Source organism: Corvus kubaryi, unplaced genomic scaffold, assembly GCF_017639235.1.
Source record: "Corvus kubaryi isolate FWS band 111438036 unplaced genomic scaffold, C.kubaryi_AGA036_p1.0 64949, whole genome shotgun sequence".
NCBI lineage: Eukaryota > Metazoa > Chordata > Aves > Passeriformes > Corvidae > Corvus > Corvus kubaryi.
The window spans coordinates 10,001-119,218 of NW_024581632.1; the positions used below are offsets into that span (position 1 = coordinate 10,001).

The 109,218-nt window shown below is 35.1% G+C and overlaps 1 protein-coding gene across 7 annotated transcripts; it reads right to left on the bottom strand.

Moving 5' to 3' along the window:
- Positions 1-3,835: 3,835 nt before the first annotated feature.
- Positions 3,836-94,704, bottom strand: LOC121672769 (diphthine--ammonia ligase-like). Of its 7 annotated transcripts, none has more exons than XM_042045592.1 (12): positions 94,560-94,697; positions 90,031-90,125; positions 87,564-87,757; positions 50,947-51,020; positions 48,719-48,837; positions 34,499-34,560; positions 28,237-28,331; positions 21,373-21,460; positions 13,258-13,411; positions 12,223-12,354; positions 8,322-8,451; positions 3,836-4,076 (listed from the first exon to the last, which is right to left on the bottom strand). In XM_042045592.1, exons 1-12 carry the CDS (start codon positions 94,580-94,582, stop codon positions 3,851-3,853), a joined length of 1,392 nt encoding a protein of 463 aa, XP_041901526.1. In that variant the 5' UTR covers positions 94,583-94,697; the 3' UTR covers positions 3,836-3,850. The 7 variants fall into 7 exon arrangements, with proteins under 7 accessions (XP_041901526.1, XP_041901527.1, XP_041901528.1 ...); XM_042045593.1 differs by having other exon boundaries at positions 13,258-13,408; positions 94,560-94,696; XM_042045594.1 differs by lacking the exon at positions 12,223-12,354 and having other exon boundaries at positions 94,560-94,701.
- Positions 94,705-109,218: the final 14,514 nt, after the last annotated feature.

Below are 109,218 nucleotides of genomic sequence, written 5' to 3' on the forward strand. Positions count from 1 at the left end.
GATCTCTACTACCTGAAGAGCAATTTTATACTAATGACTTCCTTTTTTCAATAATTATATTTCCTTTCTGTTACTCTGTCAATAAATCTGTAATTTTAATATGAAATGTAGAATGTGAAAAAAGATTAAGTTGGAAAGGACTTCTACAGTCACCTAATTCAACTTCATGCTTAGAGCAGGACTAACTTAGACATTAGAACAGTTTGATGAGGACCTTGCGCAGTCAGGTTTTGAAGACCTTCCTGCTACAGTCCTGCTAATGCTGCCTTGTATTAAGTCAGCCTTCACTGCTGCAATGGTGAACTTCCAACTAACATTTATAATGCTGACAATCATGGCCTCTAGTAACTTCTTTGCAGATCTACTATCTAAATAGTCAATTCCTTTCCTACACCGCTGTATGGGACTATTCTGTCCTAGCTACAGGACTTTTCCATCATTTCTGTTCAATTTCGTGAGGCTTCTGTTATCAGTTGCTTGTCTAGGTACCTTGGAATGGCAGCCATGCCCATCAATGCATCAAGCACTATCCAGATTACTGTAATCCACTAGCATCCAATAGCATCCTGCTAGGTATGCTTTTGTCCAAGTTGTTGACTAAAATGCTAAGAATACCATCCCAAGTATCAAACCTAAAGGAACATTATTTAGACTCAGAACAGCTGACTACCACTTTTTTCCCCCACCCACTGGAAGGTATTCTATTCCAATAGTACTAGATATGGCATAATATAATAAACTGTTGTAGAATCACAAAAGGAAAGGATGGGAAGGAAGCTACTGGGTTAAGATAGTGAAAAAAAAAAGAGGAAAAGATGCCTCAAGGATGGTTGAAACTGGGATCTGGCAGCTCTCACAGGGAAAGAACTGAGGTCATGAGGCAAGTTAAAGGTTTTAGCAGACATAATCAAGTAACAGATGCATATATGTTGGCACATGTACAAAATACATTATGTCTTGTTGTATCTTCGAACAGTTCATGTCTACTTCTTACAAGGAGAAACACTGAAGTTGTTTTTATAGAATGTTAATCCCAGAAGAGAAAGAATGTTAATCCAAAAGAAGATGAATTTTGCTATAAGTAATTTGAAAATCCTAATTTCATTCTGCCACTGTTGTTTGGTGTCTATCAAACTGAGGTCAGGACATTCTCACGGTAAATTCCAAACCTTCACTTTTTGTCCTCATAGCACTGTTGGCAAGATCCTGAAAGATCCCTACCGAATTGAAATGATGCTCTGCTGCGTGATTTTTGAGCCTGAAGTGTGAATTCCATAGTTTGCATGAACTACCTACATCTTTCTGCTGCCAGCTCTGCTCTTACATGCCAGGGCACATCAATCCCAACTAGCAACATCCTGAATATTAGTCTATGGTCTATTCTGAACTCAGCAAAAACACTGTACAAAAATACATGATGACTCCCCAGTATCCACAAAACTTCCTATTGGACTGAAAAGACAAAAATTTAATTGTCCAATTGCTGTCAAGGAAAAAATAAACAAACTCTACAGATATACAACGTAAGAGTAATAAACATTAACTTTTTTAGGATCATTAGGCTTCTGTTCCTCAATCATAAAAGACTAATAAACATTTCATCATCATAACATTTGTATAATTTTAAAAAAATTTGTTAATTACAAAGATTAAAACCCACTTTTGTTCCTTCCTTATTTATTCTGGAAAATATATTCCATTCCTAAAATATACTGAAGTGCTTACTTCTGCTGGTGACCTTAAGAGCTTAATACCTGCCCATACACAGCCTTAGTTCTGAATACTCATCCAAAGAAGATTTTAATTTTGGAAAATTATGTTTAAGAAGATAATGTTGCTCAACTAAAATGTTCTCTTGAGGGTAAAAGAAAATAAAGCAAAACAAAACCCATCAGTGAAAAATTTTCCTTAATGTCTGAACTGCTGACCAGTGTTACTGGTTACACTGTATTTGAAGAGATATGAACTTTTGCTTCAGCATGCTGACTGTCCCATACCACCAGAAGATCTAGCAGTACCTGCTTATTGACATTTGCAGCGTGAGATTTTTCACTGGGTTACTGAAGCAATTTTCCATTGACATGCTTTTCTGAATTTTGTTGATGCCAGCTCCAGGACGTAGAGAATAGTTGCAATGTTAGAGAAGTTTCTCCAAATAACAAAGATGCGAAGCTTATTAATTTTAATCTTTGAAGGATTATGCATGATATGATACAGTTATGATCATTAAAGTTTAAGACTGAAGGCAATAAAGTTTAATAAACCAAATTCCTGCTTTCTCAAGAAAAATGGATATAGAGGGATGATAAAAACCCATCTTCCTGTAACAACAAGATTCATATAGTAATCTACCAACATTTCCTCCTGAAAATAAAACAAATTCTACATGAGCTTCTGAAGCAAAATACTGTTCCTGAAATGATCTGTAAAATAGTACAAAAACAAAACAAAGTAAAATTGCATGGCTGTAGGAACCCAGAGTGCAGAGAATATTTCTCTGCCTGTTTTGAAGGGTTTTACCCCCTGGACAACACTGTTTTTGACCTTCGTCCTTGGAGAACACTGCCCACTATCTGGGAAGAATTAGAATCTACACTGGTGTAAACTAGGTGATAGAATACTACGTAAGATTGTCACAGGGTGAAAAATTTAGAGGTTTTGGGTTTGTTAATGTAGTAAATAGATAAAAGCAAAAAACATCAAAATGGAGGATTGTTGTTGTTCTCCAAACCTTCTTCTTCTTCTTCTACTACTTCATATTCTGCAGTAAAAGTAGTTTGGGATGATTGGACAAAGAATTCTGCAGTTCCTGGCTGTGTTACTAAATAATTGGCAGAAAAGTAAAAATAATGTACGTTTTTAGTAACCATTGGTTAATTTACCTTTAAAAGGCTGTGTAATCTTGATAATTCGGCTTTCTCCTGCATTCTCTGCTCTGTGCTGTGTCTGGGTCACGCTAGTGGCTCTATTTCTCTGATAAGACTTAACAAACAACTATCAAGAAGCAGCAAAGGCTGAGAGTCCCGTTTGTCTCTCAAACTCTTGGCAAGGACTTTAAAGACTCTCTCCCATCAGGAGAGGCTTAATTACGGTGCGGTCAGTGTCAATGGTCAATATACTAGGTTTGCAGACTCAAAAAATTTCAGGAAATTTAAACAGATGTCACAACATCTTGCTTAAATCAGTCTGCACAACACTGGACAATGTATTACTCGAGAAGAGTATTGGTAAGATAGGTATATATTTTTTGCAACTGAAAAGGTTGAGACAGTTCACCAACTGTCAGAATGGTAGTAGCAGGACAAAAAAATACCATATTAGGAGAAATATTTTAATGCAAATTTTTGGGCCACTTTTCCATGATTCTTTACTGCCTCCTTTTCATACTTCTAAATAGTATGTAATATTCTGGTCAGTTTGTTATTATTTTGAAAAACAGAACAGTTCTTCAACCTTGATGTTCTCTTAAATGTTAAGCAGCACCACAAGCCTCAAAAAGGATTTAATTAAATAAGCATTTTAGGATTGACTCTACCTATAAAAAAGTTTGAGCTTTAACAAGGAAACTGAAATATCCTCAGCTGTTCCTAAGTTCTGTTTATATTCTAGGCAGATTATAAAAGTATATGTATGACAGGTTTTTTCTCTAATTATAATATACAACAGAAGTATGCTGTTCTTGAGATTCTCTGAAAAGAATAATTTAACCAGTTTTATAATCACAAAATGAAGAACTGATGAGAGTTAAGTCGCCTATAAGTTTTAAAAACAAATTCAAAATGCTGTTGGTTTTTTTACACATTTTCTTTTGCACTTTTGGAAGAGAGAGAAGGTGACTTTATAACTCTATTCATTTCATTAAAGGGGCATGTATTTCACATGAAGTAACAAAAATTCCTACCTTGATGGACTGACTGTAAGGTCCTATGCTGGCAGGGGCCCAGTGGGAAATGCTCTGTACATGCATGACCAGCTTTTCATCATGTACTACATCATCCGTTGCCATGTCATACTTATGTGCAAGGCAGTCAATGCAAAACAGCACTCCATCAGGTAACAGCGTTTCCACACATACTCTGAAAACACGTGATAATTATTTTTTTCAAACAGAAGTTTGCTTGCACCGACTTTCAACATTTATTTTCTGGGGTTTTTTTGTCTGGACACTATCTTAGGAAATTTTGCCAGGATCATATGGCTAAAGTTAGGGTATCGCAATAACCTGCTAGCATTAACACTGTTATCTCTTCAAAGACACTGCTGGCTCACAGCTTCTTGTCCACCAGGACTCCCAGGTCCTTTGCAGAGCTGCTTCCCAGCACTTCAGTCTCCAGCCTGTGCTGGTCCATAGGGTTATTCCTCCCCAGGTGCAGGACCTTGCACTTGCCTTTGCTGAATTTCAGAAGGATCTTCTCTGCCCATCTCTCCGCTCTGTAGAGGTTCTTCTGCAGGGCTGCACAGCCCTCTGGGGTATCAGCCACTCCTCCCAGCTTGGTGTCACCTGTGAACTTGCTGAGGAGGGATCTGCACCTTCATCCAAGTCATTGATGAATAAATTAAACAATACTGGGCCAAATATTGAACCTTGGGGCACACTGTTAGTGACAGGTCTCCAACTAGAACCTGTGCCCCTCATTGTAACCCTCTGGGATCTGCCATTCAGGCAGTTCTCAATCCACCTCTGTCCACTCATCCAGTCCACACTTCCTGAGTTTGCCTATGTGAGAGACAGTGTCAAAGTTTTCCAAAAAGGAGCAGCTTACAGTTCCTTCACAACCTTCTCACAGGTTATCTGTAATACTAGCATATTTTTCTGCTATACTTTAAGTTGCATGACAGATACACTAATATGACAGGACTCAAAATCTACTTAAGCATTCATTTATAAAGTTCACTTTTGTTTCCTCCAAGGAAGACTGAGTGCCTTGATGAACAGACAGACGTGTGTTGCACGTGGCCAGTTAAAAAGCAGGGGGGTTGAGGGTCTATGTGGGGAAATCAACATTTCAAATCCTGAAAAATAATTATATTTGCAGTCCATGCATAAAAAAGTAATTTAGCTCCCAGCAGGAATCCAACAAAAAATTACTTGTTCTCTTTACATATCATGTAACATAGCTTTATAAAATTCTTCTCATCTTGCTTATTTCTTCTAAGAAAACTACTTTTCTCCCCACCTCTCACATGTAAATATAGTAGTTTTTCCTCATTACCATCATCATAAGCATGGATGAATGGATTTTCTGCTTGGGCTGGTAAATTTTCAAGACAATTTTGCAAATTTATTGCAGATCTACACCCAAGTCAGTGCTTCCAGCATACTGCTTTTGAGAACTTCCACAACCAGGCCTCTGTACATAATGCAGTGATGCAACCATGCAAACTGCTGTATAATATTTCTTTGGGGCAAAATGCAACATAAACAAATATGCAACAAACTGTGGAAAGGGGCCTGAAGATCCTGGTCAATGGCAAGTTGAATATGATTCATCAGTGCCCTGGCAGCCAGGAGGGCCAACACTGTCGTGGGGTTCATCAGGCACAGCATCCCCAGCCAGGCAAGGGAGGGGATTGTCCTGCTCTGCTCTGCACTGGGGCGGCCTCACCTCAAGTGCTGGGGGCAGTTTTGGGTGCCACAATATAAGATATAAAGCATTAAAGAAAGAGAGTCCAACGGAGGGCCATGAGGATGGTGAAGGGCCTGGAGGGGAAGCCATATGAGGAGCAGCTGAGGTCACTTGGTCTGTTCAGCCTGGAGAAGACTGAGGGGAGACCTCACTGCAGTTACAGCTTCCTCTTGAGGGGAAGAGGAGGGGCAGGCACTGATCTCTTCACTCTGGTGACCAGTGACAGGACCTAAGGGAGTGGCCTGAAGTTGTGTCAGGGGAGGTTTAGCTTGGATATTAGGGAAAGGTTCTTCACCGAGAGGGTGTTTGGGCACTGGAAGAGGCTCTCCAGGGCAGTGGTCACATCACCAGCCTGACAGAGTTCAAGAAGCATTTGGACAATGCTCTCAGGCACAGGGTGTGACTCTCAACGTGTCCTGTGCAGGGCCACAAGCTAGACTTTGATGATCCTTGTGGGTCCCTTCCTACTCAGGATATTCTATGATGCTCTGAAAACTGTTTGCTCCATAAAAATAAAACTAAAAAAACATTTTTCCACAACTTTCTAATCTTTCCACCTTGTTATCTTACTGACGGAAGGCTATGTAGCTGGCTATGTGAATGTGGAGGCCTAAAACATGCAGGCATAAGAAATGAAAGATAAATCAGGAGAAGTTGAGTATTACAAAGAGAACCTAAGACATATAGAAATGGAGAATAATTTTGTGTAGCTTATAACTGGGATTAGATCCCTCCTCTGAAGGCACACACAGCCGACACTCCCATTTCTCTGTGATTTAATAATCCTGGTCTACAGTCACCATCTCAAAGAAACTTCTCTCTGCTTTCTTTGGCTCTGACACCCAGGCAGTGTAGTGGAATGTCAGTCTATGATGATTATCTTTACAATGTCTTTGAACTATTTGTCTTGCTACACTTAATATTCACACGCCTCTATTACACTTCATATTCTGTAATAAGAGCATAAAATACAGTATTTTTCATTAGAAAATTGCTGAACAGTTGGTTTTAAAAATATGAAGAAGACAAGAGGTATGACCACAGGGTTGACCCTGCTTTCAGAGCAGGGTTGGACTAGATGACCTCCAGAGGTCCCTTACAACCTGTATTAACCTATGAGTCAAGTGAAATTTTTCAAGCTATATCAGTTCTGCATTCTCAGCATATTATCTCAGATGCATAAAAAATTACTGAAAGAAATTACAAATTACTGTAAAAAGAAATAAGCCATTTTGATGAATGCAATAAAAAATACAAAAAAAATTAGTTTTAACGCACAATTTAAAAAAAAAACACAACTCATGGGCTAGGTGTTTTTTATCACACCCAAACAACACCGGAATCACATACTGCCCACCCAAACCACCAAGCAGTTTCATTGTATCAGATGTAGACTTGGATGCAACATAGAAGATTCTGTAAAACAGATATTGAAAAAACTATGCTTTGTGGATCTATGAATAAAAGTGTTATTATCAGTATAATTTCTTTTCATACTTGAATTCTTACTGAACATGGAAGTGCAGCTAAGCTATCCATTAACTGTGATTATCTGAGGGAAACACAAACATTAAGAACAACTACATTGGATCGAGCCAAAGATCTATCTAATCCAGCATTTGTCTTCAACCAGAGCCAAGTGCATATAGGCAGGGGAAGAAAAGAAACAGCCTAAATATGTATTAGTACAGTTTTGAAATAACTGTCAGTATCTCATGATGTGAATCTCAAGCAACTGCTCAGATAACAATTTTGCTTTTGTATTTAACAAAATAAATAGAACAAGGTGAGTTTTATTTGTCAGAAAGACCTAGAAGGTTCCAGACCTCATCACTTTTAGGAAGACTTGATATTGGTAGTAAGGCTTCAGTAATGCTTTTGACACTTTTTCCTGTAACACACTCATAGAGAAGTTGTTGATGCATGGGCTGGATGTGCAGAGAGTGAGGTGGAGTAAAAACTGGCTGAACAGCCAGGCTCAGTGGGTGGGATCAGTGCCACAAAGTCTCACAGGTGAACAACCAGGAGCCTATACTGGGTCCACTCCTGTTCAACATCTTCATTCACAATCTGCATGATGGGGCAGAGTGTATCCTTGGCAAGTTGCCATCCACATGGATATTCACAGGATGAAGAAACAGGCACACAGGAACTTCATGAAGTTCAGCAAGGAGAAGCTGCAAGTCCTACACCTGGGGAAGGAACAAACCCAAGGTCCACTATATTCTGTGGGCTCAAAAGCAGCTTTACAGAGAAGGACTGGAGGTTCCTGATGGATACCAGCTTGAACATGAGCCAACAATGTGCCCTTGTGGCAAAGAGGGTTGCATTCAGAGAATCACTGCCAACAGGTCAAGGGATGCAAACAAAAAAGAAAAGCAAATAAAATCCCAGCAATACAAACAGCTGTCAGTTCAATCAAGTCAAAAAGAACTAAGACTTGCAAACCATTTATTATCCTTCTGTAAGTCCATATCAGGGGGCATTTGTAAACCCTATGGCATATATTAAAGCAGGAATTTCTAACCCTAGTGTTTTGGACATGAGCAGCTGTGATGTTAATACTCCAAAAGGCAAAAAAAGTCATCTTCTGTGATTCACAAACATTTGGTAAGATGCTTCACATATATGGAAACAATAATTCAGTGTATTACAGTGCATCATAAATATACTATAGCAGTAGTCTAATCCTACCTTGCTGGTGGACACAAACCAAGTTCTGTCCCATAAACTGAGTTTATAACACTGAAATCTTTCATGCTCTTCATATATAGATGAACCAAAATAATATCCTTCAGTTTCAATCCCTCTGAAGTCAAATTAGCTGCAGGATAAAAAAAATATAGCTGTTAAAGACAGAGTATTTTAAATGTCTGTAGAAAGACAGCATAGGCATCCTGGTTTTGTTCAGCAAAACCAACTGGTAATAACCTAACTGTTGTCTAAACATGACTGAAGATTTTGCTATATACTACCTTTCCCCACTTAATACCTATTTTTTTCATTACATTCTTTCTCATATTAGTTTTCCAAATAGAAGCAGACTACAAAATAAATTTTATCCACTCTGAGCAGCAGTGAATTCTTGCCCCATGAAAACACATCATGCATTCATGCATGTAGATATGTTACAGTCCAAATTACTTGTATCCATAAGTTTGATTACCTTGTGGGGGGCTTGGGGTGGGGTGCTCATTCTATGACAGATAGTAATCTACAAAGGACTTTGAATCGCAAAAATACAGAGCTGGAAAGGACAATAGCAGTCTTAAAGGAAAAGATCAAGTACTTATACACTATTCCAGAGGGATGCTTGTCTAAGCTGTTTTTAAAAACTCTCACTGCAATAATAATCTCTGCATAAACAGTTATAAATGGCAAGACAGACAATAGGAAACAGAAGTGGCCATAGGAGAAATGAAGGAAAGATGAGAGCAGAGGAAAGCTCAAGCAGACAGCTAAAGAAGAGATACTGAGAAGTCAAGATCTTCTGAATGTGTGTGCATAGAATATTCCAGTCACAGAGCTCAGAGAGAATGTATTACTCTTACATAGTCAATCACATAACAAGACATGTGATCAGCTCTGCAGCATGTCTCTTTTGTAGCTTATGAGCAATAGAAATTATTCGAAGACAAAATCTTCTCTGTATACAGAACATATATAATAGGAGAGTACTCTGCGACCTAATTTAAGTAAGACATATAAAGCTCTTCTCAGTGTAATTTTGGGGATCTTGCCCTTTAATGTTACAGTGTGTACATGTATGTACTTATATATTTGTTTTCCAGTTGAGAAGTACAAAGGTATATAGACAATCTCTGAAGGTTGTTGCCTTAGTGAGAAACATAGTTTTTGCGTAAAACTTTTCAGTGCTTTCAAAGACAGTTAAGGATTTTGCACAATTTCATAAAGATTAGTTTGGTCACACCAATACTGAATTTTGTTCTAAATGTCTTAGCTTTACTTAGTCATACTGCCAATAACAATGGCAATATGAAGAGGGGAACTCTCACTTAGAGAAAAAAAAGCGTGCACAAGTGATATAAGACGTTATATAGCAGTTGACATAGAACTTCTATGAAATCACAATACATGTCCAGAAATATTAGCTGATAAATTAGCAAGCAATGGCAATTCTGTATGGAAATAGAAATGTATTTGAAAGCTACCTGATAGCAATCACTAGGTCAGTACCAGCTGTTACATCATCAGTTATGGAGGAAACAAGAACAATTCTCAAATTTCCAGCCAGCACTTTAGTCAAGAAGAAAGGCCTGCAGTTAAAAGTTCTGTAGCATTATATTAAATACTGGAGGGGGAAAAAAACCTCAACCAACTGATAACATACGTCTGCACACACAGACATCTCTACGCTAAATTTAAAATATATGAGCCAACAAACTAACTGTAATTTGTGGACAGAGTAAGCTAAATGCAGTGATTTGGGTAAATTCATAATTTCTACCTCTACTTAAAAAAAAATTTCCTAAGTAAAAGTACTATCCCTTTTTCCCCTGCATGAATTAGAGGAACAATGCTAAGTAACTTTCCTCCCATTTACAATCAAAATAAAATTGACTCCCAAAGCACTCTCTCTAGTAGAAAAGCATGCATGACGAATGGGTAAGCAGCCCACCAAAGCTCTTCACAACTTCTGTTTTTCAGGGAAAGACTCTTTCATGGCCTATCTCCTGGATATACAGGGAAACCTTACAGCCTTTCTGTTGAAGTTCAAGCAATTCATGGTTTGTAATCATTTATAGAATATGATCAGGTGAGACTCACCCTTACTTAGCAGAACTGCCCCAAAAGGTTACACTGACTGAAATACAGCTTTTTGATTGATTTTGGTTGGCTGGTTTTTACTTTGTTGGGGGGTTTTTTGTTTGTTTTCTATTAAGGGGTTATCCAGAATCCCTAGCTGAGCACCACAAAATACAGTACCCAAACTGTCTACAGGAAGTGGCATTTAAGAACTTTAGACTAAGTTTTAACGTAATAAAAATCCACAGTTTCCTTCAAGCTTATAAAACTTTGCCATGGTACAACTACACTAGAGCTGCTTTATATTATATAAAGCACAGTGATCTTTGTCATCTTCCAATCATATCTAAAAAACGTTTAATATGAGAGTTTAAGAAAATAAATGTATAAACAGCAATATACTTCATTCCCTCCCATTCTTGGCTTCACAGAATTCCACCCATTCTACTGAATGTTTCATAGCATCTAGTAATAAATTTTCATTTCCAAATCCTTTTCTCAGCACCCATTCACTTTAGAGGCGATTAAATCAGTTAACCCAGCAAAAAAGTTTGAAAGTACTGTGCTTATTCCATTCTCACCCCAGTGAAGCTGAACTGCTGTATAGATTCTAAATATGCTTTCAGAAAAAGCCTGGTGCTCATTTGCAGATTAAGTTCTCAGAAACAAATTGTTTCTTTTGTCGTGACAGAACCATAATTCATTCAGTTTCCACACCCACATCCAAAAAGAGAATAACTAAAAGAAACACGAGAACTGATATTTTCTGCAAAGGATCAGAAAATTAGTTTGTTTTTTTCCTTAACATCGTACAGGTAATGCAAGTAATCTGCTGAAAGCAATAGGCTACTGCACTAGTCAGACACAACCTTTTCTGGCAGATGCTAAGGCAAAATTACATAATGTTTGTACAAGCAAACTTCCATTCAAATATAATGAGAAAAAAATAAAAGACTGAACAACCCTCTTGCTTCACTTTATAGATTATGTGCAGATTTACACTGAAATCTATTGCCTTTTTTAGTAGAAGTCTGATCATCTCCACCTTGCTGATTTCCAACCAATCAAAAACTAGCTTAATGACCTTTTACCAAGTATAACTTTGCTTCTGAAAAAAATTCTAGGGTTTCTTTATCATCCTCAGCTGCACATGCAAAAAAATAAGCTATGATAGGACAATATCTCATGCAAATTCATAAACAAGAATATGAGTTTACCCATTTAGATACTTAAAATTATTTCCATTTTTGTGAATGAGAAGAAGCCTGTACAAACATACTTTACTTAAACTTCAGAAGAAAAAACACAAAACCAAAACATGAACACTTTATTTTGTATGTCAAAATCTTGTAAGGAATCTGGATTTCATGATTGCCAAGATAGCAATTTTGCCTTTACATTAGGAATATAAATGAGATTTACTGCTACTGACCTAATCCTAGATGCCAAAATGTACAACAGCTTTCTAGAAAACTTAATTTAAAATTATGGAAGCTACAAAAGTGTTTTAGCAAGTGGACAGCATCTGTAGCACACATACATACTCACACACAGTATATATTTCAAGAATGCTATTAAGTGAGCAAGTACTGTGGAAATACTGTTTTAACAGTGATATGTGCACCATCCTGGCTTTCCAGGGTCTGCAAAGCCAGTCAAATTACATGTTAAATATTAAAGCTGGCAGTCTTGGTATCGAAGACTCCAATCAAATGCAAAATAAGATGGCAAACCAACATAACACCACACGATAATACAGATTCCTCCTTAAGACCATATTAGAAACACAGTGAATGACAGCAGATAATGTATTAACTGAATAAAGCACCTCTGAGAGAAGAAAATGCTTCCCGTGCTGCATCTTGAGCATTTTTATCCTTTGATGGAAGGAAGTGGGCAGTGATACCTGAAAACCACTGGTAACCACTCAGGGATTTTCCTGAATTTTCAAATGTTTTAGCTATCGGAAATGAAGAACAGAACTATGATTATAATATGAAAGGTTTCAGATTAACCAATGATACATTTTAAATTGTTTAAAGAAGAAAAACTTTGACAGAAAAGAAAACCACAAACTGTAAAAACGTATTCAAAAATATTTACAAACAGATATAAAAGTATGTGTTCTGGTAGCAAAGCTCCCAAATGCTAGTTGACAAATCCTCCTCCAACGCTGCCTTCACAAAATATGCATGCAAGTAGCATGTCAGCTGAGAATTTCAGTACTTTTTTTCCTCCTTTCCATTTTTGCTGACCTTTTATAGTTTCTTGACCTGTTTGGTTACAGACTTGGCATAAGATGTGACACTGAAAAGCCAAAATTTTCAAAAGTATTCAAATGACATAGAAACAGATTTTCAAACTTGTATACCAAATTTTACTGGAAGTTAGGTGCTTAACCTGGTTCTGATAATCTTTGCAAATGCATAACATGTTTAGAGATTTTTAAAGCCCACCAGGCACTTATCCATATTCAAGAAATACCAAATACCGAAGTACTATTCAATACCCAAACACCATTAGCTGTGAAACTTAGTTTTCAGGAACTTTACCCGTCTACGTATGTCATGTAACAGAAATGTGGTATTTCCAGGAGGAGGAAAAGGGAAAGGAAGAGGGAGAGAAAGAAAGAAAAAAAAAAAAAAGTTATCTCCTGTAAACTACCTTGAAATGCTTCACTACTACAGATCTATTGCTTATTATCACAAAAACACATTCTAGTAGGATCTCTTTTTTCAGACAAATTACTACAGGTCAAGCACCTTTTTTTTCAGGAGTGCTTGTATAGTAATTAACATATTTCTCCTGGCATGAAATAGACAATAGTTTTTTCTAATTTTTTTTAAAACTGTGAAAAACTCACTGAAATCCAAAGAGTTATGTTTCAAAGTCTTCCAGATGATTGGAATATTTTTCTGTGGTTCATACTCTGCTGATGAAGGGAAAATATCGTCATCAGTGCAGCTTATCTCACAAGAACAGCTACTGACCACAAAAGTACCCGAAGATTCTTCCTGCTTGAGACAAACATTATAAAATAAGCAAGTAAACAGCATGCCAAGCAGTATGAAATCAGCACATTTTATCATTCAAATACATATTTAAGTTACAAAAAATACTATAACTCAACAGGTGCATATCTTAGAACAATTCATGAAAGAATAGCATTAGGATTTCCCATTAGGTTGCAGAACTGGCAAAACATAATGTACTCCTGTTGACATATCAATTGGAAGAATAAAGCAGACTTAGTAACTAAGAAAGTAGATATGAAAAATGATGAGACCCAAGAATAAAGACAGAAAGAATACTATTATGAAGAAATGGTATCTCACAATTATATAGAAGACAACTATGTTTTCAAAAAAATAGTACAAGCTAAGTGAACAAAGGAACAAAAGCAAAAAATAATAATTTTATAATTAACACAGTCATTAAATACTTGAAATAGAGCAAAAGGTTAATAAGAAAGTTTTTAAACTTTTTGGAACAATGAATGAAGGCAGTCCATGTAAAAAAAAAAACCTCTTTCTATTATCTCACAAAGACTGTCCTTTCCACCAAATACTTTGGTGTGAGTTAACAGAAAAATGCATTTCCCAAGATCTATATATTGAAGTCATTTCTTCACAAGAAGGAAGGAAAATCATTCTTCCTTTCTTACGACCAGGAAGAGAAAACTACCTGGTGTACCTTTTAAAGCAAAATACACAGGAAGAGTGCATACTAACCAGTCTTCAACAACTCTGTGCTCATTACATTTTCAACAATTCACATAATTACAGTATACATTTTTTGTTGGTTTGCCTTTTAATTTTAGAGCATTCAGAACCCTTACTCTCTTCCATCTGATTTTCCAATCAGCCTAATCTGCAGAGCATGTTGGCTTTTGGATCACTAGCCTGGGTAACACCACTTATCCATGTAAAAGTAATATGAATTATGACACAATTTACCTAGAAACCCTAATCAAACACCACTGCATGCTGTAATTCTATCAATTCTTCCCAAAGATCTCAAATTTCATGTGGTGTCTAAACTATGCATTTTACTGCAGTCTTCTTAAATACTAAATTCAGAAAAATTTTAAATCCAAATAAAGCAAGATAAAAAGTTGACAAAATATGAACCCTTTGGTAATCCTTAAATATGCATTAGAAACTGCTGAATATTCTTTTAGCTGTCAAATTTGTGTTCCATGAAAAATATAATTAAAAAAGAATATTAACATTATATAGCGAAGTAATTTTTATTGTATTTAGTTTTACTGTATTTTTTTCTTTCCTTTGGAAAATAAAACATATCTTTTTGCAATTTTATAGTTTTCTCTTCATATTAACCACAAAAAAAGTCAGAAAAATATATGCAGAAGACTACAGTATGCATCAGAAATCTGTGATGTCTCAACTCTTACGTCAATATTTGACTTCACTGTAGTGAAAAAGGATCCAGTTAAGTTAAAGCAGTGCATTTCGAAATTTTAAGGAAAGGCTAAATTACAAGAAAGTGAGAGAATCACCTGTGAGAGGAAACACATTTCTGTTGACTCTAAAAGAGCTCACATGTAGTTTTATAAGCACTGTAAACACTAAATCTATTCTGTAAGAGGGGCTGATGTTCTTTGATTGGACCTCATTTTATTCACTCCTCCAAGAAAGACATGAAAGTCAAGGCAATAATCTACTTTACATGCATCAATTGTATATCAGAGGTTAAAAGAAGTCAAGAAAATGTAACATAATAGCCCAGACAAAAACTGCAATTTAGCATAAACATGACATGCATTCCAACATTACAATAGACAAGCATCCAGCAGCATCTGTACCATTTCCCACTCCTTGAACTACAGCTTTGACTACTGCCATCAGTGGGTGCATTTTGCCATTACCCAGAGGGATGCCTGATAGCCCCTGAGCTTTCAGGTATGACTTAAAAAATAAAGAAGCAGAAAGACAAATCTGTAATTGAAAAAGATCTCAAGATGGTTTAAGCTACAAGAACCAAGAAAATTAAATTATTTTTAAAGTTTCTAATTTTTTTATCTACAAGATAGCACTTCATGGAAAAATACAGACTGTATACCAGCATCAAGTGCTAGAAGCGCTTGCTTCTTGCAAATTGTTGTTTTACTACATTAATTATTTTCACTGAGTAATTCGTAACATTTACCATGAAACAATCAATTTGCATTGTAGCACAGACATTCAGGGGAGTTCTAATGTAACACATGCAGAGTTTGCACCTCTTGGTCCTACCTCTCAAGAAAGCATGCACAGACATGGTGATGTAAATTATATCACTACAGGACTGCTTTGGGTGTTGTTTTTACATCACCTGGATTTTAACTTCACTATGCCATAAAAATCCATCTGTAGAAAAAAATAAGTTAACTGGAAAGGAAAAAGTTCCAGCTTGCCAGTTTTTCACTCACTTTTATTAAGCTTTACATAATCACCTTTGAAGAGATCTAGAGCTACAGATATCTTCCAAGGCTGCTTCTAAAGACCTGTAACTTCTCTCCATTCCCAACATGGAGGACCAAATTTATACGCTCTGCAAGTGAACGTGAAAAGAGCACCTATTCCATTTTTATGCCACCAGTTAAAATGCTTTCATCTATGTTTTTAAACATGACTTCTGCAAGATGTGCTTCATAAAAAAATCATGGGTACGTAGTGAGCCTCACAGACTCTACCAAAACTGCTTTGGCAAAACATAGAGAACTCCCCTGTAGATTTGTAATTTGTTAAATATCCCAAACTGATGGCACATGAAATTTTCATATCATCCACAGTCACATCCCTTTTTCCTAAATAAGTCCATACTTTATGAATAATTTAGCTTCTATTAATATTGCTTCACAGAGATAAATAAAATTATACATCTGTGTTTCCACACACACATAAAAACCTTGCAGTCAGTTGCAAAATTTTTGGGAATTATTGTGAAATGTCAGAAATCTCTTACAAGATGCAAAGTCTGTAAAAATAATTAGAGATGTCTGTTGATTTCAAAGGCTATGATACATCACAATGACCGATTCAAGGCTGACTCCCACAAGGCTCCAAAAACATTGATAATCAATCACTCTCCACAGCAGCACAGGTGCACGCTACAGCAGAAGTATTAGGTGTGGAACCTGGCACTCGAAGAACTACAGGCTCAATGCCAGCCTAAGTAGAGCTGCCAGACTCTGTTTAGTAGCTTTATTCAAATCCATACAAATGTCGGTCTTCCATTCCTCTCAACAGAGAAAGTAATCTAAGAAGCTAAAACTTATAGACTGCCACAAACAGAGTAACTTTTCCTGAAAAATATTCTCATCACTTTAAAAAGAAAAAATCAAGCTTGCTATAATGACATTTTAATTAAATCTTACAGAACCTATTTTATCACATAACATTTTCATGTTACTTCACAGAAGCAATATATTTTCCCATTTGTTACACAGTTTCTCCCACACCCACTGTACATTGTGATACCAACCTAATTTTGGATCAGAGCCTGCATGCATGCATACACTTAACTATATTCACATAACTCATGTCATTGATGCAAGTGCGCTCAGAATGAAGTTAAGCAAATGCACGAGTGTTCCAAGATCCAAATTCTCCTGTTGAAAAAGCCTTGGAGCTAGGACTTTGACTGATATAGCTGAAATTCCATGCAGTGGTCTTTTACGAAAACAACAGATTGCCTTTTTAAAAAGCTTACATTCTCTGCTACAGAAACTGGTATAAAAACCTATCACAACACAATTCTAAAACTGATAACTCTCCCACTGAGCAGCAATGAGAATATAGTGGAGCAGTGAGCTCAGAAGACAAAAGATTATGATAATCTCTTTATTCTTTGTGATGTACCTTGATAATAGAACTCCTTGAAATAAATATAATGAGAGAGATCACATGCATCTTGCATTATTTTGAGTACAATATACAGACTCATAGGAAAGAAAGTCCTTTACTCCAAAATACTTTCAAATAAAGTATCTTCATTATGAAAAGAGAACTAAAAACTATCTTTTCTCAGAGAACTGGACTCAATCTGCAATCAAAAAGGGTAGGAAAGAAAACCCTTTATTTATAATCTTAATGTTTGAAATAAATCAGTGCACAAAAACGTTTTGTGGTATTTGTTATCAAGTCTTGAAAACAAAACTACAAGCATTATCTATATTCTTATGATGCGGAAGGGAAACTGAAGGTTGCCTAGGAGCAGTATTGTTCAGTGATGACAAAGTGTTCAAAAAATGCTACCCGCAATGCCACCAACAAAACATGTTTTGCAACTTGAAATTCTTTCCTATTTTCCCTGACATCACTGACAAAGTCTAATTCTACAGCTAAAGTTCTAAATGTAGAGTAACTAAAATAATTAGTAAGGAACTGGACAGACATAGGCTACAATAATAAATCATACACAACCTAGAGGATCGCACGCCTTTAGTACACATGGCACACAAATATCTCCCAAAAACCTTTTCTAAATGTGCAAGTGTACAAGTTAGAGAACTCTGCAGGTGTTTTTAAAATCATCTCCAAAACGACCTGTACAATAGATCTCCTGCAACTTAATGAGGCAAAATGCTTGCACTTCTGACACATGTTCCAGCCACAAAGTCAAGATCTTTTACACACAAGAAAACACAGTATCAGTTTATGATAGGTAATATAATGCAATGGTCTATTACAAGAAAAAGCAGCAGCAGGCAGGATTCCTGTATCTCTTACAGGCAAATGGGCTCCTTTCTTCTGCAAAGTGTAGAAAGAAAACTACATGGTTGCCACTAATTCTGGACTATTCAAACTTAAGGGGCTGCAGTTTCACATCGTGCATTATTTGATATGTGTGTGCCCCTACTCACTGGAAATCGGAAACAAAGTATCCATTATTAAATATGGGAAAGAGCAAATGTGAAAGCATGAACAACAGCTAGTATGTTCCCTACTGTCATCAGAAGTATGTTCCCATCAGCAGAAACTCCAACAGCTTCAATTTCTGTTTCTGATCTTTACAAAGCCAACACAATAAAGTAACAGAATACAGCAGCAAATAAAAGATTTTGCAAGTTTGTTGTGCTGACAAAGTAAAAAACATAGTTTCACAGTTGTATTTTTTGTAATTGAAAATACTCAGAATTTAATTTTTATTGAGTACAAAAGCCAATACACCTAATTCAAAGATTCTAGAACATGCTTGAGAAATTGTCTGCCAGAAAAAAAACCCCATTCTACATTTTAAATGCATGAAGTGACTATCTTGGCAAAGTAAAATACTGATGAAACTAGGTATCTATATTATGGTGGTGGCCTTGTTTTTTACCCTGAAGAGGCATTCCCAAATTTTGAGCATTAGTGTTTTATTTCCAGTATTATTTATTCTTAATGTTTTTTGTAAAATGCCTACAAAAATTGTTTACCAAATTTTTAATAGCTTTAATAATAAAATATTATATTTATTTATCTCTTTAGCCTTCCCTGCATCACTATTTATGAAAGAAAAGTGGGTGTGTTTAAAAAAAGCTTCAATTGTTACGCAAAAAACATCTTGAAGTTGCACAGAAATATATTAAACCAGAACAGTGAGTACAATGTTATGTTCCCCTAGGCACAAGGGCTCATTTTGCTGCCAGAAACAATCTAAACCAAATTTCTTGGCATGCTTTGTAGTCAAACATGAAGAGATTAAGCTAAAGAAAATGCATTATAGAGGAGGAAAGACAGCAGAGACTAAGGTGCACTAGCTATAATTGCAAAATGATTTTAAAAGTAAATTCAAAGAATGTAAAATTAACACCTGTGGCAAATAACAAAGATAAAATGAATATACAATACAGTTAAAAATATATTTATCTCACAGCAGAAATGATAACAAAACTGATGTCATAAAACTTATTAGAATTACACTTCACTGTGGAGTCTATTAGTATTTTCTATAAAGTGCTTACAAAAGTGGCTACTTTTACACATTGTTCATAATGGTGTATTATTTTTCCCAATTTTCAGTAATCCCTTGAAAGCCTCAAACTAAAATTAGTTCTCCTTCTGAAGCAGTTTTTTCCTGCAGTACTTTATTATTATAGGATTGGCTTTTAAGTGCTGAATACTTACTCATACTTACATTTTTCTGCAGGCTTATAAGCACCAAATAGTGAGCAAAAATACAATACTACAGGCATATCAATCTTGAAGGCATGTCTTTATCATTATGCAGTTAAATGATGCTAAACAGTCATGGTCTGAAAGACTGACTGGTTCTCCATATTTATAACTTCCCAAAAACTTAGCTTATTTTATCATTACATAACCTATAGCCAAAAGATATTAATGCTTTTCCTCATGAGACAATCACTGCAAAAATGAGACTATTTTCCTTTTAAATATACAATACATTTGTTTATATACCAAAATTCAGGGCAAGCTGCTGCAAACCTTATCCCTTGCAAAGTGTGACAGGTTTGTCTACAATGGATTGGAAATATGATTTACTACAACACTGCCTGAAACTGTGAGGCTTTAACCAAATCTAAAACATCTGCATAAGAAGGGGAAAAAAGCTACTGAACAGATAAAAGTAAAATCTTGATTCTTATATCAAATGTTATGCATTTTAATACGATTTTTTCCCTGATTTATGTAAAGCTTTGTGGTTTTCATTTTCCCTAGCCTGTCACATTGAAGTGATGTATGGTACATTTTAGCATCAAGTTTGCCATGAGCAATAAAGTCAGTGCCCCCAAAGAAATATTAATATATTATCAGTCTTCTCCACCATGCCACATTCCCAAATTTTCCTTTATTCAGCCTATTTGGTTTTGCTTCACATAGTTAGTTGATATCCTTTTCACAGTCTCCCACACAAATATTTAATGTTTTATTTTTGAAAGAAATCCAAAATTAGAAATTGACAGGATGAAATACAATTTACTTTCCAAGGCAAGATGAGGCCATCATGGAAGAAAAACATTGAGGTATTTTATCTGTTTGGAACAATAAAATTTAAAAAAAAAGGAGGGGGAAGAGGGGAAGGCATGATCTATTGAAAGACATGCAGGAAATGTTGCTTAAGAGACATGAAATGTGAAATACCAATATAATAACGTTCTGTAACAACCTCTCCACTTCTATCATCAAAGTGCAGAAAGACATAGGGAGAGCTATAAAAAGATGACTGCAACAATAAAAGAAAGATCATGAGGCACTCTCTTCAACAAAATACTAATACTTGTATAGGCTCGGGAAAAAAAATAATTTTAACTGTAAAATAGTAGAATGAAAAACAGAAAATAGATGACAAATACAAAGAAAAATATTTTCTGTTTTGACCTTAGTTCTGCTCACATGACAGTATGCAACATCTAAACCATCAGAGTTCCTATTCCTGTTCTGCTCTTTCTATAGAATCATAAGCCAATAGAATTAAACCCAATGAACTAACAATGATTCCTTTGAAATTTTTGATCAAGATAAATCTCCACATGATTCGATGTCCTTCATTATATGTATCTTTCATATGGAAGAAACCAAACTCCAGAACATTCAAAAAGTCAAGCACTTATAGGTTAGCAAGTTTTTAAATCATCCACTTTACATCAGAAACATCAAAAAGAGACGCCACCTCCCACTAAATCAATACTGTTCATACAATTTCCTAATACAGCTGTGTTCTACAGTGCAGCTGCTCTACACAGGTTACACACGTGCTTGACTGAACCACATTGGCCGAGCACCTTGAGGTTTCAAGATGAAAAATGCCACACAAATATCCTACCTCCATTCATTCACTTGACACAAGGAAGCATTTGTGTCCGGTCTTTCCTAAGTATAGTTCTGAAATTCAACTAAATACGTACACCATTATTTGAATGCAACACCCACATGAGAATATGTAGGGTCACTCCAAATTGTGACAAAACAACACAACTAGAAAGCATGCACACAGCCTTAAAGGAAAACTACACTTGCAGCCTACTTGCCTTATTTTCCAGGTGTAATTTTAAAAAATGAAGGTAGGCCACAGGTGCGAATGCATCTGCTGAATGCACAACCACCTCAGCTGAATCTCTGAAATACAAAATTTTTATCATCAAATAGTATAGTACATAATTTCATATAGAGACAACACTTAGTCACTGTATAACACAAGCTCACAGGTAGCTCCCTGAAAATCTATTAATTTCTTATCAATGTTTTCATATAAACTAAGAAAAAGTAGCTTGTTATATAAAATCATGTTGAACAATACCTTCAAGAATTTTCAATTTTCAAAAGGAATAAACTCTATTTCCTGCGTGAGCTGGCACAGGAGATGCAACAACAATCATAAAAGCACAGATGAAATGCAAAGAGTAAGCTTGTTCTCATTACCTCACCACCTGGGACCCCCGAAGCAGCGTTCAGGCAGGGCCACAAAAGAAGGGACACATGCACTGCAGAGACTTGGTCCATGCTAGAGCATCACCAAACTTGCTGGTCATCCCTGTATCTCCGGGATTTGCACAGGCGCAGTATCCCACTGTGCTTTGAGCTTTCCCGCAGCTGGGCAGGAATCTCTAGCTCGTTTGATAGGGCCCCTAAGAGTATCACAGGTCTATGTTATCTAAACACAGATGCTCTACTCATCCAACACACAAGGCCAAAAACAATTACTGCGATACATGTGTTTTTGACACCTCAGCTGCAAGTCACTTTAATGAGCGTGTTTACAATCCTCCTTGCCAATCTTCCACTATTTTCCCACACTTACAGACCAATACTAAGAGAATTAGCTAGCTGTAGTCTATGAAAGCATAAACTACACTGTGCTTTAGATCCCAGAGACTAATATGTCAATCTTTAATTTTCATCAACAGGAGATTTTTCAAAAGTCCATTGTTTTGTTTAACGTTCCATGGATTAGTTTTTGAAGTATTAAAAACTTACAGTCTTGCCCACTGAGAAATTGACTGATTCAACCATCTTGCATCTGATAGTGAAGACTACTAGACACAACTTTTTAATGCCAAATGTGTTGGTAACAATGTTAAACTTCCTGTGTGCTGATTCAAATTAGTTAATTTTAGTTTTCATTTTTACAGACACAATCTGTCACACTTTGATTCACAAGAGGCAGTATCTGTCATATCCATCTGCACAATTTTACTACTTAAGAAAAAGGTAGCTCTAAGAAACAAACATCAGAAGGTGAGAAACTCAAAGAAAACATAAGAGAAATTCAGATGCAGTACAAGAAAATCTGAAAATTGTTGCAAGTAAGGCTAAGGACACACAAAATTTTCCTGAAACCACAGTGCCCTTGTTACCTTCATAGCGTTCAGAGAGATGATATAGACAGATTTACAGTAATACCACATAAAACCAATGCAAACTCAAAGCAGTTGAAGCTTTGTCCAGATCCCAGCTCCTTAACAAAAGTGTAAAATTACCAGAAATATCTGTTCTATAAAATGTGTTTTGGGATTTAAAAATAACAAAACATCACACAATAATGATAAAAACCTTTAACATAAGAAGATCCACTTCCCTTTAAGCAAAATTTTAAAGTATTTTGATAAATATGCCTCAGTTTCATTCTTGAGACTAATTATTAAGATTCTTTATGATTAAAATATTGTTTATATTTAAGATAGAAGATACCTTATACATAGTTCCTTAATATTAAAATTATTCTTTTCAAATGACCATGGTGTCTTCTAATTCTAACAGAAATAGGTAGAAAATAAGTCTTTAGCAAGAGGAATAAATTAAAAATAATAAAAAGCAGACACCAAGACTCCACTAGTACCTTCTACCAGGGTATCCTCAGTGTCTGAGTACATTTTCAAAAAACATTTCATACTTATTGTTCAAGTCCTACATGGGGGAAATCTAGTACCTTTTAGTGATGGATTAACTACTCAAAACTAAATTAACAGAAAAGCTTATATCAGAAAGAGAAAACCAAAAATTTAGAGTTATTAAATGTGTCTGTTTAAAGAATACCTACTAAATGTAAAAAAAAAATTTAACTCCAAAGTAAAAAAGAAGCAGTCCTACTTGTATCCTGCATGTTCCAATTCACCAGTACAGCAGAGCAGATGCTAAGCTCATACCTATGTTAATGTTCAATAACTTTAGAAGTTTTGAGTACTTATTTGTTGTCCAAAAATTATTGCAAAGAGATCATAAGTATTTCTTCTCAGTATGAAGTGCAATCCTATGATATACAGCTAACATGTGGGTATTTGATGGAACCATAACAGATATGTTCAAGTTTAGTTTAAGATGCTAATATTTTTTAGGTGATGGGTAACAATAGGTTGATTATGCAATGCTGAAAATAGCATTAAAATATGTATAAAAATATATTTTCTGAAGTACTTCATTTACAGTCAGCCTCTCCAAACATATTATAACTGATAATATTTTCAGTCTTGTTCAATAGGAAATGCAAAAAAATAGGTGGAAAGCAGAGCAGTTCTGTTTATGTCCAGTGAGTCGCCAATTAAAAAAACTAATGAAGTCCTGAACTGGACATGTCATATCCAGCTTGGGAAATAGTAAAAAAACCCCAACCAATTCAAAACACAGGAAAAGCAGAGATTAAAATGAAAAACAGTGATTTGAAAGACCCCGAAAATTATCTAAGGCCATTTCACACTAAAAGCCTGAATTTTGAGTAGGAACTTGACTATATAAGATGATTCACGTTTGATTGTAGTGGAAACACAGGAATTTTGTTAAGGAAATTTTCAGAAGACTGAAAAAAATGAAGAATAGTTGAAAAACTGTCTTAATCAGCTATTTGCTTTGAAATCAAAATCATCTGAAGTCTCAAGACATCTAGAAAATATCCAATCATTTTAAAACACCCTGTAACACTTTCACAGGACAAATATATCAAGTTAGAACAAGTCTGAGAGTACAATCAATGCTTCTCAGAACATGACTATTTTCTCATGTTCACGGAAATTAGAATTTTATAATTTTGCTTTTAACTCCAAACCTAGAATTACAAGCCTAAACACAGAGCTAATAGTAAGGTATATAAAGGAAAATTGTATTTCCCAAGTATTTCAAATGTGACAATTTACCCTCCAAAAGATCAAACTAATCTGTGTTTCATAAACAAATAGGCCTTTATCACAAGAGTAGGTATTAGATGGTATTCATATAGATGAGAAATAGATCTTTAAAATTTCAAGAAATGTTGATCAATTGTACTTTAAATATCAGCATAAGGACAGCAAATGCTTGGTACATTTCAAACACTGAGAGTAAGAAAGCTGACAATCGGATTACAATAGTCTACCTGGGAAAACCAGATAAAACCCAATCGGACTCTTGTTTAATATTATGGTTGTAAGATTTTGCTTTCACTACTAGGTACTGTTTATTTTCAAATATGTTTCACTCAATCTGCCATGCTTCCTTTGTGAGGCACATTTTTTAATGAAGACAGAGAAGAATGGCAAGAATTCAACTTAACATTCAAAAGCAAAATGCGTCATACAGTCTTAAGCTAAAGAGACTCCCACGTCTCCATAGTAAGTAACATTCAAGGTTGTATTTTATTTTTTCCTGAGCCAGCACATTTCTTTAGTTTGCAAGGATATACCATAGAAACATATTTTGCCAAGTTTAACAGGGCAAAAATCATTGACCAGTGTAAACACTACCTGCAAGTAGTGTTATAAATGAAAGGCGTATTAGATTTTTCTCCTGTTGTCTTAGGTTTATGTAGCAAGGTTTTGGTGTCAGGGGTTAGTGTTCAGAGGTGGTCTCTATGACAAGAGACCAAGGGATGCTTGCTGAGCTCATCAGCAACACTGGTGGTGTCTCAGTGATAACATATTTTGAAAATATGCTGCAACAGGAGTGAGAAAGACATGGTAGAAACAGCCCTGCAGACACCAAGGTCAGTGAAGAAGGAGTGAGAGGAGGTGCTTCAACTGTCAGAACAGCTTCTATGTAGCCTGTGGAAAAGACCATGGTGAAGCAGGTTGTTCCCCTGGAGGCCGGAAAGAACCACATCAGAGCAGATATACACACTGCAGTCTGTGCAGAAACCCACACAGAAGCAGTCTTTCTGACAGGACTGAGTCCCATGGAAGACCCATGAGTAGCAGTCTGTTCCTGAAGGACCATACCCCATGGAAAACACATGCACTGGAGCAGTTCTTCAAGAACTTGCCTGGTGGGAAGGACACACACTGTAACAGTTCATGAAGAACCCATGGAGAAGACCCAGGCTGGAGCAGGGGAAAAGTGTGAAAAGAAGGGGGCAGCAAAGACACAGTGTTATGAACTGACCACAGTTTCATTCTCCATCCCCTTGCACTGTTCAGTGGGGAGGATGTAGAAAAGTCAGGAATGAGGAAGTGAAGTTAAGCCTGGGAAGAACAAGGTGAGGAGAGAAGGTGTATTTACTTCCCACTATTCTAATTTTTTTTATTATTTAAATTTGTCAATAAATTAAATTCATTTTCCCCAAGTTGAATCTAGTTTCCCATGACAGTAATTGGTAAGCCATCACATTGTTCTTTTCTAGACCTACAAACCTTTTAATCTTATTTTCTCTCCCTGTCTTCCTAAAGAGGGAGAGAGAGAGGAGCTTGGTAAAAACCTGGCAGCCAGCCAAGGTTAATCCATCACACCTGTTTTGAAGGCAAAAGTATTCTTCAGTGTCTTCCTCAGAAACTTTTAACTCCAGAGATGTTTTGGACTTGTTCAGGAATTCAGAGATCTTGAAAATCCTGACAGGTTTTAACCTCTTAAGTTGGAATCCTTACAACTCCATTTAAGTTTTAAAAATTGCATCAGGATGTAGTCTTGCTTTAGGAATGGTACTCCCAAATTTAGTGCCCCCACTGAGACTCTCCAAAACCACACTGTGCTCTCATTCACTGACTTCCCTTGCCCCTGTTTTCCTCTCCCCACGTGGTGGGAAGGAGTTGAGAATTGAGGCACAAAAGGCCAAGACCATGGGCTAAGACAAACTTACAGTGAGATAAGAAAATGAACAATAACAGCACAGTATCAATAACAAAAGAATACAAGAGCGAGTGATTCATATTCAAAAACGCTCACCTAGGACCCTGCTACAATGAGCAATACAGATGGCTCCCCCTCTGCCACTTTTCTTCAACTGGAAGGAATACTCTTCCCCTTCTCTCAGACAGAGGGAGAGAGTCCCTTTGCCTCAACCCTGCCAATGAGTGAGGTGGTATCAAAAACATTAGGATCCTTGGCCATGCTGCCTCCCAGCTATTGCAAAAAATTAAACCTGGCCTAGCCGGAACCAGGAGAGATGCATACCTGAACCACGGATATGTAAATATTTGGAAACTCTACTAGCAGAGTTAACATGATTACAAAGTCTGTTTAGATTCAGAGTATATGAAAAGCAAGACTAAAAAGTAGAAAAAAATCCATAACTTAGATAAAGACAAAGAAACTACACAATATTTTTCTTGTGAAGTTCATACAGTAATAGATTCCACATGCATGACCCCCTCAAAGAGTATGTCTTTATGACATGAATAGTATAAGAGATAAGCAGGGCTCATCAAGCCAGAGACACACAATGCCAGTGTAGCTATTCAGTTTCCATTCCAGAAATCTATATTTAAAAATAGTTGAATAACTGTTTAAAAGTCCACTGTGCCATATATTTACTATTAAATAACCACTGATTTAAATATTTGTCTTTTATGTATTTATTGTGCTTTTATTTTTAACTTTTATTATTTTGGAGTATTACCAAGAGATATAAAGACGACTCAGCCAGACCATCTCTGTTTCAGCTCTTCCTAGTCACTTGAACTGTAGTTATATCACTGATAGCCAGATATACATTTAGAATATATTATAATATATTCCTACTTAAACTGCTCTTTGGTTGATCCCAAACCAAGGGCATAATCAACCAGTATTTGAGTGGGTATCTGCCAGATTATCTGCCAATGCTTTAACCACTTTGTCTATTGATGTTCTCCTCCCAAATGCCATGCAATGAAATGGAGCTAACAGTTCTTGGTTCTCTATTCCTTACACAGACAGATCTCAGTCTTACGGAAAAGTGAAACAAACAGACTTGCACCATGAAAGCCTTAATCGTATCTATGTGTTCCATAATCTGGACCTGCACTAAGATGTCTGAGAATCAATCAGCAATACATGATTGCTGGTCTGTTTACTTGCTTCAGAAAAGGAACAGCAGTCAAAATATCTCACTTGAAGCAAGCAGGCTTAGCTATTTAACAGGCTAATAAGAAACAACAAGACACAAATATTTTCCATAGCTCACTACACAGATTTCAGCAATTAATGTCAAAGGAATAAACTATCCAGTGTAACTGAGATGGATTCATGCAAAGTTTGCATTTAAAATATTCTTTAGTAATTGAAGAAAAGTGTTTATCGTTATCATTCTAAGCTACTAAATTTACACATACACACACACACACACACGTACACAGTTAATGGAACCCACAGGCTACTGATGTGGCACTTTATCAAATTGAGCTGTAATGAAAGATAAATATTACAGGCAATTCACACTTCATGAAAGGATAAAAGTGTCAGTGTATAGGTACCAGTTTTACTGCAGGCCATAATCAGCAAGTAAACGAAAGTGCAAATGTCTAAAAAGTTTATAGCCCTCTATGAACGCCTCATCGTGTCAGGTATTGATTTAGGTTTTTAGAGGACTTTGCCAAATGTTAAACAATGTGTCTGTGAACATTTTTTACCTCTGCCAATTCCATGTTTTACTTCTTACCACCTCTAGTTTTCTCAAACTAAATTTTAAGATGTTCCCATTGCTTTAATAAAAGGAAATAGAAGAAACTGTTCCTTACACAACTATTTTCTTCTTAAACAGAGGGCAGTCCAGAGTGAATGTTTCATATTCTCCTCCTTCTCCACAAACATGGACTCCATATTTCTCAGAGAGCTAACACAAAAGGGAAATTGAAACATGTAAGTATTACACTAAAGAAGTCTATTAAACATATTTTGCTGAAAATTTCAAAAACAGTACAGTACATACTGGTTGCTGGCTGAGGTTAAACCACGTGTTCTTTCTAAAAGATTACACATTACAAGGCTGAAAAAACCCAAACATCATACAGTCAGTTCTTGATTTCTTTGTATGCCTATTACAGTGACCTAAAAATTACCAATTTGTGGTATTTTAAGTAGAACTAGCACTGTAATATTCAGATAAACAAATTGATTCCTAGTTCTTCTTTCTCAGTGGCCATATTCATCTAACTTTCTTTAGCATATCTATTTCACCTGTAGGAGAGACTTCTACTGTGAGTCAACATAAGAAGTAGCACTTCACATAGAAGTATACAATTAACACATTTTTTGTCAAAAGATTCAGGAACTGTATTCTATGTTTTGGTAAATATTCTTTCGAAAAAATCTAACAAAACAAATGAGAATTTTCTAAGTCAAAAGCAAAAAGCTAAAGCAAGATCTAAAGAGAGAGAGACGTTTCCTTTATAAATTGTACTTAATATACTTTCTAAATCAACCTATATTTATGAATATCCCTGAAGCTCTGGATACCTCACTTAAACACATAACTAGATAAACCAAAACATACAAAATACAAGATATGACTATCTTAATTAATCCCCTCTTTATAAATGAGCAGCTGTGAAGCATGAACCAAAGTTCTTTTGCTGGAGTAAGGAGTGCACAACTGCTCAGTAGCTCACTGTACTACTGTTTTAATGTACTGTGCTGATAGATAGTAATCAAGCACCAGATCTGAGCATGGGGACACCCTCTCCCCATCTGCAGGAGAAATTAAGGTCCTCAGCAGCAGGTGATATCACCTTCTAAAGTGTCACAGCAGTAGCTGATTCAAGCCAAGCCCTGTCCAGGTTTTTTAACATTAAGCAAGCACTAACAGTCTGCTTTAAGTGACTCATGAGAATTTGAACTTCAGTCCTCAACTCCATTGCAAACACTAATGTTACTTTTGGGAATACTTACTTTATTATAAAAGGGTTCCTTTATGCTTTTTCCTTAGAGGAACAGAAACCCAACCACGATGCTTCTGCAGTTAAAGTAGAAATACAGTTCTCCAGAACATCAGAGAGGGTTAGAAAAAGTCTATCTGGAGGCTAGAAGATAATTCCAAATCTGCTGTTTCTTTTTAGACAAACGTAAGACTGGGTTATTTATGCATCGTAGATTCCATTTTTTATATGGTTACCATAATATTTGCGTAGCAAGTCTGTTTAATATATTCAAATGATACTGTATTTTTATTGTTGAAGCTGAATGTAGTTTGTGTTATTTTACAGTTCTCTTCCAAAGATTTTATTTTAAAACTTCAAAGAGTGTTTATAACTTCAGTTACTTAAACCAAAGGCCCGAATCCTCTTCAGCTGTTATTTTGCAGAAATGGAAAATGCTCTGAGAAAACAATACCTTGGTAATGCTTTATATTACTTATCTTGGTAATGGTCTATATTACTTATCTGATGCTGTAAAACCTAAATCTCTTTTGGAAATGAGATTTTTTCAGTATTTTGAGAGTTATTTTTAATTTTTCCTTTCACATTTTCTTTCAAAGAAAAGGAGCAAAAGAGAACCTTTAATCAAGTGCTCATCAAAAAATTACACTCCTGACATAAAATAGAACTCCATCTGTCAACAATGGCAACAAGGTTTCTATAGGTCAAATACATCAGGAATAATTAATGCTGATGCAACAAGAATAGACAACCTACAAAATAGTTAGAGAAAACCTCTTATTCTTACTCTAGGTGAAAAAAAAAACAAACCCTAATGAAAACTATTAAAAAACTGAAAGACAGAAAACCAGGAAAGATCTTTCTAACTGTAACCTTTCCACAGTGAATACATGGAGTGACTGTTTAGAAGGCACTTTCAGAATTGGTAGCTCTGCCTGTAAACAGTGTCTAGAGTAATTATTGGCAATTACTATTGAGTACTCAGAAGATGTAAGACTATCTCCTATCTTTGTTGTGAGAAATTCTCATTTCCAGTGTCACTGGCTTCAGTATCATTCTTGACACCAATTATACAAGGTGCTAAAGGATTTTCAGTTCTCACAAATGTCAACAGGAACAAAAGACATTCAGCAGTTCATAGAACAGATCCTTAACATTCATTTAACAAAAGCAGCAATATTTTTTAAATGCCATCAACGACATGAGAATTTTGCCTTTTAATCATTTAGAATATTAACTTTTTTTGAAGACTGATTATTTGGTTTTGCAAATTGGATGCTGCATTAATAATAATACAACAGCATGGACTGTAAATTTTATGATTGCTAAATCTGACTTCTAGTTCGGATGAGCCAGAAAACTGAAACTTTACAAATTAAACATAACTAATTGCAAGTAATTCAAGTCTACTCAAACTCTAAAAGAAGTCTATGATGAAACCATCTTCTAGACTGCACAAAATTTATCTTAAGTACACAATGAGATACAGGGTATACATATAAATGAGATACATATAAATGACCAGTCCAAACATTACCTGCAGAACAGTCTCTTCCTACCTTAGGAATGAAACACAAGGATTAATGCTTCCTTTTTTAACTTTCATAATCAAAGATAAATATTTGAATTCAAGTGCTTCCTTTTTTCAAGTGAAGACTTTGTTTCCAGATAGAAATTTTAAGACTTAATAAGCTCTCATATTTACAGAAATGCTCTTTATATCAAGATGTTCTCATCACCTTTTGAGGCAAGCACAGAAATAACCATTTTCCTACTGCCTATTAGCACAGCCAGAAGTACAAGACAAATATAACCATAATGCCCATTTCCCATTCTATTAACAAATTCTAAGGAGAGTGGGATCACACCCTGAGACATAAGTTGACAGAAAATTCTTTAGCGTGAAAAGCTGAGATTCCTGTTACAGAGGGAACAGTGGGACATGAAAGCAATCTAATAATTTAGCAATTATCTAGCAACCACTCCTCAATAATTAATCAAAGACCTATCAATTAGAAAAAGGCCATAATTCAAAAGCTTTCCTTTCTGCTATGCCAATGTCCTGAGCCAGTAATATTCACCCCTGCTAAAAGTATGGGTGGCAGATCACCACTGCACTCCTAAGTTCAACATTCTGTACGTAATGTTAAAAAAATTGCAAAAAGTTTTCTCCACTCATTAGTCCTCCATTTTTCTGCTGCTACTGAAGAAAAACCACCTCACCCTTAGGTCAGTAACTATAACTTCTATTGTACACATAAAATGAAGTAAATCAGACGACTGGAAATTTAGGTGATATTTTCAAACTCAAATAATGGAGTGGAGGGAATCAGGGCTGGGTTATGGGTTTATTTGTTGGGGATTTTTTCCTATTAACACTCTTATAATGCCTCAATGAGAGATTTCTTTCTAAAAAGAGAATGACTAGTTCACGTTTATTTCTCATATTTCCAAAAGACAAATCGTAACAGGTGCATTACAGTAATACAAGTTGATTTTGGTCTCATTGACTGTTCCGTAAAGTAAACTTTTAGTACAAAAAAGAAAAAGTGAGAGGTGAGTTCTATCTCCAGATCTGTAGAACCAGAGAAGTTGAACTTTGTGAGTAAGTGCTAAAAGATACTGCCTAAAAATCCTGAATTACTCAACATATATGACATGCTGTGGCTCTTTATCAAAGACGTTCATTTTTCTGGGAACTGAAATTATTCAGATATTCAACAAAACTGAAGAACATATAGAACATTCCTAATTAATTCTAAACAGAACTGCAAAAATTCTCACAAAGTTGCACACTACTCTAGGAAAAATACTGTAATAAAATACCCTACACCTAACTGAATAAACAGCTGTGTAAAGTAACATCAGATGTCAACAAAGGAACCCAAAAAATGATCCACGAGAAGCGGAAAAAACTATACCACCAAAACCCCAACAAGAAAAACAAATTTACTGTAAAATTTGAAATTACTGGTTAGATAATAGTGCACAAATCAAAGATCACGAGTACATAAAGCTGTGGTATTTTTGGAGATGTGCAGTGCTAAACATTAATTCATTATGGTGTTTTATATGGTATGGCCAGAATATTAAATTTTATCTCTCCTCCTTACTGGAAACTGTGAACTCTTTTGTTTCCACATTCCGTCTGCCAGAACTTCTGATGCTGAAGACTTCACTGGTTTGCAAAAGAGTATTTTTCACATCATAAGCCTAAGTATTTTTCTTCAGTTTATAGTTAATGATTTGGTTTTATTAGGCCTTAAAGCCAAGTAAGTATCCAGTAAAAACAATATATTTGTACTGGCTTTGACTTTCATAGCACACATATGCACAAGCAACAGCCAAATGAACAAATAATCAGTTGTGCAATGGCCTGACAAGCACTGCAAGCAGCATCAGCATGCCCTATTTGTACACTTTAAGCTAGGCAGTCACAGTCATTGCTCTGTTTACTGTTGTATCAGTAAAAGATAAAACCTTCAAATGTGGGGTTTGAGAATAGTTAAACCATGACAGTAATAATTTTAGTGAAACCAAGTAAGAACCACTTCAGTTAAGATATCAAACACGATGAAGAATATACGTAATTCCCAAGAAAACCAGGTACTTTTGGATTTCAAAGTTGTTGGGTTTTTTTAAATGAATGATGGTGAAATCAAATGCAGAAGAATACTTCTTATTAGCACAATTAAAATTGCAATACTTGCTGCTACAGTTTTAAAGAAAGTCAAGACTGCTGATTCAACTGAGGCGAGCAGTTACCCAGCTGCAACCCCACTGGGGCTGCAACCTGAATTTTGATTACAGAAGCTTTCTGCGAATGCAGAATGTTGAGATGATTTAAATAAATAAGTGAAACAAGACTTCCAAAAAAGATAATGAATGGGATTGTATATGAACTAGTTTACATAGCAGAGGGCCGGGGAGGAGGAGGGGAAGATTTCTGGGCAGATTCTCCAGGTCTGAAGCAACAAACCTCAAGAACAGACCAATACCATCTCTTTGGGTAAGGTTATTTGAATGTTATGGACCTTAATTCTTCCTTTTCAGCTTTGCCAAGTAGCAATTACCCATCTTCTCCTCTTCAGCCTTATAGTAAATAACTAACAAAATGGAATTAAACTCAAGATATAATTGCTATGTAACTCCACTATCTTTCAGTAGCAAAAGAGATTTTTAAAGTTATGATTACTTTTTCTTTCTCTTCTGCAAGTTTGCCGTGCCCTTAAGTGTTCCAAAAAAAACTACTTATGAAGCCAGGCTGACCAGTAACTACCCAGATTAACAATGAAAAGTATTTTCAGGAGATCATTTTGTGGAAATTTAGATAGCCCAGAATGATGAAAGTTACATTGAGCCCTCTTAATAAACATGCAGTCATTGTGGGTATCTAACAGGCTCAAGGACAAGGAATTGTGGTAAACCAGCATTTTCACAAACAATACATGAAAACGTAATTTCAGAACTGTTATTCATAAACTTTACTTACCTTGATGTTTGATGCTTTTACCTCAAATTTGAAGAAGACTCAAGTACAAAATCTGGTCTTTTTTCTTTTCCCTAGCTGAATAATTTTTCTTTAAATAAATCTACTAGCTCTGCCAACAAGCATTATCCTTGCTTGAGGATACATAACCCTTTGCACAGAATTAAATACATTGTCAGAATAAACCTCTTACTCCACTTTTTAAAGGCCCTACTGCTTGCAGTCTGATTGTGTAAATGGTAGAAAACCTGCAAATAGGAATCTTCAGGGAAGTTTTGTATCACCTATGATTTTGCCACTGCCATTTCTTGCTGTGAAAGTCTCTAACTTACACACAATTATTTAGCTTTATCATATTGATAACACCAGTTAGTGTTCCTGCAATATTGAGGTTTCATGCCCTTAGTTTGTTTTAAAGATGCTGACACCATTTGTGAACTATGTCAAGAAATAATATTTTTCATATCGAAAGTGCATAGCAGAGGTTTATATTCTGTGTACAAAGCTAAGGTTTGGGTTAGCACCTAATTTATGAAAGTAAGTAATTTTTTATTAAGTTAAGTTTACTGAATTTCTGCCTGTGTTACTTATTAACTGCAAGTTTAACTATATGAATATCCTTTAAGTAATACTCACCTCCAAAAGAATAGGCTCCATCTCACCCAGAGTTTTTCCTAGATGCTTATCTGGATCTAAACCTGCAAAAAACCCCAAAAGGGTAAAAACATTTCTTATGAAGTACCCTTATAACATCAAGAAATGTTTCTTTTTCAAATATATCATGTGCCCCTTAGAAACTCCCCATTATCTAAAATAATTACCATCCTGAAGAAAATACACTTAGTCAGAATTTTCCCTAATCCTCTTTGGACAAATGGTTTCCATGTTTGTGGAAAAATAAAGCCAGTTACCATTTCACTACACGTCAAGTGGAAAAGCTATTGTTTTCCTTTATTGGAAATTTCACTAACCAGTGAAGTAATCACACAGGTCCATGATAATAAAAATACTACAAGGATATTGCCTCTATTGGCTACCTACTAAATTAAAATACAATTTAATTTTTTTTATAGTTCTGCAACTGGAAGGGACAGAGAGTGTTTTCCATAATGAAAACTTCCTCTGCCAAATCACAGTCTTTGTGTGTTTTACTCACATATAAAATGTAAGATTAAAAAGGATGGAGATACAAGAAAACTCAGATATACAGAATGTATTGAATGCTGTACGTTTTGATCCATCACAAAATATTCTGTATGATGTCTACGTTTTGATTTATTTTTCTTTGTAAAAAAGTAAGGCCTATTAACATTTGATATCTACTCTAACTTGCTCCTCTGTATTCCTATTTCAACTTCTTGACATTTTGAGTTTGGCCAGCTCATGGCAGTTAATGGTCACTTCTCAGAGATGAGTCAAGTAACTGGCAAAAATGAGTAGTGGGATAAAATAATCCAGGAACAACTGTTTCAAGAGCTGACATCTTCAACCAAAAAAATATGCTAGCTGCATTTGATACAAAGTGGTCAAAAGGTCTTACCATATGAAGCAAATGAGAAAAAAGAAAATGGTAACTCCTGAAAGTGAAGGATCACTGAGAAATTTTCAGTTATCTCATTTTTTACTACTCTTAATTATTGTGATTTGGGCTTCTCTTTATACTGTACTTTGTCTATTTTTCCCTACTCTACTGCTTTATACAATAATAGGTATCATTAAAGAGCTGCCACCAAAATTACCCCATTCTGAAGCAATTTCTGAAATATGTGCCTTGCAAAGCACTTTAGATTGTTGATGATGAAAGCTGTTATATAAATGTACAGTACACTGCAAAGTCATTGCTGAGTTAAAATAGCTAATATGTCTCTTAATTTTTACAATCATGATCTTGGTATATTTAAATTCCTGTGAAACTAAAACAAGTTAGAGTGAATGAGATTTCAAAACACTAAGAAAGTTTTTAAATATTTCATTAAAGCACATTAAAAATTCCCTTACTATCTAAGCGAATGCTTTTAAAACTGCTTAATAATTAAAGTTAATAAAGACTGAGTTTTTTTCCTCCCTCTATTTCTTTTTCTTATTGGTTCATTGCTTTTTATTAACAGATGAAAAATGTGTGTGCTAGATCTATGATAATGATAATTAAGTCTTGGGGAAATAGTTTTGAAATATATTAATTTAATTTCAATAGTTCGAGAGGTTTTGGTGATCTCTTCCAACATACATCAGGTTAGCATTCTGTCCTGGATCATAACAGGATAGGTATAAGGCCAAACAAGCAATTTCTCTTGAAGTAAACAAATGAGTACTCTATTACAGTACCATTTCACACATTTACATTAACATTCTTCCTTTAATATAATTACTTTTCTAAGACAAGCAACCTCTCTCTCCTTGATAAAATCAGATTGATTTCCTCTAAATTTAAACCAAGGGATACATTACAAACATATGAGAAGGGAAAAAGTTGTCAGAACCAGACACACTAACATATTGCTTCTTTCACAAGGTTCTCTTTGATAATATGGATATATCTTCTGTTCTGTCCTGTAATGAATGCAAACCAATAATTTAAAAGAAAGTATGATACAAATAGTTTATGAAATACAAATAAATTGTCTATGTATACTCTTTAGTAATATCCCACACCTACATGAAAATCTGGGAAACTGCAATGTATGCTTTCTGTTTCTCTGCAGAATTCTGGTTTTGGACAGCTTGTATTTCTCTTGAAAAATATTATTTCTTTTAGTTTCCAATAGGTTTGTATTGTGAGTGAATAGAGACTGTCTGGTAAAGGCATCAAGAACCAATATCACTTGCAATTTGCAGGATCAGTAATCCACATCTCAAATCTCTACAACATGCATAGATGAAGCTGTATGTCTATTGCTACAATTAGTATAATAAAGTATTTGGAACCATACTTACAAAACAGTTATTTTAAATCTATACTTCTATTTGGTACATTTTTCTTCATTGATTCAGATTCTTAAAATGGCTTAGAGTAAAACGAACAATGTATTGTAAATTCTTGGTACCACATCCTCCAAATTTTTCTTCAATGGAACTAGGTGTGAAGAAAGCTGAATGGATACATAAACCAACAACAAGGTCCATGACCTGGATGACTCTATGTAGAATTTAAAAATTAATTAGGAAGGGAACTATAATTTGCAGCACTGACATCTATTTTATTTAACTTGCATGTATCAATGGGAAGCAATTAGAATTCAATTAAAATATTCACTTTTATTACTTCACTGACTGACCTTGAAGTTAATGCCTGTTTTATTTAATTGCATCATCTATGAATAAATGTTAACCCTAGAATGTTATGGCCCATTATTTTCGATGCATTTTTAACTCCCCAACTGAACTACATCCATCAAGTTATTATGTGCTGCCAAGAGAGCACGTGGGGCTTTATTTCTTTGAGGTAGACCAGTACATGATGACAGAAACATCTCAAAAAATTTGATAATGCTGTTTTTAACAGTGCTCAGTAAAAAAAATTGTTTTACTGTAGTCTAGTTTTACTGTAAAATCAGTAAGTGATAGCACAAATGGTATAATCACTTCAAAGTAATTGCTACTCCATCTGCAATTCCTGATAAATCCACTGACAGGAGCAGAACTCCTTCCTGCAAATTTAAACAATGGTTGCAGAATGCTCTTATGCACAGCCACAAGTGTTGTAGAGAACTGTAGCAATGTCAAAAGATTGGGGCAGAAACTCATGGCTTTGCTGTATGGTGAAAAAAATAACATTACTAAAAGGTATTTCACTACTGTTGACTTATGCAAAGGAACAATATTTTAAATGGCTCACTTTGTACATATGTATTAGTGTAACATGAGGCCCTCACTTGAGGGGCAACTACCTGATATTACTTGCATTTATCAAGACCATTAGAAATCCAAGTTACATTTTCATGGCATTGCATTCAGCTAATAAAATCCACATTTTAAAGCCTTATCTGACTAACAAGAACGTTTTATACATGTTCAGAATTTTTACATTGTCTGTATTTTTAAGAAAGTATTTTAAAATAAAAAAATCTATCTTCACTTCTTAATAAAATTTCAAATAAGTAAAAATAAATCATAATTACAGGTTTTAAGAAATGGTGGTACATAAAGGTCTTCTGAAAGCTACATTGAACCAAACTCTAACCCATAACATATGAACATATTGTAAAAGAATCACTACCACACACACACATCAATAATGTATGAGTTAACCATTATCTGTCGATAATGTAGGGGAAAAATCTCTATCCTTCCCTGACTAATCAACCTTACAATTCAAAAAGTTAATCTTCTCACTCACAGACTTCTTCCACAAAGTAAGGTTAAAAACAAATCTCCAAAACTGCTATTATCATATTCTTCTTGAAATATCATATCCATAGAATTAGGATAGGCTTTTCGAGAAAAAAAATAGAACCTATTTTAAAGTTACAGCAACATGAAGTTCCCTTTTGTTTCCTGACTTCCTGACAAGTAATGTTGAGAAGATGAATAACTGTCATCATTATGAATGTCAGGGACTAAGACTTAACTTCTGATGGTGTAGAGCTGTATAATGCACAATAAAGTTTCTGGAAAGATCCTAATCAGCTGCTCGCCAAGAGTAGAATTATTTAGAATTTTGAATACGAAAAGAGGCAATTAAATACTTTGATTTTCTGGAACCAAAACTAATCTCTTTCATCTCATTCTCTTTATCATAAAGAAAACGGGGATAACAATAAGATGATAGGACCCATAAGGTAAAGAAATACATATAAAAAGAAAAAGAGTATAAAGGAAAAAGCAACCACTGCTAGAACTGGAGCAGAGAAAACAGGATTATTTTTGAAGGTAAATTCCTCTGTTTTAAATGTGTCTTTTTTTTTTTCTAAGTAAACAATACGAAATCACTGATTTTCAGAAGGAGGATCATTCTTTACACAGTGCAGAATACAGGAGAATCCTTCTAATAACACAGAAAAAGCACATACGCAACAGTATTAGCTGATAACACAGGCTTACTCTGTAGGGGTGCAGGAATGTCTCATAACCTTCACCAACTAGGAATGCACATGCCACACAGATATTCTTGAATTGTAAATCTATACCTTAAATTGCCTTGAGGTAAATTATTCCTGTTGTCATATTTAGCTTTCATTTCTACGAAGAGCTGAGAAGTGAACATTTTGTCTGCTAGCATAACTTGACAGGTTCATTCTTAACTTCCTCAAAACTTTCACACATGAAAGACTGTGTGAACAATGGTGAACTGGATGGAGACCCTGCATTTCCTTTTCCAAAGGAAAAAAAAAATTACAAAAACTGCTGAATTTTTGTATAAAAGTAACGACAAGTGCAATAAATACTGGGTATTACTGCACCTCTAAAAGATCTGAGATGAATATACTTCTAATTTATTGTATAAAAGAGGAAAATTCATGTGACTTGATTATGTATCTATTTCTCTTTTTTTCCTTGCTTTTTTTTTTCTATGTGATAATTTATCCAGTGTAGGAATTGTACATGGATGGAACCTGTAGCTATAGTAACTCTCTTCAAGCTAAGCAATAAAGTTATAAGACATTAATCCCAAAGTGGTTCTAGCATATGTTTCCAGTGCCATTTAATTAGGATCTCAGTTCATCCTCCATCTTGAACATTCCTTAAGTATGTTCTAAACTAGGTTAGTCTGAAGTCCTGAAATTTTAGAATTCTAAGAGGTAAAAAGATCCAAAACTTTTTATAGAAACAGTGTTATATGTGGTTTTGTTTTTTTTTTTAACATCAAAGATGTTTGTGTTCTAGTTAAATCTAGGATTCAAAGCAATTTAGCTGTGTCATTTCAAGAACAGAAACCTCAATAAATCTTTGAAGAAATTTTGTACTTTCATCACATAACAAGGCAATATTTTCCATCAGATTCTTTTACAAAATAACAGAATCACAGAATGACTCAGGTTAGAAGGGACCACAGTGGGTCATCTGATCCAACCTCCCTTCTCTAGCAGGGTCATCTTAGAGCACACGACACAGGCTTGATCCAGACAGTTCTTGAATATCTCCAGTGAGGGAGACTTCACAACCTCTCTGGACAACCTGTTCCAGTGCTCGGTCACCTTCACAGTAAAGAAGTTCTTCCTCATATTCATGTGGAACTTTCTGTGACTCAGTTTCTTCCCACTGTCTCTTGTCCTGTTGCTCGGTACCACTGAGAAGAGCCTGGATCCACCCTCTTTGCACCCCCACTTCAGACACTTATACACTGAGATGACTTAGTCATCTCAGTCTCTTCTTGAGGCTGAACAGGCCCAGCTCCCTCATCCTTTCCTTGTAAGAGAGATGCTCCACACCCTTAAGCATCTTTGTCACCCTCCACTGAACCTCTTCAGGAGCTCCCTGTCTCTCTTGTACTGAGGAGCCCAGAACTGGACACAGCACTCCAGAAATGGCCTCACCAGGGCTGAGTAGAAGGACAGGATCACCTCCCTTGACCTGCTGGTCATGCTCTTCACAATGCAGCCCAGGACAACCATTGACCTTCTTGCCCACCAGCGCACACTGCTGGCTCATGGACAGTTTGTTGTCTACCAGGACCCCCAGGTCCTCCTCCACAGAGCTGTTCTCTACCAGCTCAGCTGCCAGCCTGTATTGGTCGGTCCACTGAGTTATTCCTCCCCAGGTACAGGACCCTGCATTTGCCCTTGTTGAATTTCAGAAATTTCTTCTCTAAAATGTTTGTAGTATGAAAAAGATTGTGGCAGAATTGCTGAACAGCAGCATTAGACTACTTTTAATCAAATGTAAGACTCTAGACAGCAAATGGCTCATCTCATTTAAAGCAATGCCGGAGTCAACTTCTTCTCAAGACTTTTAATGGACTTAAAAAACTTAAATCAAAAGTTATTAAAGTTTCAGCTCATACAGGCACATATGTACGACTTTCCTGACATAATTTTTTTATTAGAATTTCATAAGAGCATTGTTTGCTTATTAATCTATTTAATTCAAATTGTTAAACCAATTTAGCACCACATAAATAAAAATGTGTGTGAATAAAAAAATATGTGCTACTTTGTCCCTGTTAGAGAATTCAGGTATTTCATACTTTGAACAGTTCTAATTCTAGTAAGCCTTGTAGAAAATAATTGAAATTTCATTCAGTGGAAGAGAAAGAGGCATGATGCAAGTAGTAAAATCTGTGTCATTTTTATTAAATCCATCCCCACACAGAGAAGTTATAAACCTTCAAAAAGCCACAATCCCCAAATGAATCAGCAGAGGCTTCTGACAGGGAAGATCAATAGATCACCTGCAAAAGAGTAAAAGGCCAGAGCAGAAATAAAGGACAAGAAGTCCTTCAAAACTTCAACTCAGAGTGACCTGAAAAGCAAACATCTATGGTTTTAACTACACAGATATGCCTTTAAAGGTTTATGTCCTGTTTCAGCACATAAGTCTGTAAAGTCAATGGGCATCTAGAACTTAAATTGTATCAAACATTAAAGAGCAGCAAGTAATATTCTAGTATTAAAAATATACCATTTGTACCTCTTGATTTTCATTTTGTTAAGATTATTTCTGCTTTTGATATCTCTTACTAAGTTCTTTTTCTTCCACTATTTTTCAGCTCCAAGTTCTCTGACTATTCTTCTTTTTCACTATAAGCCATACTTTTCCTGTTTCGCTTTAAATGCCTAATAGTGTGCTCTTAGCCTGCTGCTTCCATTTAAATTTTCCTTTAGGTGATGGGATCTCCCCAAACTACAAAGTGATCTTTCCACTTTTAAGCCATCTCTCTCCTACTTTGTCTGTGACATCTCCTTAAGAAGCACTCGAAAATGTCAACTTTCAATTACTTTTCTGTTTTCAGGCACATTCCCTTACTCTTCCTTCTAACTCCTGTTATCGATTATGATAACAATATCCTTCCCATTTTCCAATGTATAGGCTCAAGGGTTAGCAAAGAGGGAATCATATTTCTCTCTAACTTGTTTCTAAATGGACTTGTGGAAATTCTCATTTCTTCTTTTTCTGTAGCACACTTTATTTTCAAACATTTCTTTATACATTATATATGTGCTAAAATCTCTTTCCAAAACCTCATCTTGCACTGGTAACAAAGTATCTGTCAATCATATACATGCATCAAGGCAAATAACATTCCAAATGCAAAGAGTATTTTCTCATCTTATTTCTCTAAACTTTCAACTATGAATCAAACTTTTTATTTACTTGAAGTCCATTCCTAGTTTTCTTTTCTCTTACTCATCTCTTTTGCATCACATCTCAAATCCCAAGCTAATTTTTTTTTTTATTTCCAGTCTTACATACAATTTCTATTTATCTGTGTTGATATTTTCCCATGTGAATCTTTTCCATCAGGAAAAAAAAGGCTTGAGATAAAATAGCTCCTCTGTTTTCATAAGTGTTCCCAAGTCTTTTCATACAATGTCTGGTGAACAAACAGGTGTGGTATATTTTTTTTTAAATCATAAATAACAGGAATTACCGAGATAAATGAGATAGTAGACAAACATATCATGGAACAAGCCTAGGGCAAAAGTGTCAAATGCACTTAAACTCTAAAGGGACAACTAAGTTATGGAAGATTTGTTTGAAAATTCAGTGACGACACCATATGCTAGCTAGGAAAGAAGATTTAGAAGGGGGAAAAGACTAGTAAGAACATCTTTCCCAAAGTACATCATAAGTAATTTATCAAATTTATAATTTGAAAAACATTAAAACTAAAATGAATTAAAAGTGGTCACACGTGTACACAAGATAATACTTTAACACTGCGCAGGGATAATTAAGGCTAGTTTTAGAATACATTATCCCTAACGGAATAGACAAGCATTAAAATTTGACAGGACTTGAAAAATATTATCAGTCATTTTATCTTTTACTTCAATTATGATAAACAGAGTAAGCGTTCCAAAAACAAGTGTTTAAAAAATGTGTAGATGTGGCACTTTGCGATATGATTTAGTGTGGTGCTGTATTTCCCACTGACTCATTTATTAAATGCCTTTCACATTGTTCCCCCTGCCACATTCCCCTGCCCTTAGCCCTGGCCACTCCCTCGGGTCCTCCCTATTGGTTCCTGTACCCCAACTCTGCCCATGTACCACCCCTGCAATCTGAGAAAACCGGGATTATGAGGCCTCTCTGCCTCTGGGGGTCGTTGGGACAAGATGTAACTATTAAAAGTCCACTGAAACCCTCATGGGGAGACCCTTCTTGCCTCCTTCACCGTCACTGTGTTGTAGAGCTGATAGCTAGATGGAGCAAAACTGTGGAGCCATCCAAAATGGACTACAGGAGGGCGAAATGGTCGCACTGCCCTAAGCAGCTCTGCTGAGCTCCCGGGGAAAGCTGCAGCTTGCAAAACTAAACCTAGCCCTACAACAATTTAGTGGGCATAATCATATTCAGTTGAAGGTGGGACTTGATGATCTTGGAGCTCTTTTCCAACCTTAATAGTTCTATGATTCTAAGTGTTGAAACACAGACTTTAAAAGAAACATTAAGATTCTAAGATTTTAGTTAAAGATTAGTTTTGTTAGAATTAGTTAGAGGAAGTAAGTCCAGCTCAGATTAAGAGTTAATAAGAATTAAGTTAGAAATAAGCTTTTAAGTTGCAGATAATTAATTGTCTTTCTATATTTGTGTAGCTGTGTTTATAATGAGAACCAGAAAACATTGATAAATACATCTAAAGAAATTTAAACAATTGCTAATTTTTCCCATCTAGATACTATTCAGAAGTCATAAGGAAGAAACTGGATGTTCCCCAAGAGGCCATTTGTATTGTCAAAACCCAGAAAGGTGGAAAGTTTAAAGTGAGGAAGACCATTATTCCTTTATCCCTAAGACCACTCCTCAATTAATAATGACCACTGACTCAATTTAAAAACTATACTATGCATGCTTAATGACATTAAGCGGAGAATAGGAGGGGTCATTGTTATAAATATGTATTTGTATTTCAGATATTCATAACTTTTGTGGATAAATAGACTCTGAAACCATCTATACTTTGACACTGCGTATTCGGAAACTATTCCACGCAGCTGTCTGGCGCCAATAAACATACACTTTTCTAACTTTAAACTGTTAGAGAGTTTTTGCCCATCTCAGTTGGATATCGATACTAGATCCTTATCCATACTTTAGTAAATCAGTGTTTTTCATATTAATAAAACAGAATGTTATCAGGAGCAAATGTGAAGAATGTAATAGATTCTCCTACAGCTCCAGTGTCTGGTAGCTGCCCAAGGAAGAAAGCAGTGGAATGATCACCTGTAAATAAACTGAACTAGATAAGAATAATGTCAATGTTTAGTTTACTAAGCAATAAGCAAGTAACAATCCTTACTATACAATACGTAAGAGAGCAACTGCGATCTAATATTGATTTCTTAACAAAATGTTACTCAATTCCTTCTGTTATGCTTGTGAATGGTCTGAGAATTTTAAAATAATATTTAGAGGAAGCAAGTATCTTCCCCTGTGATGGTATAACAAGTTCCTTCAATTTCCTCAAAATTACTTTAAAATTGCTCTGTACTAAAAACTAGAGACACATTTTCAAAGAACACTGTTCCTCTCCATTACACAGATGATGTGCTCAGACAAAACTCACAACCACCAATTTTACTTCAGGATATGATCTGACATTGCAGCCAACCCAAATTAGTAGTAAGCTTTCTATTGAAAGAGAGAGTTTTGTCCTCCATGCAGCTGTGGTTTCTAAAGAGCAAGTTCCCTGCACTGACAAAAAAGCAGATCCTGCTGGATCACCTCTATGCAGCCACAAAAACACTGGAGCCTTTACAGGGGCAGAAACAAGCAGAGACTTGTGGTTTGGACGAGTCAGATAGAAGTGGGATGGAAAGATCGACCTTTTGGCAGCACCTTACTATTAGATCAGTTTATCTGTACACTAAATTACACCCTCAGGAACTGTGTGGTGCCAGGTCTTCTTTAATGTAGTTCTTTAAAAGTAAATCTTACCTCTGTGAAAATTAATGGGAGTATGGCTATCAATTTCAGTCAGTCAGGATTGCACTTCTGTACACTAGAGGCATACAAATAAAGAGTAACATAGACACCGAGGTGGCTGGGTTTAAATAATAGATCATTATACTAGGAAGTAATACTCTCTCTTTTTCAATTAAAAACTCCTATACAAGAGCATACACATCCGTAAACTATCAGGATAGTGGATTCCGTGAATAGCAGGAGTATACCAACTTTCTAGGACCATGTGAAGAAAGCATCAATATCTTCTCACACTGAAGGAGGCTCAAGTTAAATATACTTACTACAGACAGCTCATTTTAGTGAAGGAACTTAGGATTTCCTGACAGATAGGACATGGTAAATAATGCATATTAATACCCTAAAAGATAGGAATTTGAGCTTATATTCTGACTTTGACTGAAACATTGACGAAGCTATTCCACACAACCCCCCATTCTCAAGGTAACAAGTGTGCACTTAGAAAACTTACTCAATATAAATGTTACTTTTGAAACTTCCAAGAAATCTAGAAACATTGAGGACAAACTTGACTGTATGACATAAAATCAACTTCAAGTATATTCTCATATATATGAGAAATAAAGATTTTCATAGCTTAAAAAGTATAGCAGTGCTTAAGTTTTAGTGTTAATACTTACCAAGATTTAGGTATAGTTAACTATATAAGTAAACTAAAAGTAAATAAATTTGAACATCAAGTTTTACTAAAGAACTCAAAGATACCTTCCAAATGTAACCCTCCTCCTTCCCTCACTTCCACATGTGTATTACACCTTGTAGAAGCAATTCACTTTAGAATGAGGCACAGTTAAGACCAACATACAAAATTACCAAGATTTAAAGTTGAATCTGTTATGCATACTCTGCAAGTTAATTAGTATTAGGTAATCTGTAAAACACAGCCAAAGAGGAAGGAGGTAAAAAAATGCATCTTCTTACTGTTTTATATTACACAATTGTTCTATTACACAGTGCCATATTACAATGTGTCACATGAGCAATGGATATTACTGGAATTTCAGGCATAAACATGTTAAAAACAATCAACAACAGCTTCAATTTTAGCTATTACTGAGTAACCTCATTCTGAATTTCTGTATTTTACTAAATAGTGGAAATATTCAAAGTATATTTCAAAGACAAAAGTATGATGTATCATACAGGTATCTTTAGCAGCAAGAAAATGGCACTAAAGGTAATATTCAAAAGTGGGTTTTATACATACATATATAGTGCTCAGGTTTGCTGCTAGATCATGGAATGTTTTTCTCTCATCATTACAGCCTCTGAAATACACTCTAAAGGAAAGAAAGCTGATCTACTTATAGATCAACAGAAGGCATGTGAAAAAGGTTGCTAACAATACTTTTTTTGCATATAAGTGAGAGCAATTGGCATCCCATCTGGAAAACTACACTACTCTGAGATAGAAAACTCTTGCCTCTGGCAAAGTTTATGGTATTAATTTGTAATGGTGGATTCAGGGAAATGTACTAAACTAATGCTCATTTACTTGCATAATTATGTGCTTTCCACATAAAATGACAGGCTTTTACCTTGTCAATACTGGCACTGAGTTAATGGAAAACAGGACAAGTCGGGTGTACAAGTATGCCAGTGCTGATGAATGTCAAGCTCAGGTTACAGATTTGCTTCTTGCATTAACAACTGTACAATGTATCACCTAATGCATTACCCCCTCAGACTCTTAAATCTGTTATTTTAAATATTTTCATTGCAGTTTAGCTTTGATTATTAATCTAAAAGGCAAAAAGTTAAACTGTATCTTATCTTCTTTGCCACTTGATATGTTGAACAGCCTTCATACCTTAAATCCACTTTAATAAGGCATGCAATTATTAAAGCATTACAGAATGGCCCCAGAGCACAAAAGCTCCATTAAATTTGCTTACATCTAATTATGTCTGCCTAAGGCAGGTGAGAAATTGACTCTGATAAGATCTTTCTTTTACCTGTAGCCAAAAAAATAAAAAGGAAAAATAACTTGGAGTGATTTTCTATCTAATTGCTATCTACAAGTATTTATGGTATTCGCTCTTCCAATGAATAGCCCACAAAGCACTCTTTGTGCACTAACTAGTACATTTTAAGTTTTTTTAAGACTGTAGAATACAAAAGACAAACTTATCTTGCTTCAGGCATGGCAGGTCATCAATGATGTCTATTTGGGAAACAGTTTTATCTATTATTTGAATCATATATTTTCTGTAAAAAAATAAGTCTGATGTGAAAAAACATGTTACATATGCTTTGTGGACTTTATTTTTTTCTTCATGCCAGTATAAGCAACGAAAGCATTCTATTTCATGGAAATACAACATAAATATATAAATGTACTTTACATGGCCTGAAAACTATTATTTAAAAATGGTATATTTCTTTTTTTTTCCAATTTAAAACCAAATGTTTTGTAGTAGAAAACATGGCATTCCATTCCTATGTACTTGTAACTGACCTCCAGAAATTCAGGAAAACACTACTAAATTACATTGCTTGTTACCTGTAAATGAATGAGGGTATGTGGTATTTCTAATCATTCTAATCCTTCTCTCAGCCCTAGCAGATCCTACAGAATGATAGAGTGAGACCATCATAGTGACAATGTAAAAACTAGTTAGAAACTATACCAGAAAAAGAGTAATAAATAAATAAAATTTAAAAAAATAATTAATTTTAAAAAATTAATGGAATCCATCCAGTCTAAAGGGATTATAATTCAATTCTTGGTTAATAATGATGGAGAAATTACTTTGTTATAAAGCATTCTTTAAAAGAAAGAGAGATTAGGTATTTGATGGGAAAGTTGCCCAGGTAAACCAGCCATCAAACTTCTAATGAAAGATTATGCAACACTATCTTCCAAACATAGATCTTTAATCATTGATGCCACTTGTATGATACAAACCATTCTTTGCTACAGAGGACCACAAATTTATAGTCAACCACAAAAGAAAAGGTCCTTTGGTCACATTTTATGCTTAAAAAACTCATTTGCTACTCTGAAACAGAAAACTGCATAGAGGCCTGAAATGAATATATTGTATTAGTAGCACGTTTCTCATGTGTTCCTTAGGCTTTTAGAGCACATAATTCCATAAGCCTTCTTATAAAACTTCATTTGACCTTATCCTTACATTCAAGCAATAAACAGATAGGTTAACTTTTATGTTGATTTGCTTCACTATAAAACTTGATTCTATATAGCTGACAATGAAAAGACTGATTTTCTGGTATGCTAAAGAACTACATTTAAAATACCAAAAACAATTTAGAGGCAATGATGGATTATTTGTTCGCTCTTACGATTTACCAACTCCAAGACTGCTGTTACACAAAATACTTTGGCCTCATAGTTATATGTTGTTTGATATTAACTTGATGTATTTCTATTAAAACTTTCATGGTTGCTTTATAATATTGTCACTAGCCTGCATCATCTATAAATGACAATACTGTGAACTACTGAATTATGCATGCATCTTTACTGCAAATCAAAAACAAACCAGAACAAAAAAATTATGAGGGGAATTTAATGTAAGGAAGAATTAATTTCCAGCTTTTCCACATCTCCTTTAAGAATGAATTGCATCCTGTTAAATTAATCATTCAGACATCCGGACTGTTATTGAGCCATTTTTCATAATTTTCTTGATATTAACATTTCATATCCTAAAACATAGAACAAAAATTCTGTGTTCCTCTGTTATGTTGTCGATTTGGCCACAGGAAATTTCAGTAGACAATATTGCTCAGAATCTGAATACATACCAAAAGCTGCCACTTTTATGATTATGGCTTGAATGTTAGATGATATCATTTCTTTAAGCAGTATTTCCTGGTTCCAATGCCAGAGGTAAGCTAAAGGCTGAAGATTAAGCCTTCTGCACCTTAAAAACAAACAATAAATCGGATAAAGCAAAGTATTATGCTTTTACTCAACATTATTCATGTAAAATTCTTTTCCTACCCTGAAATAATTTTTATTCCATAATTTCAATTACAATACTTTACTATTCGTATCTTTCATTATAAACATTAAGTCTAATATATATATTAAAAAAAAAAAAGAAATACGCTTGTTCTGACTATAATTCATCTAAGTAAGATGCAACTCACTGAAGTAAACGGATCTGCACGAGAACACAAGTAAAGCCATAAAACACGTTCCTAAACCTTTTGGGACACAAAGCAATTAGTACCTTAGGAAGTCACCACTTTTGTGAACACAGCTAAGGCCAGAGTTACTGCTCTGTGATAAATGTGGCATATGTCCTAGTACAATATGCTGAATTTGTTGCTGTGATTTGGATCAACACCCAAGGAAAAGAATAATTCAAGAAAATATATACAGCTTGTGATACAAATTAACAACTTGTTACTGTAAAGTTAATAATTTGATACATAGCATGTATAGACAGCATTTGATACACAACATTTGATTGTTTATCACATTTAGAGAATCACTAATTTGCATTATTGATAGGTAACGCTTCTGTAAATTTTCAAGATCCATCAGTTTGTGATTAAATGTGTAAGGTCTAGCTCTGAAAAACTTAAAACATTTAACTATGGGACTACTTCAGAGCACTTAAGATTTACATTTATTTGTCAATTACCATGTTTTTTCTAATTCATGGTCTTTCTCACATATATGGGCATTCCTTCACGTTAGATAGACCCACTATTATGATTGTCAAGACTTTATAGTTAAATGTATGTTTAATGTTGACATGTAAATGCATAGTTAGCACTCACATAATCTGACTGGTTTTCTTATTACTTATTACTTTCAAATGTTTTAACAGAGCACCAGGTTTTTTAATAGAAATATTTAGCAGCTCTGAATGTAAAGTAGTTCACTTAGGTGCCTAACTTCAGCTAAAAAATTAGCTGAATCCAAGTAACTGGGACCGTTCATATGAAACAACCTTATTGCAAGGGCTAAATCTACAGATCAACGTGAAGTATTTTACCACTGCACAACCTTGGAAATAATCACGTCTGCTTGAAATATTATGATTTCCTGTCAATCCTTTAGCTGTGGTAAAGATGTAAAACTCACCATCAACAAAAGTGATCTTTTTTTATCCTACTAACATGAGAGGCAATTATTTAAATGTTTAAGTATAAGGGAAAAGAAAAAGGAAGGAGTTATTTCTGACTGCAATTTATCTATGTAAACTGTAAAGAAAGCAAACGTGCTCTGTAACGAGCTGACATGAGCTGAGTTGGCATCCCAACACACGTTCCAGATATTTGCTTTCATCATCAACAAATAATTAATGAACTCATGAAACTATAATTAATTTTTAACACAAGGTAGTTTTGCATTTCATCAGACATATATAGTGAAAATCTGTTTCACATCAAATATTGGCCTACATAACAGACACAATTACCATTACATAATCCTCTTTGTTAATTAAGACTCTTAAAAGAATCACAATCTATATAGACTTTAGATTGTAGACAATAGAAATGACAAATGGAAGCTCCTGATTAATAATAACAAATGTTAGATTTTAAGGAATTCCGGGAAGACGTGCACGTAAGGATTCTCTTGTATTTATTTCCTGATAACAAGTCACAGGATGTTCCTCTATATTAAAACTCTGGTGAAAAATAGAGGGACTTGACCACAACACTGCAGTCATTGGAACTGAGTGACCTTTCTGTTGAAATCAAAGAACTGAACCTACTCAACTATTTTCATACCAAAACTCAGAGTATTTTCAACAGATGAAGAGAGATCTGAAGAGCAATCAAAAACTCTGGTATAGTCTCTACTAGATTTTTACTAATGAACACATGGTTTCAGGGGGGAAAAACAGGAAAGAAAAGGAAAGAAAAAATAAATACATATATTAATGAACAGAATGCATTCGGTATCACAGAACACGAGAAATCAGGCAACTGTCTCTGCTTTAAATTTGAGTTAGAAAACAAATGAGTATTTTCCAGAATGTATGTACTGAAAAAGATTAATATTTTCTTACACATCTTCAACTCGAATTCTCTGGTAGTCAGAAAGAATGGCTCCCACAGATACACCCTCCACTCCTTCTTTGTCCTGAAAAAAGACATGGAATATTAATGACAGCAGTATATAATGGTTTACGCTGTAGAGATTCAGTATCTGTACTTGCAGAATCAACCAAGAATATTTTTTTTTCTGTGTCCAGTACACAGAATAGAATAGGCTGGAGTACAGATCTTGCACAGAAGACAGCAGCTCAGCTGACCTACTACATGCTTATTACTCTAGCACAGTCTTCTTGACGCAACTACCATTCTAGAGAAGAAATAACCAAGATAACTGAAAAGTATCAGATGTAACAGATTATCCTGAAGTTTTCCAGACATCCTGAAAATTCCTTCCAGCTTTTCACTATAAGTGAGGTGTTAGCTATCCCACCTACAAATAATTATCAGCAACATACAACATACAATTAACTGAATTGTTAGTATTTGCCATGGTATGCAGCACAACAGAGTGTGAGATTACTCTTTTTATCCTAACACCAGAAAAGAAAACTACTCAACATCACCTTTTAAAAATTCTTCTATAAAAAAAGGTTTTCCAAGACACGTTTTCTCTGTTTCATTTAAATTACCTAAGCCAACAAACAGCACTTTATTTTTTCTTGTAAACCCACTGAGAATGTAACATTTCAAAATGCACATAGTTCCAGTATTTTGTGAGCTCTTGCATTTTTAAGTTGCTTGAGTCCCAATCAACATGCTGAACTTTCTTTTTCTAAACTTTTCTCTATCTTGACTTCGGTAAAAGTTGTTTTTCTCTTTTAACCAAGGTCGATCATAACTACACAGCATGACTTACTTTCTGGGCCTGTTCACAATCCTGTGAAGTTTACAGCAAGATTTTAAAACAAAATTTTCTATTATATACCTGTGATGATGCATCCTGCCCCTGCCTTTCTCTTTTGGCCTACTCTATGATCTTAGGAACTCCAGCTAAGCCTTGACTAAGCAAGCTGAGCAGTGAAGTGCCCCTTGACTGTATCAGCTGGATGGTGAAGCATCGTTGAGTGTACCAGGAGTTTTTGCCTAGTAAAGGTTGGAACAATTCTGACTGCAACATGCACATCAGCTGCCTAACTAAGGTGGGGAACAAAGGATAAGCAGTTATCCTTGGCAATCTAGGTAAATCATTTACCTGAATCATAGCCCAAGTGAAATGACAGCATTGTTATGAATTTCAAAATCAAATCAGTCTTTGCCTGCTGTGCTGCTGAATTTAAAATTCAGTTCCTGTTTCTTATCAATAAAATTATGCAGAGGGTGTTTTATTCAAAATTATAATATAGTGAAAAATGTTCTGGTTTATGCCTGTCTGGGATATTCTTCCCTCAATCTGTCATCTTATTCTTTACATTAATTCTCACTTCATATTTGTCCAACAAAATTCCTAAGTTATTCACACCCATCTACACTTCAGATGTAAGAGTCACTGTATTTATCAAAATTCCTACATATAGTAATCTAAAAATATATATCTATTCAAGTTACGTATTTCCCTATGTCATTAATGGATATATCCATTAATATGAAGCTTAATGCCGAATCGAACAGTGTTCAGGTTGATGCTTCTCATATATCCAGATGTAATAGTACTGAAAAAGAATAGTTTTATGTGTCATTCATTCATTATCCAATGATGGATCAAATAATTACTATCATTATTATTATTACTATTATCCATACAATATTATTTCTGCTTCCCTTTGAGCTTTCTCTGCAATTTTTCAAAGATCTTTTTAGGATAAAGATACTTTATACTTTAGATCACAGATACTTCAATTTACTCAACTCACCCATATACAATTACATTTCTTAAAAAGTTAACACAGTTGTGCAAGCAGAGTTTTCTTTAAATAAATTTGATCAACTAATTCATGAAGCCTTCTCAAATCTTCAAGTATATCTAAAATGATTTTTCCATACTCCTTTGTTTCATGCTATTTTGATATGCAGTCTACTTGTACTGCTAAAACTGCACGTAAGTTGCATTCTTCAAAGTTTTTTTAAAAAGGTTAGAAAATTGTGTAACAGTCTTGGAAAACATATCAGATAAATACTGTTTGTTTTTATTTTTATGTAAAAATAATAACCCTAGCAATTCCTTCAAAATGTCCTCTGTCACAATGTGCAGACATTGACCAACATGTCCAAAAATATTACCTATGTTTTTGTTTATGTTACTAATTCATCACTGTTCTAAGTTACCAGAGGCAAACTATGCCATCAACTAAGTTCAGTAAATAATGTTTTTGAAGTATCTGATACAAGCAAACAGAAGGGTATACAACTGCTGTCTCACAAGTAGATTAATCTCTATGGCTACATAAATACATATATCATACACAGTTTTCCACATTCTTTCATCACAGAATCACTGAACAGTTGAGTTAAAGACCCATACAACCTGGCCTTGAACGTTTCCAGTGATAGGGCATCCACAACTTTTCTGAGCAACCTGTTTAATAACATATTTCTCTTACCTCATCAAAACAAATAAGATGTTCAATATCATCATAATATTTATTATAATGCATTGCAGATCTGTAATTACAATAGTTTTCATTATATTTCATGATATATATATGCACTATGTACACTCTAATTTCTCTCAGAATGGGAAATAAATAGTTGGATGAGACATCTAAGAGAGTAACTCTATCAGAAACTTCAAAGAAAAAGATGGTATCCTCATAATAAACAAACATGCAGTGAAATCTGATTTCCCAAATAGACATATTTACAGAATCTCCTGTTCAACCATGGAGATTACAACTGACTTGCCCAACACATTTTTAACAAGCTCACAGAGCCATAAACATATTTTTTATTCGTTCTGTTTTTCAAGTTCTGACAAAATATATGCATCAGCAAAGATACTTGCTAAGAAAACTCCCTCAAATTAAAAGTAAATATAAGTAGAGACTTAAATATTCTGTTCTTATACAAACACAATACTTCTATACTAAAATGAACTGTTGCACAGACCTACTTGTTTGGGATTTAAAAAATTCTAGTCATGAGTCCTAGTAAATTTCAAAATCATGCTATGGTAATGGAATTTAAAAAGCGACAGAAGGTCACAGAACTTATTCTAAATGACCATTGAAACAATGGCCTAAACTTGAAACTTATGCATCAAGAAGATTACTCATAGGTTTTGTTTTGAGGTTGCTTGGGTGTTTATTACTATACAAATCTGTAACACATTGGATGTGTATGTTTATGAATACACAAACACATAAATACGTACACATGTATGCAATACATCTTGATGTTAGTAATGCAAAAACAAGGCTACTATTGGCTGCTTGATTACAACTTACATTAAATCTGATTTAAATAGTAACACAGATGATTGTCTGCACTTATTCTAGTTTATTTCCTTTGATAATACGTAAGTTTTAATTGTTTTTTGAAATGGCAGTACATCATGTCATTTTGCAGTTGTGGTTATAATTCATGTTTAAAAACTTATCACAGGTAGTTATTTATCACCATCTCTTCATTCAGTTCTTCTGATGGTAAAGAGCAAATACTAACTTTCATCACTGTCCAGACAACAGCTTCCACAAGGAGAAACACTAATATACTTAATACATGCTTTGAAATAGGACAACTATTCCATGAAATGGAATAAATTCAATCCCCTTATTTTGCCCAGTTCAACAAATTAAGGCTAGAATGGCACACATTCAAGAAATAAGAAGACTTGAAAGGAAGAAGGATGGAGTATGAGGCAGAACAGAAAAAAATATGGTCTAATAACGTTCATAAACTCCTCAACTGGACAGTTTACATAAAGCCTTGCCCCACAGTATATTCAGCTCGGCACTTGAAGCATGCAAAGAGTACTAACTGAAAGCTACTTCTTCACTGGACTTATTCTTAGGTATTGAAAGAGTTATTGGACACCTTGCAAACAGATGGCATTTAGTTTGACTAAGAGTTGATCACGGTTAGCAGAGAATCCATCCCAGAATCAATAGTGCCTTCACTTCTAATGTGGAATCTGATCAGGTTTGGTACAATTAAAAGCATGTTCACAAAACTGCACTCAGCAACGGTAAACCAAGCTGAAATCTGCAGGTAAAGATCAGGGATCCGCACTGAACTCAGAAGCTGAGGAAGTGAACTTGGGACAATTCAGAAGGAAAGATGTTACATATTGTATCATACAAAAAGTAACAGATAACAGAAAAACATCAGAGGAAAGTTCATACGGAAGGGTGTTTTTTTCTTGGGTTGAGTGGATTTTTAAAATTATTTTTTTAAAAAAACATCATGTACTGTTAGTTTAAGAGATTATTGACCTATGTTAAACTTTACTAATATGTTTCCAGTGCAATAAGCTACTCTAAAATAAAACTAAGTTGCTTCTCTGGAATATTTGGGTAATTCAGAAAGCGCTTATACTCAGTACAATATACTCTGTCACAAAGTACTACAACACAAAATATGCAATGTATACATAAAACCAGATGCTAAACACAAATGTATACAAATGCTAGCAAAGTTTTACTTTCCATATGACATTTTAAAACTTATTTTTCCCCTTTAGAGCTACCAAAAATACTCATTTCAAAAGGCAGGTAGAAAAATAAACTGTTGAAAACCAACTAAACAACACATTTTTAACAGCTTTTTTTTAATGTACCTAAGATAATTATTAGCTATGTTTTAACAGTAAGTGAAATTATACCATAATTGTATGTCTTGTTATAAGAGTAAATTTATTCCTGTTCACAGGACAAGAACAATAATCTTCATGAACAACTGTGTTAGAACAGCTAATTGATCTTTGCAACTGTAACTGTATTAAAACATACAATTTATGTTTAAGGCGTCCTAGTTTTAAAGTTATTTATTATTTTCAACAGTTTAATGAACAACAAAATTCAAAATTGCTGCTCTTTGTGTATCATAGACTACTGTTAGCTGCATCTCCTATCAGGAAATAGTATAAAAAATATAACAGTTTTGTGAAAGTTCCAAAACATCACTGCTGTTTTTAAGGTGCCTCTGTTATATCCATGTGCAATTCTAACAGACAGCTTCACAGCTGAAGGAAAAGAAAAAGAGAGGTAAGATTAATTTATACTAGCACAGTTAATTTAATTTTGATTTTTTTTCAATTATTGATAATAACAGTAATCTGAGGAAATTATTTCATATGCATTGTAGCATACAATACTGGTAGAAGTATTCTACTAGTAAGTAAAAAATTTATTGCGGTAGTATCAGTAGGGAGGTTTTCTATCATTTCATATTTTAATGTCTTTACCCGACCCTTTCAGAGTTCAGCAAAAAGAAAATTAGTGCTAATGTTTTCAATTTAATTAGTATATTACAGGCACTGTAACTATTAGTGGGAAATGTTATATTAATGAATGTAAAAGTTAGCTGTAAATTACCTCAGAGTTATTATCAATTTCCCAAGTTACTGCTCCTTAAGATAACCCTCTCCCTATGGTCCTTCCGGTAATTTTTCTTTGCCTGATAAACATGATGATTAAACACCACACAGTGCAAACCTTTGATACTTTTTAAATTAAATCCATGCCCAGCCTAAGGGCTGTGTCTGATTTCAACTAAATGTGTCAGTTAATCAGATAAAAAATTATCAGCAACTCAAAGAAACAGCAGCCTTAGGCTTCATCAGTGCCAGAGAAAGCTGAACAAAATAAGACATACAGACAATATCACATTATGAGTAAAGGTTACTGCTAAGCATCTCACTGCACAGCACTATTCACCACCTTAATAATGTCTATCTTAAATGAAATACTGCATACAACAGCCAAAATAATAACAATGAAAAGGAAGTACTAGACCTGTGCCTGTATATGCCTATTCACATGCATTGCAAGAAAATTTGAGCGCTGCCAGTCAGAAAAATGCAGAATATCCCTAAAAATGTACTGTGTAGAACAGATCTTTGTAAGAAAATGAACTATAAATAGCTGAAGAATGGTTAAACTAGATATAATTTTTAACATGTGCTTCACAGCTTTGCCACAAGAGTTCATTTTTTATGACCAAGATATAAAATACAGTCTCTACATGAAATTGTCTTTCCAATTAACATTCTTCTTAAAGCTTGTATGAATAACTGAAAACTGTTATCCATACTTAAACTAATGTTTAAGGTTATTTGTGTCTAAATAATGATTACCATACAGTTGCAAAACTTCTAAAGCACAACATATTTGCAAGTGTGTGACTGACAATATATACCCTAGTAACAGGACTTTCAGGCTTCTACAATTATTTGAGTGGAAAACTCTTAAATGTGAGTTTTGCCTTATAATTTGTGAAGCATTCTAAGATCACTGATTATAGTGATTTCAAACAGAGTATGTGATTTTTTCTAAGCTTTGATATGTCTGTCAGATGCAGCTGCAAGTAATCAAAGACAGTATGGAAATATTCCTGAGACATAAGGATATAATAACTCTATGTCAAACTGAAAACCCACTTATTTGGTAAGGCTCTGCAGACCAGCTACGAATCACATAGATCATCTTAGTGATTGCAGATCACTACACATCATCTGGGACTTTCCTGTCTTCCACACAGGGACCTCAAAACACATATATCTCATGCCTTCATTCCTCAGGAAAAAGTATTTCCAAAAACGGGTGGGAATATAATGTATAATGTGGATTTATAAAGCCCTGTGTGAACACTCTCACTGTGAATTTCAGAAGTCTACAGCGGACTTATTTCAACTTTCTTTGGAAGTAAATTACTGAATAATGGTATCTATACAAGGCAATAATGCTATGTAACTAATCTACTTTAAGAGCTAATTAGATACATTTGTACAAATGCCCTTCATAGGACACAGACACCCTACCACCTACCTTTAAGCAAAACTGATGGCCTAACTTCAAGAGTTTTACAAATGCAATTACTGAAACACTGCACACACACACACACAAAATCTATTAATTCAGTGTAGTGGCACCTTTAGGGTCTGATTACAATCTCACAAGAAACACATTTAATTAGTATATGGTACTCTTACTACCTGGATGTGACAAACATTGAGGAAGACGGTGCAGGCACACGTTTGTTTGCGCATACGCACACCACAGCAAAGGAAAAAAGAAAGAGAGCAAAAGAGACAGAAATATCACACTCCAAGTCTAATATCAAACAGAAGTGTATTGAAATACTGCAGTTCAAAAGGCTAGAATTACATTCTAAACGGGAGAAATGGAAAACCAGGAAAAATCTTCCACTATAGTCATATACCACACCCTAAATTCAAGTTTTCCTGATATACTGATTTTCCATGTAGCTGCATTTACAGAGTGAACAATTAGTCTTAGAAATTAGAAAGCATTCATTAATGAATTAATGTTTTATATTATATATTAAGTATTTTCATAGACTACAATAAAATTACTATATCATTTTAGATTCCATACTATTTCACAAGATTTTTTTTCTGAATTATTTAATTTAGATTGATAGATTCATTTTTCCAGTTAAAAAATTTCATACTAAACCTAATAAGCATTTTGTAAAATTTAATATAGTTACACATATTTATCAAAAAACATAGAATACTATGTAGAATAAAAATCAACAGAGATCCACTATTGTAAAGGCAACCTAAAGAGTTTTCTCTAGAACTGCTTTTGTTTTCCTTATACCTGTTAACTGAGTAACTGTTAACTGAGGCCTACATTCCATCCACATAGGCTACGAAGTCTTGTAGCTATGAAGCAAAAGTCTCCAGCTGAATAAAAAATATATACTTTTTTTATAATTGTATTTTGTGCAGAGAATTGGTTTCAAATAAATGTCTGCTTCACCTTTGGGACTTCCAGCTCTTAAATATTCAAATAATTACAGAGCAAACTTGCCTGCAGACACTTCTTTCGGGAAATCTTATTTACAAAATTACCTCAACAAAGACGGATTACTTAATTTAATAGCCAAAATTAACATGAACGGTCAACTCCAGATTAAATAAATGACATTACACCATAACAAGATGCCAGTGAACAACTACAAAACAGTCAAGTAACCATAAATGTTTCTGTTCTGATGCTAGACTGGATATTTTAAGTGCTGGTGATTAAGAGCAGTTATATTCATCTAGAATTAGTAGTCAAACACTGTGATCAGATTTAAAAGTTAGGTTTTCAACATACCAACATACATGATCATATAGAAGTTCTTCAGAATGAAAAAAAGTAAAAAAAGGTATTTGTGTTATGAGGGCAGGTACTGGTCTATATTATTATGTGCAAGATCAATGTCTTGCTGAAGACAAACCACTTAGCGAATCAAGAGAAAGGTCAAAAATATTAATTTGTATGCTTCTAGTTAAGAGAAGTTTCATGATTTAGATAATGAAACTCAGTTCACTTGCATAATCCTCTGGCCTCAGATAGGCAAAATTTCACTTTTGGGTTTCTTTATTTAAATAGTATCTTTAACAAACTGTAAGAGCCAAAAGCCAGCTTTGATAAACTAAATTCTTGAATATAGACACAAGGCCTTTTCCCCTTGCTTTGACCACATAGCCTCCATACAAACCACTTCTAGATGCTAGTGGCACGGTACTCCTCCACAAGGAAGACCAACAAAACAAGGATCCAGTGCAGCATCTACAAAACTATGAACAGACTCTACTGCTCTGGGTACCTGAGGTACAAACCATGGTTTGGGTCGTTCAAGTCATTAACAGACTCCCACTAAGGGAAGCTACTCTAGGAAAATGTCATACAAGAATTGCCTAGTCTCATTTATTTCTATATGAGTATTGTCAAAGCAATGTTATTAAATGAAGTAGTTCAGAACACATGCTGGCAAATACTAAGGCATGTAAGTATCTTGATTCTTGCTAGTAATTCTATGAGCAAACAGTCCTTTTTGAGAAAGTAAAGCTACTGTAGGCATGATATGATACCTACTTTTCCTTTTTTAGGTCTTTTACCACATACAACAGCACAAGGGTCAGAACTATGGAAGAAAAACATGTCTTAAATGAAAATGAGCTATTTTGTCCATTAGAACCAAATCTTCTTTTTCTCCCTTATGTTTTCTTGTAAAGAAATTTCAAAAAAAAAAAAATTATTTTTATTTGTCTAAACTAACTCTCAGATATGCCAACGTGACAGTAAGGTCATGCTTATTTTTACACATTCTAAATAATGTAAGAATTTACTGTTAAATAAGTCAATTTCACTGGCACTAACAAGTCTGACAAGTAGATATATTTATATACATTTAGATAAATTCATTCTCCCATATACTACATCTTTCAAAACTGCATTACATAGTTAATGAAATCTGCGTAACGTGCACTGATATACAAATACACTCGCACCCTCACACTTTCACATATACATGCATTCTCACATTGCCAGTGAACTCTACTTACTTTAAAAGGAAAAATACTTTCAACAGGAAAATTTGCTTATATTCTTCTTATGACTTCAACTCCAAAGAACTGTACAAACATTTACCATTTAGAGAATATCTTTTCATAGTACTGAATGTTCAGCCTTTGAAATGTCCAGTATTTGTAGAATAGAGCTCCTGAAAGCATTTGTAAATCAGACTCTCCATCAAAAATTGTCAAACTTAGCTTTTCACCAACTAGACTTGAAGAAATAACACCTGGAGCATACTGTACTGAAGCAAAATATCACATTCTGTAAGAAAAATAAATTTTCACTTAAGGTTGATCAAGATAAAAAGTTATCAATGCAGTATTTGAACAAGTCATGCAAACACAATCAAAAATCTTCATTACCACTTGCCTGAAATATCGACCGCATTCAGTAATCTGAAGTACTTGAATAAAAAATACGCAGTATGACAGACATGAAAAACAAAGTTTTAACCGCAGAGTCCCTTGATGAAAAAGCAGACATTTTATAGTAAATCTGCAGATTTTTAACTTAGACTCTTAAAAACAGCTAATTCACATCTACACCTATGCTGAGCCATGTCTACTAGTAACATGAACATACTTTATAACTAATTTATAATGTGAAGATGCAAAATACTTGCAATCATTCCTGAATTGTCACAAAAACTGTAACACTGAAGTACATGCAGAGTAATTAACTGATTAATAAATTCAAAATTTTTAACCGTTGACAAATTTAAAAATCCTGTGGCTTTCACTGTCTTCACAGGTTTTTTAGTTTAAAATGATACCTTCTCTCAAGTGCCAAAGTCTTTTTTTAATACAGAAGAAGTATTATAGCAAATATTATTATAGTGGCACAAGTTATTGGAATGTGAAATTACCTGATCATGAATGTATGAGAAGAAAAGCATGCTTGAGGAAGTAAGATTTACTGCATTTTATTTGGTATTGCTCTAATGGGGAACTGTAGGCCACTATGGACAAAAAAAAAATTCAGCTGGCAAGAAAGGCGGATAATTTTCACCTGAAAATTTCCTGCATGAAACAATGTCACTTGTTCTGCTATATGTGCACATTTGTTGGTAAACTGTGTCCCTCTAAAAACTTCTTCAGAATTTCATATACACGTTTTCAAACTACTAAATCATTATGCTGCTATTACTCCTAGAAGCAGATAATCTTGGCATGGACTCTTAAGTACATAAAAACTCACAGAAAATCTCTAATAAATACTGCAAATTTCAATTTTTCCCAATGACAAAATGTCTTAGATAAACTCAGAAATATTCTTATTATCTGTACTGGCAATAATCAGATCTTCTGATCTTATAATCACTACTCCTTACATAAAAGCAGAACACAGGACTTTCTAAAACATTATGCTGGAGGAAAACAGTCTATTGAAAACACAAATCCAAAAGAAAAGCCTCTTTCTTTTTGTACTTGGAACAGAAACCTCATGAATCCTCCTTTAATCTTCAACATTTTTGTTACTTCTCCAAAAGTCAGCAGGGTTTGAAATAATTTAAAACTGTTAGGAATCTCAACAACATAACACCAGATGTTTGTTTCATCAAACTAAGTTGCTATGGTAAGGTTTGTATTTTTCTCTTGTCTAAATAACTAGATCCAAGAAATCATATGAAAAAGAAACAGGGAATAAAACTGAATTAAATGAAGGCATACTCATGATTTTCAAATTCTTCTATAGCCTATACATAATTAAAACTATTCTGATAAAATATTCTTTAAAAACCAACCCCTCATTTTCTACATTGTTATACATTTTTTTCTAATTTTTGGAAGTGATCCTCTTCAAATTTAAGTATTGACACAATAATTATGGTTTCAAAACGACAGTGTCTTCACTGCACTTCCCATAATAAAAATTCTTTGAGGATTTAAACTTCTTGAGTGAAACAAACAGAATTCTTTGCATACTTAGTGTTATTTTATGCCACTCATTTATGACATTATTTGGTCTTATTGATGAAAATATTGCAACTTTCAATAAAGTCTTTCCCAGATTACAGAGGAGCACAAAATGCCACACTGATTTTCAGGTTTGATTCTCTTATAAAGTGCCTTTGTTTGGATTATTTTTCCATCACTGTGTTTGAAAAACAGACAAGGTCACCTTGCATTACTAAAATGATAGCAATGATTCCAAGTCTTAAGAGAAGCATTCCAAAACAATATCAAATTATGCTGACAAATTTAAGAAAGTTTACCTGAAGAATCAAATCTTTCTCTTCACTGAGCTACTCAGCAGGAAGAATCAAGGGTTCTTCCAAATATTTTCTTGTCACAACAGAAACAAATATTTTCCTATATGATTTCAGTTCAATATACATGTGCTGAATGATCGTATTTCAGACATTTCACATTTTCAGCTTCAGCCACATAAAGTCGTATTTCTATAAAAGTTGTCCATGTCTACTTTTGCTCAGATATGGTAATTTGGCAGAACAGTAGCTTAATAATACATTCTTAAGGATAACATTCTCCCACTTACAATAGAAACACTTCTACATTAGATATTTAGAGCTTATTAATTAGAATCAATCAATAAAGGTAAGGAACTAAAAATATACCCTGAACAAATAATGCAGTATTACCCCTTAGTAAAAGCATGTTAGATGTATTGCAAGATTGCTACACTCAGTACAGCGGGTCCACATTGCCTCCAAATTCCCATTTTGTACCTTAAGCTCAGAGTATACTGCAATAAACAAGTCTTTACAGAGTAGAAGGTGACTGGATTTCAGGTCCATGAGGAGAGAACAACTTACGACACAATTCTCTGGTAACAGTCCTTGAAGTCTCAAAAGCTCCCAGTCTAGTCCAAACTTTGAAACACCCTCTTAATTGCACAGCATTACGGGTTTTCACTTTATTTTCATGAAAGAAGACTAAAATTGCCATCTCTCACAGATGGCAATATCTGGCAGAGTAGTAAGTACTCTGATGCAAGCATCAATACCAGGAAAGTATTCTCTACCTTTTTAACATCATACAATTTTTATAGGGCTTTGGACAAAATGTAGCATATTGAATGTAAGAAAAGAATCTTTGTCTTCAGCAGTGATTGAATTTATGCATGCCCATTACTGGAGGTGTGTAATTCTTCAGCAACAGCACATGCCTGCCACTTCATGAGACAAACTGAGAAATGTAATTTTTTCAGAGTGGTCCAAGTGTTTGATGATGCAAACACATTCTTACTCTATAAAGAGCTTCACCAAGTGGCTTCTCTCTAAACACTTATTCAATTCTTATTCCAAGCCTTCTCTCCTTCTACAATAGCTTATGTGATCCATAAAATAAGGCACTCATTTTAATTACAAGGTGTGGGGCTATTTCCCACTGACAGACCCTCATTTTCTTTCCAGAATATTGCCTTTTAATCTCTAAATTAATTTAAAGTTGTCATTGTAACTAACAAGTATTCTGGGAATACAGCCCTACCTGGATGCTCTAGATCAAAGTAATCTGTTGATAGCAACGGTTTTTTCTCATAAAAGAGAAGTAGACCAAAGAGTCTGAAAGATCCTAAACAGCAAAGAACCATCAATTTCAGCCTGCGTACAAGACAGAGCTCAGTCAGATGAACAATGCAATCATTTTACTAGGGGAGTGCAAATGTAATTCAAGGAGTTCAGATGTTCTGGATCACTGTGCAATTCAGTCTAGACTGATTTTCCTGCTGGAGCCTTGGAATGGGGAATGAACACGGCAAGAAGGCCAGGATGCAAGACACTGGAGTGCAACATACTGCCTGTCAGATCACCCTTCTGTGGATAAGCAGGAGCAGCCCTGAAAAGGGTGTGAAAACTCATTAGGACTTATAGGGAGGGAAAAAAACCCCAACCTGATTTTAAAAGAAATTTAAGGGAATCAAAATTATCAGTGCTGGAGTTCAGTCAGTACTAAAGGATTAGTACTAAAGCCCATGTTTTTGCTTCAATGTATCCAAAAATGAATTTAATTAATGGCAGATAAATATTAAACTATATTGCAGTTGCCTATCACAGGAGACAAATATCACGCAGCAGAGAATCAGATAAAGAAAAATGTTTCTAGCCCTTCTGTGATACAGGTGTAACTGCTGCATTCCACACAACTTAGAATGAAAAATTAATAGCAAGTCTTAGACATATGTAAAATAAACAGGCCATTTGTTAAAACAAAATTCTGATGTGTAATTCAAAATTATCACCCACTTCTATCATTAAAAACTAGGTTTGCAGTTGTGGAACACCCTGCCAATGAATACAAAGACACCTTTCCTTAAGTGCATCTTTTTGGAAGACACACTTGTATAGAGCAGTGTTTATATATTCAAATTTAAAGCATTATTTTATTTCAAATTTCCATGTCTTGGAATGTTTTCCTTTTTTTTTTTCTTTTAAACTCTACAAATGTGCCACACATATTTCTCCTCTCTAAATTTTGTACTTTGAATTTTACTAATACCTCAATATTAAAAAAGAACATTCAGATGACCTTGGGTTTGGGAAGTTTTCAGATTTCCTTGATTATGGGGGGCTTTTTTTAGCATCGGGATACAAGAGATACTCCTTAATATTTTTAGTACCAGAACAAAACATTTTGAATCAAAATAAAATCACTACATCATGAATGTTAATATTAATCACTCTGTGAAAAATAGTATTGTATGACTAGAACAGACCATCCCCTTTAGGGAGAAATATAATGTTCAAGTGGATTATTCTTTTAGTAGTGTAATGGAAAGGCATTCTACCCAGTCCCAGAAGAAAAATCAAAATATGCATTTAAATGGAAATATTATGCAATGGATAGGACAAAATAAACTCCTCAGAACTGTAAAGAGCTACATATATATATATATACAGGAAACCATATATATGAGATTTTATTTATATATATTTATTTAATTCTATACATATATATTTATGCATATAATTTTAAATTTTAAAAGATAGGTTTGTAGCTCTAGGCTTATCTTGCAAATATTGAGATGCAGTCACAACACATATTCTGGTTTTGGTCACAATTTCAAATAATATATACAACTCAGCTCTATGCAAGAAGTTGTGAGTATTCTTTTTTAATTTTCTGCACATTTTGTGCCAGACCATATTCTAAACAGCTTTTACAAAGTGATAATGTTTCACTGACAGTGTTTTGTGTACTTCACATAAAATTAAATCTCAGATAAACCTTGAGAAAAAGAAAGCAGAAAGCTAAGCAATACAGCATGTTGCTCTTTTTGACCCACAAACGATTATCAGTTATTTTAGAAGTTATGACAGTTTTCTCAAGTCCTTAAGGAGTCTGACACCATTGGTATAGCTTTTAACACTGCATTTATGTTTATATCACAATACAATAAAACAGCAGGAATAGTGTTCAAATTACTGGGGTATTGGATGGTTTATTGAAAATAACAGTATTACCATAACATTAAAAAAATTCTTCGAATGTGCTAAGTAATCACTGCTATCCATGCTGCATGTGAATTATGGGATAAATTTTGGAAGTTATCACCAATTGCAATGACTACTAGGTCTCTCTCTCTGAGGGAGGACTCTATGCATGAACAATAACCCCTAAACAAACTGAATAACCAGTAGTATGACAACACTTGAAAATTTGTTGTAAAATCAGTGCTATGCAAATTATTTGTTGTTACAATACAGATGACTTCATCATTAGAGCCAATATTTACTGTTCTTTATCAGGTACAAATAAAAAGCAGAATGTAAACAATACAACCACTCTTCTCTCCATCCTTTCCCTCCAGATTGCTACATAACCACAGTACCAATGGCACAGTAACTAATTTATCTAACTGCATTAGTAATTTTATCATTATTTTTTTCAAAATATTAAGAGCTACACTTTCTTATCCTCGGCCTTCATTTACTCTTTGGTTAATCAAGCTTGATTCAACATCACTCGGATTTTTAAAAGATGGGAAAAGAGAGTTCATTATTTTTTAAAGTGTCTTGATTTTTTGTAGTACTTAATGCTAGAAATGCAAGGCTAAATAATGTTAATCCTCTCAGACAAATTTGAAACCAGATACATTCAAACTTGGGAAAACTTATTCACCATTTTTTAACCAAGAACTTCCATTGTTTTCAATGGCAAAGAACAAATCAGCAAGATTGGTAACCAGTTTGGAGAAGCACTACTACCACCACACCAGCCCCTCACACCAGAGGAACCCCAAGGTTTCAAAAATAGAAATTTGAGCTGATTTTGTATTCAGTATCATGGGCAATCACACTACATGTACAAGCTTGGCAGCTAAAACAGTTATAATAAAAATCCATTTTCCATTAAAAGAGGATTCTTATCCATAGATACTTCTACCTATTCTGCCTAAGAGACTTTTTGCAAGTGCCCGATTAGAAAGATTAAATGGGTGCTCCGGAAAATTCATCGAAGATGATTGGGCAATTATGCCCAATGCATGAAGAAACAAGCCCCAAAAGACAATTTCTAAAACTACACATAGTTAGATTTATATATAATTACATATAGTGATATGTAATCACTACATATAATTGAAAAAAAAAATAGAACCAGATATTAATCCATTGTAAAAGAGTTCAGCAAACTAAGGCAAATTAAAAGTGAAGGGCCTACTGCTTTTAAATTATGCTCACTTCCAAGTTTACCCAGAATATCTATTTCAAAGCAAGTGTTCTAACTCCTAATGACCTACCTGCCTTCATGAAGTGTACTTGCCTGGAACAATGACAGCTAAGTAATACTTTGGAACTTCTGCCTAGACTTGAAACTCAGTCTGAATTCTACTTGAAGAGAAATCTATATAAATTGCAACGTAGGCAACCACTAACTGGTATGACTGAATGTTGTTTCTTTTCCCTTTTTTTTTTCTTTAATCTCTGATGCAGCCTTCTCTCCTCTTGCATAGGAATGAAATAAAAAAGTACTTGAGTACTTCCAGAAAACCAGGTTTCAACAATGTAGAGGCAGAGATATCCATGACTTTTTTCATAGTTTGCCCTGCATTTTCAATAGCTTTCAATGGTATTTAATTTTATTTCTAATAAATATAATTTACAATATAGTATAAAAAATTGACTTTAAAATTTCTTGCAATTATGGAAAAGGCACTTACTCAACAAAAGCACTCAGTAAAATTCCTCCATTGTTTACTGCTTTTTTAACAGCAATTTTTAGGTATTTCTGGTCAGAAAGGGATCATTCTGCAACCTAATCAACTGGAAGGATACAGGACACAAAACATCCCTTGGTAATTTCAATATTTGAGTCCAATACCTAAAAATCAGTCTGTAAAACAGTTGCAAACACTAGATATAATCCTCCTCTGTATCATTCTTAATGGCATTATCTGTCTATTAAAATGCAGTATTTTAAGGTATCATATTTTAATCCCAAAGACTTCCTATTCTGAACAGTTTAGTAAAGATATAATCAGAAATAGCCAATGTTCTCTATTAATGTAGGCATATTCACAGAGACTATAGACCACCTGGGAAAAAAATCATGTCTAACAAACATCTAAAAATTAGTTAGGTTTTTTATTAAGAGGGTACCTCAGCACAGCTGTTATTCAGGCATTTGGAAAGGACGTACCTTTATCTCCTGTCTTCATTATGGGGTTTTACTCAAAAAAAGCTAATTCCTCTACAAACTGACATGAAAATTAAAGGCCCCCTGTAATGCCTGATAGAAGAGCATCCTAAACCCTGCTTTAAATACAGTGGCAAGCATGGCCAGGGATTAACACCCCAGCCCCTCTAAGAACCACTGGCACTGCTCCTTCTGTAGAGCAGGGAACAGAGTACTTTGGCTCTTCTAGCAGTCTTGATGCACACAGGAAGGAATCTCCTTTTACTTTTGATTACCAGTAGACACATTCTTAGCTTACTGTATAGTCTATGTGTGATTCACTGTCTTTCCAGTCTAATAATTAATGCATATTCTACTATAACTGATTATGCAATCAGAGATGGCCTCAGGTCATATAGTAGTAATACAAACTGTTATTAGTAAGAAATTTGAAAAAGACTTGTTATGTAAACACTTAAGAACAAACCTAAGTAGTATTCTAAAATGTGCAATTCATCACTGCACTTTTGCCTCCCACCTCCAGCAGGCTACCTCAGCTATCAACACTACCTTAAAACACTGGATGCAAAGATGATAAAATACAGTAACTTCACTTATAAGCAATCTTGCTTCATTTCATATTAGGGACGAGAACACAAAGCTAATAGGGAGAAGAAGGTGATGTTATCATTTTATGATTCCATGATTATCATTATTACTTGGTGATAGTAACACAGTAGCACTTCAAGGCTAAAATGCACCTAAGATTTTCCAACACAATAATTTTTCATTAGAAATGTCAGTGCATTAAAGCTTAAGTGTTTTAAAAGAAGCAATTGGTTTTGGCCAGTTTCCAGTTAATACAGGAGTTTTCTTCCCAGGTTGCTGTCAGCTTTCTTAACAGGCTCCACCAGAATCTGCATTTGTGTGGTCCAAGCTCTTAAATACTGTTCCCCAGGCAAACTGTTGTGAACCTAGGAACAGGCTTTCCCTATGCGTATGGTCCCAAACTGACAACGTGGTTCAACCATGTCCAGCCAGAAGACAGGATCCAGAAAGAGCAGCACGAAACACCCAAAGCCATTTTCTCAGAAGAATCACCTATTCAAGTTCAGGAAGACAGAAAAATATTCCAATTTTCTGCTTTCCTTTGTCTCACAGGAAATTTCAGTAGCTAATTTTCCTCCATTGTCACCAAAAATCTTTGGAAATCTTTTTCCTATGTAATGGAGATTCCGCATTTCAGTCAGTTAACTGCAAACCAGCTTCACAACAAAACACTAGTATGACACTTTCTACAGAAATGCTTGGCCAAAACCTGAAAACTTCATTAGGGTTTTACATTGAAAAAAGACGTTTGAGATGATCTGTTCTCACGCAAGTATTCCAGGCAAACCTGATCCAACTTTTCCATTTTAAACAGGCTTGATGCTTCTGAAACAAAATACAATGCTATTTATACCAGAAACAAGACAAGTATGAACCAGGTACTAAGACACCACATCCATGTAAAGTCTAACTTACCCTAAACCCAGGTAAAGCTGTAAGTGGAAAGCCTTCAGGAAATGCCAATATATGGAAGCAACACTGCCCCAATCTGGGTTGACAAGACCACACTTTAGGGGATATTACTACAAGGTAGAGAGAATTTGTGTAGCAGAAAGAAAGGACAGCTTGAGGATCTTCCTTAAGCAAGAAATGTAAAAGAAGGATTTTTAGAAGGAGATTGGAAGTAACAGAAAGACAGATGATAATGTGCCAAAGACATGGTAAAAGAGTAAACCAAAATTATCAACACAGAAATAGCAAAATCAAAAGAGAAATATATAGGAAAGTAAAACTTCCAGAAAATTTTTCTGTAAAGGAGCAACAATTTAAAAATTACAGAAAAAAACCACCTTCCAGCAAATCTTAACATAAAAAAAATTTACAAAAGTCTCCAAACACATAATGTTATCCTAAAATCTGCTCCATCTTGCTTTATTTTATTAGCTTGCATAAAATGGAAATATATTTTCAATCTTCTGAAGTTCTGACATCTCATATTGTCAACAGGGCTGTAGCACCAGTTTGCTTGCAGAGTGGCAGCCATTATGCCCCCTTAAAATCTGAAAGCAAATGTGTGTCTAAATAGGGGGTAGAGGAGTATTTATTTTTATTTCTTCCAATTGGGTGAAAGTGAGGCTTTTCTCCAGGAAGATGTGTCCTTAGTCACCATGAGAGTACCAGAAAGGGTACCTGAACACAAAGGTATGGTGAAGAAGGGAGACAGGTTGGCAGCTTCAAAATGTTTTAAAGAATAAGAAAAAAAATACAGCTTGTTCAGGTGATACCAGAAGATTAAATGCAGGCAAATGTTTAACAATGGAGAGAGAATGTAAGGAGAGGCACTTCAAAGTAGAAACAGAGAAAATTATGCAGAAAAAAAAGTATCAGGAAAAGTTGTATACCAGAAAAGACCAAGAAGAAAAATCAGGAACCCTGCCAAGAGAGAAAACTGTTAACTAAATTGATCTTGAACCTATTCCAAAGGCACAGAAGAATGGATGATGTAGAGTCATTACCGAAGAACAAGAAGAGATATATGTTCATCTTTTACCCCTGCTCTTCCAAATTCCAATAGCCTCCAAAGTATGCTTGACTTTTTTAAACTCCAACATTTCTCACAGTTCTTCTATTCCCATCCCAGCCACAAGCAAAAAATATTGAAACAAATAAATCCAAGAAAACGCAAAAAATTCAAACTTACACATTTAATCTTAATCACTGTTCCTCTGGTCAGCTTTTTCCTTTTTTTTTTTTTTAAGTGACATTTTAAAAAATACCAAACATTAGTTCAGCGTCACAGTACAATCCCAACAATATTTTGAAGGGTATTATTTCTGTATGTGCTGTTTTAATAGGAAATGGATAGCAAGAAAGATAAAATCACTTAGGTAGAGCATCAAAGATCCCTTTGGTACCTTCTCTGCCTAAAGCTATCTGCATTTTCTTTACAATTCAGATTCTCAATCTTTAAAAGCGTGTACCAAAGCAAGCTGAATATTTTCTGGCACTGTCAGTATGCGGCTGCATCACAGAGAAGAGAATGCCTGTCTTCCTTTATCATCCCTCCTCACTCATTCCTCAACTGCAGGCTGATTGTTATGGCATTCTCCAAGATTAGGAACAACCTGATTATTCAGTTAGAAGACAATGTTGCATGAATCAGAATTTCCCAAATTGTGTGTTGCCTAAACTGAAAAGAGCATCTCCATAATGGTTTATTGTTGAAAGGTATATGCATTAATTTTATCTTGTGGGTTCTTAGCCGTATGCCCCTTCTCTAATTCAGGCGCTACAATTATTTACTATGGGGCTGCTTTTTTTAATACAGAAATTGAAGTTTCAGAGGACTGAGGTGTCTAAAATTGCAAATAGTAGATATCATGACCTGTGCCCTTGGTAGAAGTGACTATGGACTGCAGTGACACGAGAAGAGGAAAAGGGAAACATCTGTTTAAAAGGAGCAGAAGTATTTTGTTAACCAAAGGATCTACCAACCAAGTCACAGTCTCTGAGTCTAGACCCACACAAACTGAGTAACACAAAAAAACAGTTTAAAGAGAAAAGAAAACTAAAACAGCCAGATAGGGACAAGGATATTAGAAATGGTAGAAGTTCAGAGGCATTCACATTTATTAAGGTTTCAGTCCCCTTCCAGTTCTCAGAGCAGACATTTGCAAAATTGAGCTTTCTTACCCATTTCAAAGTAAGTGTGGTCTTCCCAAAAATACTTTTGTCTCATTTAGTGGAAGCAAAATATTTATATTAGTCTTTCAACCTGAATTGTTATTTTATTGACAAATACAATTTTTTCAAAAGAGAAGTGTTCATGGTCTCGGGTGTTTTAAACCAGTGCCTTCTGTTTACACTGCATACTATCACACTGTTCCCCTGTAGTTGCATGCTTGGAAGGAAGAGGTCAAGGATGATCCCAATCTCATTTCAATCAAGTGCTATTGTATAACATGAAATAACATGAGACTTGCAAGTGTGGACTCAGTCAAGAGTTCTGAACAAGATACAATTAATAAATGAAATTGAATGTACTTCACATGTTTTAAAGTCCATAAGAACAACAGTGCAACATCCTGTCAAACAGACCAACCACTGAAACATAAACAGTGACCAAAGAGAAGGATGAGTCTTACATTTTACTGGAATAAGAAGTTGGGCTTTACAGATGACCCTTGCCTCATACAGATACAATTGCTCAACGAAAGAAGTGAAAACTTGTATTCTAATTCAGTGTGGAGAGAACCTTTTCTGTATAAAGAAGAAACAAAAATCTTGAGGAGAAAACTAAACCTGGATGGATTCTATGAGTTTTCAGTGTGAAGAGAAAACTGCAAATGATAATACTTTCCACCAAAAAGGAATGAAGACAACTTAAAACCTAATGATCAGCTTCGAGGAAAACTTCTATGTAAGAAGGTCCCAGTTCTTCAATAGAAGTTTCTAAGTATCTTTTAAAAACAAAAATGCAACCAAAGGCATAATATATGTATAAAAACTGAAAACATGACTGCTAGGTTATCAGAAAACTGCAAGTTCAATGAATGAGAGAATGCAGAACAGGATGAGAAGAAACTTTCCTATGCAATCTTAAATCACTTAAATACAATTTACTCATTTCTTCAGTTAAGGTATTTTACAAACAGGTTGTAATTGTGCTATCCTCTTAGCATATCATGTAGCTCACAGAGTCCTAAATGGAGCAGGGAAAAAATTTTGACAGACTTTAGAAGCGAGGGAAAGGAAACTTCCCAGAAATTAGGAGCAGAACAATGCCTGCCACAATGCATGCCAGTCCACTGACTGAAAACAAGCCTGGAAGCAAGGAAGCTTCTGCTTTTGAGTTTCTTATATATTTAAGTATTTTATTATTATTTTTCACATGCTATATTGCTTTGATCAAATATGGAAGTCTAATACCAGAAAGACTTCTTATGTTTCTGCGAATTTGACTCATGCTTAAGTCTGAAGTAGGTTAACTACTAATATAGAAAAGATAAACAGCAGGCTACTCTAATATAGACTGCTAACATGCAGTACATGACACTATCTACAGCACTGGCTAATGCACGCTTTAAGACTGGAGAGTGCATATTTCAAAATACTGAACTATATTACTTTACATTTCTACTGCAGCAATGGCCAAGGAATGAGTAGTTCCTATTCTGTACTGCACTACACCCATATTATATAATGTGACAAACCTTCTCTTCAGTTTGTATTTCTCAGGAATATTCTCCCAGCCAAAATTCTGACAGCCTAGCAAAATAATTACTGAGAACATGAATATTCCAAGGCTGGAATGACACAGATATAACCATATTAGGAGCAAATGATAATAAAGCAACTCTGAGAATATCCACCAACTGATGGAGCAGCAACTATGAGGAGAAAGAAGAAATGAATAGACTGAACAAAACTTCCCAGTGAAACACCCAATCATCTTATGAATACAAAAATTTAGCCCATGAAACCGTTTCCTATTGATGAAATAGTCGTATGCTGCCAATTATATGTGGCACTCCCTCATTTTATGTTAGAGAAGTTGTTGCATAGGTTTCCAGCTTCCTCATCTGCCAGGACCAAAGTGTGTGTGCGTGTGTGTGTGCATGCACATTTGTTATAAATCTTTTTATTGTCACTTCAAAAATGGAAAAAAATTCACCGTTGCAGAATCAAGAAGTAAAAAATTATGAAACATCACACACCCATGAGACATTTTTGTTTAATTTCCTCCCAGCAGGTTTCAACATACAATCTTTAATACAGTAGGATTAAAATCTGATTTTCCAGCTTATTTGAAGTAGAAGATATACAAAGGAAAGCAGGAAATTCTGCATTTGCCACTTTCAGATTCTCAGCTGCCTGAATATGCAACTCATACAATAAATTTAATATTATATATACTCAAACAGTTTTCTGGAGGGACTAACTTTTAAAAGAGTGTCAAGAGTGACCATATGACACGAAATTGGATGCTCTGGAAAAACAGCATGGGTCACGAAGCTCTCAAAACAACTAAAATAGATGTGGGGAGAAGTAGATTTTTTTTCTATTTTTTCCAATTTCAAATAAGCCCTCTCCTCTCTTTGTGCAGTTACAAAAACCAGTATCACTAAAATTCAAAGAAATATTTTCAAGCATTTATCATATGTTTTATCACTTTTTCTTAGGTGATGAAACTGTGTATTTTCAAGCTCATGAGATAAGCATTCAGGGAAATACACAAAGTATTGACAACTGGAAAGTTTTATACTATAAAACTTAATTGCCAAAGCCCTCCTGTTCCACAAAAGTTAGTTAACGCAATAGCATCTTTCCATTTTGAGAAACAGGGTACTTGATGTCAAGATATTAAAACCATCTCAGAACTAATAGCACAGATTTAGTATTAAAAAGAAGATCTAAGTCTCAGGGTAAATCTTCCTTTGAAAGCATTTATTGATCTTTCCTTCACAGCACTGTTCACCATTTCTGTAAAGCAATACATTTGAGAATGGTGATGTAAGCAATGAATAAGTCACAATGACAAGTGGGTAATAAATAAAGACTGACAGAGTTTCAGAGAACACAGGACTGGTCTCCAAAGGATAAGGCTAATCCTGAAGGTGGCCAAAAGGGTTGCTATAGCACAAAACCACCCAAATTACTGGAAATCTGTAATGGTCTAAAGAGAGTTAAGGCATGTGAAAGAAAAAAAAATACTGGACAAACTGTAGCAGAATGAAGCATGATTATATGAACATGAAAGTTTAATAAATTAATCCCAGTAATTATAAATCATCAGTAACTAGCTTTGTAAAATCACAAACATTGTAATTTAAACTCAGGTTCTACAAAATATTATATATCTATACAGATTAATCCTGATACATTGGCTAAGGAACAAAGAAGTTGGAAAAAGCCAAGACAACAAAGCCAGTTAGTTTAATCTACCTGCTGGATGACATATTCTGTAATAAACTGTGCCGTCATGAAATACAATGGTATCACTGTTCTAGATACCAAAAGTACACCACAAAGAAAAAAAAAAGGCCAGAATCCATCTACTTATCAAGTCACTGTATAAAAAAACCCAACTGAACAAAAGAAAAAAAAAGGGGAGTTGTAGATAATATACAACACAGCAAAGCAAAATGCCTAAGGAATGTAGAACAAACAGCTCTGTAAGACAGTATTTCGAAGGATAAGTGTTAATTTCTTTTCAGTCCCTAACTCCTTGGTATCTACTGGCACTTCACAGTAATTTTATCTGTATTTCTGAAGGATATTATCTATATTTCTGGTAGCTATAAAAACAGGCCATCAAGTAACCAAGTAAAGCCTAAATACTAATGTCTTCCTTTAAAAATATTATGTCATCTAAGATTCTCTCTCATATGATCAAGTTCGAGAGAAAAAAAGAATGTCTTAAGAAAGTAAAATTTAAAAAAGTCTTTAAAAAATACCCTAAAAAAAGGAAGTCTTAAAACTTAAATATAACCATAAAGGCATAATAATAAGACCTAGGGTCATTAAAAAGAGTCTCATAAATGTCTCCAGCAAGGAAAGTCAATATTTCTTTTGCTATGTCAAATAATGTTCCATTTTAGATTGAAGCAGTTGTTTTTCCTCATGTAACTAGTGTTATTGTGTAGGCAACTGTTAACCAAGTAAATTGGAATATATACTTATTATTTTATGTATAAAATATATACTCAACATTCAGTTTTCACATTTTTTGCTATTTTAGAGTTAAATACTAAAAATTAAAATTAAGACAATCATCGGAAATACTCTTAACTACTCTGCATCACCTTAGATTTTGTGAAAGAACATTTGAAATTAATTTAATGATCTTTTCAAGCAAGTTATTTGAAAACAACTACTTTCAACTATAGATTTTCCTTAAACACATACTCTCTTTCATAAAAGACTTCAGACACAGATCACATAATCCAACTAAATGAAAAGAAGCTTCGTACTTCAGGGGTAAAGTCATTGACATTTTAAGTAAAAACATAAAAGTATGTGGACTAAACATGGTATTTCCTATGAGCATCTGCAGTAGCTGCTCTGTTACTTCTTTGCCCAGTTTTGCTAAGTTATGCCAGTTCTCAGTAGACAGAAAAGCTGAAATTCATTGCCTCCAACATTGTAATCTATATTCATCACTATTTTAATTATGCTGAATCTTAACTGGCAAGTGTAATTGCAACAAAATACACCTTATTCATTTTTCCAAATGAACAACATCTTATCTATCTCAAAGGTTACAGTTTAAAATTAAAACCTTCTATCACTGCTAACCAGATCACACTTGTAACAAATCACAAAATTATTTTTTAATTAAAATATTATTTTAATGAAGAATTCCTATTCTAAGCAAAATTCCCACTGATCTGTAAGACACATTTATTTTAAAAGAGTAAACTGTGATGAAGTTCCATTAAAAATATTAAAATGTTCTCCAAAGTACCTATTTACTTTAAAGTAGAAATTTATACCACCTTTTTTTTCCTAATACTCATTTCTACCCTTCCTTCATGAAGTAAACTTTAAAGATCACTTTAAAAATTGTAACAATCCATGGTTTGGCTATACTGTTTAAAAAAAAAAAAATACTTGTTTTACCATAAGAACCCTCTGATGAATCAAGAGGCTCATTAAAAAAAATTACTTCCACCCTGCCCCAATATTTAAGATTAACAATAATTATGCAACTGGTGCAAGAATTAAGCTTGATTTAAATTTTCTGTTAAATTTAGAGTGAAAGAAAGTAATTTTAACCAAATTATCTTTATTGTAAAATTATTTGACCACATTACTTTTCTGCCCGTAGAATAATAGTTGCTTTACCCAAATAACATGGGTGAGCTTTCTACTTCTGTCATTTCATTTTATTACTGGATACAATATAGTAAATATTAAATATGTGGTATTTTCTGGATTAGTCAGTGCACATTACACCATAATAGTTGCCTCCTCCAGTAACATTTCAGTATAAAAAAATCTCATGGTAAAAAGTTGACATATGACTAGAGGATAGTGATTACCCATAAAATAGAAAAAAATTAAAGCTTCTACACAGTGAACTTCTGAAGCATCTCACCTCCTAATTTAATATTAAATTAGTCCTCCTCACCATTTATTACCATATCTCAAATATTGCAAGTGGTTTGTGATGTATTATTTACTCCACCAAAATTCTTATCACTTGTTACGCAGAAAGAAATGGTCTTCAAAAGCAGAAAGCTGGTGCATTTATCCATCTACTGTTCCAAAGGAACTAAGGCACATGGTCAGTCACGTGCTTTACACAAATCATTAGAGATACAGGAATGTTTTGAATAGCCATCTATGGTTACATCATTAACTATAATTTACTGCAATGACTGATGAATTTCATCTCATGGAAGTGCATTAAGAGTGTGTTCTACATGTACATTAACACTCCCCATCATAAAGTAAGCCATTTAACTTTTCACAGGGTGACTTTTATGATGCTGTTACAGAAGCAACTAATTGTAGTTAAAGCATTTATTTTTTAAAAGGTCATTCTTTTTTATTGTCGTTTATAATATTTAAATGGCAGCTCATGAGTGTGAATGTGCACATATGTGAATGCAGGGAACATGTGTGTTCAATACTGAACCTGTCCAACAAGTTCTGTAGAAAACACAGACTAAAGAGTTATTTGCATATTAAGCTACAATGAGTTAAATGAGAAATCTAAATTGTAAATGAGTTTTGGGGACAAATCAATGCTAATGAATAACAATTACTTCAGTCGCTGTGTGAATTAAAATAACATCATTAATAAAGCTTAGGTGCTCTGCTGGCAAGCATGTCTTCAGTCCCTGGCAGATCATGTAAGATCTAAATTAGGAGAAGCAGCAAGCACAAAGGAAGTAAGTTTAAAATTATTTTGTTTTGAAGCTCCACTTCAAACAAAAGCTTCAGGAAAGCCTAGAAAACTCAGAAAATCCCATCCAGTCATTTTAACGACTGCCTTGAATGAATGCCTGATAAAATTTTAGATTTGCACTACATAATGACAGGAGATCTTATAAACCTAAAAGATGACTCAGAACAGCCTCTTTTGTTCCCTTTCTTGCATATGAAACAGTCAGGGAAAAATCAAAATCTTTCCTTAAGAAAAAAGGGGCTTTTCTTTGAGCTAAAAATAAGTCTAAACATCCTGTTCTTCACCTAAAGGCTCAAAAGCAGCTGCAGGTAGTAACCATGTAGCGAGAAACTACAGAGGGCACTGTTGTATCAGTTTTTAACACTTACAATGGTGATAGGGCCCAAGTACGGAAGATTGTCAGGAAAATAAATAACTGACTAAAGAAAGAATCCAGAGTTAGGAGAGCATGCAAATGCACTAAACCTAAAACAATAATAAGGCAAAAACATTGAAGCTGTACTTCTGAAGGAAAATGGACTGAAAGAAAAGTTCATGTAACAGACTGTCAGGCTGATAGGAATACTGCAGTGCACACATTTGGCATTTTCCTTTGTAGTGTTTCTGTGGAAAAGGTAACTAACCATCGTCTGCCTTATCCTTTGCAAACAGCCACCTATTACTGGAATCCCACTCATAATCAATATGAAAATGAGTGATGAGTATTATGGAATTCTTCCACAGGCAGAATTTATCAACAGAAAGAATATCTTCACACTATACAGTCCTTTCACAGTGTAAAAGGCCAGTTCCGTTTTATTCCTTTTCATGACACTTACAAATCAATCATTTCTATTTTGAAAGCAGTAACACTGGTATAACATAAACCAAATTAAATCCCACCCTTTCCAGAAGAACTACCTTTAAATACAATGCTCAAAACCAGCAAGTGTCCAGCTGAAAATAATGTAACATTGAAATTGCTGTATATTTGACATTCATATGAAAGGGGAAAGTATGTTAAATAAGTCAGCGTAAATACCTCAGTAAATCTATGCAAAATGATTTTTACACAACAAATGGGCTTCAGAGATACAAGTATTTATGAAAACAAATTTGATAAATGTTTTACTGTTAATTTATATAGAAGTTTGCCTGTCTTTGATCTTATTTTATTAGAAATAACCCCAATTACATTTTTTAAGCACTAACACATTTTGAAATGTGTTTTAGCACTTCCTAATGAGAATTACAAACAATATAAAACAGCCAGCTACCTAAGTACAGAATAATTAATGGGTTTTGTATTTTTCATTTTTATATTATAAAAGCATTAAGATACCAACAAAGAAACAGAAGTACTGAAGTAAGATATGGATAGTATCAAACATTTAATGAAACTTTAGAGAAGAAAGGTGTTACTTTTTTTCCACATTGTGGCAGCCAAACCCACAAGCAGCATATTTTGCAGTACCACAGCAAAAAAACCCAGGACTTTTATGAACACTGACTCAAACTCACATTTAAAGAGTACTATATGGAAGGTAATCTGAAATTACATTAGACAACGATTTCATAATAAAACAAAGAATAAATGTTAACAGAAAAGATGCTCAAGCAAATGAAACATATCAGAAAATTGTCTAAAGCTATGTGAATGAATGAACAAAACAAACAAAATCAAAACCACAGACGGTGCCTGTGGATACTCATTCACATCCACATCCATAAGAACTGTGATGGTAACTGTGAAAGAATTGTGTCTCTAAGCATGCAAAGACAGATGTACTACGTGAAAGGAAACTGCCACAGAAAAGGAAAATCTAATGTTTTTTAGAAATTGCAAAACCAGACAACACAAATATATTGACTAAGCAAGACCCCAGTTCCCTGCCAGACACTGAAACCTAGAATTCCTAAGTGATTTAAGAAATTTTTTCAAGGAACTTACTAATAAAAGATAAATTAAAACAAAAACTAATGTTCATGTCAGAAATGGGTTTCATCCACGTTTTGCCACTTCTGCCTTCCAAACAGACCCTGTATGTGCAATGCTAAGTGGAAAAATTTGCTAAATTTTAAATTCATATATATTGTCTTTAGCCTAATTCTGTTCCTAAACCAGAATTATTTTAAAACTGCTTAACGTTCTACCAGTCTAGTAATCTCTTCATTAGCATTGTTTCTAGCAGTCTAGACTAAAACAAAGTTTCATCTTATTGTTTCCAGCTGTTGATAAAAATTTCACTAGTATTACTTTTATACACTTTTTTAATTGTATATGATTGCAGGCAGACAGGCAATTTGCATACATGTAAAAAAACCTAACAGTCTGTTAGATACACAGTATTGATAAAAAAATGCATAAATGTATATTAACCTACTGTATATACTCTATGACACTAGGCTAAAACAGGTGAAGTTCTCAAGCTATAAAACATGTTTGTTCCATGTAAAACTTAACTGCATTTGAAGGCAGAAATTTGCAGTGCATTCCTAGAGACATGCAATTGGATCCAAAATGGAGCTTCTTCGGAGACTGTTGCATCTATGCACACCACTTAAATACAATTCAAATGATGAAAAAAGTTTTGATAATGTTTACAGAATTGACTTAAACATCTTAATTCATTTTTCCATTTAACTACAATAATGAATGCCAAAATGTTACTAGATAACTCTCTAAATATTCAAGATATTTAACGAGATATTTAAGGTTCCTTTCTGCCTATGCAATAGAACACATTAAAACCAATTTTACTACCGTAATTTATTCAAAGCTTGATTATGAGCAATAGCTACAAGAAGAGATACAGCATTGTTGATTCATATACAAGCATTTCACTTAACTGCATTGGATAATAGCTGTGCTCCTAAAGGAGTATAAAAGCAAAGTGATTAGAAGTCATTACTGTTAATTAGCATTCACTTTACAGTTATAGGGATGAACCTTTTCTGTGCTGAACAAATGGAAAGCTTTTATCTGAAAGTCCATCAAACCTGGTCAAGGTAAAATAAATAAAATGTCAGTGACAAGTAAGTTGAATTCAAAACAACAATAACAGAAAAGGCAAAACAAAATCTAAGGATGTATCATCATCCAATTAGTGAGATTTGGTTTTTAAACAGGAAAAGGTCTGAAGGGAATGAGTAAAACTGGAAACTCATACTTCACATTCTGCAATCTCACTGATAAAAGGAGGAAATGTGTGTTTATCAAACTTGCTGTGAGTGCACGGTTCATTTGGCGTCCTGTAAACAATGCCTGGCTGCCCATTCCCAAATGTATGTGAGAATCTTGCAACGCAGAACATCATATTCAGCAGGCAAGGTCACACTAGAGATGCCCTGGAAATGGGAAATTAGGAAAACCTGGCAATCAGAGGTTTCAAGCTGACCAGAACAAGCCCTCAGGGTTGCTTACCATCTTTCACCACCAGCCTGACTGTCTCTGCTTATTCAATATTAACACAGGACAGGCAGTGAGTGAAAACAACTCCACGCACCTAACAGGGAGAAATAAGCGACTTTTTTGTTTACATAAAGCTCAACATTTCTCACAGTAAGAAACTACCTCAAAGATATTGCTGAAGATCCCCTTCTGAAAAGAAAAAAAAACAAAAACCCAATGAAAAAACGCCCTGACCCTGCCTGAACAGTTCAGATGAGACACACAGAACTCCAGGCATCCTGTTGATTAAAAAATTTCCTTGTTCCCATCTCATTTTGAAATTCATACAAAACCCATCCCCCAAAAACTCAACAAACCCTGTGTTTTGAATGAAACAACATATATCATTAATTTTACACTGCTTAAAACACTGCCAACTATGCAATTACTTCTTACCCTCTTCCCTTCATTCACACTTTTATTCACTGCTAATGACAATGGTCATCCCCTAGGTGAAGAAAGCTATGGAATACCAATCCAGAATTAATTAAAAGAAAAAACAACAAGTTGATTAAAAATGTAATCATTTAACACGATGAGGGCAAAGGGACAATCCAAATCCTTGCAGATAAAAATTTACTCATTATAAAAGGTGGAGGAACTAAGCATATGAAAAAACACAGCAAATATCTTCTCTCTCAAAAAAAAAATCTTATTTTATCAAGAAGCACAGTTATTTATTTCTTGTCAGTGTAGGCAACCATTTCATACAATTTCTAAAAGTTCCCATTTAACTTCCACATCTAAAAACAAAAGGAGCTGTGCTAGGAGATATGCTCTCCAAATGTTCATCAAATCTACATGACGAGTAAAGGACCCAGTCAAAAACTTCCATTTCCCTCTTCCGGTTTCCCTCAACTGGGCATTGAAGATTTTTTACAATTTTTTTTCAATACTCATGGTGTAATTTCACTTGCCATATAAAAATTCTGTATTTCAACTGTTGAATTACATATAAAGGTAATCTATTAATATATCAAGGGCATGGTATTCTTGATTTGCAATAATCACAATGTAGGCAGAAAAATTATGGAGGAGTGATTTATTTTGGAAATTCAGTATAAAGAAAAATATCTCTTGCTATAATTTAATCTTTCTCCAAAATGTTGAGAAATACAACTCTGAGAAATTAATCTATATATCTACAGATAATTCTGGAAAATACCAGATTTTCTTCAATGAAAACATGTGAAATTACTACAACAAAACTCTTTTGCACACTTCTGAACTCTCTGAATCCCCTGTGAGAGGGGGAAGCTACCTACTTTGTATGAACTCACAAACTACAAAAGTAATTTGGTGAAGAGCATGCTGAGGACCTCAGATTACAGATTCTTCAAGTACATCAGGATTCTAAAACTAATAATTATTTGGCTACTTTAAGATTCCTAAGAAATTCTGCAAACCTTATTTGTATGAGTTAAGAGTACACTACTAGTCTTTATCATGTACATGCTACAACTGAAGCCACGTACACCAGACATCTAAAAACCAAGTGATTATTCCTATATACTTTACAGTTTCTTTTACACGCATCTTGTAACAGCAGACAATGAAGCAATGCTGTGATAGAATACTACATTACATTTATTCATGTATTTTTTGTGGTAGGAACACCTAAACCTTTGTCTGTACAAAAGCCACAGAAAGTCAGCAATCACATTGAATCTGAGAACTCTTTTCACCCGTTGGCCACAGCAGCTGAATTGTGGAGAAGGGTGAAAGACTGTTTCCTTAGCATGGAAGACTATTAGCAATATCAAGCAACTGAATGCTTTATGTTCCTTGAGGGAATTAATCCCTATCTGAAGGCCACAGAATAACATTATATTTCACCCTTTCATCTCAAACACTGAAGAACTGTTTTCTGAAGAAATCTTAGGGTGTTTCACTGAGTATCAATAGGATCCAAGTTACTTCTATTCCACCTGAACCCACAAAGCTCAAGTACTTTGTCTAAGATAAAATATCTTATGTAACAGTTAAAATGGCATTGTTACTGCAATTTTAACTCTCAGACGGATACTTTCTGTCTTCAGTGAACTTCAGACTGGGACCATTTAAAAAATCATGACCCTGTTTTAAAAAAGTGATTACTAAACACAGGAATCACACTGTATTATTAAGCTCTTTATTTCTGTAATGAAAAAATTATTACTTATTCTTAGTGACTGACTGTTATAACATCCCTGTTCCAGAATGCAATGATATTTTAGAAAAGAAATCATCTTTCTCTCCCTTCCACATTACTGATAAAATAAAACAGTGCCATAAGCAAAGGCTATTATTCAAATGTTTCACACAACCAATATATCCAACATTAATATTTATTTTTCAGCTGATGATCAATGGATGATTTCATAATTAATATTTCTTCAGTCCTGAGAGCCAATATATAAATTTATTTCAAGTGAACTCCATTTTTTTGAAAGCTTGCCAGTTCTAAATCCACGAAGGGCACAACAAAAAGGACTCTGACAGAAACAACAAGTTGAAACTGAAAATCCACCAAAAATCCATTTGCATGATTTACAGTAAACATGAGGAAATATAAAAAAACTACACAAAGAATCCATTTTTTAAATAGTAATTTTTAAAAAATCAAGTAATTAAGCATGTCATTGAAAAATATGAAAAAAAAAAACAACCTAGAAGAAAAACATTTTTACCTAGTTCAAGAATTCTGCAAGTTACTTCAGCAATGGAAACTTACCAATCAAAGGCAAAGACTTATGGAGTAGAGGAGATAAGGCAAGAAATTTGAAAGAGGACAGAACTGTCTACTGAAAATAAAGTATCTTGCATTGATCTGTTTAGTCTGGAAGCTGCTACAGCCACTGCCCTGAACAAAAGTTTAGCCATAGTTCCATGAGATACAGAAAACAATCCAACATTCAACCCATCTAATACCACTTCTGTATGTGCTTGCATAAAACACCACTGTATTATTTGAACAAGATCATAATTACATTGAAAAAGGGAGAAAACAGTTAAATACTGCCTAAATTGAGATGTCGTAGGAAAGTTTCACAAAAATGCCTTTATGCTCCAGTCTTTCCTGCCACTAGAGGAAAAGAAATACAGTTTCCCACCACATTTCAAAGACAGCACCATTATAAAAACCCTGAAAGATAATTCAGGTAACTAAGAAACTCTAGTGCTTACAGGCTTGGCTAGGAAAATTTCCAATAGGGACAGGAACAAACAAGGATATCAGTATTCCTTATTCAGTAACATTGAGAGGAGATTAAATTATTCTTTAGAGTTCAGGATTTACACGTCTCTTGAAGTAAATATTCTACTATCAGGTGAACACTGCATAGTAAGATACATTTAGACATCATATAAGTACTCTGATATGTTTCACAATATATACTGAATACAGATCCTAAAACATGGCATTAGGCAACTAGAAAATAGATATAAATTTCCTTTATACCTATCAATCACCTGGGTTTGTGACAATAAAATTAATAGGTTTACAGTCATTGACAGTCAGCACCACTCACTGAGTCACATGAACTAGAAGAGGACTGTTGTCCTGGGTTTTCCAGAACTATGAGGGAATATTTCATTTTTTAGAAATCTTGTTCTCAAAATACTGTTTTTAAAAACATTGTATATGTCCAAATTCATACAGTTTTTTTAAGAAGTATTTTGTTTTAATTTTTTACTAAATAAGTACTTGCAATAGAAGCATTCTTTTACAAGGTAAAGTAAGGTACACCGTGTGATTTTGATTTGGACACACCTTTCCTGTAGTCTTGGCCCCAAACCATTTGACAGAAAAAAAGAGCTATGTTATTTGACCAGTGTTTTAAAATTACAATCACTCAAAGATGGTTTTGACAAGGCTTCCACACAATTCATCCCCTCCCTTCAGGAGAAGGCAAATGGACTTCTCTGTTTAAAACTATTAACGTCTGAGGAAAAAAGCTCCTAAAGCAAAATCCTCAGTGATTAAGACTTAAATAGTAAAGCTACTAAACAGCAGTTATTAAAAAATGTGAAAAAATAAAACCAGGAAGCTTTCAAAGTTACTGCTAACACACAGAAGAAAAATGTTAGTTCTCTTCTTAAAACTAAAATACCACAGTTGCTGTAGTTTATTTCCCCTCATAATTTTGCAATTATTCATCAAAATACACAAGACATTTACTGAAATTTTTGTATCAGAATTTCATAGCTAGGTTTGACTGTAAAGACATCGTTGTACAAAGTCTAACATAAAGGCAGTATACTGTTAATATTTATGTCTTAAGATATCATATAGTGGAATTAATATTTCTATACAGGAAAGAAATAGTTATTTAGTTCCAGACAACATGATAACATCTCTTTCAGCTATAGTTATAATTACCATGTACAAACTTCCAAAGCAGAAGCTGTCAAGATTTAACACTAGCATTAATTTATGTAAGGGATCCATTCCTCCAAAGACAGCAAGAATCGTAAAGGAAGTATCATCTTAATTGCCACTAATTTGCCCATTTTTAATTAAATTGATCAGTAATTTATTACCTTACCCAGCAGCAGAAAGCTGTTAGTATGCAGCTTTAAGAGACAGCAGATATCAGTCCTTCTAATTTCTAATACTATCATGGTTCAAAAATAATTTAAAACTGCTGTATCATATTTCTTTCAATTCCTGTACTGCAGGATATGCACATTCCATTTAAAACCTCTGTGAAGCACTCTAGAGCATAATCATAGAATCATTTAGGTTGCAAAAGACCCTTGAAATCATCAATTCCAACCATTAACCTAATAACTGCCAAGTCCACCACTAAACCCTAGGCACGCAGTCTACACAACTTTCAAATACCTCCAGAGACAGTGACTCAACCATTTCCCTGAGCAGCCTGTTCCAAAGCTTGATAAGCCTTTCAGCAAAGAAACGTTTCCTAATACCCAACGTAAACCTCCCCAGCACAACTCGAGGCTGTGCCACCTACATGCACTGTTCTCCTCTTCCATAGTCTCATACTCCAACATAGGTGTATGATCTTGATTACTTTATAGGAACAGGATTTTCTTGCCAAAGTGTTTAGAAGATGCAACATTTGACTCCAAAATGGTTCAGGAAGCACACTGCATTCAAACCACATTCTTAGGTCTTATCTGCAATTTGATTTTTTTTTTTTAACGGAATACAAAATAGAGCCTGAAGTATTTAGGTTCACGAATCTCAATTCTCATTTTAATGAAGGAAAGCAAACTAAAAAATGTTCAATACCTGACTTGAAGGCTACAAACACCTTTACCTGAAGTTTCAGAAAGTAGCCTATACCAGTTTGATCAATAAAATTACATATTTACTTTCTTTAAAATAACAGTTATGATTTTCTGAACATTGTACTGGTTTTAGTACTGTACACTGCAGTAATCAACACAATTAGCTGGAATGAACATAGCGTATCACTCAAACATTGTGAAAAACCTCTAGAGCCAACGGGAGGTTTTCTATTTTTTTCAATGAGATCTGATTTAATATTGGTAGAAAATAAAGTACTATATGAAAGATTTTGAAAAAGAACAGAGAATAAATTTCAAGTGATTTAGAAGGTGGGCTCATCGTCTCCCTTTAATTGATTTTATAGCTAAAAAGGATTGATTGATATACATTATTGCTACTCTGTCATATATTAGAATATAATCACAGGGCTACCAGAATCTATCGTTGTAAAACATTCTGTAATACCTGGCAAATTATCTGGAACACACAAACAAATAACAGATTCTGGTTTACACATCATAAGTGTACTCAGATAGAGATGTCTAGACATTACTTTCCATACATTGATAAATGCACAAAATACAAAAGATTTCTCATTACAGTAATCAAGCGATACATTATTTCAAATGCAAAATAACCTAAATATTCTATTTATAGATGATAGCCACAATTACATTTTTTGTCGTACATGCCAAGCACAAGGTGTTTTTATTAAATAGGAAAAAGGTTTTGGCTTGAAATGAGGATAAGTGTGATTTACATCAGGGAAGAAGAATATAAGTTATGCTATATATTTACAGGGCAAGAAAGAAGAAAAGAATAGAAATAAAAGTGTTCCATTTCTTTCTTAAAGCTTTCCTTAAATACCTAAGTGGATCATTTACTTAAATTCCTAAATGAGCTAAGCAATATAATTATCCCCAACTATGTAATTATATTCAATCAGCATACCTTAACAAGTTTCATGAGCTGGTAAAGGTCTTCAACCTCATCTTCCTGGCATGCAGTATACACTCTGCCAGTATTTACACTGGTACCTTTTATAAAACCACGATAGAGTGGCAAATCCAATGCATCAGCATACAGGTCAATGGCATGGTGTCCTACTGTCTGATACATATAGCTGTCCAATTCATCAGTGTGCCCTGCCACAATTAAGAAATAACCATATTAGGTACATTGTTTCAACAATTACAGATAATCACAATACTACAAAGCACTGAGAAAATCTAAATGTTAATATTTTTCAGTTCACAAACAGATGTTTGGTGACAACACCACTATAAACATGGAAAGAAAAAAAATAGATTTCTCCACCCAACAGACGTATGGAGAGGAAGACATCTGTCACAAACATGCTGCCTATTTGCAAATTGTGGTGTCTTTTCTTCTTCCTGCTTCATCCAAAAAATCTCATATCGTTCCAATTCTGCTCCTATTTATATGGTAATTTTAATAGGAACACAGGTCAGAGGCACAAACACAGATGTATTTCAACATACTCAGAGCAAGAAATTTATAATGCACTGCAACACTGAGAATAAGGAATAGGTTGTCAAAATTTACAAAAACTTTACTGTTAGAATTGTTATCAAGGTCATCATGAAAGGAGACTATCTCCGCTTAGGTAGAATAAAAGTAGACCACTGTAATGTTTGGACATTTTTTAATAAACAAAAAGCTATTTCCCTAACCAGGAGAAAAAATGAACCAAATTTTCTCACAAGCAGTTTGTAGCTAGCAGATAAAGAAAAAACAGCTAAAATGCAGACATCACGAATTAGAATCACATCTCAAGCTATACAACAAACCATTTACATATAATTTTTTTAGATAATATTTCAAACAGATTGATAAAGTAATACAACATTATTGGTGAAATTTCCACTTTATTACAAGCTAACACAGTTCACTATTTTAATGCTAATTTGTAACACTGGTATTTCTCTGAATTTATATAGAGACACCACAAATTTCTGCTGTATGCCTATGTAGCACATCTTGAAAAGAAAAAGGTCTGTAACATTGATCAAGGTAACTAACTTGTGATGTAAGAATTAGGTCATGTCACCTTTGATGCCACACAACAGATCCTGGTTCTGCACAAAAGAGGCAAATCCAAACCCCTAACCACAACTAACCAACCTAGACCAGAAGAGTCGATTTAAAAGAAAATTCAGTGATTTCAACATACATGAAAATGACAAGGTCTTTAACTGATATTCTGCTTAGAATACACAGTTTCTTTATTAATTGAGACTCTCCAGGCAACAGCGGTACAAGATAAAATAAAAAAAAATGGCATTGAATCCACTATTGCCTGAAGCACCTCAATTAACTTTCTATAAAATTTCCAACTACACACTTAAAGAGAGCATTTTATGATTTTAATGACAATATTCTTTCTACATTTCTGATGTGAATAAATTAGTTTGAAGACAACATATTTCAACAAGATTAGAGATTATTATGTCCTAGCTACCCAGAAAAAAAGTTGTTCCTATACTGTCCTAGCATTTGCCAGTTCTGCCCATGACTCATTTGTGATGGCAGCTCCCTTTTTCCTTCCCTTTCTGCATACCCTCCTACTATGCAGTTACCAAATATCATATTTAATTGCTTAACATATGCTGAACAGTGAACCTAGTTTAACATACTTTAACATTCTCCCCTACCAACTGGAAACAACTCACTTGCTTTTCAAGTCTCACTTCAATTTGTGCTTTATTCCGGCGTACAAGTACTTAGCTCACGCTCTCACCTCACCACTGACTACCTGAGTTTGCCCCATCCTTTTTCACAGAAATAAGGTGGAGCCTGTGAGGAACTGACCAAAAAATCAGTCCAACCGAAAAGGAAGGAAAAAAGCAGGGAAAATATGTGCATCAAGGTCAATACCAACCTACATCAGTTCCTCAATTCAGTTCACAGATGCTGGGTTAGAATAATGGAGAAAGACAAACAAAGATAAAAATGGATGAGCAGCAGCACAATAGTGCATTTTTGGCAGCTGGAATGGTTTACAGCATTTAGTTTAGCACCAGTTTAAAGCATTTCTAGAAGTACACTGCTAGTTTTGGTTGATGACATAATCTATTACCTTTTAGCATTTGTGCTACTGAATTCACACAATCCTGTTGTTTACCACCAGGATGTCTGTATTCTCATTTTCAAATTGTGTAAGCCTTTCTTTTATTGATCTTCTATTCTTGTGGGCCTTTTTTTCCCCTTTATGGAAAAATACATTTAATACCTTTCCATTGCATCTTCTTTTTTTCTACCTAAGTTTCCATATTGGCCTTCAATATGCAAAACTACATAAAAACATATAAACAAACTTAATTCAGGCACAGCTGTGTCTCCATTGTTTCTAATACATATTTTTTTAAATTTCCTATAAGATATGTGGCTTTCATACCTGTATTTTCAGCAGGTCTTAAATTGGCTAGAGCAACAATCTGATGCCCAGCAGCAACACACTGCATCATATTATAACAACTGTCCTTCCCACCACTGTAAGAAAAAGAAAATAGTGGCAATTAAAAGTACAGATAAAAGTTTTATTCCGTTATACCTTTCGCCTAACTGTTCAAAAATTAGTGTTACTGGAGCTGGTTATAAAGTTGTGAAATGTGAAAACAGCTGTAGAATATTAATGGTAGAAAAAGAATGATTTCACCATACATTTACTATATATGTGTAGTGCCTGAATACAGTAACCATAAAGCCCATACATATTTGTATCTTACTATTAATCTGAGAGGTTACATGAAGAAGACACACTGACACTGGAATCTCTTCAAAGACTGTCTTCCACTCCAGACAAATTACTCTGTATTCATTACTAGTGAACTTGGATAAAAAAACCAAAATCTGCTCCAGCAAGTTGCCAGCATCAGTAATCCTTTTAAATTAGATCTGTCATGTAGAGGTGCTGCCTAGGGACACATTTTTGTAGCAGACTGGCAGTGTCAGGTTAATGGCTGGACTCAGTATCTTAAAGGTCTTCTCCAACCTTATTGACCTTATGTAAGGAATAATATTTCTCCTTCATGGGATACTTTGCTTAAACTTTCAACATTTTGAACATACTTCCTGTTCTCAAAAACTTTAATTATTACAGGCAGTAGCTTCAGTTGACACTGCATTGTATGTATAAATTTTTTAATGCATTTAACTGCAAGTAAAAATGATTACCGCTAGCAAAAATATATAAAAGCAAAAATAACCATATTCTTGTCTGAGGCCAAGAGAAGATACTCCAACACAGAGGATACATTTAATTTTGACATTCATTCAAGATCTACCAGAACCTTTTCCACTATCAGTGAGGAAAAAATCCTGTTCTCGTGGCGTAACTGAAAAAGTATTTCTATGGATTTTAATCAAGAGAAAAAGAAACATCACATCTACAATAAAACTAAGAATTCTTAAAAGAATGCTTAAATGCTTAAAAGATCCATGTTCAGACTCACGGCCTTCAAAGTACAACTACAGGTGGAGAATCTGTGCAGCTTCCTTAAATGCCAAGGCACAAAAACCAGGTCAGGAACTGCAACAGAGATCTATACAAGCTCTGTAAAACTGCATTTTGTTTTAGAATCACTGAGACATGCACAGGAGAACAGATAGTACAAGCAGTCCTTGCTACAATAGATCAATGTGTTCCTTGTGATCACACTATTACTATTTCTACCTGAAAAGGAGTTGTAGCAAGGTGGGGGTTGGCCTCTTCTCCCTTGAAAACAAGTGAAGAAGGACAAGAGGAAATGGCCTCAAGCTGCACCAGGGATGTTCAAGTTGGACATCAGGAAGAATTCCTTCATGGGAAGGGTTGTCAAGCATTTGAATGGGCTGCCCAGGGAGGTGGTGCAGTTACCATCCCTGGAGATGTGCAAGAAATGACTGGACATGGAACTTGGTGCTATGGTCTGATTGACAAGTGGTGATCGCTCAAATGTTGGACTTGATAATCTTGGAGGTCTTTTCCAACCTAAATGATTCTGTAATTTTGAAACAAACTTCTTCTGAATTTCCAGCATTAAGATCCCCCTTTTATCTAGCCCTCTACACAAGAGCTCGGAAGCGCCTTACAGGAATGTAACCCTTTAGCTATTCCTCTCAATTTCTGCTTTTATCCATGCTAAAATTCTGTATGCTGTCTTTAATTTGCTGTGTAATTACAATCTAAAGTAGAAATAGTGTAAATAACATGGCATCCTTTTGTACTTAACAGATTTTCGTAAAGCAGTTGCTTCTGTTTCACTGCTAAAACAAAAGTAAATATAAATATAATAGATTCCTACTTTGAGGCTCCATCTCTACCTAACATCCTTCTCATGCACACCTGCAACTTTCTTCTAACCTATAACACAGACATACAAAAAAATTTTTAAAATCATACATTCATTAATTTTGGATACCATTCTTGTTAGCTTGAAAATCTATTCACTTCATAATGTGAACTTTCATGCTTAACAGTCATGAGACAAATATTCTTTTCTTTCTGAATGACTTTATGCTAAAAAATAAAAGTCTCCCACTAGTTCTGATTTTAACTATGAACACCACTTCAGAAAAGTAATTGTATGACAATAGATAATTGCCTAAGCTGTTCACAGCATTTCAATATTTTAAGAAATCAAAATCAAAAATTAAAATGTCACAAGAATAAATATTTTCAATTAATTTATGTGCATATATATACATAAAGATGTTTCAAGATGCAATTATGTCCATACTGCCTACATTGGACCACCAGTTAGTAGGTGGAAATTTGTACTTACTGAATCACATACTATTGTATTGTTATTTAGTCTCAGTATTATTTACCATAGCCCTAAAAACTAACAGTACCAAGAAACAAACAAAAAGGTGCCTACCTACATGACGTTCCAAACTAACTGTAAGACACAATATGGTTAAGACAAATGACACCAGACAGCCCATGCTATGGGAGGAAGGTGGACTCAGCACAGTCCACAGAAGACAGATGAAGGCAAGTACTGTGATAGCCTGGGGATCCCCCTCAATTGTCATCATAAAAAAAACCACAAGGCCTTTTTACAGAAAGCTCCAAAGTGAGGCCAGTTGGGGTTCTTTTTTGATAATGCTGCAAGTATGTTAACAGCAGGCTTATAGAAAAAATACCAGAAGAAAATAACAGGATAATCATGAAGATACGAACCTATAAAAGACTTCTGAGCAAAATTACTTTCTATAGACAAGTATAACCATTTACAGTTAAAAAAAAATCTAGAAGAATTTTAAAGAGTTGAAAACCATCATATTTCAGGTTGAAGACTGGCTTTAAAATGTCTATGATTTAGCACAAAACACAATGCCGGGTTTACCCCATAAATACCACCTTAAAACAAGACTATCAACTTTTAGTGTGGCAAACATTCTAAAAGGAAAAAAAAACCAGGTTAAAGCAGTTTCATACATAATCCTGACCTTTGCAAAAGTAAGAAGCACTTTTCAAATACTTTTTTTCCCCTCTGATCTTTGGTTAGATCTGTTACAAAGACTTCAGACACTTTGATGTCTCTTTAAAACTCTTCTTAAAACTATTACTGAAACTAAATCCACCCTTGTAAAATAGACCATTAAAATAGCAATTGTGTTAGAAACCTGTTTATAGGATTTTATTCCATCCTGCCTTTTAACACATTCCTCTGCTTAAGAGAGTATCAAAGTAAATAAACCTGAAAGACAAAGTCTTATATATAAAATGAAAAAAAGCATTTAAGCTGAATTTCCCTACACCATATTTAAGCAAATCTTGAGAAACAGATAACATTTCCTGTATTTCCTCCTCTTTGCATGATGTTTGGAATGATTTGCAATTGTTGTGGCCAAATTCCAATTTCAAAAAGGTTTGACATTAGACATTCCCTGAAAGAATTTAATACATTCAATATTTGGGCTCAGGTAAATAGCTACTGCACCCAAAAGTAAAAACACACAGCTCACATCTGCACAATTCTTTTCCATTTAGAGGTTTCCTAGCTCGTTCTTTTTAAATTAACTACTGTTTCTTCAAGAAAAACACATGCCTGACCTTACTAGAAACTGTTAATGTTTCTGAAAAAACAAACAAAAAATTTACAAGAACTGCAGAAACTGACAAAGTAACTTACAAAAGGGCATTGGGGCGTGGGGGGGAGGATGGCAAACAGAAACCTCTGACAGGCAGGGCTGTGTCCAACTCCAACTATTTAAACGAGGTAGTTTCATCATTTTAAAACTAGCAAAATTCAATCTCTCGCAAAAAACATACTACAAAAATCTATCGTTAAGGGTTCAGGAAATTTGTCCTGAAAGACCTTAAGATACTTGGAAAGCAAAAGCACCTGGATATTGAACTGCAAATGAGCACAACCCCCTTTTTAAAGCAGGACATGCGGCCCACGTTCTGCGCCCCCGGCGAAGGCGCTGCCGGCGGCCCCGGCTCTCGCCGCGCTGCAGACAGACTAACCCGAGAGACCGGGATAACGAAGAGCAAGCGACTGGGGGAAATAACTGTAGGTGTTGGTTGGGGGGGTGGGGTGGTTGGTTGGTTGTGTTTGGGGGTTTTTTAATTTCATTTTTAAAAGACACCGGTTGTTCATAAACTCTTCGGGAACGCGGGACAACTGAAAGGGAAACTGTCCCAGCCTCACCCTGCTCGCAGGCAGGGACCGTCCCGCCGCAGCACTGGGAGACGGCCAGACCAGGGACCACGGGCACAAGCGACAGACGGCTGGGAAAAAGTCGCCAGGGCAGGGGAAGGGGGGCAGCAGGAAACGCATGGGCGGGAAGGCCGGGCGGAAAGGGCCGGGCGGGTCTCCCGGGCGGCGCTGGGTGGAGCGCGACCCCCGGGCGGGCAGGGCTTCTCCCCGCGCCCTCTCTCCGCCTGCGAGACGCCCCTCGCTCCCTCACATTGGCGCTCCATCAGCGCGTTACCTGATCAATGCCACTACTCTCATGTTGCTCGCAGGCCGGGGGCGGTTACACTGACAGGGAGGTGGGCGACAGCCGGCAAGCGCAGCGGGGAAGGAGCCTGGTCGCCACAGCCACGCGGGGCTGCGCACGCCGCCGGCTCCTCCGTTGCTACCGCTACCGCTTGGCCGCCTCCCCTCGGCGGGCCCTCCTCCCGGGGCAGGCCGGCAGGCTGCCTGCACAGACCGAGGCTCGGCGAGCCGCCGGCGGCCCGTGCCCGGAGAGGTGCGCTGCCGCCGCCGCGATGCTGCGCGTCGGCTTGGGCCGGCAGAGCCCGGGCGCGGCCCGGGGGTGGGCGGGAGAAGGGTGCGGCCGCGGAGGCAGAGCGCCGGGCGCCTATGGAGGGCAGGGCGGCTGCGCCGGCAGGCCCACGCTGGCCGTTTGAGGGCATCGCCCGGCGCTCCTGCCGCTTCCCCTTGTTTGCCTGTTGCCATCTGGCCTTCAGCGAAGAGCCCCGGACCTGCTCCAGGCGACTGCTTCCTAGGAAACAGGGCCGACCGAGAGAGGCCGCCCCCTCCCCATGGGGTGCCCGCCGGGGGACTGCAGGGTGTAGTCGCAACTCCATCGCGGCCCGGGGCAGGGGGACCGGCAGGGCCCGTAGCGAGGGCAGGAGGTGCCGCGGGGCTTCAGAAGTCACCGCGGGCCAGCGATCGCGGCGGCGAGGAGGGAGGAGCAGCCGAGCTGACCTGGCTGCCTTGCCGAAGGGCTCTCTGCTCGCAGGCGAGCACAAAATGTCCATCTGTACTCTCGGGTTCAGCTGCTGCAGACCGAAAATCTGATCTCGTCATCTGATCCCTCTTTTGGGCCAGTTTTCTGAGCAATCCCGCCATGGGGCACATGACAGACGCCTCTGGAGGTTTGCAGGCTGAGTCAGAAGCTTACCCAGGTGTCCAGTCTTTTGACACCTGACACACAAGTTTATTTCTCCCATGTCACAGAAGAAACGTGTGGGTTAGTTCTGCGGAATAAACTTTATTGCTAGACTAATTTTAGGAGTCCTAAACCACCAGATGAAGACATTGCTGGTGGTATTGTGGCAGGGTTTTGAGCATCAGTCTAAGGGCCCGCCACTCTCCAGGCTTTGATTTCAAAGGCCTGGGAGATTGAAATGGGACAAGAAGCCACTGGAGCGCAGTTTGCGTACCCTGGCTGGAGCCCGTCGTGCAGGGTGAGCGGTACCAGCGCAGTGCCTCAGGGTGAGCCTCGGGGCTGCCCTGCTCCCTGCAGTGCCAGCCTGCCACCTGCAGAGACTACAAATGCCCGTTCATGGCTCCTGTTAAATTTAGTTGCAGCAAACGCTGCAGATAGCACAAAAGGCTCTGTTCCTTCAATCCTGGGATAAATGCTTTATGCGCTGTAAGTGCTAGTTTACCAGTCCCCTGTAACATGATATTATACAATACTGTATAACAATCTGTATCACTCGGGTTTTATATTAGTTCCTTGCACATAGGTTGTTGAGTATGAAGTTCCCAGGAAAAGATAAGATGGAAGAAAATACTCTAAAAAACATTTTGTTAAAGTGATAAATGTACCAAAATAAATGTGTAGTGAGACAAGTATATAAGTTTTTTTTTATATATATACAGCTCATGAAACAGCTTGAAAAACCACTTTTTTTTTTTTTTTTAGATTATTTTAGTCAGCACATGATTTGTACAGTAAATCACTATAATAGGAGTAGATAATTATGGGCAGATATGAAGATGATGATGTCTTCCTAAATACACTTTTGAAAACTTAAGAAATAACAATTGATATAAAACTTATATGCTATGTAGTTGTGGAGAGGTAGTAAACATAACATAGATTTTTCTGCATTAGAATAATTGCAAAAAACACACATAAAAAAAAAATCTTCAGTTCATGCTTAGACTGTCACAGCCATCATCATGAGACAATATTTGACTTGCCTTGGAATTGCTTACAGGGCACTAAAGTTTCCTACTAGTTTATTGATGATCATATAATGAATAAATCTTTGAAAGCTTTTTCTGTTCTTCAAAGCATCCTAGGTGATCTAAAAGAGGGTGTCTTAGATGTGAAATTCTGATGAAACTGCAGGAATTTTTTTAGGGGTTGAGACTTCTCTTTTTAGCTCAGAAAGGTAATGCAGACCTGTTTTGATCTAGAAGAGAGATTTTAGCAGAGATTACTAAAATGAATGAACCAATACTGCATAGTACATGAACTAGTAGAAAATAACCAGACCTCCGAGGAACTGTAAAAAAAGGCACAACAAAGTTATTTGATTTATTGCCCAGAAAATAAAAAAAAGAGGAAGGTAATTCTGTGATACATCACCTCTATATTTTCTGGGTTTGAATGATACATGCTTATTTTTTTATTATCACAAAACCAATAATTCAGGTAGTTGTTGCAAACACTTAGAAGATGCTTATTTGCAATACTTAGCAATGATACATTGAAAGTAAAAATCGTGTACATAAATTATTGTACTGCTTTGTGAAATGGAGAGGCCATATAATCTGTAGCTGTAATTGGACAGCTTTAGAACAAATATTCAAAGACTTGTAAACATCTTTTCTAAGTAGCGTTGCTAGAAGATCTGCAAAAAAAGTAATTCTGAAGTCCTGCATTTTTGAAAAGGTCTGTTATTATTAATCTATTGTTGATACAATGTGGCTGGGTTTTGAGCAGATGTTTCTATTGCATTCAGTTTTACAGCTTCCAAAAAATCCAAATTTCCACTTTTGGAAATTTTGCTTCCATTTGATGAGGACATCAGTAGTTATTTGCACAAATAAAAAAAAGTGGCATTTGGGTCCCAGAATATGCAAAGTATATAAAAATTGAATTAATAAAGTGGTGCTTCAAAAAAAATTTGCATTTTAGCCAAAAGGATGCTGTTCTCAAATTATGTGGAATATATGTTATGAGAAAATCTTTCCACTCTCATTCACCTAATGGAATAGCTCTGGTGTAGTGTCACTCCTCTTGAAAAGTTCTGCTATATGACAGTGGACAAAAGACAGTGCACCATCTCTCAAGCTGCTTGCCCCAAGACATTCTGCCATACTGCCACAGCAGCTCAAACAGTAAAATCCACCAAAGCTGCCTTTCATCTTGGGGGAGTACTGGCTAGTTTGTACAGAAGGCCTGCAATAGCTCAGTGTTTCTTTTTCACCCTTTTCTGCCTAGAAAGTTGAAAATAATGATAATGAATTAGTATAACTGGAGGAACCTGTCAGAGGATTGAAAAAAGCAATGCAGTATCCCTAATGATGTGGAATAGTTAATTAAGTTCTCTTATAAATGAGTTCCAAAAATAACTTACTTTCAGTAAGTTATTCTGAGAAACAGACATTTTAGCATACCTGAGCTGCAGTGCCTCTTAGCAAAGGGCCAATTATCTGGTGATTGGCAGTTAAAGGTGAACTAATGAAGTTCTTAATTAAAAGATTTCCTATTATAATCACCAGTAACAGAATACTGCATATATAAAGCACATATAACGTTAGAAGAATATTTCCATTTTGAAACAAAGATTTTGAAAATCATCTCCTCCTTTGCTTACCAGGTCCAGAATGGGAATGTAAGAGTTTTCAGGGATGTAGCTGGCAGTATGCCACTATTGCCCCTTATTACGGTGTCCTGCTCTGACTCCCCTACAGTCAGAGGTGTTTTCCTCATTTAACAGGTGGCAGAATTTTTGCTGCTCTTAATACCTAAAGCTGCCTATGTAAGACAGAAAAATGGTTTGAGATTTTACAGGAGAATGTATCGGACTTTTAACTAAGAAACTGGCAGCAGAGTTCCCTTAGCTGCCTGTCATTGACAGCTTCCCTGAATTTTCACTTACTTCACAGTATGCAGGATAGTTTCAATTTCTCTGTGAGATAAACTAGCATTATATTTTGAGAAAAAAATTCTAGTTTGGCGGCATGAGATGAATTGACATACTACTAAAATCTGAATAAAAGAAATCTCTTAGGCAGCATCTCTCCCCATTCAGATGTACAAGGACCCCAGGTCCTACTGTCTACATTTCTACAGCTCAACAGATATAAAGTGTATTGCTCTGAATGCTGCATAACCATGTTAGCAGTGCATGATGCCCTAAATAAAGCAAGCTGTTAAGATTAGCTTGAGCACCTTGTCACACTGATCATCTCTTTTTAGACAAAAATACGCATACATTGACTTAAGGTTGATCTCCAGCCATTCACACAGACATGGCCCTGGTGATCAGCGCTGTATGTGAAAAACGACTTACTTGGCCTATTGCCTCCTTGCTCTTAAGTGCTCCATATAAACACTACTAAATATATATACAGCTAATCCTATCGTTCTTAGTTCTGGTAAGACAAGGCTTGTCATTTTCATAGGTGATGTGAATTCTGTCTGCAGAACTATGAAATTCAGCAACTCTATTTTGTCCTTTGTATAGAACTTTTTGGGACTCTCAGACCGGTATTCATTAACCACCATGACACAAACAGAATTTAGCCTAAGGTAGCATTGTATAGGTTCTTGACTAATAGGTAATTGTCCTTATATGATATCAGTTTTTCTAAGCTTTTGATGTACTTCGTTGACCAATCTACCATTCTTCAGAGAGTCAAAAGTATAACATTAACCTTATAAGGTCATGCCTCTGTCAAAATGACCAGTGTTTCCATCAGGCACTAGTTGCAAGCTAAATTAATATTCACTGACATATGAACAGTTTTTTCACTTGACTAGATGAGTTTGCAGTGCTCCAATTTTTTACTCTATTAGTAAACTAATTAGTATTTTACTCTATTAGTAAACTATTAGCACTAACATTAATTACCAGCAAGAGAAACTGTTGAGTGTGACTACCAAAATAATTAATTTACCTTTTTTCTGATCAGCTTAATCCATGGGATTTAAATGTATTTTTCTCCATGTGAAGTCTTTAAATACTTTCAAGAAAAAAAATATGTCTGATCATCTCCAGGTCACCAGAAAGCCTGTAGTAATAAAGGAGCTTCTGTTCTACATATATCTATTTCGATTGAAATTAAAACGTTAAGTGGGGATGTTAGATTTACAGGTTTAAAGCACTTTTATATTCTCCTCACTTTTTCTCACTTATTAAAAAAATGTGAGTTTTAGAAATAAAGATTTTAATTTTTTGTGTAAATTTTAAATACGAACAAATGTACAAGCTAATCTAATGATGCATTGAAAAAAATTTAAATCAAAGATGAGTTCATTGTAAAGAAGTACATGTACAAGATTCAAAACCAAGACCCTGTCATCTAAATGAGATATTTCCTGTGAAGCTGTATTAACTGCCAGTGAAGACTGAAGACCAGTTTTTGAGTGTTCCTGCATGTTAGAGACTATGATCTCGTATTAACCATTCTAGAGAGGAAGAAAGAGCCTAGGCTCAGTAATCCTTAAAATGTGTTCATCATCCAAAAAATTTGAATCTAAAACTATAGGCTTTAATTTATTGGGAGTTAACTATCTATTGGCTGAAAAACACCCAGAAAAAATGTGGTCATGGATAATAATCCATGAGAACAGAGAGAAATTAGCTATCTAGTTAATTAGGTTAAGCTACAGTATCTTCTCCATCATCATGAGCTAAACCACTGGGATCTTGTAGGCAGAAATGGCCTGGATACTTTTACAGAGACACAGAAATTTAAAGAAACGGCTTTCAGTGAAAAGACTCAGAAAATTGAATTGTTGCGATGAAGATACAAAAAGGAACTATAGTCTCTTATTGTAGTTGTATATAATTTGAGATCATTCCTCACTTACTAAATGGTTCTGCAGTTCATCATTGATTAAAATATTTGAGTAAGTTAAAGCTGGTGAAGTTTCAGGGGAATAAGCAAACAGCAAGTTTTTTGGCCCATTTGTTTCATTGCCAAAATCTTCCTGTACCATAAAATATTTGTAACAGAGCTGTAAGTAATAAAAATGACTATTTTCTTTTCATTCCACTGTTCCTAGTCTGTTCAATTTTGCCGGTAAAAATAACATTAATAACTTTACCAATCAAAACAGATTTTAATGTGTCACATTTAATACTCTTCATCTCACAGTTAGATTTTTCAAGAGAGAATTAATCTAGTAAGTATGGAGCTGTTTTGACCTAATTAGCAAAGTGTAGTGAGCTTAGTTTTGAGTGATACAGAGAAAGCATTTTATTGCTGAAAAAAAGCAACAAATCAGTTTTAGCTTCCAATGTCCCATTGAACTGTATGACATCATGTGTAGTATAAGCCACTTGACATACTCTGTGTCTGATTTTGAGTCCTGGAGGAAGGGTGGCTGTGACAGTGCCCTTTGAAATAACATTGAAGCTTTAGCTCCCATGTCAACATCATGCTCTAATCAGTGCAGTCTTTTTTGTTGCAGGGTCTTCCACCTTATAATTGACCCTGACATATGCTATTCACTCTACCCCTTGGCTTCGGACGTACAATTCCTGTCATGGTCAATTATTAGGTGATAGGGCCTGCAACCACAGCGACCATTGCTCAAAATCATCCTACACAGTAAGCCCTGAAGTGACCAAATTCAAATCTAACTGGAGGGGAAGAGGAGAGCTAGTCTTTGATAAAACTAATATTCTTTTCACTTCTATATAGAAAAATGTCAATTTTCATCATCCTATATGTTACTGAGACAAATGGTGACAGTGCTATTTCTGAAACAGGTTAAGGAAAAGTACAAAAGCCTTTACCAAACTCAACATACTCTGAAATGAGGAAATTGTCTGTATGAGCATACAGTATGCATAAAAATTAGATTACACTACATTTGAAAGGCAGATGAGAGTTTAAGAGTGACAAGTGGGCAAGTGCTAAAAATAAGGGCATGTTACTTCCTTTCCAACACTTCTTTGTATGCTTTCTTTGATGTTGTTTAAGCTTTGAAGCAAAGAAATACTTTTCAAGAGTCTGAAAGGTACTTCTGATTACTATATTGATAAGAACTGGTTTAGAACAAAAATATCTCTTCTAGTTTTTCCATGGTTCTGTAATGCCTGAGAAGTTGTGCAAAGACAAAAACCAGGACACCTGCTCTCTGGTCTTCATATAAGCATTATGATTTTCAAAACCAAACATCTTTGCAGTCGTACTACTACAGTAATGTTAAAAAAATCATTACAACTTTAGGAATATGAGCTGAGACAAGCAAAAGTTTACCATCCATGTGCAGAGATTGAAAGGCAGTTTTGTGAACTACTGGATCACTTCACAGATTCTCTGTCCATAATCAGCTATGCCACTCACCCAGAGGACTGTCCCTGGTTTTTGCTGTGTGAACATGGATTTCAATTTGCTAGGTGCCGTTGCCAGTTCTGGGCTGTTTATTTGGGTTTGGGTTTTTGGTTGGTGGGCTTGTGGGTTTTTTAAAAAAAAATTTGAAAGGAATTTCAATAATCTGTAGTCTTTTCAAGTCAAAAAATTTTATCTACAGGGATCTTCCACTGGTTTGTTTCACTGCTGACAATTTACTTAATTCTCTTATATGTAAGAACACAGCTCAGAAATTATCCTTAAAAGACCTTTGCACATCTGCTGCGTTTTACAGGTAATACAAGATAAAATATCCTGAAAAATGTGATTTGGTGATAGCTTTATTGCATCTCTTAGCCTGAATAGACAAAGCTCTAATTAACATTCATACAATTATCTAAGTCTTTAAAATCCCATCTGTCTTAATGATGTATACATAGCATAGTAAGCCCAATAAATACCAAGCACATACAATGTAAGTGCTTTTAATTTAAACCATAACACTGCTTACCGAAGCTCTTGTACATATTCTGTGTTTCAATTGTGTGGTTGTCATACGACTTGAAAACCTTCCTCCTGAAGTACACAGTCCTCCATATATCTGAGAGCTGTTAGTTCAGCAACTGCTGTTACTGTGTGCAATATCCAAACAAGTAAAACTTTGGAAATGACTGATTTAGCTACATATGAATGACTTTACCTGGTGTGTAACCCAGCTCAGGTGTTTGCAAGACAAAAATTAACCTTGACTGAACATATGAATAGATGCAAATACTAAATTTCCACACCTTCGGAATTAGAAAAAAAAAAAAAGTGCTGTTCCTAACATGCGTTCTTTTATCTACCCTGCACATATCACATGACATTTTAAACATTATTTCATAGAAGAGTTAATTCAGCTTTCATCAGTCTGCAGTCTGTGAAGCAAGGAGAATAACTCCTGGCTGCTTTATGGTTTAAAGCATGATTGAATATACTAACAGGGCTCCATTAAGTACTCATTTAAATATATATAATGTATTTTTAAAATATTTCATCTCTATACCATTCTAATCCTCTAAAGAAGTGGAGCATCTCTATTGCACTGAAGAAGCAGCGGCAGTAGAACCCAAAACTACTGAGACAGCACCAGTGATCTGAATCTTGACATTTTATTCTCTGGTTAATAACTTGTTGATCATTGCTTGATCATTCCTGCTACTTCAGCTGCTCTTTGTTTCATTTTCTCTATATGTTAAGTGACATAGCTATGCCTTGGAGAGTATTTTGAGAATTATGTGAGTTTACAACTGAGTAAGTTACAAAACATCATTGTAATAAGTATTTTAAAGAGTCCTTTCATAAACCTTTTAACCCAGTTGCTCTAAAAATCATTCTTATCATTTAGATTATGGCAATTAAAGGAAATACTTCATGTGCAATGAATGAGATAATTAAAAATTATATAAATTTATAAGATGAGCTTAATTTTGCATATTTTCAGTGTTAATATGCAGGTTTTTCTGGTGAAGTATTCAGGGACATCACAAGCAGTATTTAAATCTCACCACGGCAACTGATTTTTCTGTGCTCTATCAAATAACATATTTGCAAAACTGCCAGATGGGGAGAAAAACTGCAGTGAGAAAATAATGGTGAGGTTTGTAGTACAGGAAAAAAGGATCAGACATTAGATACATGATTTTAACAGCATGAGGAACTTAAAACGTTTAACAAACTTCTTAAATAGAAGCTTTTCATTGATCTCTCTTCTGCAAGGATAGCAAAAGGAAAAGGTGAAAGAAAATCATATAGCTAAAGCTGACACAAATCCTAACCAAACACAATTAATAAGAAGTATAAAAATGGTAAATATTTGGATGATAAACCTTGTGGCAGTTTGGAAGTCAGAAGGTTACTATAAGCTTTGCATTAAAAATTTCTAATAGGGTATATCCAGCTCCTTCGTCCATTATGGATAGGATTGGTAAAAAACAGCTTTGAAAAATTTGATTCTCCTGGGATCTTATGTATACTACAGCATTAAAAGCAAACATTTAAAGATAGAAAACTTGTGAAACCTCAGTGCATTTTTTAACCCATTTTCAGGCAGCATGGATCAACAGCAGAAATAATTGCTGTCAGTTTGTACTTTTTGACCAATAATTCTCTTTATTTTCTGCAAGAAACTTGAGTGATGCAAATGACCTTATTTTTACAGCATGCTTTTATTAAATAGTTTATTATTTTGGCAGACTAATAAAGATTTTGGTATTTGCTTTTATTTGCAATAATATTACCATGACATAAAAAAGGATTTTATGTTCTTTTTGAGGAACAAGGAGGATAAAAGTGTTGATGGATAGTGCAACTAAGGCATCAGCAATGAGCTGGAAATGAGACACATAAATATGAAAGCAGAGCTAAGAAAATAGAACTGCACCCTTGGCCTTTCTTAAAAGAACATGCACATGCCATGGTTCATTCATACAGTTACAGAAACTCCTTTTGTTTTCAGTGAGTCAATGAAAATATGCAAAGACTAAAATATTACTAAGATTCTCAGTTGTTTGGCATATTTCTGTAGTTAATGTAGTTGTGAAATGTTTCTAAACATTTAGAGAAATGACTGTTGATGATGATTTTTAGAAGACATGTATTTTCTTTGAAGTATAAATTTGTCCCTTTTTCTAGCTATGCCTTAGACAAAGGTGGTGAAGCAGTATCAGTTTTCAGTTTTCCCTTTTTTACCCTTCAAACAGACCTAATTCTTTAAAGATCAAAGAGCTGAGACCTCATAGCCAGATCAGACAATCACACCAAGGTTTTAAAAACAAAATTATCAGTCCTGTAATAAAAAATAAAAAGAAGCCTAGATAGCATGTAATAGCATTAATCTTATTTCATATTGGATGGTGAGTTTGGTTTAAGATTGAAAAAATTGTGACTATAGAATTCATTCTGCAATAATCTGAGCTCCTCAGCAATGGGTGGTATTATATGCAAGGGGTATTCAGCAGTAAGGAATGTATTGATTCAAACAAATAATTGGATCTGCCTTAGAAATAATGATACTTGCTTGATTGAGGGTACTTAAGATTTGAATTTTGCTTATAGCCTCCCCTCAAAAAGTCAGTCAAAGCAGAAAAATATGAACAGAACAAATACCACATGAAAAAAAGCTAAACAGGCAAACAAAACTTTCCCTTACTGAAAGTTTGTTAAATTTGCCTTTTCTAAAAGGCAGCCAGTAAATAGGAATCATGAAGTATGAATTTCTTAGAAGAATAAATCTAGCAATTAATTATATGTCAAGGCTTAAGAATCAAAAAACTGCTTATGCCCATTGCCAGTCATTCACTCCCTGTCAGTAGTAGTTCACATCTTTCCTGGGATGGCATCCAACCACAGTGGCATCTAAAATATAGCAGGCTATATTGTTACAGTTGGAGGTGAAATTGAAAGTTGCACCAAACAGAAGTGACAAATTCACATTGCTCAGTGTTGCCTAGCAATAAGAGATGAGTTTATTATGAACACTTGACTCTATATCCATCGCAAGGAGGCTTTGTATTCACACCAAAATGCCACTAGTCTTACAGGCAAAAGGGGCAAAAATAGGGTGGGCAGAAGGAGGGAACAGTCACAGTAGTTGTAAGCATGTTCTGTATTTCAAGATTTCTCTCTTTCTCAGGGGAATTGCTCAGGAAGGAAAAGTCAGAGCCTGCCTCCAGCCGAACTCTTTGAGATTGGCCAGGTAGCTTGTTACAGACTGTAATTGTCCTTTTGAATGCCCTTAGTAGTGCTGTTTCATTAGTAATGGTTTGTAGCTCAGACACTGCAAATACGTGAAGTCTTTCCTGAATGTTCTCAAGAACTGCTCGGTAGTTGTTTTCATTGTGCAGAGCTTTCCATTTGCCTCTACTTTCTTTTCTTTTTTTTCTTTTTTTTTTTTTTTTTAAGGGAAAAGGACAAGTCATCAGGGAGCTTCTCCCTCCTCAGACATCTTGCTGTTTTCTTTTTTGACCACTGTTTATATGGGAGAACGTTTATTTCTATCTTGGACATTGGACCATGTCTCTCAAGGTATTAATTGCCTAACTATTCATGTAAATTATTTTTTTTAAAGAAACATTTAGGTATCCTTAAAGACCTTACTGGATACCCACCCACATATTTAGGCACATAATCAATTTTGAAATCCACGCAATAGTTCCTATTAAAGCCCCCCCTCCAATAACTGATCTGTTTCTGTGTTTTTATGCCATCTGCATTTTTGACAACTGAATATTTTTGACAGCATGGTCCATTGTGCCCAAGTTCACATCATTTTTTTTTTCCTCTCTTTTTTTTAAAACATCATATGACTACATATGTAATAAGAAAATGGGTTATATCACACATTTTGCTTTACAGATTTGGGTTCACAGTGGATTTTTTGAACTGACAAAAATTGTAGAAGAAGTATTTCAATTATGAGTGCATTTAATTTATAAACGTAATAGATTCATGAAATGCTATGTAAATACATTGAAATTACAAAACAGTTGTGGTTTTTAAGAAGCTTTAGAAACAAAGAAATAAGGGTGAAGCTTACAGATTATATACTTTAGGTAAAATAGAAAGGAGTATAGATAAAAATGCTCTCTTGGGAAATGTTAAATTAAAAATGCTATTGCAGAATTATCTCCATAGTTTATGTGTTCACCTAGCCAAATAACCTGAACCTGTGAAAATTTGATAGTATAATTTTTATATTTTGTGTGCAAAATGCAGCTATTGTCTCAAATTGTGACTTAGGCAGTAAGCTTTCAAGGTACAAAACCGAGGTACTTACATTTTGTAAATGTTTTTATAAAAACCTTTAGTAACTTTGGTCCTTTCTTTATTTCAGATTCAACGTGTTACAAACAAACATATTCCACCTGTTACAACAATCTGGCATATTACTTTCTTGATACGTGATGATACAATACCTCTCAGGTTTGCTGAGTAGCAAAGAGAAATGTAAGCAAATGAAAAGGTTTTCCACTTTCACAGTTTTTTTCTGCTTGGGGTTCTGTTTGTCTGAGAACCGTATGAATAGAAGCCATATTTTATAGTATTTCTTTAACCTCTGCCATCTGGTGTAGGTTAGTTTTTCCACTGCCAACATATCCTAGAGGCCCCAGTACCAAAATGTTTAATTTCTAAGTAAACATTTGGACTTTATAAATCCAGTTTTAAAAAGTAGAGCATTATTTTTTTAAACTATATACTACATTTTCCCCTACTGATGACATTAATAAACATACAGACAGGTATATGGGTTTAAAGACTTCTGACCATGACTTTTCCATAGCCAACCTCTGGAGATGTCAGGTCACCTGACATCTTTAATCACCGAGTCATGCTCAGTTATCAGGAAGGAACTTGAATATTCCCTACTGACCTGAAGTCTGAAGTTGTGTCAAGAGATCTGCACCACTGTAGCCAAAACTTTCCAAATCAAGTATGGTTTCAGGCACATAATAGTCACCCATGTCAAAGCCAGAGCTTTAACTTTTTTATTTTTTAAAATTTAAAACAAAGATATTTCACTGCAACAAGAGAGGATTGTTGCTACAAAAGAATTTAGACAAGTAATTAATCACTTAAGAAAACCAAAGAACATAATAACCGTATCTCTAGCAGCTTCCTTTTGTCTGAGGAAGAAAAAAACCCACAAAAATCATGTGTCAGAATTCTACTACCAAGAGGATGAAGTCCTTTCTAAACTTATAAAAATATAGTTTTTCGGTTTGTACTAGGCAGCAAATGATCAGATTTCAGTTTGAAAAAATGCAGTGCTATTAGTTGTCCCAAGGTGATCTTTAGTCAGAGTGAAAAACTGAAAAATACTTGCTTCTGCTGAGCATGGGCAGGCAGACTGAGTTCATCTTAATCAATATTCTTCAGAGGCAGACAATCACCAGCTAAAAGATACGTGGATAATATGGGTTCACAGATCAGAGAGGAGAACATTTTAGGCAAGATCTGAAAGGTAAAGAAAAGAAAAATAACTACTATCTTGTTACTTAATTTTGATTTAGGAAAAGTTCTGAAAAAAACCTTAGGAATTTCCACTTTACGTGCCCACCAGATTAAATATTTGTGCGTGTGTTTTTCCCTAAATTCTAAAATATCAAAGATAGCTTGGTTTGCCACCTTCTCCTGAAGCATTTCCTAATCCTGAGGAGTAATCAGAAACATGTTTTTGGCATGAAATGAATTTTTAATGAAAATTCAGAAAAGGTCTTTACTTAGTGTTTATTCAGTTTCAAATGAAACAAGTCTTAAAAATAAAGAACAGTAAATTAATTAACAAGTGGCCCTTCTCTGAGCACTGAGCTCTTGTGCAAAAGTTATGCCCATTTAAATGAATTCATTTAGAATTTGATTAGTTTAATCAGTGCAATCTGGTAATGAAGATTTATGGTATTTGTTGAATTTAAATTATAATTGTCCTGAGGATACTTCATCTTGGTGAGCTGTATGGATGAAGAGATGAGGTGTCACCTTTCAGCCAAACTGGGATGTGAAATTCTGTGTTACTTTGCAAGACCACTAATTGCATTTATTTTGTTATGCTTAGTTGTAAACAGCAGCATCTGGGGAGTGAAGGTCCTCTCTCTGCCACAGAGATGGTGACTTCTTCTGCCTGGATGGACAACTGGTTAAATTGCCTCAGTATAAATCATCAGAACAGATAAATCAGTGCCCACACTGTGATCTCTTTAGTCATCAGCGAGACTTGTTTGGTTTATTTAGTAATTTTCTAATTTCAGCTTGCTTTGAGAACATTTGCATTTTTTCATTGTGCTTCTTAAACCTTCTTGCATTGGAATGGCAGCTTAGACATGCCCTGAAAGATTTACCTCAGCATTTCTTTGTAGCCATTGATTAGCCCTGTGAACCAATGCTCACGTCTGTGTGACTTACCCTGTCCCCTCAGCACCTCTCACCAATCAGCTCACTCTCTTCACTTCTGATTCTCAATGAAATCTAGCCTGGATGTTCAGTGCTAGGCATTTTAAGAGTGGATTTAGCCTTAGGAAACCAGACACGTGCTACCCGACCATCTTTTTATCTTCCCTCTTCTGCCACAGTCTCCTGTAAACCTTTGGTCAATGTAAGTGAATTTTTCAAAGGACTGGAGATCACAGTATTCATGCAGGTTTTGTGAACATAAACACCTGTGAGAGAAGGAAAAAATCAAAGTCAGAGCTCCAGCAAGGAAAAGACTAGAGTTGGTAGTTACATATTTACCCATTCACTAAACGTGCAGCACTGCCTGCCGCAACACTGTTGCTGTTTTTCATATCAGTAGTAAAAAAAAATGGGAAGAACCTGGGAGTAATTTTCATTAAATTATA

Coding starts and splice junctions, on each gene's coding strand:
- LOC121672769 (XM_042045592.1), bottom strand. CDS start 94,582: ATGAGAGTAGTGGCATTGATCAG. Junction 51,021..87,563: donor AGCTCATGAAACTTGTTAAG/GTATGCTGATTG, acceptor GTCTTTTTTCAG/GACAAAGAAGGAGTGGAGGG. Junction 12,355..13,257: donor ACATAACTCTTTGGATTTCA/GTGAGTTTTTCA, acceptor CATTTCCGATAG/CTAAAACATTTGAAAATTCA.